Source organism: Lytechinus variegatus, chromosome 16, assembly GCF_018143015.1.
Source record: "Lytechinus variegatus isolate NC3 chromosome 16, Lvar_3.0, whole genome shotgun sequence".
In the NCBI taxonomy this organism is placed as follows: domain Eukaryota; kingdom Metazoa; phylum Echinodermata; class Echinoidea; order Temnopleuroida; family Toxopneustidae; genus Lytechinus; species Lytechinus variegatus.
Genome location: NC_054755.1, coordinates 22,989,643 through 23,122,543, shown reverse-complemented (window position 1 = coordinate 23,122,543; position 132,901 = coordinate 22,989,643). Strand labels below are relative to the sequence as shown.

Below are 132,901 nucleotides of genomic sequence, written 5' to 3'. Positions count from 1 at the left end.
CCGAATAAATAGTTAAAACAGAAATCAAGCACTTACCACGATTATATGGATAAAGGTCTAACGAGTGGCAGTTTCCTGACATCTGGGCACAAACTGGAACCTCAAAAAAACGAAAAGTTCTCTACTTCTACCCCCGTCTCGATCGGCCAGATTTGGATGTAACTGGCTCGTTCATAATAACTATTTTGTTGAAAATAAGTGAAACTTAAAATGCCATAACTTTCTTATTTTACATCCGATTTTGATGAAATTTTCAGTGTTATGCTTGTAGAATTTTTCTCTTTTTATTCAAATCAAGTTTTTGTTGGGGTGGACTTGTCCTTTAAGGAAAAAGGGTTAAAGCCTAAATTTGTGAGCAAAAGGTCTATCTTTTCTTTTTTGTCAAACAGATTTCCAGGGGTTGCTGCCATCCTCAGCAACCCCCGTTTCCCAGGGCCATGATTCACAAAGAAGCCCAGGGCGATCGGGCATACTTCGAAAGGGTGGGTGCTGTCGCGTTAGGGTGCGTCAACGCGAACGCGAAGATTCGTCCAAAGCCCCCCCGGCTTGGCCGAAAGGGTGCGCTTGGAGCGTTACGTCACGTCGCGTTCACTGGAACGCGTCCATTCGTCCAAAGCCCCCCGGAAGTGCCGAAAGGGTGCGTTTTATTTTGTTATTAATAATAATAATAATAGTAATAATAATACTAACAATAATAATAATAATTACAATAATAATGATAATAATAATAATGGTAATATTAATAATTATAATAATAATTACAATAACAATAAGAAGAAAAAGAAGCGGAAGGAGGAGGAGAAGGAGAATAAGATAATGATGATGAAGAACAACAACAATTACAAGAAAAATAATATCACCAACAACAATGATCAATAATGATAGTAAAAAAATAATTACAATATGAAGGAGACGAAGAAGAAGAAAAAGAAGAGGTAGTAGTAGTAGAAGAAGAAAATGATGTAGAAGAAAAAGGAGTATACGATAATGATAAAGAACAACAATAACAAAAAAATATCACAGACAACAATTATGAAAATACAAATTTAGTAATAATTATGATAGTAATTATAATAATATGAAGGAGAGGAAGAGGGATGCAGAGGAAGAAGAAAAAGAAGAAGACAAGGCAAACGCCAAGCGTTGTCTCGCCTGCATATTGCAGTCATGAAGAGAATGTATGTCAAAACTATGCTGTATGACTTCCGAGGCTGTCAGCAGTTTAGGGGGTGAATTGTGGTTCTGACAGTTTACATATATGCAATAATGCTATAGGCCTACTTTATCCCTAGGAAATGAGATAACACTAAGAATGCTGTTAATACTATGAAGCTACATGTATAATGACTTCCATGGAAGTAAGGAAATTAATGTTAGTGAAAAAGAATGTAATTCATAACAATGTGAGTGAAAACTTTGACAGCTTTTCTATTGTACCTTTGGCAAATTTGTGTGAATATTATAAATGGTGTCAAGAACTATAGCTCATTAAATAAATAACAACAACAGCTTTTAAAGAATAAACAAGTAAAATACAAAATCTGGTCCAAGTATAGAGAGTACTGAGTTCTGAAGTAAAATGTTCATTGACCTTTGACCTTAATCAAATTCAACTCACATTCGAACTTGACCTGCACCTTCAAAAGATGGACCTCTTGTATGAATTTGGCAATCCCACCTCGAAGCTGTAGAAAGTTATTGGGTGTACAACATAGCACAGTGCCAGTCATGGAAAGTTCATTGACCTTTGACCTTATTCAAATTCAACTCATATTCGAACTTGACCTGTGCTTTCACGAGATGGACCTCTGGTATGAATTTGGTGATCCCACCTCGAAGCTATAGAAAGTTATTGGGTGTACAACACAATTGTTGACGACGACGCCGCCGACACCGGAAATAGTGATACCTATGTCTCGCTCCGCTACGCAGGCGAGACAAAAACCGAAGGAATTATTTTAATTACAATAATAATAATAAGAGGAAGAAGAAGAAGAAGAAGCAGAAGAAGAAGGAGAGGAAAAAGTAGAAGCGGAAGAATAAGAATAATAATAAGAGGAAGAAGAAGAGAAGAAGAAGAAAAAGAAGAAGAAATAGATGAAGAAGTTCGAGGAAGAACAAAAGGAGGAGAAAGAAGAAAATAAAAAACGAAGGAATTATTTTAATTACAATAATAATAATCTAAATAATAGCATGCTCCTTCTCCTATGGATCATAAAAATAAAAATAATAATAATTATAATAATGATAAAATATGCTTAATGATAATAATAATAATAAAAATAATAACAATGATAAGAAGAGGAGGAATAAGAAGAGGAAGAAGAAAAAGAAGAATAAAAGAAAACAAGTGGAATGCCTCTGGCAGTCTCACCGGCATCACGCGGTTCAATATAGCAGCAGTTCTGACTTTGAATACTACTCTAACTCGCACAAGGTGTTCAGTGATACATGGTTACTCTTATGTCCACTTTTTATGAACTAGACCAATAAACTTACAGAGATATGATGGTTATTCAACAAAAAAAACCCAACATGGCCAAAGTTCATAGACCTTACATGACCTTTGACCTTGATCATGTGACCTGAAACTCGAACAGGATGTTCAGTGATACTTGATTACTCTTATGTACAAGTTTCATGAATCAGATCCATAAACTTTCAAAGTTATGATGGTAATTCAACAGATACACCCAAGTCGGCCAAAGTTCATTGACCCTAAATGACCTTTGACCTTGGTCATGTGACGTGAAACTCATGCAGGATGTTCAGTGATACTTGATTAACCTTATGTCCAAGATTCATGAACTAGGTCCATATATTTTCTTAGTTATGACATTTCAAAAACTTAACCTCAGGTTAAGATTTCGATGTTGATTCCTCCAACATGGTCTAAGTTCATTGACCCTAAATGACCTTTGACCTTGGTCATGTGACATGAAACTGTAATAGGATGTTCAGTAATACTTGATTAACCTTATGTCTAAGTTTCATGAACTAGGTCCATATATTTTCTAAGTTATGACATCATTTCAAAAACTTAACCTCAGGTTAAGATTTGATGTTGACGCCGCCGTCGCCGTCGGAAAAGCGGCGCCTATAGTCTCACTTTGCTTCGCAGGTGAGACAAAAATGAAGGAATGATTTTAATTACAATAATTATAATAATTAATCCAAATACTAACATGTTACTAGTCCTATTGATCATAATAATAAAAAAATAATGATAATGATAATTATAATAATAATGAGAAAAATAATACTTAATGATGACGATAATAATAATGACAATAATGATAAGAATAATAATGATAATAATAATAATATCAATAATAATAATAATAATAGTAATAATGATAGTGATAATAATAATAAAGATAAGAACGATGATAATAATGATAACATTTGAATAAATTCCCTTTTTTTCATTTCATTAAGAAAATTCAAAGAAAATGTATTTATCTTTAGTCAATGACAAATAAAAAGTAGACATTTCAAGAATCATATTTTCATCTATAAAACTATATTTTCATAAAAATTATTCAATACACAGGAAACATCTTCAAATGTACACAATTTTTTCACACATAATTTTCTTCAACCTGAATAAATCATTGTGCATTTTTTTATCAATAATGTCCAATAAATTCTAAAAAAAAAACTGTGGTGTCATTGACTTTTGTACAAGTTTTTCAACATTCATTAGTGTTGTTGGTGTTGCCGCTGCTGTTGTCATCATGGTTGCTGGAATTTATTTTCTTTTTGCTGCTGCTCTTGGTGTTGTTGGTGTGATTGTTTCATTGCTGGTGCATTCCTACTGATGTTGCTCAAGGTGTTGCCTGTGTGGTTGCTCTTGTCATCGCTGCTACTGCTGCTGTTTACAAGTATGGCTGTTGCATCCCCTGATGCATTTATTGATGTTACCGCTTGTGTTGTTTCCTGTATGATTGCTTAATCCTTGACATTGGCTTTGTTTCTACTGTCGTTGTCGCTACTGCTGTTGATGTTTACCACTGTGGTTGTTGCATCTCTTGATGAAGTTATTTATGTTGCGCGCGATGTTCCCTGCATGGTTGTTGGAGCTCCTGCTGCTGTTGATGTTGCCAATGTGATTGGTGCATTTCTGCTGTAATACATGTAGGTATTTTTGCTGTTGCTCTTGATGTTGTCGGTGCGGTTGCTGCATCTCTTATTGCAGTTGAGGTTTCGGCTGCTGATGCTGTTGTTGCTTCTGCTGCTGTTCATGTTTATTGAAGTAACTGAAATGGAATTAATTTATAGAGCATGTGATATTTTATTAATAAAGATATTAATTTCCATGATTATTGATACCAAAGTCATTTATTCCTAATTTAATTATCGCTGTTAAAATTCTGCGAAAAATCTCACTGCTCATTGATTATGAAAATTTATGCGTAAAATCATAAGTTTGCTCTAATAGACCAGTTCGTAGTTACTTCGTGGACAATTTTGGTCAAATGACCTTTCATTTCTTTCATCATGATAGGCAGATTTCAAAGCAAGGTATTACGTAAGCTTGCCTTACATAGCAGGATGAAGAAATTGAATAGACCAGGTGACTAGAATAGCACACAAATGAACACGTAATGAAGGCATTTGTTGCATTCCTACTTTGAATGCATATCTTAGCATGTTGCACAATGTACTTTGCAAACTGTGAAATACCAGTCGTTCGTGGAAGCATTGTTGTTTTTTGTGGATGAAAATGAAAATGACAATTCAAAAGAATATATGAATAATCAAGACATCAAAGTTGGTGCTTATCTCATTAGATTTTAAAGCACCATGTTACTTTAGTACAAATGACCTTCTTCTGATCATGTATAGAATCTTTTGATCATGCGCAGAAAGGAAGTACGAACTGGCTTATTAATAAAATAAAGCCCCTAAAATGCTCATTTTTGTTTCACATACTCTAGATAGGCATCTGATCAAATTTATTTTTCAAAAATGTACACATCACATTTATTTTCTTATGTATTCTATTGTTTTCTAAATTTCTTATGTATTTCTTTGTTTTATGACTTTTTGCTTTTCATTGTGTTTTCAATGGAAATTTTCGGGGACTTTATTTTTACCATAGACAAGATAAAATTAAATGATTTTAAGCAGTAAAAGGAAAAATAATGATACATTTTATGAATTTTGGCTAAAAACACTATTTGCATTGGATTTGTACACAAATTCATGTTTTTGAGCAATTTTGGGTCTGCATGCACTTACGAAATGTTGCGTAATTTCGGAAACGCGTACCTGGGGGTCACAATTTTGGTCTCAAAAGTTGCGCGAGAGTCTTGAAAGTAAAAAGTCAGCGAGCGACATATTAAAAAAACTTTGAGCAGCTGATTTATCGCGAAAAATGTCGAGCCCCCCCCCCCCCCGTCTTCTTAGGGTTAAACAACCAAAAAAAAATGCATAAGAAAAAAATTAAAATGTACATGTATACATAATTGATTTTAATGACTTGAGTTTTTCTCATTAATACCAAAATAAAGGGAGTCAAAATCCAAAATTATCACATTTGTTTTTTATTTCGTGATTCAGAACCAACCTGCTGATTTCTGAAGTGAGTGCACAATCTACAGGCAAGATCCTGAGCCACCCCCCCCCCCCCCCTACCAAGATCATTTGAATAAGTGAGGTTTAATGACTGCTTTTGTAGTCATTAAATTTATCTGATTTATACAGGCCTACAAGAGATATAAAAAAAATTGTGTTCTTTTTTGGGTAATTTTGCAGTGTTCCTAGCTGACAAAGCAGAGGGTGATGGTGTGTGGGGGGTCTAATAGGAATGCAGAACAATGGAACATTCATTTACTACTTTGGCAATAGAAAGCAAGTCACAGCATCTAGCATTGATTGATATTGGATGTTTTACAACTGTCCAAGAAATATCATCATTAATCATTTAAGCATCTAAGCACTTATTATCTTATAGACTTATAGATGTCACTGTTTTCAAATATTGACTGCTAGAAGACCAAATAAAGAAGAGAACAGTACTGGTAATTTAATTTTTTTTTAATGTGACTACTTTCTTCGCCAAAGTGAGGCAGTCATACTCAAGAGTGTTTTAACTTACAAGTGACATCACATTTCCTGCCTTCTTGTCTGGCTCTCCAAAACCTTCAACCATTTATACTTGGGTAACTTTGTATCTCGCATCCGTCTGAAAAGTTTGGGTGAAGCCTCCACCTGAAGGAAAAAAGAGTATTGAACTAATTAAAATATTTGCCACAATCTTGTATTTCTTCTCACATGTATATGTACATGTCTAAAAACAGGAAATAAAACATCTTTTGATTACCAGAATTCATATAGAAGGGGGTAAACAAAGGGTTCAAGCTTTTATTATGTTAATCAAAAATAAAAATAGTAAATGACATATGCTCTGGCTGTTAATCAAAAATAAAAATAGTAAATGACATATGCTCTGGCTGAGAAACTTAGAGAAATTATTCCTCGTAATGTAGCTTGTATGTACATACACATGAGCAAGTAGTGAAAAATGGATTGAGGGGTGTGAGTAGGGGCTACGCAAACAGAAGGGGGGGGGCTGGGGTCGCATGTTAACTGTAGAGTTTTTAAAGTGAGCGACCATGCAAAAAATCATGACCAAATGGTAATTTTTATGTTTTTCAGCTCCCGCACTGTTTTCCAAAACCATGTACAAAAATGACCATCTGGATGATTTTTTGCATGGTCATGGTCTTTCATGTCTATGTAATGTCTACATTACAAACTGACTTTAAAATCTGGTACAGTGCGATTTCATTATCATTGATGTGGGTTTTAATGATTTAACATTCTGCAACCTAAACAATATCCTTCATTTTTTTGTCATCATTATAGCATTTTACTAGTCTACATGTTACCTGTGGTTGCATTTCAATCTCAGTGTTTCTTCACCCATTGCCAAATCTTCTGCCACATGTTCATCAGATTGGCCCCTGGCACATTCCTTGCTGTAGTAGACTAGTCAGAGCCAAGCTCTCTAGTTCCAGTCTGAAATTAGAACATTAATATTACATTGATATAACAAAGAAATATGTAGATTGACACAGTGATCATTGAAAAATATTGCACTTTCTATGAATATTGTTGACATTTTATAAAGGGGAATGATTCAAATATACCAATCATTTTTCTTTCTTGCTGTATTATCCTGAAATTTCTAGAATCGACCAACAATCGGTCAACAATTAATTCTTGTTAATTCACATAATTTCCACTTGATTATAAGCAAGACAGTCATTAACATATTAATCATACAAATAATAAAACATTTTTGTCATTAATATATTTTTGAATTAAAATAAAAGTTTTTTCTAACCCAATAGCACATGGATACCTTGCTGGTTTAATTTACTGGACTTTGTTCAATAGTACTTTATTATGAGATTCAAAGGCAAAAAAATACTTGGGCTTGATGAGATCCATTAATGAATGGACCTTTAAGTACCTTTACGTGCTATTTAAGGTTAGGTTTGACTAGATCTAGACTCTAACTTTATGTGGTACGATAAAAATGAAAAATAAAATTGAAAAATTGAAGAGCCCCGACTGGGGGATTTCGTATTGTAAGTCCCATAATGGTGGCTGCACGATAGCTAGACAGCTGGCAGCTGTCTGTTTCGAGGAGTTTTTAAACATTTTTTTTTATTTCTCATACACAGACGGCTTGCTATTGTGCAGCCACCATTAGGGGACTTACAATGCAAAATCCCCCCGTCGGGGCTCTTCAATTTTGTCTTTAATGAATAACAATTTTGAAAATTAACGCGACCAAAATGCAAATTTATATTCCCTCTTGGCAATAATTCCCCAAAACGGAGAAAATTGAAGTTAAAAGGAACAAAACAGTGACTTACCTCGGCTGTCGCGCAAATTCACTTCCCCTTTTTATCCGATCTTAAGTACGTAAACATATGGCCATTGAGTCCCCTGTACAGATCGCGCTAGAACTTCGGTCTCTGTATTTGGTGAGTGAAGCCAACGGAGTTCAGCTAAACAACCAGCAAAACAGGGACCGAAGCTTTTGGTCTACTGCCATGGGTGCACCATTTAAAACTTATAATATCTAGATTTTGATTGGGTGTGAACGCACCTCTGCCACATTAAACTCCCCCCTGAATCCTCGCCTGCTGTCGAGTGCCTCCATTTCGTTTGACTTGTGTTCGCTAAGCCTATATGCTAAATAAGTTGAGAATATCCAATTTATCACTCACACTATCAATATGTGATTTAGCTCCTGTCCAATTCCAATGACTGTAACACAGAATTGGGATGGCCACATTGGATTTGTGTACATCTATTGCACACGCTGGTAATCGAGGATATCCCCGACCACACCGAGCAACAAAATTAATACAAAACCAAAGGAAAAGAAAAATTATGATTTTTAATATAGAATGTCAGGCCAAATCGTGGTTTTGGGAACCACTCGTAGATTTGTGTACGCGCACTTGTGTACAAAGTGAATGGAGGTGGAAATAGGGTAGTGTGTGCGCGTGTGACCGAATAAAGCGCTGCTGTATGACTATGAAGTGAACGGTGGTTCCCTATATCACGATAATGCCGAATGTCATAAAGGTAAAACAATATAAAGATTTCTCTTAGCAAAATTACAGCCCTGTGTGGATCATAAAAACGTGTATGGACAGGGTCGCGATGGGTCGTTGTGTGGACCTCAGTCAGATACTTAGTTCTGCAGACACAGAAACACGGGTATGGGACTAGACTGGATTATGTACTGTCAAGTTTGTCGATCGTATCGACAGGGTTCCTGCCAGAAGATTATCTTTTCTTGTAATTCAATTGATAATTACGCACCACAAATTATTCATCACCTTACATATAATATGAACGACATTTTGAATGGTTTTACTTACGGTAAAATCCTCATTCACCTCTCCGGTGACCTTCACTTCTGCTAATTTCTTCGTTTCATTTCGAATCGTCGCGGCGAAAACATCAAACAAATTTTACATTTTTATCAAAACTTTGGGAGTGGGCGTGGCCTAATTAGTCAGCGAACCTCGTTCAAGACGATTTGTAAAATAAAAATGTACTGAACGCGAAGGTTCGGGAAAAGCCCCCCCGGTTGTACCATTTGGGGGCGTTGTCGACACTGACGCGCCCTAACGCTCCCAACGCACCCTTTCGGCCAAACTGGGGGGGCTTTGGACGAATCTTCGCGTTCGCGTTGACGCACCCTAACGCGACAGCACCCACCCTTTCGACATAAGCCGGGCGATCGTGCACTTTACTGCGATTTGCATCCCCTGCCCGGCAGCGCGCAGCGGTCAGAGCCAGCCCGGCCTCCGCCCCGGTGATCGAACAGTGAAATTCGGACCAAGTGAGTTATTTCGTCGGGGACACACAGGGATGCGAAAGAACACTAGAGCCCCCAAAATAGTCTCTATAAGTCGTCTTACCTAAACAAAAGGCCGTTTGGAAAGAATGCGAACAACCGAGTATGCCTTACAAATCGTCAAATCACTGACATTAGCACTCTCCGAAGCGAAGCGTAGTCTGGTTTTCTCTGGCAGAAGTTATTTACTTGACAAATCATTCCCTCTGGCTATATAGCTCTGAGCTCTGTCTGATGACTCATATACGGTATACGCTAGCGCTAGGCGCTAGCGATATAGCGCGCGGGCGCGGCCGGCCGGCGCGGCGCTACGTGAATTTCGTCATCAACAAGATATCATGTGACATGCCGTATCGATTCTCACGATCATGTGAGATTATGAAAGATACCTTTTTTCAAGATATACCTGAATTAGAACCGGCTTCAAGAGACATTTGTGCAGCATATCAATTTGTTTGCGCTCCTTTTTTGCAGTACGTAGCATGTTAAATTATTTCCCTATGGAGAATAATAGAAAATACGCCGTTTTTGAGGGATTTGCTAAGATATCTCCCAAACGCGTCAACAAGGTGATCTATCAAAACAGAATAGAATAGAGCAGATTCTCACCTTGAACATGATATGATTTTCATTTGATTTTAGTCAAATTAAGTTCTGTCACTTTTGAGGTTTTTGGAACCTTTCTTGATGATTTTGGAAATCCATTTGTACATGAGCCAATGGGCAAGTGCGGGAAACGAAACGTTTGGTGCGACTTCACATTGTTGTAAAAAAATATATACGTCACAATAGACCCTATCAAAAAAGACATTTTGCAGAAAATGCTGTAGATTGCGAATACCTAAGAATTATTTTGATTGGATAAAAAAAACCTCTGTCACTTTTCACATTTGCAAAAGCTTTTGCAATAATTGGTCACTATAGTTTGGCGGGTTCAGCCGATGGCATTGTGTGTACACAGTACACACGCATAGCTAGGCAACGCAGCGCGTGAAGAATTTTGCACGTTTTCATTTATTCGTACAGCGACGACTTGAGTGTATGTTGGATAGGACCGTACCATTTTTGACCGGGGGGTGTGCCAATGAATGCAAGTGATCAAGAAGAGTTACAAAACTGAAGGGAGTGAGAAAACAAGGAAAGTGAGAGGAAAATTTATGAAAACAAGTAATGCGAGGAAAAATGACAAGAAAAGGAGAGAAAGGAGAAGAAGTGAAATTAACACGCAGCTGAGTGCGCTCACGATATGTAAGTTGAACACCCCTGCACCGCAATGTAGCAGCCCGCCACTATACACGTAGACTGCCTGCACGATGCGAAGACAGAGGCGCGTATTAGTGACTGTGCGTTAAACGTCCCATTTCTATGCCTTATAAAAGGAGCGTTTTTTGTACACAACAAATTGTTAAGGAAAAGTTACTCAAGGTTAATGTTTTTTTTTTGAAGCTTTAAAACAAATGAAACTTAATAAAACACCGGGAAACGATGGGCTTAGTGTTGAATTCTATTTAGTATTTTGGTCTATAATAGGAAACAGAAACAGAAACAGGAGATTTGATAGTAGACGCTTTAAATGAATCTTTCTATGGGGGAATTACTTTCGGCACATAAAAAACAAGCAGTTATTATTATGTTTGCGAAAGACGGAAAAGACCCTTTGTTTACTAAGAATTACAGGCCAATTTCATTACTGAATGTCGACTATAAGATTTTAGCAAAAGCTCTCTCAATAAGAATTAAAAAAAGTATTGCATGAAATTATTTATATTGATCAGGTTGGATATTATGAAAGATTTCTGCCTAAATGAGACAGAAAATCGTGTACAACTCTTGAACGCACACACCGGTCATCACGGAGTGACCCTGAGTGCAAACAGCTGACTAACGTAGGGGTGATACATTTTCGCAATAGGTGTGATCAAACTCACTGGAGGGACTTTAATTCACTTATAACAAAGAAATGTGTACTACGTACAGTACTCCTGTTGAATGCTCTGATGAAAATTATATGAGTTTCACATTCATTTGAACGGGTGGACAAGATTATTGTATATATCGAGTGCATTATCCATAAATCATACATTGCGACCCCTGCCCGGCCGATGGTTCAGGCATGACGATCCTGAGTGACGCACCGATAGAGACCTCAAATGCCAGGACAGCCTATTCGACAACTAACTTCATCTAGTAAAAAACACGTATTGAAGATATCCAATGGGAAAATGGCTTTCATTTTCATGAAATATACATTCTGTTCCTCAATAAATCTTTAACCCCGTCGTTAACTGCCCATTCATTCTCGAGCAATGGGAGAATGAATACAGAGTGTCTCAAAGTTTGTGTGAAAAAAGGTGCATTTTCCATAGAACTTCTGCCAAAAAGAAATGCGTAAGGGAAAGATAGCCACAAAACACGAATAGATGAGTTAATTAAATGGAATGAATCATGAAAATCAGTGAAATATAGTTTCTTCTGTACTCATTACTGAATACCCCGACTTGATACGATTAATTTTTCCCCCTCCATCAACTTTTAAGAAAAAGGGTGCATATTTTCATAAAAATATCATGTGTTATATCGACGGACGCCCGTGCGTACGAGCAGGAGGAAGCCAAATGTCTCGTATTTTTCATAATGAATATAGGAGAGGCAGTAAGGTTAATAGACGACATGATTTTTTATACGAAAACAAAATAATATTCCTGGCTATTTAATGGCAATAGACTGAAAAAGCATTCGACTCTGTGTCCCACTTATTTTTACAAAATGTTTTACGTCATTTCGGTTTTGGAGCATCTTGGTGTAGGTGCCCAGGACCAAAATCCAGTTAAAACCAATTACAGCAAAACCAATTGAAACCAGTTGGCCAACTGGTTTCAATAGGGAAATTGGAACAACTGGTTCCAATTGAAAACCAGTTGCCAATTGGTTCCAGTTAAAACCAGTTGGCCAACTGGAACCAGTTGGCAATTGGTTTCAATAATTGGTTTTCAATTGGATCCAGTTGTTCCAATTTCCCTATTAAAACCAGTTGAATCCAATTGGAGGCAACTGGTTTCAATTGGTTCCAGTTGAAACCAATTGGAGGCAACTGGTTTCAACTGGAACCAGTTGAAACCAATTGGTTTCCAACTGGATCCAATTGGAACTTCCAGTTGGAATGAACTTAATTAGTTACAAATTAATTAACATTTGCACTATAAATATTGCTCATGCCAACACAGAAGCAGTGTTATATGTCTGTTAATACCAATGTAAAGGGCATTGATAAAACACAGACTTTCATGTATACATGTATATGGAAGATCTTCAAATATATGTATTTTCATTTGATGTAATTCGGTAACAGTTAGTGGTGTACTAATTATCTTTTAATCTGTTCTAATTATAATCTTTAACATTTATGAACATGGTTTTCACTGCTAAGTATTCTAAAAACTTATCTGAAAAAAGTGTGGTACTTCAAATTGAAAAAATTCAATAGATACAATGTAAATTAGGATAAATCTGATAAAACATTAATAAGTGCACACTGGCAAAAAATATGCAAATTAACTGGTTTCAATTGGATCCAGTTGGGTTACTGGAAAATTTCCAATTGGAAACCAATTGGAAATCATTTCCAGTTACCCAACTGGATCCAGTTAGGATTTCCAGTTACCCAACTGGATCCAGTTAGGATTTCCAGTTACCAACTGGTTCCAATTAGAGTTCATTTCCAGTTACCCATCTTTCCAGTTAGAAGTCATCCCCAGTTGCCCAACTGGTTCCAGTTAGGATTTCCAGTTACCCAACTGGTTCCAGTTAGAAATCATTTCCAGTTACCCAACTGGTTCCAGTTAGGATTTCCAGTTGCCCAACTGGTTCCAGTTAGGATTTCCAGTTACCCAACTGGTTCCAGTTAGAAGTCATCTCCAGTTGCTCAACTGGTTCCAGTTAGGATTTCCCGTTACCCAACTGGTTCCAGTTAGAAATCATTTCCAGTTGGAAGTCATTTCCAGTTACCCAACTGGTTCCAGTTAGGATTTCCAGTTGCCCAACTGGTTCCAGTTAGGATTTCCAGTTGCCTAACTGGTTTCAATTGGTTTCAACTGGAAATTGCTTAATTCCAGTTAAAACCAATTGAAACCAGTTGAAACCAATTGAAACCAATTGAAACCAGTTGGAAATCCAACTGGTTTCAATTGGATTTTGGTCCTGGGTAGATCGATTAAAACATTATAGGACACGGTATCAAACTGTGTTTTTAATGGAGGCATATCTACAGGGTATTTCTGCGTTGAAAAGGGAAAGGCAGGGGGACCCGCTCTCTCATATGTATCGAGGTCCTAGCTCATTCGATTCGTAAAAATTCCGATATACGTGGAATTCACTTTGGTGATTTTGAAGTTAAACAAATACTTTATGCAGATGATATGACCCTTTTCATAAAAGATCCATTATCAATAGATAACATAGAAAAAACCTTTGAAAAATTTGAAAAAAATATCAGGTTTGAGAATAAATAAAGACATAACCTTTATTTTGCTGTTAGGCCCCCTCTCCGAAGAAAACATTAGAATGCCTTTTGGTAAAGTAGTAGAAGTCATTAAAATATTGGGTATAACTTTTTCATTGGATGTGGAGGTACAGGAAAGGATAAATTATAAAGAGATCTTAAGCAAAATTAAAAATTTGTTGAATTGGTGGAAACAGAGAGATCTCACTCTAATGGGAAAAATTCAATTGTTGAAAACATTTGCACTCTCGAAAATAATTTTTGTATCGTCACTCACCCCAGTATACCACCTTGGGTTTTTCATGATATTAAAACGTTAATGTTTGAATTTTTATGGAATGGGAAAGACAAAATAAAAAGGAACATTATGTGCATGAATTACGAAAAAGGAGGGCTTAGAATGATAGATTTTCACTTATTTGTATTTGCACAAAGGATTATGTGGTTAAAGAGACTCATACTCGGAGATTCGAAAATAGGATGGAAACGATTTTTTATAAATATAGGACACGTAATTTTGGAGGTTTACTAATACTTTTTAGTAACGTACATATCTTTAAATTTGTGCAGATTGTCCTTACCAAGCTTTTACACTAACATGTTGGAAATATGGGGTGCTACGAAAGAAATATGCCTAAAAAGGAAACGTCAAAAAGAAATGAGATATTCTTCAATAATAAATTTATACGTTTGGACGGAAATATGCTATTTGAAGAAAGCTTATTTCTGAGAAATATTTATAAAATACATCATTTAGTTGATGACAGGGGTAATTTTAAATCATCTAGAGCCTTCCAGAGCCTTTTTTGGGATTAAAAGAAGATGAGATAGAATATCTCCACACAGTATATGAAAATATTCCAGCAACGTGGAAATGTCTCTTGAAGAAAACAGACACATGCAGGGACACAGTTTTGAATTTCGAATTTATGTTTCATGGAAATGTGAACACAATAGCTAATGTTACATCAAAGAAAATCTATAAAGCTTTAATTGTTAAACATGAAATCTGAGAGGTCATGCGCTGTTAAAAACATTGAAAGAATATATGACTTTTCTGAAAAAGATACTGATACAATATTTTTAAGACCTAGGGTAGCTACCTTAAATAGCAAGTTAAGGGAGTTTCAATTTAAATTGCTGTATGAACTTGTATATACTAAAAAATATTTGTTTAGATTTAAATTATCAACACATAATCTATGTTCGTTCTGTGGCAAATGTGAAGAGACATATGAGCACATATTCTTCACCTGCGAATACATAAAAACTTTATGGAAAGACTGTGGTTGTTTATTTAAATTACGTCAAATAGAAAATGTTAATTGGAAGGATATTCATATTGGAGTTAAGGTTTTTGATATAGGGATCGAAGGAACAATTACTAAATCATATTATCTTTCTAATTAAATTTATGATATTTGAGCATAGTAAGGCTAAAAGAAGACCCCCAACCCCTCAAGAGATAAGGAAAAAGATATTGGAAAATGAAAAGGAGGAAAAAAGAATAGCAGAGGCACGTGGAAAATTATCCGGTCACCTGAGGAAGTGGGACAATTTTCACACTTCATGATGACAGGCACTCCGAATCCATTTGTTTTTGTTTTTAATAAATGCATGGCACTTATTTTCATGACAGCTGCCTTAATTATGCGGACAGATGAAATGCATTTGATCTGGTGGAGGTATGTGTGTGTGCGGGTGTGTGTGTGGGTGTGTGTGTGTAAGGGTGTGTGGGCAGGGGGTGTTTGTGCGTGAATCGGTTTTGAGTGTGATGGGGGTGGGATGTGAGTGTGCGGGAAGGTCCGAAGATAATAAATCTTTTCTCATAAATCCTATATATACAGGTTTCTTTACAAAGTTTTCTTTGTGATAAATGGTGAATAATTCGATTTTAGGCTGCACTTTGTTTTTCTTCTATTAACATATGTATTATGTATATATAAAAATGTAAGAGAAAAGAATGTACATCAGACACTTACAACAAATTGAATTGATTTAGAATTTATTTATGACATTATTTAAATTCATTTTTGTTAAGAATTGTCAAATGTAACCATAATATTTGTAACTTCAAATCAAACTTTGTAATGAATGTTATATTTTACTATGTTCAATTTTTTTTTTATGAGAGAAGAGAATAAAAGATTACTTTAAAAAAATGTGAGCGGTCAATTGACAAATTACAAGTTTCAATAACAACAACAATGACAAAAACAATGCAATGATGAAGATGATGATGATGGTGATGGTGATGCTATGGTGATGATGATGGTGATGATGATGATATGATGATGATGATGATGTTGATGATGATGTTGATGATGATGATGATGAGGTGATGGTGATGATTTTGGTGAAAATGAAGATGATAAACCAGCCGGTAGGATTTGCCAACAGTGGGTTTTTTCTTCCAATGAAGATACTGTCACGATTAAGGTAAGTCCACCCCCAGCAATGATGATATTTGGATGAAAAGAGATAAATCAATCTAGAACAATGCCGAAAATTAATCATCGGATTAAGCAAGTAGACATTTTAATCCAAATTCTCACTTAAATGGACACTGCACGGCGGGCTGAAAATAATAATATATACTTGATCTAAATAAAGTAGAATTCACATAACAAAATGCTGAAAAATTTCAATCGATAACGAATAATGAATTTCACAATTAAGCAATATTTTGCGCGGGAAAAAAATGGTTCAGTAAATACACATCGTCAATTCATGAATATTCGGTGGGCTTATCATAACATCCCAACTTGCTGAAATCATAATTGTTTCACATTTTTATGTGTGTATGCATCGAGTTGCAGCAATGAATACGCAATGGGGCAATTCCGTAAAATGATCAACCTTTTAATTTGTACATCCGACCCCCAATTTTCTACTTTAATTAATAAACTGGCCATGGCAAGGAGTAACTCCTTGGTCATGGTCATTTGACAACATTACAGACTGTCACACTGTAAAAACTGCGGTGTTAAAACTAAAACCAATTGCCAATAGAGGACCACACCCAGAGGTGCTAAAATTACACCCTAGAGATATAAGAGTCAACAACAAAAGGTGTTGTAATAACACCTATAGGTGTAAAACTAACACCACCGTTTAACACCGGTGTAAAATAACTGGTGTGGTTCTCTATGTACACCGGTAAACACCACAGTTGTTGCTGTGCAGAAGAACCAAAAATCAGAGACAGAAAATTTCATGAAGGTCCCAAATATAGGCGGTCTGACGTATATATCAGGCGTGGATCCAGTAGGGGGCCGAGCCGGCCCCGCCCCCCTATTTTTTGACAACCTGCAGAAAAAAGTTTACTCTTTACCTTGATAGAAACTACGAAAAACAGAAAGAAAAGTAAGAAAGAGGTATACAGCCTCGTATCGACCGGCCCGACCCGAAAGGAAACAAAAAAAAGTGAAGGGAAGAATTGGAAAATAGACTTTATATAAATTTTTTCGCTCGCGCTTCGCGCTCGCATTGCCTATGAATCCCATTCAAGAGGGTTAAATGACACTAAAATATAACCAATATATATACAATATATCCAGTTCTGATATCAATTTGCACACAATTTTCTAGCACATCAAGCTTTCATTATTTTGTTTGATTTACACAAATTTTTAATGTGTATCAAAGTGTTCGGCTCGCGCTGCGCGCTCGCATTGTTTAATTTGTGAGATCCCTATGCTCTTTGGAAATTCTTACCAAAATTTGTCAAAATGCTCCTTTATCATGTCAGTATATCAAAAAATTAAGCTCATGCTTCGCGCTCGCATTTAATTGTTTGAGACACACAGCTTGTTTATTTAAATAAAAACGCGTTTAGACTGTTCATTTTTTCAGGTCGGAATATCAGAAATTTTGAGCTCGCGCTTCGCACTCTCATTATTTATTTGGTGATACTTGTATCCTCTTCAATAGTCACTAAAAACAGTCCTAATTGATTCACTTTTCACGTTACTATATGACAAAATTTCGGCTCGCGCTTCGCGCTCGCATTGTTTAGTTGGATACTTATCTTTGTTTATGATTATAAAAACTGCTCTGAATCTTCAGTTCTAAGGACATAAAATATCAAAGATTTTTAACTCGCGCTTCGCGCTCGCATTATATATTAAGACCACATGAGATACCTTATATTGTTTATAGCAATAAAAACTAACATATACTTAAAACTTCAGTCTTTAGTTAGGACTACCCCGTGAAAAACCAACACAAAAAGCCAGATTGTAGCGGCCAATCGAGAAAAATTTTGATCAAAATATTTTTCGGCCCCCCTATTGGCGAAAGCTGGATCCGCCCCTGTATATTTTATGGAATTGCCCAGATGAATATCTAATGCATTCAATAATTAAGTTAGAAAACATTTTTTTGATAATTCTTGGAAAAAAATGAATAAAAATATACAAATCATGAACAAGATGTGACATTATAAATTTGCTCATTGAATAGCTCATGCCCCGTCATTCGAATCATTCAAAGCTTTTCTCAAAACTTACCTTTACAATTCTTCCTTTAAGTTTTGTTTTAAGTTAGTCTTGTCAATATCAAACGATTATTCCTTTATTTCTTGTTTGTTTATGTTTAGCTACTGCCTGCTTTATTTCGAACATAATCTCAGGTCATGGTATTTCTGATAATTCATTTTGTTTAAACGTTTTGTATTCGAACTATTTAATTAATAAATGTCATTGTTTTTATTATTATCATTATTTTGTACACATACTTCCCAATAGGCAGTTTTCTTAGCTTATTTGTAATTTGTGATATGAAAATACTTTACACTGTACATTTTCTTTCTTGTATGTTAAACTGTCCAATGATATGCTATTTAATCGTTTTGTAAAGCGATTAGAAACACAGTGTATTAAGCGCTATATAAATGCAATGTATTATTATTATGTAAATGTGCATGCATTGCAGGGGCCGCTGAACGGTTTTCAAAGTGGGGGGGGGGGGGGGGAGCTGACCATGCAAGAAATCACAATCGTATGGTAATTTTAACTTTTTTGTACGGGGCTGAAGCCCCCTCCCCAGCCCCCGCTTCCAGGGGACCCTTTGACGGCTTTGTGGGCCGGGGAGGGCAAAACAATCTTTGCATCCATATCTGTTCTTGTTTCAAAAAGAAAATCCCATTTTCCCCTTAAAATAGGGCATCCCTTGATATGCACCCCATGTGATTGGCCAATTATTATTTTCTATTATTATCTCTTTTTTTTTTTTTGGGGGGGGGGGGTGGAGTTTGTGGGATCGTCCCCAAGGGGGAGGGATATGGTATTTAATTTGAGATGGGCGACCTGTTATCAGAATTAGTTTTGTTATTCATATCTACCTAAGATTATGCAGGTATATTTTCACTGCACCAAAGCTCGTGCGATTTTTTTTTTGGGGGGGCGGGGGGGGGGGTAACTTTAGTTTTGCCCCTTCCCCGCCCCCCCCCCCGCCCATCATTGGCGGTCGGTAAAATAAATATGGGAAAGGGGAAAGAAAAAGAGGGAAAAAGGGAAGGAAAGCAAAAAGGAAGAAAAGTAAGATGATCGAGGATTCGAAGAAAAAGTGAATGAAACATTTAAGGGGAGGGGGCCCCAGGACCAAAATCCAATTGAAACCAGTTGGATTTCTAACTGGTTTCAATTGGTTTTAACTGGAATATAACAATTTCCAGTTGAAACCAATTGAAACCAGTTGGGCAACTGGAAATCCTAACTGGAACCATTTGGGCAACTGGAAATCCTAACTGGAACCAGTTGGGCCCTGGAAATCCCAACTGGAATCAGTTGGGTAACTGGAAATCCTAACTGGAACCAATAAGCCAGTTCGTAGTTCCTTTCTGCACATGATCAAAAGATGATCAGAAGGTCATTTGTACTAAAGTGACATGGCGCTTTAAAATCTAATGAGATAAGCACCAACTTTGATGTCTTGATTATTCATATATTCTTTTGAACTGTCGTTTTCATTTACATCCACAAAAAACAACAATGCTTCCACGAACGACTGGTATTTCACAGTTTGTCAAATACATTGTGCAACATGCTAAGATATGCATTCAAAGTAGGAATGCAAATACCTCCATTAAGTGTTCATTGGTGTGCTATTCTAGTCACCTGGTCTATTCAATTCCTTCATCCTGCTATGTAAGGCAAGCTTACGTAATATCTTGATTTGAAATCTGCCTATCATGATGAAAGGAATTTGACCAAAATTGCCATGAAGTAACGAACTGGTCTTGGGAACTAGCTTTCCTAGCGAAAATAGATACCCTTTTTTCATTTTACTGTTTTTTTACAACCTTATTACGTTACGTACGTAACGTGCCCTATCCTGAAAAAGACATCCTTTTTACGTTTTTCTTTTGGTCGCGCATGATATCCACTCGTCAATGTAAGTGCCCCCCCCGGCCCCGGTACTGGAAATATTTCCGTGACTGGTGAATAACTTCTTTGGCTTGTCATAGTATAATTTCTAAGTTATGGAACGCCGACTGTGTTAATCGAGGTTGTTGCTTGGATGAACAATATCAAATATGTCAACTAACATTGCTCCAACGATTGGAAAGGGGGCAAAAACAGTCAGAAAATCCAAAGCAAAGTGTAAAGATTCAAAGGTTGTAACAAGGAGTGCTCTCACGTCACCATATGCAATAGAATGGTAAGTTTATCTGCGTTGCCGTAGATTAGTCTTAGTCTAGTCCGACGTATTGCATTCTACGTCGTTTCCGATACCCCACGACACGGACGGTGTTGAATGCTGAAATCGCATCACGGACATAGACTCATAGGCATACTCGCCTTGCCCACTGACACAACATGCGAGGTTAGTAATACTAATCTCACACAACGCATGTGATTTTATAATCATAGACATAGATGGCATTATCGTGATATTGGGAACCACCGTTCACTTCATACAGCAGCGCTAGTTTATTCAGTCACACGCACGGTTCCCTATTTCCACCTCCATTCACTTTGTACACAAGTGCTCGTACACAAATCTACGAGTGGTTCCCAAAACCACGATTTGGCCACATAGATCTAGTGGACTTTGACGTTTTCATTTATCACACGAATATGAGCATGATGAGGGAATAATAAATAAATAGTACACGCTATATTATAACTTTGTCTTTGTTCATTGAATGAGTGGTACACGCCAAAAATTTCAATATTTCTTCACTGTTAATGTTATTCTTGATCGTATGATTTAATTAAGTTCATTTTAAAATGGAATTGCAAATTATTTTTAAAAGTGTTTTTATTGTTTACCTCCAAATCTCAACCAGGATACTCCATTCGATCCGTCCTTAGTTATCCTTAAAGGGGAAGTTCACCCTGAAGAAAACTTTGTTGTAAAAATAGCAGAAAAAATAGTAAAAAATATTGGTGAAGGTTTGAGGAAAATCCGTTAAAGAGTAAGAAAGTTATTAGAGTTCAAAGTTTTTGATTTGTGACGTCATAAACGAGCAGCTGCCCCATGTGTTATGTAATATAAAATGTATGAATTTCAAATTTTGTATGGTTCCTGATGACTTAATTTTGCTTTCTTTTTATGATCGGGTGTGAAACGATTTGTCTATTGATATAAAAAAGTTACAGTGAAAACCATTTTCAATTTTCTGATAAAATGACATTTCGTTGATTTTTTACCATTCGCTATGTAGGAATGCTGCTCGCATATGACGTCACAAATCAAATAATTGAAATTCTAATAACTTTTTAATTATTTGGTAAATTTTTCTCAAACCTTCGGCAATATTTTTTATTATTTTTTCTGCTATTTTTACAATAAACTTTTTGTCAGGGTGAACTTCCCCTTTAGTACTGCGGTGGAAATTACGCAAACAACAATTAAAATGCGAATTTTTCCTATCGAACATTCTCGATTCAAGTCGTCGGTGCATAATAGTAAATTGTATGAAAAATCAACAGGTTGCATCTCATGTATATACTTATAGGTAAAGTACGCCATCTTTTGACAAGATGATGAGGAAAGCGGATTGAACGAGCAAGAAAATAATGCTGATCGCCTAGAATGCAGTTTGCAGTACAAGCTGCAAAACCGTAAACAATCCGGCTTGTGAATAATATCACGCGTCCTCTTTAGGCGAAAATTGATATCCACGCTGACCAAGAGGCATGTACGTGAAGATAAAAAAACCTGCTTTTTTATTTAATAAAAAAACAGCAAAGAGAAGTCAACAAACGATCCATATGGTTCGGTAAGTGTCATAGCACAATTTGAAATCTTAGGTATTAGGGCAAGGCATTGTAACATTATTTAAAAAAAAAAATGGTATGAAAATTTTTTTCGTGCACCAGGTACATATGAATCCTTTGCACGTGAGATGAATTGAAGCCATGGGTGAGGCATAGCCATAGCCTATGAGGGGTAGAAGGAGGAGGGGTGAGGGTATGGGAGCCAGGGTGACCAGACTTCACAAATGAAATACGGGACATTCGACAAATTAAAGGTCAAAGAAGGCTTCACTGTACACAGCTCAGTCGACAGTGTTAGACTTGTGAAAAAATATAAAGAATTGGAAGGGAGCTAGGGTTAATGACAGAATGAAGGACAGAAAGAAAAGATGAAAGAAAAGAGATGAATTGACAAGGAAAGTAAGAGAAAGAAGGAAAGAACGAAAAATGAACAGAGAGAGAGAGAGAGAGAGATATTCAGGAAATAAAGATAGATGGAACAAAAAAGGGTAAGCAGGAAGGCTAGAAGGATGAAGAAAGAAAGACAGAAAAGAAAGAGGTGAAAATTGTCAAACTGAAGAATAAGATGAAACATCGCGGCATCATACACAACTATACTCATAATGAAAGCTGAAACAACGAGATCTAGTTATGAAAACTCAATAACTTTTTCCTCTGATTACGTCCCCAAATCAGTAATCTGAGAATTCATGATATAATTATAAAAATAAAGATTATTCATTTATTATTTATTTGACTATTTTCCTTCCCATCATGGCATACCCCATCCCTCGGCCCAAGTATCACGTCTTGATACCGGTACTTAACCTAACTTTATTTATAAAGACCACCGCTGCACCCCGACCATTCGCCATACAGGGAAAGAAAGCTACGGGGTGGGACTGTTCTGAGACCAGTGCCGCTTCCTGTCTATTTTTTCAGTAGGAATGTGTGAAGTAAAATAGTCTGACTTACCAATTCTTGTGTTGACGCAAACATAGATTTTGGTTCTACTTAGATTCCAATGTCCAGTGAGTGAAATATCGTCCTTGAAGTAATGATTGTTTTCAAAATCGGGTAAAATCATCAGTAAATTTTTCAATATTCTCGTCTGGCCCATAGTCTCCTACGTAAGTACCTCAACAAGCCCTCTTGTGCTGAATAAAAGAAGGCGGACTCCGTGATGATATTTTGAAGATGTTGTTACATATAGTTTTACATAAAGTAGCCTTGACACAGTCCCCACACATGTCCAAGCGAGACATGTAAACACGGATGGACTTCCCTAGGAAATCTCTCTTTAGACTGAGAAATCACGTAAATTTATTGGATTTTTATATATCTATACACCTTCCTATGCCTAATGCATATGAAGATGGGAAAAATATGTTAGTATGAAAATGAAAAATGAGAGGTTTCTTACCAGACCGATCTTGTGTAGATCCCTCGATCCATTCGTAAACACCACAAATACAATAGGATTGACCCTTGAACCGCTTCGATGATGTAGCTTTGACAAGCTATGGTATGAAGTGCTGTTTTGAAGAACATTTCATAGATTAAATAAAATTTGAATATTGATTGTAAGTGATTGTTATTATATTTATTATTATTGGATTTTACCCCTGGATTTAAACCCTGGAATATATTCTTTGAGCAGCAAAACCTGGGGCTACTGTATATGCAGTTCATTTAAGGTAACCTTAAATGAATTTGTTGGTTGTGGCCCAGTGGATAAGTCTTCTGACTTTGAACAGAGGGTCGTGGGTTGGAATCCCAGCCATGGCGTAATTTCCTTCAGCAAGAAATTTATCCACATTGTGCTGCACTCGACCCAGGTGAGGTGAATGGGTACCCGGCAGGATTAATTCCTTGAATGCATGAGCGCTGAGAGGCAGCTCGAGCTAAAGCCAGGGTAATAATAATAACAACGCGACTCGGAATAGAATATTTCTAGATAGACGGCGCTATATAAATGCCTATTATTATTATTGACCTTCATGTATCACATTGCATGCAAGTCCCCCACCAGTGCTGGTCCCTGTAGTTGTTGGGAGGGAGTTGATGTAATCTTCCGATATTTGTAACCGTCCAATAGTTGCACACTCTACTCAAATGGTGTTGATGTTTTGACTTTTATCTTTTATATTGGCTATAAAATACTGATAGAAAACTTAAGTTTTTAGATAACTTCTTGTAGTTACATGTACTATAACAAATGCTATATATTTGCCTGTAAAGTCCTATTTTAATTTCTCCTCTATGGATATCATTGTAACAGGCCACCTCTCCCGAGTGGAGTAACTCCAGATATTTTATCAGAAATTCAAAGGTAAGAACCTACATTTCATTTCTTCATTTGCATTCTTTCCCAAAATTACTTTTCATGAAATTGTCAATTTCTATCTGTTAGTGGACTATTTATCATAATTTTTGAAGAAAACTTTCATTTCAGGTTCTTATTTCATCATTATAATTGATTATACTACATGTATATTACTTTTGTACTTTATCACTTTATCGCATACATTTAAGTTTTAACTTGAACCTTAATGTCCATTTTCCCCCCAAACATAAATGTTCACAATTGATACTTCTCATTTTTTTATAAGGGTTATTGATGATAACCAACCTTTGTGAATAATCCAAGGACAAATTAAAAAAAAAGGTTTTTTCTTCAAATTAACAAAATATTTTTGGGTTGAACCCAATCACAAGGTGTGAAATAAAAACTCAGTAAATGGGTCAAATGAATGATAAAAAAATTGCAAAATTATTATTATACATAGATCTTTTTTTTAAATTCAGAAATGGCACAGCATACTTATTTGCAAATGGGAATATATTTCTCAATTTCAGTAATTTTCTTCTGTCTTTTACAGAATCTCATTTTGGGAGTGTATCCATATTTTTCGTTTTTGAATTTATAACACCTCTACTCTACTTTATATTAATTGAAAAAAAAAACGCATGTGAAGTAAATATAAGTAGGCCTAAACATTAGTTTAAACTTAAATCCCAGCAAGGATGGTAAATCTGCAAACATTTACAAAACAATGGATTTATGATAATTTAATTTTGTTTGTTTTTCTATTTTTCCAGAACATTCCAGCCTTTGCAATGCCTACTTGGAAAACGAAAATGCAAGAATCGGAAACAGACCAAGAAACGGGAGGCAGAAACGGAAAATAATCCAGAAAGAAGGAAAGAAGAACAAAGAAGATCAGCACTGAGGTAAATTGAAATGTCTTGACAAGAAAAATATATTAAGGCCTATATCACTTTGGCTAATAATAATGATAATAATAACGGTATATCTACCCAGGGTAATCACTTCAGTTCCGAAAACTGTTCTCCCAGCGGGCCCTGCTATTATAATTACCCGGCTAAGCTAGGCTACCTATTCAGGTGCACACAGCTTTTTGAGGAATTACTTCCTGCTAGTACCCATTCACCTCACCTGGGTCAAGTGCAGCACACTGTGAATGAATTCCTTGCTGAAGATATTATGCCATGGCTGGGATTTGAACCCACGACCCTCTGTTTCAAAGTCCAGAGACTAATCCACTGGGCCACGACGCTCCATTCGCTAACGTTCATGATGTTATATGATGATTATTTAAAGGGATACTCCAGGCTGAAAATGATATGATGTGAACAGATGTGACAGAAAAATCAGACAAACCAGACACTGACAATTTGATCAAAATCGGACAAGGAATATTAAAGTAATCGGAGAAACTGTTTGAGGAATGTCTTCATGAATATTCAATGATGGTGTCATATCTCCACTTGTTCTTTTGTATTTTTTTATATGAAATTAGGTTTATTCATTTTGTTTCCTCCAAGAACTATAAAAAAATGGATTGACAATTGATTTAGTGCATTAGATATTAATTGCTGCAACCTTTATTATTATAAGTGAGACATATCATTCACTCGAAGTATGAAAAATATAAAACAATTATGGTTTCATGTAAAAACTAAGAAAAAGAAAAGTGGGGATGTGAAATCATCAGCCCATCTACTGAATATTCATGATGGTGTGCATATAACTGTTTTCACAATATATTGCTAAACTTTAGAATTCAATTACTCAGCTATTTGTTATTAGATTTTGATGAAATTTTCAGCATTATGCTGTGTGAATTTTTTTTAAAGATATAAATTATTATAGCCCAGAATACCCCTTTACTGATGATTGAAAGTAGTTGCAGTAAACACTTATTTTATGAGAAACTCTGTAAAACCAAGATTGATTGTCAAGTATCATCATGGATCTACATGTAGCTCTGGTACAGTCACGTAAACTGAACTTTGTTAAATCATGAAATCTAAGCTGAAAAATGCTCACACTACAGATTGCTTTATAAACAGATAAGCACATTGGGGACAGTGTATTGTTTTTCCTCGGAAAGACCTGACCTTTGACCTCACTCCCATGCCATTTTTGCTAATTTCTCAGCAATTACAGTCAGTTTCTTTCAGAATCCTTTGGCACAAATATTTTATTTTTTAATATGAAACAGACACTTGGGTGGTCATTTCATTGGATTCTGTGTGAACACATTTTGAAATTGTTATCACAACTGGTATTTATCTTTAAAAATAAATCCCAGTTGTAGAAACTATAATTTTTTTTCTTCAGTAGAGTGATTCTGGTAGAGTGCCAGGTAGATAATGAGTTACCCAGTAATTGACAAGGTTACTGTATTACTCAATAAATGACAAAATAAACAAGCAATATGGGGTGTTTGTTTGCTTTCAAGGTTATAGGTCAAGGCCTTGAAAACAATAAATTGATTTGATCAGGTAGAGAAAAAATCAAGGCTATAGTTTCATTAAAGAATAGTTTTAAAATAGGAAAGCTATTGCATTTTAAAGTTTTGCTAATTTAAATATGCACATCTTAGGCAGTATCATATGCTGATGAGGATTTTATGAAAAATGAATTGTTTCAATTTCTTTCTGCTATGTGTAAAACATGATTGTCTCCAGTCCATTTACTATGATCCGTAAAGGACTTACTTGACTTGATTAATTCTACAAAAATCAAACTTTTTCAGATTTCGTGTTTTGAAACTCAAATAAATGGATAGGCGGCTCACTCTTGCATATCACATGTACCATGCATACATGTATAACTGGAATTGAGCAAAAGCTTTAGAATTCCATAACTTTCCTTTTCAATGTTATGCTTGTTTCATTGTTCTCTTTTTTCAAACCAATAGTTAAAGGGGAAGTTCACCCTGACAAAAAGTTTGTTAAAATAGCAGAAAAAATAATAATAAATATTGCAGAAGGTTTGAGAAAAATTCATCAAAGAATTAAAAAGTTATTAGAATTTCAATTATTTGATTTGTGACGTCATATGCAAGCAGCATTCCTACATAACGAATGGTAAGAAAATTAATGAAATCTCATTTTCTCAGAAAATTGAAAATGGTTTTTACTGTACCTTTTGTATATCAATGTACAAACCATTTCACACCCGATCATGAATAGAAAACAAAATTAAGTCATCAGGAACCATACAAAATTTGAAATTCATGCATTTTATATTACAAAACATATGGGGCAGCTGCTCTTTTATGATGTCACAAATTCAAAACTTTGAATTATAATAACTTTCTTAATCTTTAACGGATTTTCCTCAAAACTTCGGCTATATTTTTTATTATAATTACTGCTATTTTTACAACAAACTTTTCTTCAGGGTGAACTTCCCCTTTAATGTCTCATTGTCTCTCCCTATAATGACTTTGTACTTCACAACTTTAAAGTCATTTTTCTTCATATTAAAATGAAGGTAATGGCACTGTTGATTATCCCTCTCACCATAAGGATTGCTGCATGAATTCAAACAGTTTTAGGGCCTTTGCTATTCTTACTGTACGTCAACGATCTTCCCAAAGATATACAGTCACATGTTCGACTCTTTGCAGATGACTGTATACTTTACCGTGAGATAAAATCACAGGATGATGGGAAAGTTCTACAACAGGACATAAATACTCTGTGTAATTGGGAAGCTACATGGCAAATGAGATTTAACACCGATAAGTGTCATGTTATGCACATCACTCATAAAAGGAAACCCCTTCTAATCACCTATATGAATGGGAAACGTCTAAACGTTGTCACAAGTCACAATTACTTAGGTGTCGAGATAAATAGCAACTTAACCTGGTCGGACCATGTTAATACTACCATATTTAAAGCGAATAGGGTTTTAGGCCTCCTTCGAAGAAACTTGTATACTTGCCCCCGAAATGTAAAAGAAACAGCCTATAAAGTGTTAGTACGTCCAAAGTTGGAGTATTGTGCTTCTGTGTGGGACCCATACACGAAAGACCAGATTAGTAGACTAGAAGCAGTTCAACGAAGAGCCGCTAGATTTGTCTGTAAAGATCACAGGAGAACCAGTAGTGTTTCCCAGATGCTGAAGTTACTTGAATGGAAATCTCTCGAAGATAGAAGGGCTATCTCAAGACTTACACTTTTATATAAATCTATAAATCATAGTGCTTCGGTCGACGTAGGTCGATACTTAACAGCTCCCTCTCAAGATTCTGTCAGGACACGGAAATCATCGTCAATCTCTTTTTCCCGACCAACAACAAAAAAAGATTGCTTCAAGTACTCTTTCCTTCCAAGGACCATGGCAGAATGGAATCTGCTACCAGTAGACATACGTGAAGCTAAATCGGTCGATGGTTTTAAGACAAGGCTAAACAAAATTCAAATGTCTACTTTCATCCGGGGGGCACATCATTAATTCAAATTCACCACTGGCCACACACGCCTGCAGCAATTATATCCCAGGAGTTTGCCTGCAGTAACAGGAAGAAGAAGAAGAAGAAGAAACATTTTTGTCATAAAACTTTATTCAAGGTCATTTGTTAATTATTTTTGTGAGATATTTAATTTTTTTTTTCTCTCGAAGGTCACAACTTGCGCTTGGGGTCAACGAAGTCACCAGATCGTTGGAGAAAGATCAGCTCCAGCTTGTCATGGTCTGTCGGTCAGCTAAGCCTGACCTTATGACCTCTCATCTCCCGACCCTCAGTGCAACTCGAGGATGTCCTGCCATAGCAGTGTTTCATCTCAGTAATACCTTATCTCCTCTCTTGAACATGAAGACCGTCCTTGCTATAGGTTTCAGAGTAAGTTCTAGCTCACTTGGAGTGCTATGTCGATGTAACTATTAGTATTCATTGTTAATACTACATGGGCTAAACCCATTGGCTCGTATTCTAACCTTGTGTTTATTGGAAACTCTGGTCTAAAATTATGATATACCTATCAATAGTCAAGTTTAACACATTTTTACAGTAAAAGTGAAATTTATCAGCTAATTTCACACTTAAACCAATTATGACCCGGATATAGTTATGTTATATTGACTGGCATTATGGGAGATACCATTCACAAGTACTGACAGTATATATTTCTCAAAGCAGTCTCAGGTCCAATGAGGGTATGGTGCGGAATGATCTGAAGATTAATCTCAGTCAATATTGTCATTGTTATAGCTGTATGATGTTTAATTCAAGCAGTTATAGCAAATGATAAATCTGTTTGCCTGTCGGTACGTCTGATTTAAGAATATTCATGAACTTGAGTGGGTAATCCTGTTTAAGTAATTGTGACATCAATTGTAAGAGCGCAACAAAGATGTTCTGAAGTTTTTACCATTATTCCAGATGAAGTTAATTGTAATTGTACTGTCTTTTCTGTAATGCCTAATACCCTTTTATACTTCTGTTTTCTGTTTCCTGTAGAAACCTTCTAATGATGGAGCAAACCAAGACTTTGCGGGTCTTGTGTCTTACGTCAGTGGAAAGTGTCCTGACATCAGCATTCCCTGGATGGACATGAAGAACCTTCCTCTGGAGGAACTAGCAGCAGAACTCTCCAAAGATATCTTCAGCCATCAGAAGACTTCCACCATTGATCCAGTTGCATCGACTGGGGAGTCCAACACAGGTACTTCTGGCAAATTTGGTTTTCTTCAATTCAATTCAATTCAATTCATGTTAAGTTCAATTCAATTCAATTCATGTTCAACTTCAATTTCAATTTCAAATTCATTTCAAGTCAGTTAAATTCAATTCAATTTGAATTCAATTTGATTTCAATTAAATTGAATTGAATTAGATTTAATTCAGTTAAATTCAGATCAAGGTTTATTGAAACATAGCCGAAGCCAAATGGCTGAATCGGTAATGTATACAAACAATTTATTAATTCCAGTGATGTCTTTAGCAATCACAAGAATTCCACCTTTTTATCTCTGTACACAAACTGGGGAGTCCAACACAGGTAATTCTGGCAAAACTGGTTCAATTCAATTCAATTTGATTCAACTCAAGGTTCATTAAAACACAGTCACAGACAAATGGCTTAATCGGTCATGTATACAAACAATTTATTAATTCCAGTAATGCCTTTAGTGATCAGAAAAATCCCACCTTTTGATCACAGTACATTAACTGTGGAGTCCAACACAGGTAATTCTGGCAAAACAGGTTCAATTCAATTCAAATCAAATAATTTCAATTTAATTCAATTCAGTTTAGTTCAATTCAATTCAATTCAGTTCAATTCATTTCAATTCAGTTCAATTCAATTCAATTCAATTCAATTTAATTTAATTCAATTCAAGGTTTATTAAAACACAGTCACAGACAAATAGCTGAATTGGTCATGTACATGTATACAAACAGTTTATTGACTCTAGTGACGTCTTTAGCAATCAGAAAATTTTCACCTTTGATCTGTTATTGTTATTTTCATTAATGATATTATTGTTATCATCATCATCATCAACATCATAATAATCATCATCATCATCTTAATTATTGTTATCTATACAGTTCGCAAAGACTTCCAGATGGAAACACAAGTACAGGAAGGTACCAAAAGGACAGTTGGCACTGGGCTCATCCAAAAAGGTGAAAGCAATATGGACAACCTAGCAGGAATGACCAAAGATACAATTGGAAGTATCATGAAAGAAAGAGACTTGCTTGGAAATCAAGTGGCTGAGAACCCCTGCCAAAGTGAGAACACTGCTGTTGATCCATTTACACTACAAGCTCAAGGAATAAAGAAAAGAAAGCTGTCAGAAATAGCCACCTCGCCTGGAAGCAATGATTCCAAGAGCAAGCGGAACAAGACGACAAAGATGCCATACAAGCCTGCAAATGTTAAGCATGTCAAGGTTACTAGTAAAACATCAAAAGGGAAGAAAGGCAAAGGGAAAAGAGGTAAAAAGAAGTGAATTATGTTAAGAACAGCAAAGTTGTGAGTTCTTATCCTTCTCTTTTTATTCTATGGACAGTGAGGTATTAGACTATGATCACAATCGTTGATTAAGTGCCAAACATTTAATGAAGGAATATCATGATTTGCAACGTCTGCAAATGTTAAGCGTGTCAAGGTTATCAGTAAAGCATCAAAAAGGAAGAAAGGCAAAGGGAAATGAGGTAAAAAGAAGTGAATGATGTAAAGAACAGCAAAGTTGTGAGTTCTTATCCTTTTCTTTTTATTTTATGAACAGTAAGGTATTAGACTATGATCACAATTGTTGATGAAGTGCCGCATATTTAATGAAGGAATATCATGATTTGCAAAGTCTGCAAATGTTAAGCATGTCAAGGTTATCAGTAAAGCATCAAAAAGAAAGAAGGCAAAGGGAAATGAGGTAAAAGAAGTGAATTATGTTAAGAACAGCAAAGTTGTGAGTTCTTATCCTTTTCTTTTTATTTTATGAACAGTAAGGTATTAGACTATGATCACAATTGTTGATTAAGTGCCGCATATTTAATGAAGGAATGTCATGATTTGACTCAATGCTGCAGAAGGGGCAATGTTTTACATTTATAGGTCAACACACTGCAAACCATCAAAAGCTGGTGCTATAACACTACACATACAAGAGCAGTAAATACATATCATGCCGCATGACATTTGCTCTGGGGACAATTTCTCTGCTGTGAATTCCGGAACGGAATGAATAACTTCAAGCCAGGATTTAATACTATACCCTACGCTATCCCCAAACCTAACTTCAACCCTAACCCGTACCCTATATCTCAGATGAAATTAAGCCTGGAGCAATTGTCACCTGTGGAGCAAATGTTTTGTCACCATTTTGTTAATTCAGTGTCTTTTGGGGTTTTATTCAACAGAGTGTATACATGTACTGCATGTAATACTTTTTGTTGAAAATCGTTTTACCATTCCCCCTCTCTTATTAAAGTGAGTGTTAATGAATACTTCATTGAAGTGTAGCAAAGATTCTTGGTTTCAGGGCTTCTAATGTCATGTAATTTTCCGTTTCCAATGCTGGTAAGTGGTAACCTTGTAATAAGTTACATGTTTCAATAGTCACATCAAATTCTACTACATTTTATTTCAGTATCAGGTTGCAGACCACTTGTGAGGTGTGTGGTGGCCTTAAGTTGAGTATTTGACCCGAGTGTATTAAGAGTTTAAGACTCTTTTCTTCAACAAGTATCTTAGAAAAAAACATGTTCTTGGAAGTTGCATCAATGACAGCAGGCCCAGCAGATTTGACTTTATATATAAATGAAAGACATAAAGAGGAAATGAGAGGGAAGAAAAGGAACATGATAATGAAATATGAAGGAAGTATGGAGCACAGAATTTTCTGTGTTTTCATTAAACACATTTATATGAAAGTATGTGTTGAAGTAAGCTTGTGCCTGATTATTTGGTGTCTCTTATCTTTGTCATTGTTTGTCATCGCATGGAAGTCATATTTTTCTTATTTACCTTCCATAGAACTACATGTAGAGAGAAGGATCAGTCACAAAATTTCTTGGATTTTCTTTCCAAAGTGACGTCTTTCATACAGGAAGTTCACTGTGACAAAAAGTTTATTGTAAAAGTAGCAGATAAATAATAAAAAAAATGGAGGAAAATCCATTAAAGATTAAAAGTCATTAGAATTTTTTGATTTGCGAAATCATATGCGAGCAGCTTCCCCGTATATCGCATAGTAAAAAAAAATATCAATGAATTGTCATGTTCTCAAAGAGTGCTTATTGTACCTTCATTATTCTAGTATCAATGGACAAATCATTCCACACCTGATGCTGGAAGAAAATAGTCATGACCTTGAAAAATTGAAACTTATAGAGAAATTCCAGTAGTTGCACTAAACACTGATTTTATGAGAAAGTCTGTAAAACAAGGCTTAATTGTCAGTATATCATCGAGGATCTAGATCTGGTACAGTTACATTAACTGAACTTTGTGAAATCTTGAAATCTACGTTGAAAAATGTTCACAACGAAGATCCCTAACACAGATAAGCGCACGTGGGACAATGTATAATTATTGCTTAGAGCGTCGGGCCCGACGCTCTACCCGAATCCTGTGCTTATTTGCTGATTTCTCAGCAATTACACAATTTCTTCCAGAATCCTTTGGCACATGCGTTTTATTTATACAAACAGACACTTTGGTGGTCATTTCATTGGATTCTGTACGAACTCATTTTGATATCGTTACCAAGTAGCATTTACCTTTAAGCATTTTATACTGCTATATGCGGTAGCTGCTCGTATATGACGTCACAAATGAAAGTCTTTTACCTTTTTTTTTAAAGATTTCCTCAAACCTTCACCAATAGATTCAAATGATTTTTTTTGGCATTTTTAAAACTTTCAAGCTTTTCATCATGGTGAACTTTCCCTTTAATATATTGAAGAGAGTGATAGTCCCCATGCCCAATAGAAAGGTGAATACATGTTTATCAAATTATAGACTGAAAGTAGTAATTCATCACTTTATTAACGTTCAAATCGTTCAAAGGAATAAAAATATACAAACATAAAAAGAGCGCCCAGGACATATCTGAGTAACAGAACAAGCAGGGTATACATAAATAACATAGATTATATTAACATAATAGCATGCACAATACATTACTATAATTACCCCGAATCAAAATATAAAAACAAGCATGAAATTATTATAAAGAAGTCCAGAGTATAAAAGGAAAAAAAAAACGTAAAAGCAGTTGAGAAAAGAGAGGTGGAAATTATAAAAGAAGGGAGAGACAGTACATGCAAAGGTGAAATAAAGAAAATAGAAGTGAGAGAAGGAATGAAAAAGGGGAGAGTAAAAGAGAGAGGAGAGAGAGAGGGAGAGGGGTGGGGGCTGGTGGGAGAGAGGGGGGTGTGAGAGAGAAAGAGAGAGGAAAGAACATATCACACACCTCACAAGTGGTCTGCAACCTGATATTGAAACAAAATGTAGTAGAATTTGATGTGACTATTGAAACATGTAACTTATTACAAGGTTACCACTTACCAGAAATGGAAACGGAAAATTACATGACATTAGAAGCCCTGAAACCAACAATCTTTGCTACACTTCAATGAAGTATTCATTAACACTCTCTCTATAAGCACGTGAAAATATTGAAGATAAACATTACGGCTCGTATTCTGAAGATGGGTTTAACTTAAACTCTGGATTTAAGTTGCGGTTTAACTACATGTATGGATAGCCAGTTATTACAAAAATCTATGACAGTAGACGTTCAATGTACATGTATGGATAGCCAGTTATTACAAAAATCTATAACAGTAGACGTTCAATGTATCAGCTCATTTGACTCCCAAAACATTATTAACTGCCAGGGAAGGACAAGTATGACAGTTGTCTTCACCATTAAAGAATAAGCAGAGCACAGTAAACATGAGAAGCATTCACTGTAAACAAAATTTTGATCCGTTTGGCTTCCCATAATTTTGGCAGAGTTAGACCATGGTCTAAGTTAAACTCAACTTCAAAATACCGGCCCAAGGCTTTGTCTCACACTATGATCTCTTTATGCTCCTCCCACTCTCGATGACCTTGTTTTCTCCCTCTCTCTTCTTCTAGCTTTCTCTATTGTTTCTTTTGTTCTTTCTTTCCCTCTCTTGCCCTTGCTTCAGCTTCCTTCCCTAACCGGTGTGTTGGCTCAGTTGGTAGAGCGTCCGTCTCACAACCGGGAGGTCGGGGGTTCAAACCCGGCAGCGTCAGACCAAAAGGCGTTAAAAGATGGGAGTTGCTGCTACCCTGTTTGGCGTTCAACAATTAAAGGGATAGAGCCTTGTCGATCTGGCGCTGCACGGTGGCTGCTGGGCAAAGCAAATTTTCGGAGTATTTCATTTCATGTTTATTTCGAACAATAAATTATGGATTTTTATTATAACTCGCCTTCTCTCCCTCTTTACATGTATCTCCTTTCTCTTTATCTCTCGCCTATCCACGAGCACTCGTACCTCCCGAACACCCCTTCACTCCCCTTTCTTTCTTTCCTTCCTTCCCTTCCATCCATTCTTTCTTTTTTTCTTTCTTTCTTTCCTTCTTTCCTTCCTTCCTTCCTTTCATATCCCCTTACATCCATTTTTTTCCTTCCTATATTTCACTTTGTAACAAAACAAATTATAAAAATTAATGCATAATTCGTTTCATTGAAATTTTATGTTTATTTCATTTTGTTCCATCATTCCATGCATTACAAGTGCATGTACACTCTTTAGCTAACGTATTGCCGCCAGATCAAATTTCATCAAATAAATAATATAAACCCATGCAATATCATTGCATAAAATCATAACAAAAAGAATAATACAAAATCAATAAAACCAAACAAAATCAATCATGGTAATCCTTAATAAATGTCTTGTTCATGGTTTTAAGGCATGCAATGCTGACATGGAGACATGTCTTCACACAGTATTAAATACATGTATCTTGATTTCGGTACCTGCCTCTAAAGTACAGTGTCAACGCTTCATGTCTTGGAGGCTGAAACAATGTTCATGAGTTAATTTCATTGCTTTACTTCAAACTCTCATTATTGGGTTCCTTGAGACCTTTGTATGAAAATCTAGATCAATTCAGATCTACAAAACTTGACGTTACAAACTTCCTGTAGTGGGAGAAGCATAAAAGCTATTTCTTGACTGATTTTTATGTATAGCTTATCTGTAGGGGAAGGTTAGTCCGCTGTATTCATTAAAATACTCAAATAGTCCAAACAGCATTTTACAATATTTTACAATAGGAATTCATCATTTATTGTGCAATTACATATACATATAACATGCTAAATAATACTTTATAAATGGTCACTTTTATTTTGAGAACCTACATGTATCTCACTCATAGAACACAATCAGGTGCATGATTACAGTCCCATTAACATCACCACATTCTTTATTGACTTCAACAACTAACATGAGTATAATATCGAGTTCGAAATACTTTGATTAAAAATACTTATTCAAAAGAAAATAATCGCCAGTGCTATAGCATGATATGATAAGTGTACTCTTAAATTACTAAACAATATTTAGAAAAGAAAAAAACTAGGATTTGTGAAAACAATGACAAAGTTTTGGAAATACTCGTTTGATTTCGTTTATTCCAATACACAACCTGCAATTACATGCTTAACATGTATAAATTTCAATCAATTTCAGTACTGCATTACTTATTCCAAAATTGATATAATATTCATAATAATACAGGGTATTTGTATTGCGCACATATCCACCTTGTTAGGTGCTCAAGGCGCTCCTATATTACCCGGCAAAACTAGGCGTTCATAGCGCACACAGCTTTTAAAGGAATTACCTCCTAACGGTACCCAATACCCATTTACCTCACCTGGGTTGAGTGCAGCACATTGTGGATCAGTTTCTTGCTGAAGGAAATCACGCCATGGCTGGGATTCGAACCCACGACCCTCTGTTTCAAAGTCCGAAGACTAAATCCACTGGGCCGCAATGCTCCATATCGATCTCATCATCAACATCACCACAAGCACCACCGCCATCATCATCATCATCCTTATCATCATCGTCATCATCTTCATCACCATCATCATCATCCTCCTTATCATCATCGTCATCATCACCATCATCATCATCAGCAGCAGCAGCACCATTATCATCATGATCATCATTTTGACACAAGGTCCACATTAATTTGCCCGATAAAATCTTTGAAAAATTACGATAAAATATACAGACAAAATATCTTCCTTACTTTGTATCCTCGATTAAACATCCAACAGAAAATTTTGTAAACAGTAATATAATGTAGGAATCCCAAGCAAATAGCATAGAGTTAAAAATTATTCATCCCATAATTACTGGAAAAAATAATTACAATAATCACAGAGCAAATATAATTTGTGTAATTACCTACAAAAAGTGCAACACAATTTGGTTGCTAAATATTGCAACAACGTGCATGTTAGAACAAGTACAAAATTTCATCATGTTTAAAAAAATGTCACACACAAAACAGTACAGATTCGGTGGCCGGCTGCTCTTTAACATTTACATGTACTTTAATGAAAAACAAACTAAAACTGGAACCATATCCAGTGAAGAGTTTAATTTTTTTTTCATTAGGGCCCTGTTTCACTTCTTACCAAGCCATAAGGTATCAAAATTCTCACATTTGATTGGCCAATGGCTAAGTTGCCAGATTTCTAGCATTTTGTTATTCATGAAAACGTGGCCTGAAAATTCATCCATGGTCTATAAACAAAAACCAAACAAAACTTTGAAGGGAAAAAAGATGAAAGTGAATCAAAACAATGCTATGAAACATAAATGTTAACTACTTGATGTATCGATTCCTTGGATGAGGGAGGGACAACAAGAAAGAACAGAACTGCAAAGCAATCACATTCAGACCATAAAATAAACGCTCAACCTTTTCTCCATACTAAAATTTAGTTTCTACTGCTATGTTCAGGTAGAACTCATTCCAAGTGCAATTTGATATTGCAACTTGGCAAGGGAACTTGTACAGTATAAAATTTCAACTTTTTATGATAGTTAGACTTGTGTGGTTCAAATTCAATCAAGGATGAGAGTTGTGGTCTTATGAAGTCAAATATTTACAATATCATGTAACATCATTGAGTTATTGAATAGTACTGGAAGCAATGGTGTACTTTCAAGTAAAAACAGGATAAAGTCCCATGAAACAGCATCATTGTGCAACAGATAAAAACTTAAACTTAATCCTTTGTTTTAGGGACAACATTTCACAACATTCTGACTGAATCTGCAACATTGTATAAGATTAACATTGCAATAAATAGGGATTTTTCCAGAGGTAATTTTAAACATTGCAGGGGCCAAATTACCCTGAGCCGTGTAATTCTTTCCCTGCTGTGCAACATGTCTGCGTACTTTCATTCAAATTACAAATATAAAGTTGATTATTTGTATGGCAAAGTCATTTCAATGGATACCAAGAATTGAGTTGTATTCCATTAATTACATGCACCTAATTAGTATTATCATTAAATACAAAAATATAAGTGATACCATTCCATGAAATTCAACAGCTGCAGTCTAAGTCCTGCAGATGTTAGATTGTCCATCATGACATCCAACAGCTGCAGTCTAAGTCCTGCAGATGTTAGATTGTCCATCATGACATCCAACAGCTGCAGCCTAAATCCTGTAGATGTTAGATTGTCCATCATGACATCCAACATCTGCAGTCCAAGTCCTGCAGATACTAGATTGTCCATCATGACATCCAACAGCTGCAGTCCAAGTCCTGCAGATGTTAGATTGTTCATCATGACATCCAACAGCTGCAGCCTAAATCCTGCAGATGTTAGATTGTCCATCATGACATCCAACATCTGCAGTCCAAGTCCTGCAGATGTTAGATTGTCCATCATGACATCCAACAGCTGCAGTCCAAGTCCTGCAGATGTTAGATAGTCCATCATGACATCAGACAGCTTCAGTCCAAGTCCTGCAGATGTTAGATTGTCCATCATGACATCCAACAGCTGCAGTCCAAGTCCTGCAGATACTAGATTGTCCATGAATCCTCAGGCAAGTGTGACCTTCTGGGTAGCTTCTGCAGCCTGGCCTTGTGGAAACTCACCTCCTCTTGACTTGACAAACGACTCGTAACTAAAGGAACAGATGGATTGGAAATATACAAAATTATATTGGCAAGCGAACATAGGAGGGGAAAGACTGGTACCACTGATGCCTATTTTTGCATTTGATGAGATCACCATACGATGGATTAAGGGGGAAGAAGTACAGTACTACAGGCTGAAAATAACATAATCGAAAAGTAAACATCATAATCAGACGAACAAAACAGTGAACATTTTATCAGAATCAGACAAATAATATATCTTATGAAATTTTGCACCTTTGCATTGTTTTAGTGAAACAGTTTTATGCTGGTCTTCATGAACATACAACAAGGTAGCTGATGTCATATCCCCACTTATTCTTTTGTGTGTCAAATTAAATCATATTAATATGTAAAGAAAATTGGATTGCAGGATGCTGGGCCTAGTTCTAACATGTATGTTATGTCATGCTGCACATGATCTTTAGGTCTAAACGGGCCGGGGGGGGGGGGGGGGGGGGGTTGAATCAATTCTCTGTAGTATTAGTAGTTATCTGAAAAAAACGTACATTTTAATGAGACCACCCACAGTTCACTCCCCCTTTAATAAAAACATGATATACCACTGTTACTTATCATTATCATTCTTCAGAGGATGAAAAAAAAGTTACCATAGTAACTCACTAAAACCATTTATAAATATCTTAAAAAACATAAAGCACCAATTTTTCTGGAGATTTAGTGAGTGGAAATCTTACATCTGCTTATATTTTTGTCTCTCTGCGACTGATACGGACGGCTTCATGCCCTGTGCTGCCCTCAAGAGGTGGTTTTGAGACACTCTGATCACAGATACATCTTCTGTCATTGTGTTGTCCGACGTCCCAACCTGGTGTGAAAACAAATTATTGATAGTATTCATATGATAACCAGGGGCCCACATGAGGAAACTAGTCAAAACTCTATAGTGCGTATTCAGAACTCGGGTTTAATCTAAACCCCGGTTTAAAGTTGTGGTTTAACAATTCAAAATCTTCCAAAATTCAGTAATACTGTTTTTGAACAACTCTTGACTTCGTCCAAGATGTGGAATGGGTCCCAAACCTACACACTTGATTGACCGTGCAAAGACATTGTATTTCTAGTGGCTCAATTTCTAAAGTGTGGTCATAATATCATAGGTAATTAGGAAAGTTTCTCTGCATTTTGTGATTTTTTTTCAACCTCAGAATCAGAAAATCTGATTAGGAATTGTTTGTCACACCGCAGTCACAGTTCCACACAGAGAGTGTGCATTTTGCTGCTGGAATTGGTGCACAATTAGTTGTCACACCGCAGTCACAGTTCCACACAGAGAGTGTGCATTTTGCTGCTGAAATTGGTGCACAATTAGTGTTGGGTGCATAGCTTTAGCAGACCTGCCAACCTCTGGGAATGAAAAACTGTATTCTGTGACAAAAAAACTGTATTTTTCCCCAAAAAAGTTTATTTCATAATAAAATGCATGGCGCACTCGCTCATCGCGGCGCTCAAGCTAAAATGCGCACTGCTCTTGAAGATGAAAAAAAAAACCCTTGAAACGTGTGTATATCTTCACCCTGGTTTTAACAAAATGATTGAAAAAAAAGTTACCTGAAATTACATTGATCTACAAAACCTTGAAACGTGTGTATATCTTCACCCTGGTTTTAACAAAATGATTGAAAAAAAGTTACCTGAAATTACATTGATCTAATAACCATATTTGTTTCGTTTTTTTTTTTTTTTACAAAAAAACGTACTGCCGTATTTTGGTTGCAAAAACATAACTAAATACGCCTGAAACGTACTGGTTGGCAGGTCTGCTTTAGGACCGTACATCAAGAAGGTCCAGGAAAACTCACCATACTTTCACCTGCCAGCTTCCTTGCATAATTCTCAACGATGACATCGACCTGAAAAAAGTTAAATTGTTCATTATCATAAATCTGGTCAAAAGGACACAAATCTATGGTTTTTCACAGGATGAAATAGGAAAGAAAGTGAGACAGGAACTGAGAAAGATAAAAACTATGATAAGATGAGAAACATTAGTTAATAATAAGCCAGTTCGTAGTTCCTTTCTGCGCATGATCAAAAGATTCTACGCATGATCAGAAGAAGGTCATTTGCACTAAAGTGACATGGTGCTTTAAAATCTAATGAGATAAGCACCAACTTTGATTTCTTGATTATTCATATATTCTTTTGAATTGTCGTTTTCATTTACATCCACAAAAAACAACAATGCTTCCACGAACGACTGGTATTTTACAGTTATCAAGTACATTGTGCAACATGCTAAGATATGCATTCAAAATAGGAATGCAACAAATACCTTCATTAATTGTTCATTGGTGTGCTATTCTAGTCACCTGGTCTATTCAATTTCTTCATCATGCTATGTAAGGCAAGATTATGTAATATATTGCTTGGAAATCTGCCTATCATGATGAAAGAAATGAAAGGTCATTTGACCAAAATTGCCCATGAAGTAACTACGAACTGGTCTATTACACATATTTTAATCCGTACTCTGACAAAAGTCCAAATGTAAATGCACACTTTTGGCAGAGGGTGCCTATTTGATGCGCAATAATACCAGAAATCTGCATAAACCATGATTTTGTAAGAATGAAATCTCTATTGAGAATTTGAGAATACGGGCTGTAATGTAATTGGAAATTTTAAATGTTTGCTTCCCGTATTTTAAACACAGAGATAGACCATGGCCGATGTTAAACTGTACTTCAGAAAATGGGACAGATACTCAATATTTTATTTGTCTTCAAAACTAAAGCTTGATCAACCCACCTCGTTACCGATGATTTCCCTGGTCTCTGGCGTGGGATCCACTACCCCGTCTCTAAGGGTTGGCATATACACAACTCTCTGCTGCTGGGACTGAGGAGGGGCTATGGGTGTGTCTGGGGGCAGGGATGGGGTCGGAGGCACCTCCGTCATGGTGGCATCAAAGCCGCTACCCTCCGGTGGCGATGGAGTCTCGTCTTGCTCAGTCGACTCTGAATCTGGGAGAAAAAAAATAAAAGAATGGTAGAGTTTTCTTTTTTTCTTCCGCTTGGGTACAAGATCTTGGTTTGGAGTTAAGAGATTCGGGTACCATCTTCAAAACTTATGTTTGATCCGATAAACCTCTATTCCATTGAAATCCATCATTGTCATAAAATATTTTATAAGAAATTCAAACAATGTCCTTTGTCTACAAAGAGAAGCACACCGTATTTTCAAGAAAACTATAAATGTATTAATATACGTCATAGTTAAAAAATATTTTGAATAATTATGCATAATTGATGTTGAGTTGTTGACAATACTGACTTTCCAAAGTTGTGGTTTATTGGATCAATCGCAACTCTTTGTACGACAGGGCTCACCTATGGCAGTGCGTGTCTCTGGTTGGAGGAGTAGGATAATTCTACAAGGCTTGATTGTAATCTTTACTTATCAATAGACACAAATTTACTCCACTTTCAAAAAAACCAAACCACCAATAACAAAACAATTTTAGGGACGGTATATCAACATATCAACTTTATGGTGACAAATTCTAAATGCTTGAAAACCTTGACAACAGTTATGAAGAATTTTAAGAAACCACTCACCTTCTCTCATGAGTTCTGTGAGCAGTGTCTTCGACATTGCCCCAGCTCCAGCCATGTTGCCGTTCAAATCCGAACTAGTCAATCCACCGCGCAAGTCCAACCTTAGATCCTTTCTCCTTCCTCTGAACCCATCCCCCTCGACGTCGTCCTCACCATCCATTTCGTCGATGTCACCGGTCAGCTTCATGGTTGCTGCTAGCGCCCTCTCTGCCTCCGACAGGCTAGCCAGACGATGGTTTATGTTGGAGGCTTCCTCCTGGTAGGGTCCGTGATCGCTCTCCGAGAACGTTTCCAGGAAGGTCAGCTTCCACTCGTCGGCTTCCATGCTACAGTTGTGCAATGAGCTTGTCAGAGGGAGCCCTAGGTTTGAGTCGCGTCGGTCAGACTGCATGAGGGTGCTGTGAATAGCCTCTAGTTGGGCGTTATAGAGCAGGGCTTTCAGGTCAGCTCCAGTGAAATGGTCCAGCTTTGAGGCTATGGCGGCTAGGTCCACATTGGAACGTAAGGTCATTTTTCTGGCAAGAGCCTGCAGGATCTCCACTCTTTCCTCCTGTTCATAATGAATGGTAATGAAAGTACGCTTTGTAATTACAACTGATAGAGATTCCAAGGCAGAAAATTAGTGTCATTTAAAATACAAACATTTCTCAAATCCCATTATTTTATTTATAATGTAGCATATAAAAAATTGTTAAGACTTGTAAATTACAAAAGTAATCAGAAAAGAAAGGAGAAATGTCCAAGTAATTACTGAAACATGATGAAAATAATAATACGTTATGAGATAGATTTGAAACATGTGAATAGAGTCCAAGTTTTATAGCATTTCAATAAAGATTTCTTGTCAGAATTGTGAAAGGCGATATATCATGGACCATATTTTGTCTGTTCATTCAGGTCGCAATCTCACAATGTTTCAATGAGTGGGGGCATCGTGGTCTAGTGGTTACAACTCAATCAGAGGGACGCAGGTTCGAATCCCAGCCATGGCATGTTTTCCTTCAGCAAGAAATTTACCCACATTGTGCTGTACTCAACCCAGGTGAGGTAAATGGGTACCGGCAGGAAGTAATTCCTCAAAAAGATGTGTGCACCGGAATCGGAAGACTATCTTAACCGTGGTAATATAGGAGTGCACCGAGCTCCTGACCAGGTGGATACGTGCCCTATATAAATCCTTTATTATTATTATCATTAAAACGTGGTGATTTTTCATATTAAAGTTTGAAATACAGAGAGTGCGCCCATCCTCCATAACCACATGACACACTTAATAAAACACCATAACAAAATAAGCTTGCTAAACTTACAGCTGTTGGAATAGGACAGAAAAGGCACTTATCTAATCGACCGGGTCTTAACAGGGCCGGGTCTATCAGGTCAGGTCGACTTGTAGCACCAATCACGTACACACCTGTCATGAAGGAAAAATAGGATTCCTAAGATCTTGTGGGTGAGGTAAGTGTTTGGATATCAAAAAAAAAAACTTTGTCAGCCAGAATGAAAATGACTACATAATTATTATAATTATACTGATGTTATTACAGACAGGGTTACAATTGTTTGAGCAAAATGATTAAAAAGACTATACATGTATATAACAACGAATAACCCGGCAATCCCTGGTCCGGTTTTTATAACTTACAGTCCCAAAGGATAAACAAGACTTGAAAGAAAAAAAAATCAGGAAACAATAGGTTTACATCTGCAGTCGTTTATGAGTAATCATAATCATGACAAGGGTGAGTCAAATTGACCCATCCCTGGCTGGATAAGGGTTACACTTACCTTCTAGCCCTTCTACTCCATCTAGTTGGGTCAAGAGTTGATTGACCACTCGGTCAGTCACCCCTGTGCTGTCATGACCTCGTCTAAAAAAAGAAGAAAAATGCAGAGGAAGAATGATTATAAGATTGTCCCTAAAATTCTGGCACAGGAATTTTTTTAGTATACAGTTGATAATAAAGAGAGGACACGATAACACTTGGAATGCAAGATAAGAGCAAGAAAGAAAGGAAGAGAAAGAAGAGAAAATAAGAAGGAAAGAGAAGAGGAATGAATTGAGAAGAAAACAATGAGAAATTGCGTAAGTGTTTACGGTACACCATGTGTTAAGAACTGGAAGGAAATGGAAGTGAAATGGAAAGGCGAGAAAGTGGATGTTGGGAAGTGGAGCATTTTTTCGGAAAGAAAAGTGAACTTTCACTCCTGGAACCCCGTTTCATAAAGAGTTACAACTGTTGTAACTTTGCCATTATGGCAACTACCATGGCAACAGCACTCAGCAGCCAATCAAAATCAAGGTTACCATGGTAGTTGCCATAATGGCAAAGTTACAACAGTTGTAACTCTTTATGAAATGGGCCCCTGAAGGAGAAGGAGAATGAGAAGGAGGAGCAGAAGAAGAAGAGGAACAAGAAGGAGAAGAGGGAGGAGAAGAAAGAGGAAAATGGTGAGAAGACAATGAAGGAGAAGGAAGAGGAAAAGGAAGAACGAGAAGATTGAGGAAGAGGAGGAGGGAATCAAAGATGAGAAAAGAACAAGGAGAAAGAAAAATGAGACGGATGAGAATAATAACACAAAAAAAACAAGTACAAAGAAGAAGACAAATAAGAATAATTAACTTACCGTGGTGCTAATGAATCAAACTCGTCAAAGAAAAGAACACATGGTTTGGCACTCATTGCTCTGGTAAATAGATCCCTGACCGCCTGCTCACTCGCTCCAATGTACTTACTCAACAGCTCAGGACCCTGTTCAAACATCAAATAAAAAATTAATAATACCACAACACACGATAATCAATATATCGAATAGCTTCGAGTGTGATGCCTGGGTAGCAACTTTCCTTGATTTTGATTGGCTGAGAAACTCTGTTACTCTGGTAACTGGCGATAAAACATCCAACTAGTCCTTTCATAAAATGCTCCCCAGGGATATTCCATGAGCTAGACCAAATATTGCATGAATCAAAGATGAGTGCACATGCTGAGTGGAATATTCAAAGACAAGACAAATATCAGTTTTGGTAATTATCTCAAAATAAGTTTGTACGAGGTAGAATAGATTCACCACAAAAATGCTTCGTGTGTAAACAAAAATAAGTGTCAAAGGATTCTGGTAGGAATTGTGCAATTGCCAAGATATTTGCAAAATAAGCATGGCATTTCAGCTAGACCAGTGGTCTCTTTCCAAGCAATAATAATACACTGTCCCACATGTGCTCATCTATGTTGGTGATCTTCAGTGACCATTTTTAGCTCAGATTTCATGACTGCACAAAGTCAGGTTTATGGAAATAAACCAGGGGCCCATCTTACAAAGAGTTGCATTTGATCCGATCAGTCACAACTATGGAAAGCCTGCAACGTCAACATCTGAAATGCATGATCAAAATATTTCCTAGATATGCTGTTTATTCATACATTCATTGGTTTCTTTAAAAATGAGGGTGTTTCTCTTTGTTTCCAAAGGATCTCTTTGTTTACAAAGGACATTGCGCAAATTTCCTGCAGAAAAAAATATGACCCTGACGGATTTCCATACATTTGCGGTTGATTGGATGTATCGTATCTCTTAGTAAGAGGGGACCCTGATCTTGATCTACAATGATTTAACCTGCAGCGACATTTGACCTTGAATTAAAATACTTTCTATGAAAATCATTGCTTGATGCAAACTACAGATAGGCCTACTTAGCTTTGACACTTTAAATAATAATCAGAGCAAAAAACCGGTTTATGGAAATAAACCACATCTTGATCGATGATAATTGTTCCTGTAACCTTGATTAAAAATACTTTCTATGAAAATCACTGCTTGATGCAAACTACAGATAGGCCTACTTAGCTTTGACACTTTCAATACCAATCAGAGCAAAAACCTGGTTTATGGAAATAAACCACATCTTGATTGATAATTGTTTCTGTAACCTTGATTAACAATACTTTATATGAATATCACTGCTTGATGCAAACGACAGATAGGCCTACTCAGCTTTTGACAATTCAAATACGAATCGGAGCAAAAACCCGATTGAGACTAACCTTTATGCTGATGAAGTTGAGTCCGCACTCCTTAGCAACCACACCCCCCAGCAGAGTCTTACCAGTGCCTGGAGGACCATAGAGAAGAAGACCAGATCGTAATCTCAGAGGACAGCTGGCAAACAATTCTGGATACTGCAATATGCAGGTTGATAAAAAACAAATACAGGAAAAAAATGTTGATGATGGTTAATCTTCTTCCTTTCTTCAGTCTCCCTCTCCTCCCTTCCTTTTCTGTCTTTCTCTCTTTTATTTCTTTTCCGTTCATTTTCCTCCTATTCACATCACTTCATCTTTCTTTTCCCCTTCTCATCCTTTCTCCTCCTCCTCCCCCTTTCTCCTTCTCCCCTCCCTTCTTCTCTTCCTTCTTCCTCTCCCCTCCTCCCCCCTTTCCTCCTCTCTTCTTCTTCTGCTTCTTAATCTTCTCCTTTTTCTCCTCCTCCTCCTCCAGTTTGCGACTGTAGCTACTTCCTGAAATATGCTTGATATAATCACCTGAGGGTTAAAACAAAAACTTTGTCAATAGAATCTGAATAGCTCACCTTTGCTGGAAGCTGTAAAGTCTCCACCAGATCCTGCTTAACACCCTTCAGCCCTCCAACATCTTCCCAGCCCAACTCCCCCGCACTGTGGAGTGGAACATCCCGCAGAGCTGCAGGAGAGTAGCTATGCAATGCAGTTTCAAAGTCCTCCTGGCACAGAAGAATCTCATTGGAGGGGTGGTCACCGTCAGCCCCTGAGAGGGACAATATTGAAAGGATATGGAATAAATAACTGCCACTAGAGGCAATCTTTAATCATATCATTTCGTACGAATAGCTTTAAGTCTTTTTAAAAGAATAAGTAACGGATTTGATTTGATGAGTTGATATCGGAAGTAATGAGAACATTTGCATAATGCATGCACATACATGTATAATGTATCCATCTCCCCAACTTCGTGTGAAGAGGAGCTCCCCCTTTTAGATGTTGTAATAATTACACAATAGAAATTAATATAACATGTATAAATATTATGTTCTAAGAGAGCCATAGATTTTCACCATCAGGGATTAACAGTAAAACATTTTCATTCCCTCCTATGGTAAGGCTATTTATAATGGTAATGCCTCAATAAGATAATTCATAGTTGGTACGGTATATTCTATTAATAGTGAATTAATTATATCTTTTAAAGGGAAATCCTAATTCTGAGTGTTTGATGAAGACATAAAATATTATTTGACATATGCTCCCTCAAGCAACATATTTTCATGTTAATTTTAATACAACATAAAGATTGTACCCTTTATACGAGAGGCGTGGTGGCCGAGGGATATTTCTCTTGAGCTCCCAGCATGCACTGCCCTCTCTGTCACGGTCACAAGGTCCGAGGCAACAAACCCATCCATTTTGGAGCTCAGGATGTTAGGATCAACCTGGGTCAGAGTTTGAAGGTCAATCTCCACCTTGGAGTGGATGACGGATGTCAGGAGGGTTGCTCGATCGGCCTGGTAACAAGAACAAGATCATCACTTGCATTAAACTTTTTTAAAGATAGTGAACTGCCAGTTGTGGTAACGATTTAACAAGTTTTTACAGTATCCAATCAAATGACCACCCAAGTGTCCATCTGTACATTGTGTGAATTAAAAACATCTGTCAAAGAATTTTGGAAGAAATTGTGTAATTGCTGAGAAATTAGCAAAATGAGCATAAAATTATTGGTCTTTTTCCCAGGCAATAAATATTCACTGTCCCACATGTGCTTATCTGTGTTGGTGATCTTCCGTGTGATCGTTTTTCAGCCTAGGTTTCATGATTTCACTAAGTTCAGTCAAACTGTACCAGACCTAGGTCTGTGATGATGTAGTAATAATTAACATTGGCTTTACAGACTTTCACATGAAATTAAGTGTTTACTGCAACTACTTTCACTTATCTTGAACGATGGAGGCACGTCAGTTTTCATGGGGAATTCAACACCATAGGGGTCATATCCACCTTTTCTTTTTGTCATTTTTAGATGTCCATCAATGTCAACAAACAATATTTTTATCAGACAATGAATCACCTTATGGTTAACATCCTGGTGGGTGTTACGTGCAGCTGTTCGGAAAGTTATGAACGGCTTTATACACGACTGGAACATGTTCTTAGGTCCCACCTCAATTACATAGATATATATCATTTAGCACACGGGTCACCAGTCACGACTGGAACATGTTCTTCAGTGCTAAGTCAATAACACAGGGATATATCATTTAGCACAAGAAAGGGTCACCAGTCAAAACTGGAACATGTTCTTCAGTGCTAAGTCAATAACACAGGGATATATCATTTAGCACAAGAAAGGGTCACCAGTCACGACTGGAACATGTTCTTCAGTGCTAAGTCAATAACACAGGGATATATCATTTAGCACTAGAAAGGGTCACCAGTCATGACTGGAACATGTTCTTCAGTGCTAAGTCAATAACACAGGGATATATCATTTAGCACAAGAAAGGGTCACCAGTCACGACTGGAACATGTTCTTCAGTGCTAAGTCAATAACACAGGGATATATCATTTAGCACAAGGAAGGGTCACCAGTCATGACTGGAACATGTTCTTCAGTGCTAAGTCAATAACACGGGGATATATCATTTAGCACAAGAAAGGGTCACCAGTCACGACTGGAACATGTTCTTCAGTGCTAAGTCAATAACACGGGGATATGTCATTTAGCACTAGAAAGGGTCACCAGTCATGACTGGAACATGTTCTTCAGTGCTAAGTCAATAACACAGGGATATATCATTTAGCACAAGGGTCACCAGTCATGACTGGAACATGTTCTTCAGTGCTAAGTCAATAACACAGGGATATATCATTTAGCACAAGAAAGGGTCACCAGTCACGACTGGAACATGTTCTTCAGTGCTAAGTCAATAACACGGGGATATATCATTTAGCACTAGAAAGGGTCACCAGTCACAACTGGAACATGTTCTTCGGTGCTAAGTCAATAACACAGGGATATATCATTTAGCACAAGAAAGGGTCACCAGTCACGACTGGAACATGTTCTTCAGTGCTAAGTCAATAACACAGGGATATATCATTTAGCACAAGAAAGGGTCACCAGTCACGACTGGAACATGTTCTTCAGTGCTAAGTCAATAACACAGGGATATATCATTTAGCACAAGAAAGGGTCACCAGTCACAACTGGAACATGTTCTTCAGTGCTAAGTCAATAACACAGGGATATATCATTTAGCACAAGAAAGGGTCACCAGTCACGACTGGAACATGTTCTTCAGTGCTAAGTCAATAACACAGGGATATATCATTTAGCACAAGAAAGGGTCACCAGTCATGACTGGAACATGTTCTTCAGTGCTAAGTCAATAACACAGGGATATATCATTTAGCACAAGAAAGGGTCACCAGTCACGACAGGAACATGTTCTTCAGTGCTAAGTCAATAACACAGGGATATATCATTTAGCACAAGAAGGGTCACCAGTCACGACTGGAACATGTTCTTCAGTGCTAAGTCAATAACACGGGGATATATCATTTAGCACAAGAAAGGGTCACCAGTCACGACTGGGACATGTTCTTCAGTGCTAAGTCAATAACACGGGGATATATCATTTAGCACCAGAAAGGGTCACCAGTCACGACTGGAACATGTTCTTCAGTGCTAAGTCAATAACACAGGGATATATCATTTAGCACAAGAAAGGGTCACCAGTCACGACTGGAACATGTTCTTCAGTGCTAAGTCAATAACACAGGGATATATCATTTAGCACAAGAAGGGTCACCAGTCATGACTGGAACATGTTCTTCAGTGCTAAGTCAGTAACACGGGGATATATCATTTAGCACAAGAAAGGGTCACCAGTTGTGCATACAGTCATTCATAACTGATATAAACAGCTTTATGAAACACCGACCTGGGAGTTATCAATGGCCAAGCTACATCCTATGTTCAGTGATAGGTAAAGAATAGTGAAGTGACTCAAGAGGCATTGTTAAAACAACATCATCATCGTCATAATCATTGTCATCATCGTCATCATCACCATCATCATCACAATCATCATTATAATCATCACTAACACCATCACTTTAATCTCCTTCATCATCATCATAATTATCATCACCATCATAATCATCATTATCACTACCCTCATCATCATCAACATCATCACCATCATAATCATCATCACCACCCTCATCATCATCATCACCACCCTCATCATCATCACCACCCTCATCATCATCAACATCATCACCATCATAATCATCATCACCATCATAATTATCATCATCATCATCATCATCATCATCATCATCATCATCATCATCACCACCCTCATCATCATTATCACCACCCTCATCATCATCAACATCATCACCATCATAATCATCATCACCCTCATCATCATCATCATCACCACCCTCATCATCATCACCACCACCCTCATCATCATCATCATCACCACCCTCATCATCATCATCACCATCATCATCAACATCATCATCACCACCCTCATCATCATCACCATCACCCTCATCATCATCACCACCCTCATCATCATCATCACCATCATCATCAACATCATCATCACCACCCTCATCATCATCATCACCACCCTCATCATCATCACCACCCTCATCATCATCAACATCATCACCATCATAATCATCATCACCATCATAATTATCATCATCATCATCATCATCATCATCATCATCATCATCACCACCCTCATCATCATTATCACCACCCTCATCATCATCAACATCATCACCATCATAATCATCATCACCCTCATCATCATCATCATCACCACCCTCATCATCATCACCACCACCCTCATCATCATCATCATCACCACCCTCATCATCATCACCACCACCCTCATCATCATCATCATCACCACCACCCTCATCATCATCACCATCATCATCATCATCATCATCAGCATCATCACTGAACATATGTCAGTGAAAGTCACTGGAAAGAGTCCTCACTAGAAGCACTGCAGAGCTTACTAATGTAAAATTACTGGCTAATATACATGTATACCAGTCAGTATTTTACCTAATTAAAGCTAACTTTTGCAAATGACTGGTACTGATGACTTGCTCTATTGACCCGTCATGGTTTTGAGATGAGAATGTTCAATAAGAAAACAAGAAGGAAGAAGAAGGGAGAAGTAGAAGGAAAAAGAAGAAGGAAGAAGAAGAAAAAGAAGTAGAAGAAGAAGAAGGAGGAAGAAGGGAGAAGAAGAAGAAAAAGAAGAAGGAGAGAAGGAAAGAGAGAAGATGTGTTATGAATAGGAGAAGAATGAAAGGTAGTTTACTAATGTAAAGGCTAATATATATCATGTGACCAGTCAGTTATTTTATTTAATTTAAGCAAACTTTTGCTATAAATGAATGGTAATGATCACATGTTCTATTGACCTGTCATGGTTTTGAGATGAGAATGTTATAATAAGAAAACAAGGATCCATATCATCATCTTAAATATAAGAAATATAAAACGCATCAGTTTCATTTGGTTTTAGACTAATCACGTTGTACACACACTTCTTTACCTTTGAAACAGTAAAAATGCCCTCGGCTATGCCTTGGCTGGAGTGTTGGAACTGCTGCAAAGATGTAATTCTTTCTTATGCATTGAATAACTTGCATTATTTTTATGCTGTCATTCATTCCAGGAGAATCTTTCTTACCTTGGAGAGAGGACTGATCTCAAGACAGGACTGAAAGAGGTGAAGACCTCTGGAGGATAGAAGAGATTGGTGGATGGATTTCTTGGAGGAACACGTTGCTAGGAGAGCGATGCGACTACCCTCGTTGATTTCATTGGTAACAAGATCCTTGAGGACTACATACAAAGGGGGCAAGGAAATGAAATTCATGGCTTTGAATTCATGAAATGAAAATGATAAATAAATCAAGCATTCAAGATAAAAAAATTGTTGCAGCAAACAATTATTTGAGGGATTCTTTTAAATCAAAGTTAAATTCCACCATATTATCATAGACCCACATGTACATCAGACCGGCCAACCTCTGGGAATGAAAACTGTATTCTGTGATAAAAAAAATGTATTTTTTCCCCAAATAGTGTATTTTATTATAAAATGCGTGGCACACTCACTCATCACGGTGCTCAAGCTGCATACAAGCCAAAATGCGCACTGCTCTTGCAGATGGAAAAAAAAAATTGAAACATGTGTATATCTTCACCCTGGATTTCACAAAATGATTGAAAAAAAATAACAAGTTACCTGAAATTACATTGATCTAATAACCATATTTGTGTATGTTTTATGAAATACAGACATATAGAGATGATTTTTCTCAGTAAAATTACATTTTTTGTCACAAAAACATATTTTTAAAAGAAAAAACGTACTGCCGTATTTTGGTTGCAAAACGTACTAAATGCGTCTAAAACGTACTGGTTGGCAGGTCTGTATGATGCATTTACATTGTTTGCATAAATACTCAACATATGGAATTCCTTGCTTATCATTAAACTTTAAAACAAAATACCGAAGTGTGAATCGTTATAATCAACACTGATAATCTAAGTACATGTAGTACTAAAATACAAATCCAATACCAGTATGAATTACGAATTAACATAAAGCCTGTCTCACACTAAGTGATCCGGTGCAACGCGATTTTTCAAGAAATCTAGTTTTGCAATAAATATGAGAGTTCCAAGAAGTAAAATAAATTCATTTAAAGTTTGGCACATTGTTAGGAAAACAAAAATATTTTTACTTTGCAGCAAGCCCTCTGGTCCGAGTGAAGTCCAAATCGGCTTCAATTTGCAGCCTATGATGACGTCATCACGATTTGGAGTTGAATTTGTTTTTATTCATTCAGGGAGGCTCTAGCTGGACTGAATTTCGATTTCAGTAGTCTTACCACTATTCTGAACTCTGATCCCTAATATTTTATTAGTTGGTATATCCATATCAAATGTTATCGCAAAAATGGCATAGTGTGAGACGGGCTCAAATCAACTGAGGGATATAATTTGTTTCATTCAAATAAATTTGGAAAAGGGTGGTCAATCTTTTTCACAGAAGTGAATTGTTAGGTTTTTTTCTTCCAAATATCTTCAAATTTAACTCAGGCAGAGAGCAACTGTTTCAAATCCAATGATATCAAACTCATATACTGTATACACATGTATATACATATATATAGAAGATTGAGCATCAGAAATTTCATGAAAAATTGAAATAAAAATCTAATTTCATATACGCTGGTTTGGTGCATGCTGACCATTCTGAGTATTCCATGATCATTGGCATCGTTAAATAATCATTAAAATCTCCACACCTTGGGCAAGACGTGAGTTGTAGGTGGCTTCCGGCCCCATCTCCTGCTCCGGACCCAGGGGAGCCGCGGTCACATGATCCAGATCGTCCAATAAGATGACGGAAGGTTGGCGCCAAGCCGCTTCGTCGAAGGCTTCCTCCCAAATCTTCCTGATAGTATCGACTCCTTTTCCTGAAAATTCATAAGAAATAACACCAAGAAGTCCTGTGTGTCAACAACTCCAACCTCAGTTTCAGTTATATACTTTTAATTTATATGTTTCTTGTTATATTCTTATACTGACCTGGATGGAGGTTAAGGGGTGTGGAAAGGAAGACCTGTGGGTCATGGTAATTTAGTTAACCTTTTCCAAACCCAGGCAGCCCCTTCATCTCTATTCCAGGTCCTTTGAAATATGTCACGTATGTCCTATTGTTTATGTAATTTGTATTGTACTGTAATTTATGTATTTTGAAATGCAGAATAAATAATAATAATAATAAAAAAAAAGAATGATAATTTTTGTTGCAGTGCAGGGCCATTGAAGGCAATGGCCATGGATGCGTTGATGTTCATCTGTTCTTGCCTACTTGTACAAGAGCAAATGGGAGGCTGAATTGGGTAATAAATAATAAATAGGTAAAAAATATTCCTTTGGAAGCACATAGGGACGCTGTTTCAAAGCATGATGTTTGCTACACAAGATCTATGCATTATTATTTCCTAATTTTATACACTGGTGCTAAATTTTTCTTTTCTTTAGGTTTTATGAATTTTCAAAGGTTTACAAACATCAGTATACATGTAACAAGAGAAAAATAAGCAGCAAAAATTTAGAAAAAATATAAAAGATAACAAAACAATAAAAGATACATGTATAGTGGTGCTAAAAAGTTAGTGAACCCACCAGAAAATGAACATGTTTAAAAGTGTTCAGGCTTTGCCATTTTTAGATATTTCAATGTGAAGTCAGATGATAAAATGTTACATTCAAGAAAGTATTTTTTTTTTCTCTGGGATCATGGTATACTGACATGTTGTTGTTTATATTCAACACTCAGCATAAACTAGTGCATTTTGTGGTGGGGCTCACTACCATTTTAGCCTCACTGTAACTGTCTTAAAAAAAAAATGTAAAATCCTACCTTTCAGAGAGTGACATTCCACAACTTTGACGAAGGCCAGAAGGGGCCACTCCGACGCCTCCTGACAGACTGCCTTGGCAACGGTGGTCTTCCCCGAGCCACGCCCACCACAGATTAACACTCCCCCGTGCCTCTGACCGGGGACCGAAGCGCAGAGCTGACGACCTAGGGGCCGGGAGGTCAGAGTTGCTGTGAGGTGCTCCAGGGCTTCCCTGCCGAGATTGGCCATTGGTCTATGCATAGAAAATTTCAAAAGAAAGATAAATGCCAGTTGTAGTAACAATTTCAAAATGAGTTCATGCAGACTCCAGTAAAATGCCCATCAAGTGTGTACGTGTATAAATAAAAAATATGTGCCAAAGGATTATGTAATCGCTGAGAAAATAGTAAAAACAAGCATGAAATGTTGGGTCTTTCTCCAAGTAATAAAATTACACTCTCCCACAAGAAGTATCTGTGTTATTGATCCTCACTTCTTGGGTTTAACGCAACTAAACAATCACACGCCATTTGATTAACAACTAATGTCATGTACCTATCAGGGACTTGCACAAGTGTTTTTTTCTGCAACAGATTACTATAAGGAAATATATGACACGTACCCTAGCTCCCTGAGTCTAAAACCCTTAGTGATCTCGTCCAATTCCTTGATAGTCCTGACTGGAAGTTGTCGACCAGTACCCTCAGCAGCCTTCTCTATCTTGGGCTTTGGTCCGAGGGCGGTCTCTGCATTACGCGTCACGAAGGGGTGCAGAAGATAGTAGGATTCCTTTGAGGATTCTTTCACATCATGATTGACTGATAGAAGGAATTCACCTGTAAAATCTAGAGAAGAGGATGAAAAGAAAAAATAGTATTTGGTTGAGAAGAGAAATTTCTTGAGCACGATGCCAAAATGTCAAATCTTGGTATTTTCAGGAATGCTTATTAGAATCAATAAAAAAGTAGGGTAAATCTAGATTTGGCCCCTTTGTACACAGAAGTTGGTTTTGTATGGCCATAAAATTCTGTTGAAAAAGTAGATTTTCTTTTCTGTTTTTGTGGGGGGGGGGGGGGTGTTGGTTCATAACAAAGGGCATCCCTGAAGCTTTTGCAGCTCAACGAGATTATAAAAAAATACCTGAATGACAGCCAAAAGTTTGGAACGCTTCATGGAAGGACCTGTCAGATGTATCGAAGTCTGCTCCATCCAAAATGATACTATACAATCATGTACTAACAGACACCCTGGGCTTTTTCTTGTTATTTGCACTAGGCACGCACTAAAATAATCCACACCACAAGTGTTCATAATTGTATCAGAGCCAAGCAACTTTTAAACTAACTATTACGATGGCACTCTTCTGGTGCTGATAAAAAGCACCATAATAGCCCAGGCCTGGCGCTGGCTGTTGTAGCCTTCGCCATTCATAAACTCAAATTTGAAGACTAAGCCCAGGCCTGGTCTGGCCCAGTGAGTTACTGAAGGCGGTATCAGACAATCAAAACCAAGAAAAGCTGTCATCAGGGGCCTGTTTCATAAAACTTGTTACAACACCAAAGTTGTAATCAAACAGTTGAAATCCTATCTGAATGGCCGATGTTAAATTTTGTTAACCATAACAAGTCAAGAGTGAGTTTTTGCAACCACTATGCAGACGCTTTCTGGAACATGAGAATCTACTGAAAATGCTTGTCAAATCACAACGAAAGGGCCAAGAGGTCATTGTCGAAAACTGGTGAACCGGGAGAGCAGATCGTCCTATGATTCTGAGCTGACAAAAAGTTGCAAGTCTGTTGTTTGTCCAGCGTCCAAGAAAACATTGCAGCTTTGATTCACCAATTTTCGACAAAGACTGCTTTGTTATGAAGGGCTTTTGACAATAGATTCTCAAAGTTGCAGAAAGCGTCTGCCTAGTGGTGAAAACTCCAGAACGGGATCCAGGTGGGTGTTTCATACAGCTGTTTGTAAGTTAAGAGCGACTTTAAGAACGACTGGTGATCCTTTCTTGTGGTAAATGGTATATTCACTGGCGGTGGTTTGGCACGTAAGAAAGGTTCACCAGTCGTTCTTAGAGTCACTCTTAACTCACCAACAGCTTTATGAAACGGCCCCCAGATCTGAAAATTTGGTGGATGACAAAGGTTGATGAAACTTCCTCCTGAAGATGCTACAACCTACCTGGCGTGATGGGGAAGCTGAGGAGATTCCCAGTTTGTACGATGGGTATTGGAGAGATCATGCAGCTCACGCATGTCAGCCATTGGTTGAAAGCTCGTAGAATCATCGTCTCATTCATGCTCTCCTTCTGAAATAGAGATTTAAACAATTTGCAAAATGAAGTCAAAATTAATCCTCTATAACTCAATCTGTCTTTGAATTCTATCTAACCATTTATAACTCTCCATAATATCTATTTCATAATCTCAGTATATGCAGGTTCGATTTATTCCATTTTAATCTGAAAAAATCAAGTATGTGAAAGTTTTACTTAAGTTAACCACGTTTAACTCAAGCTGAACTTAAATTCCTCTTTGATAAAAATACAATATAGATATGCTAATACCTTTCTGTATGATCAAGTTCACGGTTAGCCCATGATCAAGTTTTCTTATATGACAATTATATGTTTGTGTGAGGATGAGCACTAATATTTTCAAATGAAGATGTTTCGTAAGCTTTCCTGCCAAAACATTCCAATTTTTAGAACGAAAGGCATTGTATAGGTGACTAGAATAGTACATCAGGGGTAAAGTTTGGAAATCTGTTTGTTTTATTGTCTGCTTTTGGCACATTTGACTAATGTTTGGGCTCCTGTTAAATGCCAGTGATAGTAAAGTCTTTGTTACTCTTCCGCTTGGATGTGAATTTGAAAACCAGCTGAATGGTTTATCTCAAATGACCTTTTACTGCTCGTGTGCAGATTGCTTGTTATTTCATAATATTAAAGTTGGAGTACAAGTAGGATTGCCCATGTTTTCTCCATTTCCAAAGTTCACAATATGATAGATAGGACTGATGAGAACTGTAAATGGTATTAACCCTATCCAGCCCTCAGGGTGATATTTCATAAACCTGTCGCAACGATGCGCAAAAATTCATGAATGACCCAGTGCATGACTACAGTAAACACGACTGAACATATCCTTAAATACAAAGTCAGTTACATAGCGATATAACTTTTGGCATAAGAATCACCAGTCATTTGCAAAAATCATGTGCAACTAATAAACAGCTTGATAAAACAATCCCCAGATTGGATAGGATTCTAGGGCACCGTCTTACAAAAAGTTATGATTGATCCAATCAACCTCAACTATATGGAAATCAAAAAAGCTTCTTTATTTACAATGAAATCCATCATGTCAATTTTTTTCAAGAAATTTGCACAAGGTTCTTCGTAAACAAGGAGAAGCACACTGAATTTTCAAGAAATTGTGAATGTAAGAATATACGTCATATCTACATATGAAATATTTTGAACGTGCATTTTAGATGTTGACCTTGCTAGCTACCCATAGTTGAGGTTGATCAGGTTGATCAGGTTGATCAGAATGATAAGACAAGGCCAAGATCTTACCAAATCAAAGAGAGGGGCAAGGATCATGCTTTGGATGGGTGAGGGTGGACTGACGACTGGTTTGAGCTGGACACCGGCAGATAGCTCCAGTCCCATCTGCCTCCTAAGGATATCAGGGATCTGGATGTACCACTGGGTCGGTTTGTCCTGGAAGACGGTGGAGGAATATGGGTTGACAGAGTCCTTCTTGCAGTGGGACTTCAGCTCATGGCAATGGACAATGATCCTGACGATGCAGGATGACTTGCCATCTCTCTTCTCTTCGGATTCACCAGCGCTGATGTCAGGTTCCTCATTAACTTCCAAAGGGTTCCTTGTCTTGTTCGATGATGCAAAATTGTTCTGCTCTTTCTTTGACTCCTGTAGGAGCTTTTGTTTCAGTTCCTCGTTGCGTTCTTTGGGAGATGGCTGCTTGGTCATAGTGGCAAGAAAAGTGACATACTCTGAAGGAGGTGCGCTTCCTCCCTCTTCCGTGTTGGCCGCATATTGCCATAAGAATTCAGAGTCCCCTACTGAGCTCAAGTAAACAGTGGTAGGTTGCATGAGGTTCGACAAAGAGTCTGTTTCCCCTGGTAATGTAGGGTTATTGGATGACCCCACACTAAATGGCTCGCGAGGCTTCACCACATGAGAGTTCAAGGACATCTGTCTGGTGAATCTATTACTTGTCTTTCTGTGCGATCTCTCCAGGGAGGAGCAATCTTTCTTGCTATCTTCTGACGTCTCGCTGCTGGCACTAGTTGACCCTTCCCGTTGTCTCCTTGAAGTCTTCAGGTTTTTCTTGTGATTGAACATGGGTTGAACTCTTGCTACAATCCGAACATCCTTCCAGAACTCTGCTGCCATCTTTCTTCTGGCATCTTCCTCATTCGCACAGTCCCGTCGTACCCGGTTGATATCTGCCTCCCTGGACACGAAGGAGATCAACTTCCTCCAGATCTTGTAGGACCACGGTATAGCGCCCTCTATATCGACTGGGTCAACCTCCCAGGGCATGCTGGGATTGTTGGTCCCTCCTTCCGATTTCGAGACATGACTAGTGTCATAGCTCCACACGTTGTGTTCAAACCCACTTGAGAGAGAGCTCATGGAGTCAAAGTCGCTGATGTAACCCGACACTGAACTGTTCCCACTGATCTCGGACGAGGAACTTCCTGAACCAGAATCGGAGCGGTTTTTTGTCTGTAATAGCCCATGTCCTGGATGGATATCTTGTCTTGATGGAGTAGGTGGGTTTGACTGTGGAAGACGGTTTTTGGGGGTAATGATCATCTCCGTGTTCTGTTCCAAACGGACACATGGGGCTTCAGGTTCTGTTGACGCTGTGATTAATATGAAATGATAAACCAGACATCAAGCAAAATTTCCATACAAAACTTTTTTTTTGTTGTTGAATTATTGTGTTCCAAGATTAAAAGGGTTCCCATGTTTGCACTAGGAATGAACAGTGGATTGAATAGTGGGTTCAGGGTAAGTAAAAGTGATAAGAATCACTTGGAAGTGGGACAAATCACTTTGCTATCAAACTTCTGTACTACTAGTATATTATGAATAACTTAACTTACAGATAACAAAGTAAATATCTGAAATTTGTTTAGTCAACATTCTTCTTTAGCCATTAGTATCAAGATAATATTTCCTTTAATGAAGTGTAATTAACAAAATGCTGATATAAGAAAAAATAAATAAATTTGAGGAACTGTATGGGCATTATTTAAAGCAAGGCAGCTTTATATTATATTGGCTGGCTCAGAATGAGGTACAGTACGTGAAATATTCCATGAGCTAATGTTTCATCAATAGTAGATGAATGCAATATTGGAACAAGGATTGGAATATTCCTGGTATCCCATGAAGAAAATTATGCATTCAATTTCATAATTGTTACTTTTAATGATTATTATTCTTTAGACCATAAAATATCACACAATATTACAGAGCAAGTTTTGTACATAAGCATCTATGGAAATTTTGTAAGATATCAACACATTAAGCAAGGGGCTCTGATATTGCACAGACTGTATTGCAGAACAAAATACACTAAAAGGATCTATAAACATGTACATGTAGGTAATAATGTTACCAAGACCTGCTGCCTTACCTATTTTGATAAAGATACACATCTTATCTATCCAGACAGGAATCACTTGCCCTGTCCAAACGATCCGTACTTGATCCAAGAGGCGAGTCTCGATATAAGATGAATTCAATTCCTGGAGGGAGAATAGAGATGAAGTAGATACCAAATCAAAATATACATGTACTTATGGTGAGAGTAAAGGAGCTTTCTTTGTTGGATTGGAGTGTGAACAGTGTTTCAGAACTGCAATTTTTTTTTAGGACAGATTGCAGATAGAATAATCCTGCCTGACAGAGCAAACTTACTGGGCATTAGCACTTTGGCATTTCCGATGTAATCAAGTGCACAAATATAATCAGAATTTCTACCCATCACCTTTGCTTTTGTTGAGACACTTTGCAAATGTGGATTAACATCTTGGCAAAGGGCAATAGAGATGTGGGATTGGATCTGATCTTGGATCTCAAAGCCCGGAGGCTGATCTGCTAAGCCATATCACCAATAGTATTAGGCATGGGAAGTGTTGCGTGCAGAATTTGTCAGTAATTTTCAATAACAAGTGTTATAAGCCACTGAAATCCTAACATGTGATTGGCTAAGAAATAATACCAGCAGTTTTCATTGACAAGTGTCATAAACAACTAATATCCTTCCATTTGATTGACTGAGGGGGGGGGCATTGCAAGAAAAAAAATGCAATCAAATGCAAACTTCAGTGGTAATTTTATGGTATATTTAAAAGTGACAGATCAATCAGAAACAATAAATTTAAGAAGCAGACCAGCGATCAATTGTAAATTTGTAATTAATTGCAAGACTTCTAATTGATTTCGGGAACATAAAACTGACGTGTAATCAATTGCAAGTTTCTTGCCACACTCCATTAGAATGAATTTCTCATTGTCGAGGGGGTCCGTTGCAGAAAGAGTTGTGCTTAAATGCAAGTCAAAAAATCAATCGCAAGTCCGAAATGCACGCTGTTGATTGGTTGAAAATCAAGTTAAGCATGATTTTTAGAGTTGCGTTTGATTGCAACTCTTTCTGCAACGGGCCCCTGGGGCCTTACAAGATGTTTCGTGAAACACTCCCCTAAATATATTTGCGTGTATTTACTGGTGTAGAGTTTAGAATGATGGGGAAACAATAAATTACAATGGAATATGGCTTTTTACCAGTATTTCCCAGTCATCTACAGAAGCCGGCTCCACGGTTAGTTTATAGCAAGACCATACGGATGTTACTTGCTTCATCAGGACCTAGATCAAACGAAAAAACAAACAAACAAAGAAAAAACTGTAGAAAACCTAGATACTTGGTTTTGTAAAATAAAACACATCATGGAGGGTGCAGGTAAGAATTCCAAACAGCTGTGGAGCGTTCCAAAGATCCTTTGTGGGTGTTTTATAAAGATGTTTGTAAGTTACCAACAAAACAAACAAAAACGGATCTGGAAATCTTGATTTTTTTCCCTCTAAGTACTGACCTCTTGCCCATGCCTCAGACCAAGTTTGTTTCCAAGAAGGCCATTTATCTGAATGGAAGCATCATTGTTACTGGCACCCAGTGAGGACCTGCCGATCTCACCAGACCAGCTCAGGTATCCTTTTCCACTGTCACCCCACTGAAGCTCAAAGACAGAAACCTGCATTGGGAACAGGGAAAGAGAGATTGAAGGGGGGGGGGGGGGGAGGATAATCAATAATGATAATTAACATTATGTGTATAGTGGTTATCACCAAACATGTCTCCAAGCACTTATAAAAAATAGAAAGAGAGAAGGAATTGCAGCAAAAAAACTAGAGTAATTGTATAGTTCACAGTAGACTGCAGTCACATGAAGGGAAAGGCTATATAACAAAAAATTTGGTTTCTAACATGGATTTGAGTTTCTCTGTTGAATCTCGTGAAAGCTGTTGTAAGTTTTACAGGATGAGGGCTCTGATGACCAGACACTTATGCATCAAATAACACACATAATTGTGAAGATTTGTGCATTGTAATATTGTCTGAAATTGATTTCAAACACCTCAGGAATTAATGCTTGCAGAGTTCCTTACTAAATAATACATTTATCAATAGATCTCAGTGATAAGATAATGGATAGGTATCTCTTTAATGAACTATTAAATGAGAATGAAACCTTTGGAACAAGAAAGCTTGTGTGAAAACAGAAAAATCAAAGAAACAGATTAACAAAAGTTTGAGAAAAATATGACAAATAATGAGAAAGTTATGAGCATTTGAATATTGCAATCACTAATGCTACGTAGATCCTCACGTTGGCAATGCGATCAAGTTGTGTGATGTCACTTGTGATAAAGAGTTTGTAAAACCATAAGAAAAAGCAAAAAGAGAAGGGAAAGTTGTTCACATATGACATCACACATCCTTGTTGCATTGCCAATGGAAGGATCTCCATAGCATTAGTGATTGCAATATTCAAATACTCATTTCTTTCTTATTATTTGTCCGATTTTTCTCAAACTTTCTTTGTTCTTATTCTCTGATATTTCTGTTCCGACACAAGCCTACTTGTTCCCAAGGTTTCATTCCCCTTAAACTTAAACTAAATCCTGGAAAAAATTGCATGGAATGGAACACTGTTATTTACCTCTTTTCTTCTGAACTCTTGGGCCCATGAATTTGGAAGGACTATGAAGCAGTTCTTGTTGGAGTTGAAATCAACAGTGGCTATCTTTGTCATTCCAAACATCTTGCTTATGATGTCATCAGTTGACCAAGACATGGGCTGGGTTTCAGGGTAGTGTCATCAATAGTTAGCTCTTAGAGGGTACCCTAGATAAAGGCCACCATTGAATTCAGGATAACATGACTTTCCATATATCTTGTGAAAAAAGAAGGGGGGGGGGGTGGAGAAGAGAATTAAAAACAGTTATTTGACTGTCTCTTGCTAGCATGCTTCTTGCTCGAGGCCTATGCAGGGGAAAGAGGGGGGGGGGGGGGGAGATCAGGGTAATTTTGCCAGAGAAATGAAAATGAAAAAGAGCCCCCAATATTCCAAATCACTGCAATATTAAATAGTGAGGCTATCAGTTGTGAAAAATAGCCCACGAAAATGAAATAAAAAGTACCTGGCCTATATGGTCACCATATGCACCTGGAGCGATGGATACTGCCACAACATGCAAATTTAGAAGGGTACACCCTGTAAGTGGCAGCAGGCAGCCTATCACATCCACATCCCGTTTGACTCCAGGCAACCTGGATGATTCAGTTAACTTTGTCTCTGTAGACCTAAACAAATTCAATTTGGTAGATTTTTCCCCTGGTTTACTTTTTATATATTTCATTTTAAAGAAACACTCCTAAATTAAACTAGCAAGAGAGTTCCAAACTCAGAATCAAAACCCCTCATATCCCATAAGATCAATAATTTCTTCGTTTACATTTTTGATGACCTTGTTTGTGGGATAAGCCTCCGTTTGCTTAGGCCCTAAAACAACTCAGAAACACGGTGCAGATTCTGTACTTTTTATGGCAAAATTTGTTTTCTCAGAGGATTTTTGAAGTTGAAATCGTTGCTCTCTTGGAATAAGTGATAATAGGTGGACTAAATGATTTTTAAAAGTAATGGTGATTGAATAAGCTGGGCGGTATTCTGGGACCATATTATCTCAAAATACTTTATATTTATATTTTTTTATATCATATTTTATCTTTAAAAAATGAAATTATATTCGGCAATACTTCCATACGTACCCCCCACTAATATTGGAAATGAATACATGGAGAAGGTTCAAAATAATATATCTCGCCCTAAAATAAAACAAAAATAAAATTTATTTTCAAGGGTTAACCATATCAAATCAACCAATTTTCAGACAATTTGTCACCCGAACCACTCCGATTTCTTTTAAACTTGGACCAAATGTTCCCCTAAGTGTCTGACGGGAAATTCGAAAATATTTTGCCCTAGGCCAAATGGTTACTAAGACACAGCCTCCCTTAGCAACCAATGTGTGGTAAAAGAACTGACTTTAAAAAAAATTGCTATTTTTGATTCACTGATGCAGCAAAGTTTGAATAGTTACAGTGCTCATTTTAAGTAAATTGGAAGAACTTTTTTATCTAATAATGCAGAGTATATCAGACCTGCCAACTTCTGGGAATGAAAAATTGTATTCTGTGATAAAATAAACTGTATTTTCCCCCAAAAAAATGTATTTCAAAATGAAATGCATGGCGCGCGCTCATCACGGCACTCAAGCTGCATGCCAGCTAAAATGCGCACTGCTCTTGCAGATGAAGAAAAAAAAACCATTGAAACATGTGCATATATATCTCACCCTGGTTTTAACAAAATGATTTTAAAAAGAATTTACCTGAAATTACATTAATCCAACTTCATTTGTGAAAGTTTTATGAATAGAGACTTATAGAGGTGATTTTTCTGAATAAAAAAAGGATTTTGTTATCGCATGTGTTAAGCATCTAAGTCAACATTTTTGGGTGCATGTTTGGAGGCTTATAAGTTTGAAAATCATTTAGTTAAGAACCCAATATTATGTACATTTATAGACTACAACATGCTTAACATAATCACAATCAAAGCATGAACTGATCAATGCAGGAACTTGTTCTTCCCATCCACTATTATTGAGTGGAATCACCTGAGTGATGCTGTCAACTCAACATCAACAAGCTCATTCAAGAAGGCCATTGACAGAGCCTTCTCATTCTCACTCCGCCCTCTCTCAAATGATGCCTTTATGCCCAGGAGGGCCCTGCATCGTATACATCCAGATCACAAAATATTGGCCTGACTGTGCTCATCATTTTCTGGTAGGGCCCCCTTAAAAATCCATTTTGAAATGACACTATTGAAGTTACCTTGATGGCATTATCTCACTGTCTTCTCAACAAGGGTGTACATGTGAGAGTGGCAGGGTTAAGGAGGCTCTTAGAGCCCATTTAAAAACCAAATTTTGATAATGGTGTCTTAACCCTAAGAAGACTGGGGGGGGGGGGGGTGGCTGATTCAGCCCCCCTCGACATTTTTCGCGATGAATCCACTGCGCGAATTTTTTTTTACCGCGTCGCTCGGTATGCGGTTCTGAAATTACGCAACATTTCATAAGTGCATGCAGACCCCAAATTACTCAACAAGTGGAATGCCTCTGGCCGTCTCACCTGCATCACGCAGTTCAATATAGCAGCAGTGCTGACTTTGAAAACTACTCTAACTCGCATAAGATGTTTAGTGATACATGGTTACTATTATGTCCAATTTTTATGATAAATAAACTTACAGAGATATGATGGTTATTCAACAAAAACCCCAACATGGCCAAAGTTCATTGACCTTACATGACCTTTGACCTTGATCATGTGACCTGAAACTCGCACAAGATGTTCAGTGATACTTGATTACTCTTATGTCCAAGTTTCATGAATCAGATCCATAAACTTTCAAAGTTATGATGGTAATTCAACAGATACACCCAATTCGGCCAAAGTTCATTGACCTTTGACCTTTGGTCATGTGACCTGAAATGCGCACAGGATGTTCAGTGAGACTTGATTACTCTAATGTCCAAGTTTCATGAATCAGATCCATAAACTTTCAAAGTTATGATGGTAATTCAACAGATACCCCCAAATCGGCCAAAGTTCATTGACCCTAAATGACCTTTGACCTTGGTCATGTGACATAAAACTCATGCAGGATGTTCAGTAATACTTGATCAACCTCATGTCCAAGTTTTATGAACTAGGTCCATATACTTTCTAAGTTATGATGTCATTTCAAAAAATTAACCTCAGGTTAAGATTTTGATGTTGATTCCTCCAACATGGTCTAATTTCATTGACCCTATGACCTTTGACCTTGGTCATGTGACATGAAACTCTAAGAGGATGTTCAGTAATACTTGATTAATCTTATGTCCAAGTTTCATGAACTAGGTCCATATACTTTCTAAGTTATGTCATATTTCAAAAACTTAACCTCAGGTTAAGATTTGATGTTGACGCCGCCGCTGCCGTCCCCGTCGGAAAAGCGGCGCCTATAGTCTCACTCTGCTATGCAGGTGAGACAAAAACGTACAAATCCAATGCAAATAGTGTTTTCAGCCAAAATTCGTAATTGTATCATTATTTTTCCTCTTACTGCTTAAAATCAATTAATTTTATCTTTTTTATGGTCAAAATAAAGTCCCTAACCATTTCCATTGAAAAAACAATAAAAAACAAAAAGTCGAAAAACAAAAAAATACATAAGAAATTTAGAAAACAATAGAATACATAAGAAAATAAATGTGATGTTGAAATTTGTTGAAAATAAATTTGATCAGATGCCAATCTAGAGTATGTGAAACAAAAATTAGCATTTAGCAATAAGTTTTATCTTCTTGTCATTGTCATGTGAAATGAAGTTTCATTCCTCCCTGAACACATGGAATTCCATTACATGTATTTTAACATTTTGTGCTTCAGGCAAGGAGGTCCTAATCGTCAAATTCGTAAAAATTGAAATATTGTATAATTCGAACAATAAAAAACAAAAGAAATAGTGAGTGAGTGACATCATCGACTCTCTCATTTGGATGTAACTGGCTCGTTCATATAACTATTTTGTTGAAAATAAGCAAAAGTTTGAAATGTCATAACTTTCTTATTTTACATCCGATTTTGATGAAATTTTCAATTAACGAATTAAAGAATTCTTCTTTAAAAATGAAATCAATATCGCCGAAATGTTGGAAATGAAGTTGGACCCCATGTACATGTTTTAGGGCTAGATCTTTTAGAGGGAAAGTAGAATTCTCGGGGGCGAAAGTTTCTGGTTTTGTACCCGTATGTGGGGAAGTATAGGAAGGAGTCCCAGGCGTTAGTGGGGAGTGACTCCATACGTACAGTATATAACTTTCACTCCCCAAAACGCCCCAGGCTAACTGTGTCTGTGACCTGTGTGTAAACAAAAAATTACAATAAAAATGTTTAAAAACTCCTCGAAAAAAGTAACACGGCACGGCTGCCAGCTGTATAGCACGCGCGCTAGTTAAGCGCCATTTTCTTTTAGATCCTAGCTCTTTACCGTCTTGACTAGCCTAATTTCTTGTATAATGATGCGATATTGACATGGGAGAATTTTTTTTTATAACCACAAAACGGATACGTGGGACTACAGTTGACATTGGACTCATCTTAACTGAGTCATTAATTTTTATTTTACGTCGACAATCATAATGATCATTTCTACACAATTCACACGATCAAATAAATATCTCAGTAAAATATGATACAGACAGAAGAAACAGAAAAATATACAGGAGCTGAAATTCTAGAATAATGAAGAAATTAGCGCTTACAGTTACATGTCGGCAAAGCCAAAGATGAATTTCAAGAACCAAATTAATCGGTTTTCCTCTTTGGGGGATCGATCACTGGATAGCAGGGTCAACGACCTTTTTATTGAGCTGGTGTAATTTCTCTACTCTATTGGGAGGCTACGACGCGCTCTTCATGCGTTGGCCTTCTTCCCAGATATGGTAGAATGCAGTCTATTTTACATGCGCGATCGCCGCGGATGTGATATAAAGAATCGACATTTGACATTACATGTCTTCCCAGAGTTCCGTACGTGAAGCCATATTGCAATACACACTAATGAAGTGACGAATTTTTGGAAGTGAAAACAAAGTAGAATTCGCTCAACTTTTGTCTCATAATTGTTATTCTGAAAGTGATGCATGCCTCTCTCAAGCAAAGAAAAGATTGCCTCATGCAAGACCACCCTGGAGGCGAACACGCGAAAGCGTAGAGCGTCTGATAACAATCACCTTCACACGAAGAGAGCCAGGGAAGATCTCGGCACCGGCGAACACAGGCAGTCGTCGGAAGGCAAAAACATGGGTGAAGCGACGCCCAAAAGAGCGAACTTTTCTGCATTAAATCCGTCTAATAACGGGTTCAATAGCAGGTCATCACCTCTCGTGAATAACAAACCAGGGACCTCTAAAAAGCTTGTTATAAAGAATTTCAAAGGTAGGCATGGTCATGATGGTAGGCCCAAATCTTAGGAGGAGGCAGAAGAATGAAGTCTTTTCTTTTGTCATAATTAAGAATAGGGGCCTAAAGCCCTAATTAAGACTAGGCCTAGACTTAAAGGGGAAGTTCACTCTGAAGAAAACTTTGTTGTAAAAATAGCAGAAAAAATAGTAAAAAATATTGGTGAAAGTTTGAGGAAAATCCGTTAAAGAGTAAGAAAGTTATTCAGTAGAGGCGCTGGTCCAAAAATTGGGATTGTCCCAGAAAACAAGGATATCCTCATTAACCAAGACAAATCATGTCTTGATAAATTGAGACTGTCCTTGTTTATGGGGACGTTTTTTTTCACTTCCCCCTACGGGACAAAGACAGCAATAACGGAAATTGAGAGTGCTAAAAATAGATTCAGTGACCTCAATTCCCCGCAGTTCACCGTGTATTTTTCATGACTTACCGTCTTCCAATAATCTTGTTATGAAACGTGATATGTTTACATTGACTAGCACACTTGATTGGTGTCGGCACTTGACAGGTGAATGAACTTTCCTAGATTTCTTGTGTGAAGAAGTCCTGATAAACTGAGACAGTCCCTGTAAACTGGGACGATCCCAATTTTCTGACCAGCGCCTCTACTGTCATTAGAGTTCAAAGTTTTGGATTTGTGATGTCATAAACGAGCAGCTGCCCCATGTGTTATGTAATATAAAATGCATGAATTTCAAATTTTATATGGTTCCTGATGACTTAATTTTGTTTTCTCTATTCATGATCGGGTGTGAAATGATTTGTCTATTGATATACAAAAGTTACAGTGAAAACCATTTTCAATTTTCTGAGAAAATGACATTTCATTGATTTTTTACCATTCGCTATGTACATGTAGGATTGCTGCTCGCATACGACGTCACAAATCAAATAATTGAAATTCTAATAACTTTTTAATTACTTGATGAATTTTTCTCAAACCTTTGGCAATATTTTTTTATTATTTTTTCTGCTATTTTTACAATAAACTGTCAGGGTGAACTTCCCCTTTAAGACATACCGTATTTAAGTTAGACAATTGAATGAATGAAATCGCAAATTTCACAATCAGAAACACATTCTGAATTGAGAAACTGGCAATGCTTAGATTAAGTCTTTTATTTTAGAGATGTTTGGCTACCAAAATAGAACTAGATTTTGCCATTTTGAGAATGAAAAATGAATCTGCCTCTGAACTGAAGTCTGGTAAGTTAGTCTGGTAAGTTAGTCTGAAGCTGAACAACCATGACAACTGGTGGTGTGGTGGGGGGGGGGGGCCATTATGACCATCTGTTCAAATGTGAATACTAATAGCCATAAATCTCATTTGTAAACAAAGTGCATAGCGAAACTAAGCTAAACACGTTACAAATGATGAACTATGACATTTGAATATTCATGATATTTGAACAGATTGTCTTACTCCTTCAGAGTTGATATTATTCTAAAGATCTGGGGCAGTATTCTGAAAGCTCAATTAGCGCTCAATTAGCATTTTGGTATTCTGAAAAGTCACTTTAGCTTAAGTGCCCCTTTCCTTATTTGGCAGGGTTGCGTTGCGCGCACTTGCAATAGTACGCGTTATGACCGCTTGCAATAGTACGCGTTATGACTGCGCGAAGACTTAATTGAGTAGTTACGAGACTTTTGGTATTCTAAAAAGTCTCATAGCGCTCAATTAGCGGACTTTCCAGTGGAGAAAGATAATGGTGATAAGAGGTCCATCAAGTCTCATCATATCTTGCTAAATGTGGCTTTCATTTCGTATAAATATCAAATCGGTTTAATACTAGGAGGAAGGAAGAGAATAAAGGAGAGAGCTAAAAAGGGAATAGAATAAAGGGGGGAAAGGTGGTGTATAAACAAGTAAAACAAGGAATATGGCCTAGGTACTATATTTGGTAATAAATTAGAAAAGGGGGAAAAAGGAGACAGAAATATTTGTGTACTTATAGGGAAAACATGACTATTACTTTTCTATATTTTATTTTATTATTAGCATCATAAACTATTTTGTTTTTGCACACTTTTTTTGACAATAATGAAATTGCCAAATCACGGTAGATGCAGCAATGTGCAGGGGTGAATCAAACCTTGTTTCTGACAATGAAAAAATAAGCATAGACCCCTTTAGTATTTAAACGAATATAGAATAAAATACAAAAGAAAAAATAGCGAGTGATGCCATCGTTTTCCCCACCTATGAAAACCTGTGTCATAACGTTTGTACTTCAAATTTCAATAAAATTTCGGCTTTTTTTTAAATTATGCTTGTTTGATTTTAAAATATGTTTATTCAAATTTTGTTGGAGAAGATTTCTCATATAAATGCAGGCCTCTACAAAATTTTTTTTCGTCAATGAAAAAATTTGCTTGCCTGATAGAAAAACCGCTTGCCCAATTTTTTGAATTATATTTTCATCATGACGGCACTACTCTTATTTTTATTACGGTATACTAAATAACAATTGAGAATCATGTTCAGTATAAAAGAACACACATTGAAAAGGATATTTTCAGCAACGTAGGCCTGAGTCTTTATGTTTATTTTGGAGAAAAAATCAATATTTTATGGCTATTTAAGGTTTTAAAAAACCCTTCAACAAAAGTTGCTAAAATTTCATATTTTGCATCTTTAAATCCATGAAATGGCTACCTGCGTAACATATTTCCTTAGAATTGCTTTCATTTACCGTAGTTGGAAACTATAAAGAAAGCCAGTGAAAAATGTTCAGCTCTTTATTGACTCGGAAAAAAATATTTTATCATCAAAAGTGGAGTGGCTAAAATTTCACATTTTGCATCTTTAAATCCATGAGATGGTCATTTATTTTCCATATTTCCTTGATAAAAAAAAAATTATTTGGAAACCATCAAGTCTTTTCTTCATCATTTTATGATGTTCCACTCGGTCAATAATTTTATCTACATGTTTTCACATGCTACTTTTTTTCTATTTTGAGGAATACCTGTTCACTTTATATTAATGAATTATTAGTAACATTATTTAATATTGTATGATTTTTAAGTAATTTTTTTCACTATGCTTAGAATCTTGGGTGTGTGTGTGCGTGTGTTTGTGTGGGTGTGACTCTGAGTTGAACTTTGATATAAATGAATTCAATATCTAATTTCTACTTCGCCTATTCCAGTACAATAACCTGTACTCGGCCATGTAATAAAGGCCCACATACCCTAACTTTTCCTGAAGTTCTTTGAAAACGCAGACTTCTACGAAAATTGCATTTCTCTATGGGGGAGTCTAAATTTGGTGAGAATGTATTCATTAATAACTTAAATATACATGACAAGGAAGAAATCATCAAACTTTATTGGAAGTTTTGAATAATATACCCGAAATGTAAACTCTGTCTGAAACAGAAAATCACCATCATTGAGGCCTTTACTGAGCGAATTGTCCCCCAGAGCTCTGGCAGAGAGACAGAGCTCAGACTGGCTAGCTAGTATGTGCGCGTGTGTGAGCCTCCCGCCGGCCTTGTAAAATAGATGGAGCTTTGTTTGATGATTTGTTGTCTGATATGTACCTCATCCCCTCAAAAAGGGGAACAAATGAATTTTAAGTTATAATTAGCAAATACGGCAAGTTATTTTGGATGTTAATAGGCCGTTTTGAAAAGCAAAGCCGAATGACATGACAACTCACCAATGCGAGGTTACTAGACTCTGTGATTTATTTCCTGTGTAATTCTAATTATTTTATCACAGAATTGTGATATCGGAAGGGGGAAAATGTGCATTAGAAATTGCACATGGTGGTAGTCATAATGGACCCCTTTTCTACATTCAACTGTTTCCCGGCCATTGCGTTGATTTTTTTCATACCTGGTACCGTACCATGTATGGAAATACGTGGTACAGAAAAAATAACGCAATTTCGGAATTTGAAACTGCGCTACTCGCTATTTTTTAAGGCTGATTCATGATTTTGAGTGCGGATTTTGGATGATTTATGGAAAAACGAGGTACGGTACAGAAAAAAAAAGACGCAACAACCACTTGCCCGATCGGGCAATTGACTTTGAGAGGTGCTTGCCCGCACGTCATTTTCACTTGCCCCGGGCAAGCGGGTTTGTCGTGCCCTGTAAATGAAAAGTATGTAGTTTTTAAAATAAGTAGGAATTAAGTTAAAGAAGACCCCCCTATCATGGCCCCGAGACAGAGGCAAATAAAATATTGTAAAAAAAAGGAAAAGAAAGAAAGCTACAAATGGATTAGATGTGTAGAGGGGGTTGTGAAAATCAGAACGCGTTCGAAAAAAAGAGAAAAAGCACAAAGGTACAATAAATGAGAGAGAAAAGGAAAAGACGACAGTTAAATTTCAACAACATAACAAACTTCTAATCTCCGATGCAAATATGCTTAAGCATTATTTTTCAGCAAAAATTCTTTGTATCAAGATCGTGGTGCAGTGCACCTGCAGCAGCCGAGCGCTGCGCTGCAAGGCAGCAAAGTGAAGAGACACTGCGCGCTAAGAGAAAAATTTACGTTGTAAGAGTGCATTTGGTTGGCTAATTCGGCTTAGTAGGGGAGTGGCCTAAAGAGACTTAATTGAGCGCTAATAGAGTTTTCAGAATACGAATTTGGAGGTACATTAGCGCTCCATTAAATGGGTAACTTAAAAGGATATTTCAGTGGAAACTTGCAAGAATTTTCAGAATACCCCCCTGATATTACCACTGGCGGATCTAAGGGGGAGGGCACATCCGACTTGCGCTCTGCCTTTTGGGAACCTTAATCAAAATTTTTATGTAATATGCCATTTTCATACAATCGTAACCCCCCCCCTTTTCAAAGTCAACATATATTTTAATTGGAATATGTCGCTCGTACACAAGTGAGGACCTTTTCTTTTTTGCTTGTCTAAATTTTTTCAGGAAAATGTGCCCCCTCTTTTAGAAAATCCTAGATCTGCCCCTGGACATTACAATGTTTTTCAGATATATCTTTATATTTTGCTGTTAGCTGTTAACAAAGAAAGTGTATTTCCAGTGCATTAGTTATTTATGTCATGTAGTAGAGTCTGTGTTCATACTATTTTAGGAAAATACAAAATTAAATTTGATAGAATTCCAAACAACCAAAACTGCAAAAAGTTATGTTTTCTCTTCATTTCTTAATTAATTGCAGCCTCTAGATGAAGAAAACTAGGAATCGTTTCATCATAGTTTTGAAAATATACATGTACCATGATTCTTAGTAATTAAACACACCTTTTCCCGGCTTTATTATCTTGAAAAGTTGGATGCAGTTTAACCAAAGAAACAAATTTCATCAGTAAACTGACAAAGATTCATTACTCTTAAAAGTTGTGAAACAACCAAGAACTATGTATTGTAGAATATTCAATGTAATTATTTGTTGGTTACTAAAAATAGAGAGTATTGTTTGCAAAGTTTTGTTGAAATGATCTTCTTCGTAAAGGTTGTTTTCTATCATTTATTTGATTAATATCAATTTACTAATGTTTCCCTCCCCCAAACCCCCTTGTTTTGTGATGAAAACTTTTTTTACAGCTAAAAAGCCTAATAATACATGGAAAATGCTCTACTATATGCCTTCATTTATTTTCCTTTTTTTCTCTCAATGTTAACAAAAAACTTTTTCCCTTTTTTATACTATGACTTTGGTATTAAAAAATGCCATTTTATGGTCTCTTTTTCCTAAAAAAAACCCCCTGGTTGTTTTGTGATAAAAACTTGTTTTTTTTTACAGCTAAAAAGCCTAAAAATGCATGGAAAATGCTTTACAATATGCATGTACATGTAACCGTGATCGATCGTAATGGGTTATAAAAAAGGCAATCAATAATCTTCATTATTCTTCATTTATTTTCCTCTTTCTCTCAACATTTTTATTTAACTTTTTTCCTTTGTATATTATCATTTTTGATATTCAATACTGCCATTTCATGGTCTTTAAATTTATTCTTCAAAGGAATAATTTATATTCTTTGAAAAGTAAACTTGAATAATAAAGTAACCATTTTTTATAATACAAAAATTAGTAATATACCTTCTGATCTTTTAATGATCATTGGCTGACCCTAAATGCTATTAACTCTTGACTGCCACTTTTTGTCTCATCTGAACGAAGTTCAGTAGAGACCTACCAATCACTTTTCCAACTTTTAAGTTTCCTGCTCGTCCGTTAGTGTGTTGGTCAGTTAGTCCATGGGTAGTCCTGAGTAGTAGGTCCATGGTTAGTCCATTGGTCTGTTAAAAATGCAAAAGCTTGTGTTCAACTTGCTCTCATTTCTTTATTTTTGCATCAATTTAGTTTGAATACTTGGTACATATAATCCTTGGGTAATACCTCATGTGACCATATGAGAATGATCATGTCAAAGTCATCTAGGGGTCAAAAGGTCAAATGATATGAGGTCATGTTCATCCTTGTTTGAAGTTTTTGTTCAACTTGGTCTCAATTCCTTATTTCTGCATCAATTTTGTTCATACTTGGTACATATGACCCTTGGGTAATACCATGTGTCTCCATTCAGGATGATGGAGTCAGAGGTCATCTAGGGGTCAAAGTCAACTTGCTCTCATTTCATTATTTCTTCATCAATTGTGTTCACAGTTGGTACAAATGATCCTTGGGTAATACCATTAGTGTTGATGAGAATGATGAGGTCAAAGGTCATATATATATATAATGTAAAAATTGAAAAAAGTACTTACCATGGATGGGGGACACCCCCATGCCACATCCCTTCTACCCGCTCTGACGCTCCCTCGTACAGTTGCAAGCTTTGAAGGATTTTCTGTGTTGAAATGTTGGGAGGTCTCTGGGGGGGGATGGGTTATGATGAAACATGAAAGTGGTTATCTTGAAAAAACATGACTGAGGATTTCAAATTCTTTTCTTTTCGAGTTGCAGCTTGTCCATTGTGCTATAATAATTCATAGATTCAAAATGGACATGAATATGTTGAGATGAATTTGATGGAAAAACCATAGGAGTCTGGACCCTGGAGTGGAGACACATGGAAAGTAGAAATAACTTGCTATTGCGAGGTTACTCTCCAATGCGTCCGGCACTTTACCTGCAGAGAGCACAAAAGATTATTTGTAGAGAAAGCTTGAAAGTACTTTTATGACAGTTCTACAGGATTATACACAGCAAGACATTATTTCAGCTGTAACTAATCATTTGGCATTAAATGAGCAACATTGTCTCATATTGTAGGTTTTGACATGAATGAAGATCAATATAAAATACGATAGGTCAAACTTGTGTATTTTGTTCATTTGTGGAAAAAATGACACCTTGTTACATATGCGATTGTCTTTTTTGCAGATCAAGGCATTGCTGTGCCAGGTAAAAACAATTAATAATCATTCTTGGAGGAAGTGCATACAATGTGTGTGGGCGTGCCAGGATCCAATGACTGGGTAATAATTGCAATGTACAGTGTTCAGAAACGAAATGTATGAAGTGCTATATAAATGTAAATGCCTGTTATTTGTTATTAATATTATGTAAATTTTATGTTTGTTCTCCATTGTTCAACAGTCAAGCCAGTCCTCCCAGCCAACTACCAGCAGCAGACATGGGACAGACTAAAGGAGGCCGTCCAAGCCATCCACAAGAGCAGGCCCATCAAGTACAGTCTCGAGGAACTCTACCAGGCAGTCGAAAACATGTGCTCACACAAGATGTCTGCCTCCCTCTACGACCAGCTCAAGGAAGTCTGTGAGCAGCATGTGGCATCACAGACTAAACAGTTTACTAGATATCCTTTGAGAGTACAGACTTTAAGTTGTATAGGATGGCGTGTTGAGTTAATGAGGCTGCATGGTACTGCCCATTTCCAGTTGGCTTAAATTAAGTCACGGTGACTGAAGGTGTCACATCTGTCATTTATCCGATGGCATGTGTGTTAAATAATGGAAAACGAAAGCAAGATCATATGAAATAGGTATTGAATTAGGGAGACAGATGTTTCCAACAAGTAGACAGGAAATTTTGTCTGAGAATTCATATCTGACCATTACAGGGCATGTTGACTTGTAAATTTTGATAACAAGTCAACATGTTTGGAAACATCTTTGGACGAGATCCATAAATACATCTTCTAACACAATAAAATAGCCTTAGTCTGAGCCAACCAAAATCAAAGGAAAGTTATCAGATCTGAAAATATTTGGGAAACACTCCCACAGAGCTACCAAGTCTCACGCATTATGCGTGAGACTCAAGCAATTTGGACTCTTGTTCATCCCCTCAAATCTCTGTCTCACGCAACTATCACAGCCTATCCCCATATACAATGTACACAATGTCTGTGATCTCACTCAGATTCACAGAAAATCTCACGCATAGCTGGTCTATGAACTTGGCATCTCTGCTCCCTTGATCTTTGGCCCATTTCACAAAAATGTTCAAGTTTGCAACGACAGTTAAAAGCTACTGAAATCATTCAATCTGATTGGCCGATCATTAACACGTAGAAATTGTTCATTTGTTATTACATCAAGTTTTTATGAAACGGGACCCGAATTATTGAAGGTAGTACCGTAAGGGCACTAGTATTCAACCCGTTTGGAGAGTTTCCTCAAAATATATAGAAATATAGAATTTATCTGAATTTCAGACCCGCCTTATTTCCAAGAGCAAATGCTGGTTATTCTTTTTCCGTTATTTTTTTCTTCAACCAGTTGACTGTGTGCGCGGGCGATCAAATTATACAGCGATGGTTTTTGGCACTAGTATTCAATCCGTCGGCACTAGTATTCAACCTAGCGATGAAAGATGGCCCTGTCTCTCAATCTGCCCTTGTCCCATCCGACTATGGACTAGACCATTTGAGATGAGACCAAACAGGGAATTAATCAAAGCCAGAGACTTACATAGATCTAGATCTAATTTAGCAATCTAAACCCTTTTGAGATTTGCTATCTATCCTCACTAGGTTGAATACTAGTGCCATTCAGTGCAAAAGGCCATCGCCGCATAATTCGATCCTCCGCACATACAGTCGACAGATTGATAAAGAAAATACCGACAACAGATTACCCTGGAAATAACAAAGGTATGAAATTAAGATAAATTCCCTATTTCTAAATATTTTCGGGAATATGTCAAAATCTTTGAATTATGCCGGGTTGAATACTAGTGCCCATACGGTAGTTTTGGTGTAATGACTCTGAGATTTTTCAATATTAGCCTTGACCTCTTAACACTGAGATGACGGATAGCCTGACGTACCTGAAGCAACTAAATACTTGTTGGCAGGATCATTGTAGGCAAATGGTAAGTAATATCAAGGTTTACTTCCAAGTTTTGGTGGAAGGAAAGATGGATAAAGGCCTGATGCTCGGCTGGAATGCCATACTTATTTTTGGCATTTCTCAGCAATTATACATTTTCTTCCAGAATCATTTGCCACATATTTTCTAGAGACAAGCCCCTGTGGTAATTTTAATGGGTTCTTTTGGACTAAGTTTGGAATTTTCACCGTAACTGTCATACCATCAGTTTTCATTATGATTCGTCAACATAAGAATTATGAAAAGAATGTGTTATATTAAAGTGTAATATACATTATTTATATGAAAGAAAATAATCATTTGCATAGAATGAAAATGATCAAGTTCTTGATTTTTACCAGATGTATTTATAACCTCAAAGGAATGAGTTTTCATTGCACAATGCTCTTATTTGATATCTTTTACAGATCATGATCAGGAGTATATTTCTGTTTCTGGATAGGACGTATGTATTACAGAATTCACTAGTATCATCACTTTGGTAAGTTTCTCCCATCAAAACATAAAATGTCATTCCAAATGGTTGATTATAATCATCAATATCATGTATGCTCATTGCTCAATGAATGGCATGAGAGTTATATGTCATAGAAATAACATGTAGTTCATCAAAATGGTTGTTAGTTAATTGAATATCATCAAAATAATTTGTCTTGAAATTTTGGTTTTCCAGGATGCCGATGCAGTGTAACGATTACAGTGGAAGATTACAGCTTTTAATTCTGAACATTATTATTATGTGAACTGTACCTCAACAACAATGGTGTTGAGAAAAATTTTAGCAAACTGATTTTAGCTCAGTGTTTGCCAGGTTTTGCCCTGATATGAAAAAATGAAAATCCATATTTCATAGTTTGAAATAGACATCAGCAATGAAATACTCCGACATTTGTTTTGCCCATTTGATCATGAGCCCGCCAACCGCTGTGCAGCGCCAGATCAACCAGGCTCTATCCATTTAATTGTTGAACGCCAAACAGGATAGCAGCAACTGCCATCTTTCAACGTCTTTTGGTCTGACATGGCCTGGGTTTGAACTCACGACCTCTCGATTGTGAGACGGGCACTCTACCAACTGAGCCAACACACCGGTCACCCTTATTCATTTACCATCAAATTGATATACCCAATCAATTCACTTTGCAGGGATATGGGGCTAGATCTCTTTCGATCTCACATCATAAGCAACAGGACTGTACAGAATCGGACCGTAGAGGGCCTCTTGATGCTTATAGAGAACGAGAGGACGGGGGATGTCGTTGATCACAGTCTTCTCAAAAGTCTTCTTCGAATGCTCTCAGATCTACAGGTATTGTAGTAATAGCTAGGCTTGCAATAGTGGGTGTGCGGTAATGCTGTCTTTGTTTTGGAAATGTTTTACTCATTTGAGCTGCTGCTGTGGCTGAGGTGTCTAAGGCGCCTTACTAGACATTTGAAAGTCTGGGGTGCAATCCCTGGTCACGGCACCTACGCCCATGAGCAAAACATTTAATCGACTGTGCTCTTTTATCCTATATTCAAGTAAGATGGAAATGCTAACTGCATTCTTGGTTAAAGGTATTGTTTAACTTTGTGAGCAGCCGATTTAAAAAAATTCTCAAACCAAGATGAAACATGTGTACAAGTGCATGTATTAGAACTAATAAACCCTGAAAACAACCATCGTTGAGAATGAAAAGCTAAAACTACAATGCAAACTCCGATTTTGTAAATAGGCGTCTTATAGACGCCTAAATAGTACACATAAGTGTATGGGATGAAATTAAGATGGTGTTTCCGGTCACTTTATATTTCAACTTTTGAAGCACTAGATAATTATTTTCGAATGCAATTTTATCTGGGCTTCATTTTTGTAACATATCACAGACACAGGTAACAAGTGTGACCTTCTAGCTCAGATTTTTAAAAAGTCAAACCAATGTTAACCAATCACTTTAATACATGTAGATGTGCACTGTTTTTTTTTTTAAGAAGTTATTTTAGGGATGGTGATTAGGGTTGTAGTAAATCTGTTCTTTTTTGCTGTTTTCTAGCATCTTTGATAAAGTGTACCATACATTGTCCAAGAATGATCGGAAGTTAAGGAAATTTTCTTATAAACAGTTATTTTGAATCACATCGGTAGAATAATTTCCTAATAACAGATGCAATTAATCATAACAAATTCAATGTCTGGTAATGTATTCTATATCAAATTTGCTCTCAGTGCTTGTCACATACAAATATTAAAATCCTATTCATTGTGGGAGGAACAGTTTTGGAACTACCCTGGGTAAAATATGACATTCTTCTCATTGAGATGTATGTTGGTGTATGTTTTCTGTGTCAGATCTATGAGGAAGCATTCGAGAAGAGGTTCCTTGAAGCCACTCAGATGCTGTATGGTGCTGAAGGCCAGAGACTCGTCCATGAGAGAGAGGTAGGAATGTGATGAAATTCAAACTTAATATAGCAAGTATAATGTGGGAAATAAAAGATTTTGTTATCTCTTAGAAAAAAAGACTTCCTTCTATTAACATGTATCTTTCTGCCAGTCTTGTTCTTGAGGACTTGACAGGCCTTTTCATACAGTTATTCCACAATATTTTGCGCAATTTCCTTTTGCCATCTATGACTCATTTATTCTCTGTTTGAGAGGAAGCAGCCTGGATTCATTTCTGAAACTTGGTTTACTATGAGGAGGGGTGGCGGATGGTGTCTGGTTTTTTCTCCCCCCTCCCCCCCCCCAAAAAAAAGGAAAAAAAATTGATTTGAATGAAAAGAGGAAAGTCAAGCAAGGTTAAAAAATTGATTTGAATGAAAAGAGGAAAGTCAAGCAAGGTTCATCAAGATCTAAATGATTTTTTTCTTCAGAATTTTACAAAACAGTCATATGCATTTCCTGGCTGGTATGCAATTGAGTGAATCAATGATGATACCCAATCACTATTTCTGTTGTATTTTGTTATATCATATATATTATTTTCTCCTCTTTAGAAGGGTATATACTCTTTCTTTTTTTGTTGGCCCTTCATTTCCATAAATGTGTTTTTATAATTCAAATAATTTATTTTGGTATGCTTTTCATGTTTTTTTTGTAATTGAGATGGTAAATAAATTGATATTGAAACAAATATGTATTCTTCCAATTAATATGTGGGATTGCCATTGTTACAACCATTTGTGATAAAATGAAAATGCTTTCGGATGGTTTTATCTGCAAAAATTAAAACATTTGTATCTCTTATAGTAAAATACAAAAGAAATAGCAACTTTGTCAAGTCATTGACTCTCCCATATGCATATCCCACGTGTTGTGCAAAACGAAGCAGCAACTGATTTGACCTTTGACCTTTTCCCCCGTTTGCTGTTCAGGTACCAGAGTATCTCATCCACGTTGATAAACGATTAGAAGAAGAAGCGCAGAGAATTCTGCATTATTTAGACCACACAACCAGGAAACTTCTTATTGCCTGTGTAGAAAAACAACTGCTAGAAGACCACATTGGAACCATTCTCCAGAAAGGTAGGCATTAATCTTGGGACTGTTTCATTAAAAATTGATTTCAAAACAAATTTGTTTAAAGCTACCATAATCCTTCACTTGTAATCAGGATATGGTTCGTGTTTGCCACACCACACTACACGAACCATCAGGGTGAATGCCTTTACAACTTTTTTGAATTATGTAAAGATAAGTAAAAAAGAAAATACCTGGCATCTCTAAGTTGTACTTGGTTAATTAGGAACAAGTTCCCACATGTTCCAGGTTTCAGTCGGTCTTATAATCTCTGATTTAAAACTTACTCTTTCATGTATCATAAATTCATTTCCAATTTGAAAACCTCGCATTTGCTGTCGCAAGTCTGGCCGTGGCAGCTCATACTTGTGATTGCAATGTTATGTCGTATACATCTGCGTATGTAGTCATGATGTATTCATCAATATAATACGATTGAGCCTGTTGATTTTGGTATTATATTGATGGTGATTTGTAGGTTTGGACAGTCTACTAGACGCCAATCGGGTAGACGATCTTACGCTACTCTACAGACTGCTACAGAGGACAAAGAATGGCCTCCTTGATTTATGTCAGTACTTCAGTGCTTTTATCAAGGTAAGTCTATTATTTTGCATGGAATTGTGCGTAAAATTGGGAACGAAATTCAGTATGAAATCGTTTGTAAAGTCATGTGTAACTTACAAGCCATTTTATGAAACACCATTCAACTTTCTTCATTTCTAGTTTTTTGTCATTTATAGTAATCACACATTGCAAGATTTTAAGCAGGTGATTACAATAATCCACTTTTATATAGCATGCAATATACATCACAAAAACATCTTCTAGCACTTTACATGTTACCCTGGTTGTCGTATCCTTGCATGCCCTCACACAATTATATGCACTTACTCCACTTCCTGGGGAGTATTCAAAGACGAATTCCAAGACTTAATTGCTAGGCGTATGGGGTACCCATTGGAGTATGGGATATGGGTACACCTGGGTGGAGAGTGTCAAAGTGTGGATCAACGCCTTGCCAAAGGATGCTTGGCCATGGTGGGATTCAAACACAGGACCCTCTGATTACAAGGCGAGAGTCAGAACCGCTGCACCATGACACCTACTGAAGTGATGATGTATGGTTGGGTTTTTTTGTGAAGTTGTGCCCAATGATTACTCATTAGTTCCTCCAACCTTTTTGTTTCATCAGAAAACCGGCACTACCATAGTGATAGACTCTGAGAAGGACAAGACGATGGTCCAGGAACTCCTCGACTTCAAGGAAAAGCTGGACAACATCCTGGAGACCTGCTTCGCCAAGAACGAGAAGTTCTCCATCTCCCTGAAAGAGTCCTTTGAGAATTTCATCAACAAAAGGCTCAACAAACCAGCTGAACTTGTCGGTATGTATCTTGGTAGATTGGCTCTTGGTCTCCACCCTCTGCATGTGCAATCATTACGCAAAGAGATACAGAGAGTTGTGAAGTTTCTCCGATTGTGGAGGAACGTTCAGTTAAAGATTGCTGCTATTGTAGTAAATGACCAGTATTTAACACATCCCAGAGTTTTTCTCTCATAATATCCATTCATATCTTGAAAGATCAAGATTGTAGTCGAAATGTCTGCTGATAGTTTCACCTTTTCCAAATCTCACAAATCAAAATAGTTCTAAAACAAAACCCACACAAAGAAAAAAATATTATCCCATTATTTAAAGTATTTTCCATTCTCATTTAACCCTATTAGAACTGGGCCTTATCAGACCAACTTTTTTAACTTGGGAGAGAAAGGGGAAGGCTCCCCCAGAAGAACTTTTACACTTCCTGTTGCTAATGGGTTAATTGCAATTTCATAGCCAGTTTGAAAACTTGTCTAATGGCCAAACTGCAAATTGTAGTAACTTCATGACATGTCCACCCTAACAAAAAGTTGACTTGAATATGAAGATAAAAATCCAACAAGCATAACACTGAAAATGTCATCAAAGTGTAGAATAAGAAATATTTGCTTGATTTCACAAAACAGTTATATGCATATCCTGGTCTGTATGCAAATGAGGGGACTCATAATGTCACTCAGTCACTATTTCTTTTGTACTTTATCTGAAATATTTTCTCGTTATTGTCCTGTGAAACAGTGTAATTCCTCAGTGAACATGTGGAATCACTATTGTTTAGACACTTTATTGTTCTGTCAAGTTGGTCCTTATTGTAAAATCTGGAAGATATTAAATATTGTATAATTCAAACAAAATAAATACTGAGTGAGTGACATCATCGACCCTCTCACTTGCATGTCGTGGAATCGTGCATATATGTTTTGTGAAAAATGAGCAAAACTTTTTAAATGTCATATCTTTCTTATTTTATATATGATTTTGATGAAATTTTCAGCAGCATACTTGATTTTCCTCTGTTGTTTCAAATCAACATATTTCTTGGGGGACTTGACCTTTAAGTTTATGTGAATTTCATTGTCAGCGCCCTGAGCACCTGTGATAGGGTGGATGTGTTTTGGGGCATTATAAATGTCTTTATTATTATTTGTTATTACTACAAGTATCCATTCGCTGATCTGCTTTATTGTTAAATCCCATTTCTTGTGTTCTAGCCAAGTATGTTGACAACAAGCTCAGAGCCGGTAACAAGGAAGCTACAGAGGAAGAGCTTGAGAGACTCCTGGACAAGATCATGGTTCTATTCAGGTTCATCCACGGTAAGTCCCAACAAATCTTCTTGAATGCGGAATTTCCAGGGAAAAGAGGAAGGGAAACGTCGTGGCCCAGTGGATTGGGCCCCGGACTTTGAAACAGAGGGTTGTGGGATCGAATCCCAGTCTTGGCGTAATTCCCTTCAGCAAGAATTGATCCTTATTTGCTGTGCTGCACTTGACGTGAAGTAAATGGATACTTGACAGGAATTTATTTCTTGAAATGCTTGTTGTGCGCTTTAGAAGGCTTGCCATGCTAGGGCCATGATAATAATATTCAACTGAGATGAAATGCGCAATACCAGAAATAAATATTATTATGAATAGTTTTTAATTTTGATGCCGTGATATGTTATTTGGGAAGAATATAAATCCACTGCAGAGGATTGATCTTTGGATACCATAGCTTTGATGGTACTGAAGCTGGATTAATTGTTTGGGCAGGTCATTTTTGTGTAGTCCCATACATTAATTTCTCTGTGCAGCACAAGTGACTCTCAGCAGAATCATGTCAAGATGTAATTTGTTAATGTGGTAATATCAATAGCACAAACACCGGTACTAAAAGTATTGATAACGTTAACAACCTTTACCATTTTATGGTTCTTCAAATTTCCAACTCTCGACTAGAGTAAGGCTCCATTTATAAGTAAAACCTTTCTAGTGGTCAAGACTTGTTGCCTGAATTTCTGTGGCAATAAGTTGGAAAACAGAAAGGAAATCAGAATAGGCAAAGTTCACGTAAAGGGTGTAATTCAAATTAATGGATCTACAATCCCTTACCTTCTTGCCAACAGCTCTGTTTATTTTCCATTAAGTGATAAAATTGACTATTGTATGCTCACATTGCTTAAGATAATAAGTCATCTGATTTCTGAAATGGACAGTGACTAGCTGTGCTCCTTCATTGAAACTGAGTATAATGAGGGTTTGCAGTACTTTTCTATAAAATGATAATAATACTGATACCGGTCATGATTCTTTTATTTGCGTTATTGAGCTGTATGATATTTTTCCATTAAAAAAAATGCATTCTTGATTGCTGTAATGAATTTCATAATAATAATAATAATGATAATAATAATAATAATAATTATAATAATAATAATAATTATAATAATAATAATAATAATGATTAATGCCATGCATAAATATATCTTTACTAGTTTCATATCATTATCTGTCTTTATCATTTTGTATGTTGGCGCATCTTGGTCTAGTGGTTCTGACTCTCGCCTTTCAAAGAGAAGGTCGTGGGTTCGAACCCTAGCCGTGGCGTGCTTTCTTTCAGCAGGAAATTTATCCTCACCGTACTGCACTCAACCCAGGTGAGGTAAATGGGTACCGGCAGGAAATAATTCCTCAAAAAAGCTGTGTGCACCTAAATCGGTAGCCTAGCTCAGCCAGGTAATAATGATAGCATCGCCCGTAGGAGAACAGTTTTCGGAACTGAATTGGCTGCCCTAGGTAAATATGTAGTTATTACCTTTATTATTATTATTATTGTATATCTCAGGGAAGGATGTTTTTGAAGCGTTCTACAAGAAAGACTTGGCCAAGAGACTTCTAGTTGGAAAGAGTGCATCAGTGGATGCTGAAAAATCCATGCTATCCAAACTCAAGCAAGGTAATGTTCTTAATTTCTTATATCCTATGCAAATTAAGTAAATTTGTAGACGGACAGTCAATCTGTCTGAAATATCGAGTCTCTCTACTACTCATCTTTACTCGCCGACTCAAGCCAGCATCTCATCAGCTCTACTACTCAAGCTGTTCTCAACTCATCAATCTCTTCTGGTTTACAGTCCTTTTCAGGACTACTTTTCAAGAAAGAATACTCTACTCTCAATCTCCACTTTCTTGCCCATCCATTTCTATTCTATCCACTGTTTCTATAACACTCCACATGGTGTACCGTAAACCACATCAGCGATTATACAAATTAAATCGTATGATCTGATTAGTTGAAAATAGCAACACAATCAAACATATTCTCACTGTGATTTTGAAACAAAACACCCATGAAGAAAATTTGCTATTCTCTGACGTCGATGATGGAATGGTGTGAACTGTTCCTTTGACGGCACAGATCATGCGATCTCTCAGACATGCCGGTCAGCAGGCTGTCCTGTTGCGCGCTGATGCAGACACGAATTGGATTTTGCTGAATGCGAAGGCCAAATGATCAGTCAGCGCAGTACTTAAATATGCAACAGGGCTTGGCAAGTGCAGTACATGATTTTTAATTTGGTCAAGATTTGGGATGATTCAATGAGGAGAAGATAACTAACATTGAACCAGGCATTTCTTTTGGTAGTAAAGAGAGAAATATTCATCCTTAGTAGGACTGGCAATATTACTATTTTCCATAGAGGATTCACCATTGTGAAAAATAATAAATATTAATCCAATCTCTGACAAATTACTCCCTCTGTACTTTCTCAAGGCCACATTCATTTTTTGTATATCCTATTTATAAAAAAAAGTAATCTATACTTTCTCTCTTCCTCTCTTGTCCTCTTTTGCTCTTTCTCTCTCTTTTGTGTTAAAATTGATTTTACCAAGTTCTATGTCATTGTTTTTCCTTCAAGAATGTGGTGGTGCCTTCACATCCAAGCTAGAAGGAATGTTCAAAGATATGGAACTATCTAAGGACATCATGGTCGCATTCAAACAGGTGAGTCTCAGTCTAGCTGTCAACCTGTGCCCCCCCCCCAAATGTAGTCAACTAAAAGACTCCAAATTTATTTATATATTTTATTAATCGCATGCTACACCCCTTTATATTACAAGTATTTTATTATTGTTAGTTATTAATATATATTGTAAATCAACCATTGAAATTGGGACAGGAGGCTTCATGCAACAGTAATTCAGTTAACTTTTTCTGTCCCTGGCATTCCAATGGTTGATACATGTATTTCTTATTTTGTATTGTTTATACTGAAATGTATTTTTGTATTATTTGCCGAATAAATAATAATGATAATGATAACTTATAAAAAACAAACAGTAACAAATGAAGACCTAGACATGTGTAGAAGTACAGTGTTAAAGCCAAGTGCGTGTATTTTCAGCAAGTTGTGATTTTATGAGAAAGTCTTAATGCCAGTCGTGGTGATTTTCTCAAAATGATTTCAAAACAGAATCCCATAATGTGAACACCTATATAGTGCTTGTATGAATAAAAAATAGTTGTCAAAAGGCTCTGGAAGAAATGTGTAAATTGCTTAGAAATGAGCAAAATAATTACATCTTTCCAAGGAATATTAATACACTATCCCACATACGCTTTTCTGTGCTAGTGATCAAGGTTTCAGCTAAGATTTTATGATTTTACAAAGATAAGTTTTTGTTAATGTGCCAGATATCTGATAATGGGGTGAAAATTAACCTTGATTTTTACAGACCTTCTCATGAAATAATTGTGTGGTGCATTTACATTCATTTACTTTTAAAATCAAGGTTAAGTGCCTCCATATCTTTGAAGTTCTAGACCATGTGAACTTAAATCCAAATGAAATCACAAAATCTAAGCAGATAAATTGTCTCACTAAAGATCCCCAACAAAGGTATTCAGTCAATACCCTACATCTCTCTGGAATGCCATGCTTATTTTGTCGATTTCTCTGCAATTGCTCATTATCTACCAAAATTATTTGGCACATATATTTTATTTTATTTCTTATTTCTACTAACACTTTGATGGTCATATTATTGAGGTCTGTTAAAACTCGCATTTAGGTTGTCACCACAGTTAGGAATTTCTACATGAATATGAGGTGTTTATCTCTTGTATCCCTTTGCAGCATATGCAACACCAATGTCAAACGACCGTAATGGATCTTAGTGTGAATATCCTGACCATGGGGTACTGGCCAACGTATAAACCTCTGGAGATTCATCTACCGTCGGAGGTGAGTAAGAGATCAACCTTTTAGAAAGGCCAGAATTTGTAGGCGGGTGAGACAATGAGTTTGCTTGGAGACCAAGTTCTTCAGGATCTATGGTTTCTATAGACATATGAAATTGTTGAGTATTTAATCACTGGTCTTGTAGGTTGCTCTATCCTTGTAATTACAGCCAGGCCTGTGTTCGAGGCCACCCATTTCGATCAGCACCTGCCTGTATTTACCACAAAAATTTGGCAGATCTGGGTCCGATTTCAATTTTTCACCTAAATTGAAATTTCAACACTTAGTAAGCACAACCTTCACAATTTTTGTGCCAGCTGGATCTGAGGACATAACTGAATCTGAAGAAAGTTAAAATCAGACATCTCTAGCATTTCTTATCATTTAAAGTGGGTTTACATTTCATTTTTCATTTAATACTTGTTTCTCCACACTTTCCCCAAGCTTGAAAATGATTAACAGAATGAAAGTCAAGCTTAAGTTATTTCATGTAATTCAAAGCACAGTGTAAAGCAAATATCGTTACGATGGCCTCGGTGCGTGGGGGCGTGGGGTGGGGCGCAATGCACTCTTCGGAGGGTTTTGGGAAAGGAAACAAGTTTAAAAAGGTTAAAGAGATCTTCAAATCAATTTTACTAGCTAAATTCCATGTGTTCTTCATGATTAAGGTCTACTTTTATTTGCATAACCATTTCAAAGTTCTGCGCAAATCATTTTCACCAGCTTTTCAAAAGTAAGTGGTGCTCACTCAAGCGGAAATATTTTGCGACAGTTATATCGTCATTTGATTAAATGGACCTGTACCAATGTTAAAATGTGGAAAAATCTTCACGATATTCCAAATGTATAATTTTACAGGATTGTTTCTAAGTGTAAACTTTTTTTTGATACGCACTGTATAGTGTTCACTAATGACCGACATCCACCTGTTGATAATGGTTACATTTTGTATTTCCCTTGGGTGATCACTTTTACTTTACAGAGTTATTTTTATTTTACATTTGTTGTGAAGTTGGTAAGGACTGCAAAGTCATGTTTTCAAACTGGCTTGTTTGTATGTTAATTTATGAAACTTTTTAAAAAATCTTTTGAAGTATGGAGGACTTGGTTTTAAGAACAAGTTTGTAAAAACAGCTACTGAAATCATTTGATTTGATTGGCTGATTGTAAACTTGCTACAGAAATTTAGCAATTTTTAATTATAACTGTTTAAGAAGACCCAAGTCCTCAATGTATAATACAACAGTATACAATAATGGTGTCTTTGTCATTAATGATAATTTAATTGCTGTCATCATTGATGGCTAAGTTACCATAAATTATGTATAGGCTTTAAGGTTATTGTGCAACAAGGTCTGGTTTTGAAATCTACAAGGCTAGGAGGTAATAATATAGCATTTATGAGGCATTCATTATTTTTTTGTTTACCAATTCAATGGCACACTATATATTAGCTCCAGTTGCTAAGTGCACTTGGTGCATTCAAGGAATTAATCCTGCATGGTACCCATTTACCTCACCTGGGTTGAGTGCAGCACAATGTGAGTAAATTTATTGCTGAAGGAAAGGATTCCATGTCTTGGTAACATTGTCACTTTCTTTATTACCTTTCCAGATGGTTAATCTTCAGGAGCAGTTCAAACGGTTTTACCTTGGGAAGCACAGCGGTCGTAAACTACAATGGCAACCAAGTCTAGGTCACTGTCTGGTCAAGGCTCAGTTCAGAGAAGAGGTGAGAGTTTTGGTCACTTCCAGGGTTCCCCTCGAGGAAATGCATCTCAGAAAATCATTTGTGACCAGCAACCCCAAATCCAACTTTAAGTCAGCAGGGAAGGTCCTCTGCACATCCCCAATATAGTCTTCAAAATGAAATATTTGAAAAGAACAATTTTTCATCTGAATGTATCTCATTAATCATTTTAGGTATCAACTGCAAACTCAGAAGATGTATGCTTACTGGATTGATAATTATCTTATTGCTTTGGGGAACAGAAGTCAAAGGTCACCAAGGTCATCATTTACCTCTGATAATATTCTTATTAAATAAACTATACTATCATTGAATAAGCTTTCTGTTTTGTTGATTTTCTGCTGTGTACACAGGGCTCATCAGTGAAGGAGCTTCAGGTCTCACTCTACCAAACACTAGTCCTACTCCTCTTCAATGAAGGAGACAACTTCTCACTAGAGGATATCAGACAAGCTACTAACATAGGTAAGAGGATCCACTGTTTCGTGCAGCGGTCAGAGAGAGTAAAAATTATTTTCAATGTCCTCTTTAAAGATAAATTCCAGTTCTGGTAACGACCTCAAAATGACTTTTCACAGAATCTAATATAATGACCACCCAAGTGTCTGTTTGTATGAATAAAAAATATGTGCCAAAGGATTCTGGAAGAAATTGTGTAATTGCTGAGAAATGAGCAAAATAAGCGCGGATTCGGTCACTTCCGTCAGGTCTTTATTCCAGCAATAATAATACACTGTCCCACGTGTGCCTATCTGTGTTGGTGATCTTTAGTGTGAACATTTTTCAGTGTAGATTTCAAGATTTCACAAAGTTCAGATTATGTAACTGTACCAGATCTAGATCCTCGATGATATACTGACAATTAAGCCTGGTTTTACAGACTTTTTCATGAAATCAGTGTTTACTGCAACTACTGGCATTTCTCTTTAACCCTAAATCTCCCGGGGTATTTTGATTCTTGTCATTCCCGGGGGGGGGGGGCCATTATGGCCCCCCCTTAAGATCTCGGCCGCCGATCGCGCGAGCGACGCAAAAATTTGCACGCTGGTAGTGTGCGATGTAGTCTACAAGGCTGTATGGTAAAATTTTCCAAAATAATGAGATTTTATTTTGTATGAATTAGTTATGCTAATTTATGCATAAATCATACTTTTTGCTCTAATTCACTAAATAAAGCTCCTAGATTGCTAATTTTTGGTAAACATTTTCTTTGTAGCATTCTTAACAATCGTAATTCAAAAAAACTTTGATTTGGAAATAAATTTCTTATGTATTTCATTGTTTTATGAATTTCTTATGTATTTCTTTGTTTTTTTACTTTTTGTTTTTTATTGTTTTTTCAATGGAAATTGTTCCAGACATAATTCTGATCAGAAACAAGGCAAAATTAATTAAGTTTAATCAGTAAAAGTAGAAATAATGATACATTTATGAATTTTGGCTAAATACGCAATTTGCATTGGATTTGTACATGAAATCACGTTTATGAGCAATTTTTGGTCTGACATGCACTTGCATAATGTTGCGTAATGTCGTAACCGCGTACCCGGGCGTCACAACTTTGGTCTCAAAATTTGAGCGAGACTTGAATGTAAAAAGTCAGTGAGCTGGGAGGTGAAAAAATTTCGCGCAGCAGATATATCGCAAAAATTGTTGAGGGGGGGGCCATTATGTCCCCCCCCGTGAGAATTAGGGTTAAAAGGGTACTCCAGGCTGAAAATTATTTTATTTGAACAGTAAAATCAGATGAACAAGAAATAGGAATAGCAAAGATATCACATTTAAAGTTTACATTATTTTGATGAAACAGTTCTCTGCATGTCTTCATGAATGTTCAATGAACAAGCTGGTAATAATATTTCCCACTTCTTTTTTTATTTTATTATACGAAATCATATTAATTCCAATTTTGTCAGCCAAGAATGATCAAAATTGGACTGAGGACCTTGTGGGAGATGATCATTTCTGATTTTGTTACAAGGGGGACTCCTACAAGCATGTATAAAAATATGTAATAGTTATGATTTCAAGGAAATAAGAAGAAAAAGGAAAGAGGGGTCATAACATCATTAGCCAACTTATTGTATATTCATGACAGGATGCATATCACTGTTTTCTCAATATATTGCTTGACTTGGAAATTCAATAACTTTATTATTATCAGAATTTGATGTAATTCTCGACCTTTTGCTCAGTGACTTTTACTCTAATTATGTAGATATAATTATTTTCTGCCTGAAGTACATCTTATAGAAGGATAAGCTTCTTACTAATTAAAGTGATGCATGTATGATGTTAGTGTACTTGTTCATTATTGTAAAATAAGCATTTTTTTAATACCATTTTGCCATGTATTTGTGCATCTTTTTATGAAAAATGAAATTAATCATTCATTATTGACCTGTGTATTTGAGTGTCTCTTTTTATTTAAAGTTGAATTGTACTTATTCAAGATTGATTAATGAAAGGACTTGTCGGACGTTTTATCCGACAAGTCCCATTTTATCTGACAGTTACTATAGTAACAGTGCCTCTCAGCCAATCAGAATCAAGGAAAGATGACAGATCTGACAACTTGTCGGACAAAAATGTTGATGCAACGGTCCCCAGGTGTGATAGAATAGGATCAATAAAAGGTTCAAGTAATCCATGTGGCGAAACAGTTGGCAGAGGCTACAAGGGAATTAAGGGTAAATCATTGTTCCATAAATGGTGTAATTACAATGGATCATAAGACTTGATCAAATTGTGAGAGTAATAGATTGTTGATTTTGTTTGTTTTTGTAACAGAGGATAGCGAGCTAAGGAGAACACTTCAGTCATTAGCCTGTGGTAAGGCCAGAGTCATCTTAAAACAACCAAAGGTATATAGATCTCAATCTCATATTCATATCTGTCTTATTGTCTTTGATTTAATTTACACACTCTCTCTCTCCATCTCTCACATAAGATGAATCTCTAATTGATGTTGATGATAATGATGATGATGATGTTGATAATGATGATGATGATAATTGTGATGATGATGATGATAATGATGATGACGACGATGATGGTGATGATGGTGACGATGATGATGATGGTGATGATAATTGTGATGATGATGGTGATGATGATGGTGATGATGATGATAATGGTGATGATGATGGTGATGATGACGATGATGATGTTGATGATGATGATGATGATGATTAAGATGATGATGATGATCAGTCTTTCTCTGTTCTCCCTCATTTATTCTTCCTATCATATGACATTTTTTACTTGTCTTCTTTTTCTTATTCTTCTGTACCCCAATTATTTGTTTCTTTCTCTGAATTTTTTCATGCTTTCACTTGAGTACAAGAATTTGTCTTCAGATGTGCGAAAAGAAGGCTAATGCCAAATCATCATTGAAATCTGTGTTTGAAAATCCCATTTGTTTTCTTATTGAGAAGTATAAATTCATTGAATTATTTTTGCAATGCTCAGTGCTCATAACTGAGGAGTAAATCATAACATATCTTTGTATTCTTTTCAAGTAAAACAAGATGGCTAATACAAACCCATCATTGAGGTCTATGTTTGAATACCCCATTTGTTTTCTTATTTAGAAGTAGAAAATTCTATAATCATTCTTGCAATGCTCAGTGAATTACAAAGGGTTAATACTTTATTCTTCTTCTACTGTTAGTTTGTTATAGTTCGTATCAGGCATCTCTTAAAATGGACCCAGTTACATAAAACTGAGATAGGTTGGCTGAGATCTTAGCAGCTCATAGATGAATGTATTTTGTGGAACATGGTCTCAGTTTATATGTTTATATATATCCTTCAGGGTCGAGAGATAGAGGATGGTGACAAGTTTGTCTTTGCCAAAGATTTCAAGCACAAACTCTTCAGAATCAAGATCAACCAGGTCCAGATGAAAGAAACGGTAAGAACCTACACAATTGTTTTTAATTACCAATTAAAGGGGAAGTTCACCCTGAAGAAAACTTTGTTGTGAAAATAGCAGAAAAAATAGTAAAAAATATTAGTGAAGGTTTGAGGTAAATCCGTTAAAGAGTAAGAAAGTTATTAGAGTTCAAAATTTTGGATTTGTGACGTCATAAACGAGCAGCTGCCCCATGTGTTATGTAATATAAAATGTATGAATTTAAAATTTTGTATGGTTCCTGATGATTTAATTTAGTTTTCTTTTCATGATCGGGTGTGAAACGATTTGTCTATTGATATACAAAAGTTACAGTGAAAACCATTTTCAATTTTCTGAGAAAATGACATTTCATTGATTTTTTACCATTCGCTATGTATAAATGCTGCTCGCATATGACGTCACAAATCAAATAATTGAAATCCTAATAACTTTTCAATTATTTGATGAATTTTTCTCAAACCTTCGGCAATATTTTTTATTATTTTTTCTGCTATTTTTACAATAAACTTTTTGTAAGGGTGAACTTCCCCTTTAATAATAATAATAATTATAATACATGTGACTTATGAAGCACCAAATCTACTCTGTAGAGTGCTTAGGGCGCATAAAGAAATTAAGAAGTAAAAAGAAAGGATTTTAGAACATTTTAAAAGATACGATAATGAACTGGATTCATGAAACACAAGCTTGCATCTATAGTTCACGCAGGCCAGTTGGCTGCCTCTCCTGTGATCAATATTCATTGAATCTAGATCAGAGTTTAGTTATTTATGTCTTATTTCAATATCTTATATTTTTATCAACTATGTGTATTGTATGTATCAATCACTTTTGTAAATTGTACGTAATTCAGCCGTAAGGGTGCTATGTGCAATGTTTTTCATACCGAAATGAATGAAATAAATAAATGACATTACAGAAAATAAATCTGTGTTGATTGAATGCATTTGCAAGATAATATTTTTCCTTACTTCAATGAGGTCTTAGTAGCATGTATTCAAAATTGTAAATTTTATTCTTCATTCTTTATTAGGAATGCATGTTAAGGTGTGCATATCACCCAAACCTAATGTAAAAACTTGAGTAGTCAGTTCCAGAATTATTCTAATTTTAAATCTCTTAATTAAGATTAAGAAGGGCTCATTTTGGGTCTCTAAGCTCCTAGTAGTAGTCTAATTGAATGTAATCAAATCAATTGCAGTAAAAAAAATTTCATTAAGTTTAATTGTTTTTTAAATTTCTTATGTAATTCTTTGTTTTTTCATTTTTTTAAATGGTATTTCAATGGAAATTGACTGACACTTCTGATGGTTGATTCTAACAAGCAAATACTCATTTATAACCTTTTCCTAGAAACAGAATTTCCATTGGATTTATACCTGAAATCATATCTTACAGCAACGTTGGGTCTGACTTGCAGTAACAAATGTGGCATAACTGTTGAACTGGTACCTGGGCATTGTAAATTTCATCTCAAAAGTTGCTGAAGAAAATGCAATCAAATTGTGCAACAAGAACTTTCATATTAGATATTTACCATGGAAAATCCATTCTAATGAGGGTTAATTTGATTTTAAAAAAAATGTTTTTCATACTTTGTAGTTTTTGTCTCACCTGCGAAGCAAAGTGAGACTATAGGCGCCGCTTTTCCGACGGCGACGGCGGCGGCGGCGGCGGCGTCAACATCAAATCTTAACCTGAGGTTAAGTTTTTGAAATGACATCATAACTTAGAAAGTATATGGACCTACTTAATAAAACTTGGCCATAAGGTTAATCAAGTATTACTGAACATCCTATTAGAGTTTCATGTCACATGACCAAGGTCAAAGGTCATTTAGGGTCAATGAACTTAGACCATGTTGGAGGAATCAACATCGAAATCTTAACCTGAGGTTAAGTTTTTGAAATGTCATCATAACTTAGAAAATATATGGACCTAGTTCATGAAACTTGGACATAAGGTTAATCAAGTATCACTGAACATCCTGCATTAGTTTCACGTCACATGACCAAGGTCAAAGGTCATTTAGGGTCAATGAACTTTGGCCGAATTGTGGATATCTGTCGAATTCCCATCATAACTTTGAAAGTTTATGGATCTGATTCATGAAACTTGGACATAATAGTAATCAAGCATCAATGAACATTTTGTACAAGTTTCAGGTCACATGATCAAGGTCAAAGGTCATTTAGGGTCAATGAACTTTGGCCGAATTGGGGATATCTGTTGAATTCCCATCATAACTTTGAAAGTTTATGGATCTGATTCATGAAACTTGGACATAATAGTAATCAAGCATCACTGAACATTTTGTGCAAGTTTCAGGTCTCATGATTAAGGTCAAAGGTCATTTAGGGTCAATGAACTTTGGCCGAATCGGGGGTATCTGTTGAATTCCCATCATAACTTTGAAAGTTTATGGATCTGATTCATGAAACTCGGACATAATAGTAATCAAGCATCACTGAACATTTTGTACAAGTTTCAGGTCACATGATCAAGGTCAAAGGTCATTTAGGGTCAATGAACTTTGGCCGAATTGGGGATATCTGTTGAATTCCCATCATAACTTTGAAAGTTTATTGGTCTAGTTCATTAAACTTGGACATTAGAGTAATCAAGTATCACTGAACATCCTGTGCGTGTTTCAGGTCACATGATCAAGGTCAAAGGTCATTTAGGGTCAATGAACTTTGGCCGAATTGGGGATATCTGTTGAATTCCCATCATAACTTTGAAAGTTTATTGGTCTAGTTCATTAAACTTGGACATTAGAGTAATCAAGTATCACTGAACATCCTGTGCGTGTTTCAGGTCACATGTCCAAGGTCAAAGGTCATTTAGGGTCAATGAACTTTGGCCGAATCGGGGGTATCTGTTGAATTCCCATCATAACTTTGAAAGTTTATGGATCTGATTCATGAAACTCGGACATAATAGTAATCAAGCATCACTGAACATTTTGTACAAGTTTCAGGTCACATGATCAAGGTCAAAGGTCATTTAGGGTCAATGAACTTTGGCCGAATTGGGTGTATCTGTTGAATTACCATCATAACTTTGAAAGTTTATGGATCTGATTCATGAAACTTGTACATAAGAGTAATCAAGTATCACTGAACATCCTGTTCGAGTTTCAGGTCACATGATCAAGGTCAAAGGTCATGTAAGGTCAATGAACTTTGGCCATGTTGGGGTTTTTTGTTGAATAACCATCATATCTCTGTAAGTTTATTGGTCTAGTTCATAAAAAGAGGACATAAGAGTAACCATGTATCACTGAACATCTTTTGCGAGTTAGAGTACTCAGTAGTATGCAAATCAGCACTGCTGCTATATTGAACCGCGTGATGCAGGTGAGACGGCCAGAGGCATTCCACTTGTTAAATTATTAAATCATATTCATTGTAAGCACTTTGGGCCTAATGGGAAAAACGCAGTACAAATAATAAGTAATAATAATAATATTTCATTTATTTAATTATGTATTCATTTATTTATCCATTCATTCATTTATTTGTTTTATGTATTTATTATTTTTGGGAGGCTGTTTTTCCCAACCTACCAGCTACATCTGCTACATTGGAGAAGCATTAGGATTGCAGTGAATGGGAGATTTCTAGTGCTCTTTTGAGCACTAGAAACTGGGGCCCGTTGCAGAAAGAGTTGCAATCAATCGCAACTATAAAAATCATGCGCAACTTGATTTTCAACCAATCAACAGCGCTGTTGATTGGTTGAAAATCAAGTTGCGCATGATTTTTATAGTTGCGATTGATTGCAACTCTTTCTGCAACGGGCCCCTGAATGCTCAAAAGAGCACTAGAGGGATTGAGGGAGGGGGGCGAAATTGCCCCGAGTACCCATGAATTTTGTTCCCCCCGAAGCCGACGTCTGACATATTTTCTTTGTGGAACAGGTGGAGGAGCAGGTAAACACCCAGGAGAGGGTGTTCCAGGATCGACAGTACCAGATTGACGCAGCTATCGTCAGGATTATGAAGATGCGCAAGTCGCTCAGCCACAACCTGCTCGTCTCCGAGCTCTACAACCAGCTAAGATTTCCAGTCAAGGTAATTGTGATCTCGATCACATTTAGGAATGTTCATTGTCAAATCACCATGTCCGGGCTGGCCAATCCTTTGGCAATAGTTTGGGTGACAGATAGTTCAGTCGGGCTCAGAATTAACTAATTTCTTTGTACAGAAACCTCTGTGTGACATGATTTTAATTTTTTTTTTAAACATCTCTTTGCATTTATTTCAAGAAAATGTATAAATGAATCTATACCATTTGAAAGTTTGCGGTGCATATATGCAAGCACATCATGAGAAAGCATTAGATATTGAAAGGATAGGTCAGTTTAAGTAGAAAATACAATTGAAGAACAAATGGAGATTTACATGTTTTGGTTATGTTTGCACAATGATTTGTATAAAGTACCGTATACCAGATACTCTAAAAATTGAAAGAATGGATAAATATGAATTGATAATGAAAAATGGGCAAAAAGTAGGGAATTTACATATTAATGATGTTTTCCGTTGTAAACTCCATGCATGTGTTTTATGCTATGATTTTGACATCATTCGTCCATATGCTGTTTCTCTCCCTCAGCCGTCAGATCTGAAGAAGAGAATAGAGAGTCTCATCGATCGTGATTACATGGAGCGCGACAAGGACAACCCGAACCAGTATCACTACGTAGCATAAACCAGCAAGGCTTGTACAGAGACTACAATTGTAAACCCCCCCTAAGGGGGGCGTCTAGATAGTGAGAAAAAAAAAGACAATGAAACTACCATGGTGGGTAGTCGGCTGTTTGTGAAATGCCAATTGTACTTGAAGAATTCTTGATTTTTGAAGCTGAACTTTCTCCTGCTGTGTGTTCCTCCGCCCATGGCTATACCGGCGTTCGAAGCAAGCGGAAAGGATCGCAAAGGTCTTGTCAACAGAAATGAAAAAGTGGTTTTATTTTGTCTCATCTTCTGTCACCAATGACTATTTTGATGATGATATTTTCATCTGATTGCACCAAGTTACTTGTTTCTTAAGGAATATTTACTTGCAGCTATTTAATAGCGGGGAGGGAAGGGATTGTACTTTCGACGATTACAGTGTTTACTAAGTTTATGATTTAGATAAATATAGCCCAGTTTGATTTTCTAAAAGGTTGTACACGATTTGAGAAGAAGGATTCTTAAGCTCCGCGCCCCAGTCGTTGTTGGGGGAAATTTAAACTACAAATGAGTTTTCTCAGTAGCAGGTGTTAATCGCCCAGGGTGGAATGGAGTGTTATGACTTAATACAGACCTGCCAACCAGTACGTTTTTGGTGTATTTAGTATGTTTTTGCAACCAAAATATGGCAGTTCGTTCTTTCTTTAAAAAATATGTTTTTGTAAAAATGAAAAAAATATATATATTTTTTTTTACAAAATCGTAATTTATTGAGAAAAATCATCTCTATATGTCTCTATTTCATAAAACTTACAATATGGTAATTAGATCAATGTAATTTCAGTTAACTTTTTTTTTTCAATCATTTTGTTAAAACCAAGGTGAAATATACACATGTTTCAATGTTGTTTTTTTCCCATCTGCAAGAGCAGTGCGCATTTTAGCTTTTTTTTCATTCCCAGAGGTTGGCAGGTCTGTTAATAGATGTCATGTCATACTTTATATCCTCCATACATCACTTTACATGGTTACATCATTATATCAGTCCGCCTACCTTTCAATGCCTCAAGCAACACCAAGGAATGTCAGTGGTGTGATATCTCAATTCGCTGAGCCCAGCAAGTGCAACTATATTACAGGTATTCCCAGTGCTTTTCAGAATGTCTTGTTGCAGCTAATACATGTAGTAATCAAATCCTCAGATGAGCTCAATACAGAGTACCCTCAAGCCCTGTTCACACATGGGACCCGTAACACAAAGCTTAGCAATGATTGCAGATGATTTTTCTACGATTGATTGCATTGACGACATTGTACAATCAATCATAAAAATCAAGCTTACAATTAATGGCTAACGTTTGTGTTATGGTACCATGGATCAACAGTAGGAAGCTGGGAGGTGTTTCACAAACATTTAAGTATAATTTAGAGTCACTCTTAAATGCCGACGTGTACATGATGTGCAACGTGCAGTCTTATTGATCAATATTCAGTAGTGCGCATCCTCTTGGCATGATCTTACCAATGTGGCCATGCCTTTTTTACTGCACGCAACTAGGCATTTAAGTGCGACTCTAAGTCATACTTAAATCTTTGTGAAACACCCTCCCCCGGTTAACAAAGAGTTAAGTGTAATGTAAGGTCATGCTTCAGCAGGGATGTAGACGAGGCCGATACTTAAAACCTCCCATAGACTTCTTACACGTGACTCGGCCCAAGGCTGGCAAAATGTGGCCTCGAGACCGCCTTGACTACATCCCTGTGCTCGAGAGCCAACTCGCATGCGGTATTAACTTGTGTACTTTCTTTGATGGTTAGGCAATAATGGGCATTTTTCTTTTTTCAATTCTTTTATTTTTCATTTCCATTCAAAACATAATACAAAGTAATATAAAACAATACAAATCAAGTACAATTTTACAGAAGGGCATTCTTACTTCGTAAAACAGACAAAAAAAACACAGAATAATATAGAGCATAAATGGAAATGAATTAGCTGACGAATGTTGATAAAGGTAGCTTGTGCTACAGCTGGGAAATTAATAACTTTATCATATTAAGCAGGGCCCGCTGGGAAAACAGTTTTTAAAACTGAAGTTGCTACAAATTTTCAGTGTTTTTTTTTCTCCAGAAAACTTACTTTTAATGCCTGTGTCATTGATACCGTGTTTACACATTGACTCGGCTCGCGTGTTGAACACTGCGAAGAAGGGATCAGAGATCGCGTTCATACGTACATATAAAAGGCGAGTTCAACACGGCTCGCGGATCTCGAACGGAAGAAGAATTATGACGTCGTATATTAAACACGGGAAATTCACCGCCGGAATCGAATCTTGTCCGTGCGAACAACAATGCCAAAAGTGAAAGCGCGCGCAGTGACCTAGGTCAAGAGAGTTCGACACGGCTTTCTGTTTACACACGAAAAAATTGCCGAGTCTGACTCGGGTCGCGGGTTGAAACCTTCGATTTTGTAGGATCGATAAAAAAGCCGTGTTCGACACGGCTCGCGGATCACTCTGATCGCGTTCACAAAACATGAAATTGCCATGTTGAGCACGGCTCTCGTGTTCAACCCCCGAGCCGAGTCAATGTGTAAACACGGTATGATTTTCTTTAGTTTACCTCTGAGCCAATCAGATCCAAGGATTTCAGCAACTTTTGGTCAGTGAAAATAGGTATTAATTTCATGAAATGCTCCCCTTGTGATTAATAGATGAGTGAAATTATTCAATTCATTTCTCAAGGTGAACTTTAACATCAACCAATGTGACTCCCCTCGACAAATTTTGCAACTACGCGACTGCTGAAAATTAGCATTCTACTTGCTATTTAAAGTGAGTTAAAGGCAAAAATTGACCCCAAATATCATTCAGGGCAAACTTCATACACTTATTTGAATAATTAGTTTTTAAAATATAAACAATTTTTTTTTTATATGCAGTCTTGTACTTTATATTTGGATCTGCGCGTTGTAGATCATGATAGAGCAGTATGAACCATGACTGTGGCTTGTCTCCCTTTATTATTTTACCACTCTATTCATTATTAGTCATTCATAATTAACCTTTGTTTATGTTATTGATTTTTAGAATGATGTAATTTTTGGGGGATGCTCTATTTATTCCCGATCTATGCTTGTATTTTTTTTTCAATCTGAGATTCATGGCAATCGTACCCTATTACCAAATTATATGTGTCCTCTAGATAACCTCTCAATTTTGCAAGATGATAAAAAGGTATCATTCAAAGTAATAAAGTAAGGAATTTCTTTAGCATTTTATTCAACCTAGCCAAATGGTTACACCCATAATCAGATCACCTCTAAGTATTTTGCTTTATCAAGCCAGCTTAAAGCAAATACTTGTACCTCAGTCGCATTTGCTCTACGGCGGCCGCACGTCGAGTCGAAAAGAGCCATTAAAACATTTTTTGTAACGGTTATGTATAGGTGGTTTGGATAAAAATGGATAAAACTGCTGTTTTCGACTCGTCGTATTGCTGCCGTAGAGCAAATGTGACCTAGGTCTCGCTAATAACCATCGTTGTGTCATAAAATCTAAGCCAAATAATTAATCGAAACTTTAAAATGGCACAACTTTGATATATTACACCTGATTTTGATGACATTTTCAGTGTTATGCTTGTTGGATTTTTTTCTTTTTATTCAAAACAAATTTTTGTGGAGGTGGACTTCTTAAGTACTGGATTGAATACTGGCTGAGTTAAGCTCATACTTGCACTTACATGATATCCATTTTAGAAAGTGATACTACTTCATGTCCAGTTACACTAATGAACAAAACACCAGATCAATCAAATCTATTACAGGACTTTCCAAGGCTGAAAGTAATTATATCTGAATAAATAGAGTTGAATTCACTGAGCAAAATGCTAAAAAACATCAAAATCTGATAATAAATAATGAAGTTATGGAACTTTCAAGTTTAGCAATATATTTTTGAAAACAGTAACATGTATGCACATTGTCATCATATTCAATAGATGGGTTGATGATATGTCCCTTCTTATTTTATTACATGAAATTATATTTCACTTTTTTCATACATTTGTGTGAGATATGTCCCCCTTATAATATACTAAGTTGCAGCAATGGATATGTAATGCATTAAATCAGTTGTCCTAATTCTTGGAGGACAGAATTTGAATAAACATATCGGTAATTGCTTTTAATAAAATGTATCAAAAAAACAAGTGGGGATATGACATCACATTGCTCATTGAATATTCATTAAAGGCCAAGTCCACCCCAGAAAATATTTGATTCGAATCGATAGACAAAAATCAAACAAACATAACGCTGCAAATTTCATCGAAATTGGATTTAGAATAAGAAAGTTATGACATTTTCAAGTTTCACTTATTTTTCACAAAACAGTTCAATGCACAACTCAGTGATATGCAAATGAGAAAGTCGATGATGTCCATCACTCACTATTTCTTTTGTTTTTTATTGTTTGAATAATACATTATTTCAATCTTTACAGATTTGACGATAAGGACCAACTTAACTTCACCATAAACTGTTAAAATAATGGTAATTCCACATGTTTAGTGAGAAATAAAACTTTGTTCACTTGACAAGGAGGAGAAAATTAGAATATTTCATATTGTAAAAAACAGAAGAAATAGTGAGTGGGTTACGTCATCAGTCTGCCAATTTGCATACCAACCGGGATATGCATATAACTGTTTTGTGAAATTAAGCGAAACTGAAAAATGTCATAACTTTCTTATTTTACATCCGATTTTGATTAAATTTTCAGTTTTTTGTTTGTTGGATTTTTCTCCTTTTTTAAAAATCAACTTTTTGTTGGGGTGGACTTGTCCTTTAAGACATGCATAGAATTTTCCGTGTCCAATATATCAAAGTTTCATTGTTTTGCTTGTGTGATCTTTCTCTGTTCACATATTATTTTGAGCCTGGAGTACCCCTTTTGGGCCTTTCTTGGTCGCTTGTGTGACAGAAATTATGGCGAATCTTGACTTTCTTTAGTTATAAATCTAATTTTTTTTAATACATTTATAACTAATTATGATAATTTTGAAAGTTTTAAATTCACCAGAATTTCAAAATGAAATTAAACTTTAAAATCACGCTTCTGTGTGAAGTCACACATGTGACCCGCTTCTTTTGACCTCTGACCTTGAACCTGCATAGTGGAGAGAGCAAAATCAAAGAGGGCAGACGGGGCAGACTGCCCCTCCCCCCGGACGAGTTGCAACTGATCCCTGGCCCACTCCCTTGAACTTGAAGGCCTTTTTTTTTTTGTTTGTCAAACTTTTGTCTGGTACGAAATCCTTTAATTGTGGTTGAAGATCATTTTTTTGGGGCTTTTCAAATTTTTTGGTGGATGAATTTGCCTCCCCCCTGTGGAAAATTCTTGGTACGCCACTTTTTGAATCACTATATCTCTATCAGTTTTAGATTTATAACTAATTAAAGAAAAGATTTGTCCTAATTTTGATCACAAACGTGACCATGAATGGCCCTTTAACATTATTTTGAATGTTTTTTTATTGGGTGGTTTTGATTGGGTTTCATTGGTGTTACTATAGCATTATCAAGTACCTATCTTGATGATGACGATGCAGACAGAATAGTTTCCATTCAAGTTGTGATGTACCCCAGAGCTACCAAGTCTCACGCATTATGCGTGAGAATAGCATTTTGGACTCTTGTTCATCCCCTCAAATCTCTGTCTCACTCAACTATCACAGCCTATCCCCATATACATTGTACACAATGTCTGTGATCTCACTCAGATTCACAGAAAATCTCACGCATAGCTGGTCTTTGAACTTGGCATCTCTGGTACCCACTCGTCATCGTGACAAGGTCAAAGGCTCTGAGTGGGTGATTCCAAGTTCAGTGTTGACCTTTTGGTGTTGGTGTTGTGGGTCAATTTATACTGGAGTATGATGCTAAACATAGAATGAAGATAGGTGTTGAACTGTCAATGCTCTGATTTGGATTATTTGTGTATTAACTCGGAATATGTTTTTTGGAGCTTGGAACGCAATCCAAATTATGCCAACACCGGACTTGAAATCCCCCATTGTAAGTTAGAAGTAATAATGATAGTAATAATATAGGGTATTTATATTGCTCACATATCCACCTTGTTAGGTGCTCAAGGCACTCCTATATTACCCGGCTAAGCTAGGCGTTCATAGCACACACAGATTTTTAAGGAATTCCTACCGGCACCCATTTACCTCACCTGGGTTTAGTGCAGCACATTGTGGATCAGTTTCTTGCTTAAGGAAATTATGCCATGGCTGGGATTCGAATCCACAACCCTCTGTTTCAAAGTCAGAAGACTAATCCACTGGGCCACAACGCTCCACTAAGTACAGTTAGGAAAGTGAGTATAAGACCATAACATATGGGAGCTGAGTAGGAAAGTGGTCAAATAATCATTTCCCATATTGTGTCAATGCCATTTTCAAATACCAAATTTTAACTTTTGTAAGAAATCTTAGACTTATTATCTATATTTAATGCCCATGTTGCACCAACTTACCCCTTTGCCACTCCCCCTTTAACGTTCCTGTAGACGTTATATATGGTTGTGTGTGAACAGGGTTAATATTGGTCTCTGATTTCAAGTGTAATGAATGTTGATTCTGTATTTCACGTGGGTCGATAGTACATTATCCACATGTATTGTACAAGGAAGTGAATTCACACTTGAGCTGAAAGTAAGTTGAACAGTTTTGGCTTCTGTATAATGTGTAAAATCCATTTACTTGATACTTGACTGCACTGTATTGCTTTGCTCCAGGAAACAGCATGGGTCATGCCAGAGGAACGCATTCCCCGATATTTGCTCCTGCAACAATTGCTTTGACTGGAAATGCACACATGAAGCCAAAACAAACATCTGGGGCCCGTCTTACAAAGATTTGCGATTGATCTGATCGACCACAACTATGGAAAGCCAACGACATCAACACCTTAAATGCATGTTTGTTCAAAATGTTTTCTAGATATGATGTGTATTCATACATTCATCGTTTTCTTGAAACTTCAGTGTGTTCTCTTTGTTTACAAAGGACAATAGCAAATTTCCTGGAGAAAAAAAAATGATGACATTGACCGATTTCCAAGTAGTTGAGGTTGATCGGTTCAATCATAACTCTGGGTAAGATGGGGCCCTGACCTTTCAAAACTTACCTTAATCTCAATCCAAACCCTTGCATGACTGACCCCCAAACCCTATCACAAATTACAACCCTCGCTTTATACATTATCTCCAGAGAAATCAGGTTGGTGTTTCATTAAGCTGTTGGTAAGATACGAATGACCTTACGCACAACTGGTGATCCTTTCTTGTGCTTTGTGATATCCCTGTGTAATTGAGTTGTGACCTAAGAACATGTTCCAGTCATGCGTAAAGTCGTTCGAAACTTTACGAACAGCTTTTTGAAACACCTACCAGCGGAGGACAGGGATGGCATCCAGGCTGGCTATTGCAGTCGGTGTCATGAGATGGCTTGAGAAAAATTTCACCAAAAGCCTTTGAACACGTGACTCGGACTGGGCCAACAGATAATGTGGCCTCGACTGCATCCCTGTCAGTGGATCATCTGACACGAGAGCAAATTCCATGTTGCATTCCCTACTTGGTCAGTGTTAATGGGGGGGGGGGGGAAGTGGGCTGTGAGTCTTCTCCATTGCTATTTTTGCACAAATGGAACTGATCAGACCCCCTCCCCCCCCCTTTTACATTGGTTTGCTCTGGCTGTACCCTAGATGCTAAAATACATGTATGCACTTCTCCACCTGGCTCTCAGGGATAGAGTCAAGGCCACAGTTTGTAGGCCTTGTCCTTGCCCTTGACCTTGGGCCGAGTCACTGTGTAAATTCTATTGGAGGGTTTCTCCTGCTGCCTTGGAGACTCTGACCTTGACTCCACGTCTGCCACCTATAATCCTAAAAAAAAACATGACTACTATATCAGCCTATCTAGTTGCCATTATAATACAAATGCTTATCTATTACATACCTTATAACAAACATGATAATAATCAGCATTTATGTAGCACTTTATCAATCTACGACTGCTCAAAGTGCTTCACAATTATTATTACCTGGTCACTGGATTCATAGCATTTCAAGCAGCCCGTTAGGGGCACACTTAGTAAACCAACCACAATGACGGTTGTTTCCTACTGGTACCCAATTAGCACCTGGGTGAGAGTGGCAAACATAACTTGTAGGTGTTTCATAAAGCTGTTCTTTGGTTACGAGCAACTTTACAAATGACTGGTGATCCTTTCTTAGGCGTCAAATCAACATAATAATAATCGATATATAGGATTTATATAGCTTCTTTGCCATTTTGATTAAATGCTCAAGTCGCTTGGAAAACAAAACAAAAACAAAACAAAACAAATAAGGAAAAATGTCTGTCTTCAGGCTTTATACTTTCCGGTGAAGAAATATAATTTTAGATAGCCCCCTAAGAGGATGTTGCTTCAATGAAAATGTGGTGTATAGCATTTACCACAAGAAAGGATCTCCAGTTGTTCGTAAGGTCGTTCGTAAATTACTAACAGCTTTATGACACACCCACCTTGTATGTTGCAATGTATGTTGATGTTGGGATCAAATGCTGAATGTGGACAATGTTATTTTAAATGATTCATGAATATGTTTGCTTCCCAAACTCGTTTCATCTTGTAAAGTCATTTGTAGGTTTATGAACCAGTTTGAACACAACATAGGGTAACCAGTGCTCTGCCTCAGTCATATCGGCCAAACCGACTCCAGATGGACTAAAGCTGTAATGTTATTGCCAATGACTGACCATTGGTCGGTTTGGCATCGGTATCGCTGGGACTGTAGCATTGGACTGAATACAGGAATGAATCAATCCCTGACGTGTAGCTCGTAACACAAAAGCTTTATACATGTAGCAATCAGCATCATTGGCGGCGGAGCAGAGAATCATCTTTTGTGTTTGGGGGGGACGGTTATTGTTGCGTCCCCCCCAACACAAAAGATAATCCTCCGCTCCGCGGCCTATGATCAGCATAGAACACATCTTAAAATTGATTGCATTGATGTGCAATCAATGCAATTGTAAAAATCAAGCGTACGGTTAATCAATAACCTGTTTTTTTGTGAAGCCCCAGGGGCCTGTACCACATAACCGAGCAATGATCGTATAAAAATTTTAACGATTGATTGCATTGACTACAATGTACAATTAATCGTGAAAATCAAGCATACGATTAATCACTAACCTTGTGTTCCGTGACCCTAGGCCTGTACAAAGAGTTGCAATTAATGTAACTGCCAAAATGATAACTAACATGGAAATCACGATTTTGATTGGCTGCTGAGCCCTGCATCCATGGTAGTTGCCATAATGGCAAAGTTATAATAGTTGTCATTTATGCAAGAGGTACCAGCAGTGATCAATGTTTGAATTTTTTCTCATCCTTTTTCTCAAAGTTTTCTTGTTTTTGTTTTTTAATCATTAATGTTGAAGTCCAATATCAAATATACACAAAAAGCAGGATATAAGATGTAATCATTATGCATGGGGAGTAAATTCTATTTTATTTCTACCACAAACAAGTTTGCGTGTATTCCTCCTCACATTTCTTCATTGACCTCATATCATAAGTTTCCCCCCTTTTCCTTGTGTAATAAGAAAGTAAATATAATTTGGCGGCTGTTTATATTAAATGTAAGAATTTGATGAACATTCAAGAATTAAAATATAGATAAGTGACAATTAATCAACGTGTCAGGCATTTTAATTTAGGAGTTATCATCTTGCCCGGTATGTTTAAGTTTGCAGTTTTCAATCTTTGGATTGTTATCATGTAGAATTGCTATAAGCAAATTAACAGAGCTGCGAACTATAGTAGGCTTACTGATTTTCAGTAATCTGTACAAGATGAAGAAGGCAAAGAAGAAGGAGGAGGAAGAGAGAGAGAGGGGGGGGGGGGCGGGCTCAAGGACCCCAGAACCCAGGGGGTTGGCAGTGCTACACTATCACTTTTTTTTTGATAGACTTAGACATGTACTAAAAAAATAGATGAAAATAGACCCATGAAGCTGAAATAGTTTCAGTAAGCAATGGTGATGATTTAAAAAATACTAAAAATTACTGATACTAAAAAATTACATGAAAATAGACCCATGAAGCTGAAATAGTTTCAGTAAGCAATGGTGATGATTTAAAAAAATACTAAAAATTACTGATACTAAAAAATTACATGAAAATAGATCCATGAAGCTGAAATAGTTTCAGTAAGCAATGGTGATGATTTAAAAAATACTAAAAATTACTGATACTAAAAAAATTACATGAAAATAGACACTTGAAGCTGAAATAGTTTCAGTAAGCAATGGTGATGATTTAGAAAAATACTAAAAATTACTGATACTAAAAAATTACATGAAAATAGATCCATGAAGCTGAAATAGTTTCAGTAAGCAATGGTGATGATTTAAAAAAATACTAAAAATGACTGATACTAAATAATTAGATGAAAATAGCCCCATGAAGCTGAAATAATAGTTTCAGTAAGCAATGTTGATGATTTAAAAAGAATTGTTTTCATTTGCTTTAAAAGAATGCATATTCCTGAGAGTTTAAAAAAAGTTCGACCAGAGTGAGGTGGAAAGGGGCATAGCCCAACATCATGGCATAAAACGTATATTATACAGAACATAATTATCGTACATAAACGAATGAAGCCTCTTGCACCTTCAAGGATGCAACACGGATCACTGCAGATATCAATTCGTGGTGATCCGGATTGACAGTACTGGATGGTACGTGTGGTGTTGCATCAGTGAAGAAGTAAGAGGAGCTTATGATCGTGTCAGAGTTACTTTGAAATATTATTTTCTTTTCTGTTTCAGTAGCTAATTCATACTCTTAATTTCTAATGATAGAAACTAGACATGCAAGACGAGACCTACATGTACGTCTGTGAAGGCGAAGACAAAAACGAAAGTGAAAATCCTATATTTGCATTTTTGGTTTGAGTGGGTATCATGTATCTCAAATGAATGTCACAAGTAGCGTACTTCATTAAAACAAAATTGAAGTCGTAATGGGCTTTCCCTCTTTATTGCTATACCGCTTCCAAAAGCAGCCAAGGCCGTACGCAGAAATTTGTTTTCCGGGGGGCAGGAGGACGTGTTAATATTTTTTTCAGGGAAACCCGAGTGAGCTATACAACCCAGCTGGTCATTGGGGCGCTTTTGAATTTTCAAAAGTTAAATTGAAGAATTTCGTGCACACTTTTTGTTAGTTCTCTGATTTTTTTGAAAGTTAAAATATGTACGTTTTGAGAATTTCGCGGGGGGGGGGGGGGGGCTGATGCCCCCTGCTCCCTCCGCTGCGTACGGCCATCGCTGCATATTAATATGTTAGATTTCCTTTCATTATGGTAATCAGAAGCAATAGCATAATGAGCAAATAATTTGAGGAGGGGGCACATATTGACGTGGGTATCCGCTAGGATTTATTCCCTGAATGCTTTAGCACCTGTACAGCGGCTCAGCTACAAACGGGGTAATGATTATTATACCAAGTATCAAGCGCAGTAGAGTATAAGCAATAATAGTAGCTGTGCTATATCAGAAATACTCGTCAGTGGCGTAATGCGTCAAAACATTGGAGAAAACATAACCTATCGCGCATGGGGCAAAATTTCTTTTAAAAGTTGTAAGCGGATAAGACGAGATGAATCGAGCAAAAACTTTGCCCTCAGTTTTCAAAATTCAGATCTCAGTTATTTTTTGATAGATTTTGACGGTAACCCGACACATGCTCCGGCGACGATTGCTCCGGTGACTCCCAAAATGCGACATTTGCTCCTCGACATTTGCTCCGCCGACATTTGCTCCGCCGATTTTTGCTCCGCCGACTGTCGCTCCGCCGACAGTTGCTCCGCCGACAGTTGCTCCGCCGATAATTGCTCCGCCGACAGTTACTCCGCCGACAGTTGCTCCACCGACAATTGCTCCACATTTAGCGACAAATGCTCCGGCGACAAATGCTACCCAAACGACTCATGCTCCGGCGACAATTGCTCCGCCAATATGTACTCCGCATGTAGGGACAGTTGCTCCGCCGAAATTTGCTCCGCATGTAGGGACAAATGCTCCGCTGATAATAGCTCCGCCAAAAAATGCCATCCACCGAAAAATTACTGTTTTTTTTTGTAAAACTACCAACGCTTCTTCTCTAAAGCTGTATGGTCATTATCATTATTCTATATATTTTTTACATTCCTAATTGAATTGTTCAGCGGAAACAAATAGTTTGGTTCAAATTAAATTTCCCATCAGCGATTTTATCTCGATTATTTCTCCCTTTCTTTCCTTGAAAACCACCTTCTCCCTCGTTCCTTTCTCTTCCTGTTTAATTTTTTTTTCTCTCTCTCTGCATTCCTACTATCTCCTGTTCCTATTTCTTTTGCAACCTCTCCCTTCTATTTTTTTCTTCTCGCTCTAATGCTATTTAGGTATGTTTTCACTGTTTATTCTTCTAACTTTTTCCTACCCCATCTAATGGAATTGAAAACTAATAAAGTTTTACAATCTTGTTAGAAAGGTGTTTCCTGTCACTTTCACTCCATTTTCTTTTATTATTTTTCCCTTCAATTACGTGCAGTGTGAAAACAACTCTCCTCTTAAAGGACATGTCCACCACAAGAAAAAGTTGATTTGAATAAAAAGAGAGAAAAAAAAAGCCTGACACTGAAAATTTCATCGAAATCGGATGTAAAATAAGAAAGTTATGATATGTTTCGCTTAATTTCACAAAATAGTTATATGCACATCCTGGTCGGTATGCAAATGAGAGAACTGATGACATCACTCACTCACTATTTCTTTTGTATTTTATTATAAGAAATATACAATATTCAAATTTTCTCCTCATTTCCCTGTGAAAAAAAGGTTTATTTCTCCCAGAACATGTGGATTTATCATTGTTTGACATTTCTTTGAAGGGGTAGTCCTAAAAGTCACTTCTTAGCTTTATTCTTATAAATCAACATTAATATATGATATCATAATCCTTATTTGAATAATGCAATCGCGAGCGCGAACAATCTTTTTTTTAATTTTATGTGTTTTGTCCTAAAATTTGAACATTCTGGACAATGTTATCATGAAGAGATGCGTATGCATATGGATAAAAACTACGAATGCGAAGCGCGAGCAGAAATTGTTAATACACGCTTTGAACTGATCAAAAAGGTACCTGTTAAGGTTTGCCTGCAGTTAGCCATGAAGGAGTTACATATTTTAACAATCAAATAATGCGAGCGCGAAGCGCAAGCTGATTTTTTTTTGACATTTCTAAAAAATGGAAATTCTTAGCACTTTTTGTGATTTCAACAGGATAGGAATTCAACTAAACAATTGATGCGAGCGCGAAGCGCGAGCGGAAAATTTTGAGATTAAGACCTAAAACGAGATACTCTATTCACGTTTTGTAAATTATGTAAAGGATGAGTAATTGAGGATCTTCCTAACACTAATAATGCGAGCGCAAAACGCGAGCAAATTTTTTTATATATACGTTTTGAACTGATCGAAAAGGTACCTGTTAAGGACTGCTTGCAGTTAGCTATGAAGACTCTACATATATCAGCAATCAAATAATGCGAGCGCGAAGCGCGAGCTGAACATTTCTATCTTTCTACATAAAGAATGAAAAAATTCAAAATATTTCAGCTATATAACTAAACAATTGATGCGAGCGCGAAGCGCGAGTGACAAAATTCGAAATTTAGTCCTAAAAACGGGACACTCTATTCATGTTTTGTAAATCATGAATAGGATGAGTAATAGGGGATCTTCCTATATTAATTATGCAAGAAAAGAGCACGAGGCAGAAAATTGTTGATATTGTAATCTGAAACTGGATAATGATTTAAATAGAGAACAAGTTGCGTGTCTGATGATTAATGCTCGCGTGTGTTTTATATTTAGACCTAGAAACTAGGCATTCTAAATATATCTTTTATCATGAAAATTCAGCTCTATATTTCAACTAATTTGTAGGAAAATTCTGAGGTGGATATGGATCGTACTTGAAAAAACAGCTAATATTTGTCATTATCATTACTTTAGGTTTTGACAAGAGACCGGGACATCATTAGGACAAGCCATCATATGATCTTCCTATTCCTCTTGCTAAGTGCGAGATGAAACAAAAGGGACAATTTAATTATAAAAATATGTATCTTATTCATTAAGCTAATATGCCTAAGAAGGGCACGAAATCATGGCATGAAAACTGGACATTTCAAGAACTTTGGCATTTATGAATAAGATGCATGAGTAAATACATTTTTAACAATGCAAGCGCAAATCGCGAGCCGAAACTTTTGAGACTGTCACGAAATGTGGATTTTGAGAAGTTTGTTGTATAATCAATATTGAGACATACATTACTTGTCAATCAAAATGCGAGCGTGCAGCGCTAGCTGATACGTTTTGACAATCAGATCTGCAAAGGGATATTTTGAAAACTTTATGGAATACACGAAAATAATAAAGGTAACTGATAAGTTAACATTTACAAGCGCGCAGCACGAGCAGAAAATATTAATGTTAAGATCGTAAAACTAACATTTTTCAAAATCACTTTAAAACAATCAATTTGTAAATCAAACAAAATAATGAAAGTTCGATTTCCGCGGCGAAATATTTTTTGCATATTGACTTCCAAACTTGATATTTAAGCTCCATATTGAACAAGATATGTAAATCAACTAACAGGCAAGGCGAGCACGAAGTGCGAGCGAAAATTTTATATAGTGAAATATGAAAGATTCTTTTTATTTTCCAAGTCTTTCACTTGTCTTCCTCTTTTTTTTCTGTCTTTTCCCTGTTTTTTCTTCTTTCCCTCTTTTTTCTCTTTATTTTTTGCTCCGCCAATAGGGGAGACCCGGGCCTTTCGCCCCCTCCACCTCTGGATCTATGATATAAAGTGGCACAACGACTTGAATGGTAAAACAAAACAATACAAAAAAAGTATGTAACAAATATTTTCGTCAGAGCAAGTGTCTTGTCTTCCTTGAGGCCTAGAAACTGTCGGTAGAGCATTAATGAGCAGAGCAATGGTTTTTCGAGGAGCATTTGTCGCAGGTATTTTTATTTAGGTCTTATATTTATTTTTTAAAGCAACATGCCGAGAAACAGTCGATGGAGCAATTGTGGACGGAGCAATTATTGGCGGAGCATTTGTCCCTACATGCGGAGAAAATGTCGGTGGAGCAAATGTCCCTACATGCGGAGCAATTGTCGCCGGAGCATGTGTCGTTCTGGTAGCATTTGTCGCCGGAGCATTTGTCGCTAAATGTGGATCGCAATTGTCGGTGGAGCAACTGTCGGCGGAGTAACTGTCGGCAGAGCAACTGTCGGCGGAGCAACTGTCGGCGGAGCAAATGTCGGCGGAGCAACAGTCGGCGGAGCAAATTTCGGCGGAGAAATAGTCGGCGGAGCAAATATCGGCGGAGCAAATGTCAGCGGAGCAAATGTCGGGGCAGCAAATGTCGAGGAGCAAATGTCGCGGAGCAAATGTCGCATTTTGGGGAGCATTTGTCTCCGGAGCAATCGTCGCCGGAGCATGCAATACATTCTTCTAGACGGCAGCAGGGTATTTTGATAAGAAATAGCATGAGTGGCACCGGGTGCATTTTTCATAGCGACAGGATGCATACTCCAACGGTGACTCAGGATTTCTTTTCATAAAAAAAAATAAAGGCGTGAAAAGAAGGGTGTGTAGTACCACCATGCCATACGCACTCTTTTCAGCTTTCTTTGTCTCTTTATTATTTTCTCGCGCTTTTTTTTTTCTTGTTGATAATTGGAATAATCTGTATACATATATATTTTTTTCTTTACAATCTTTTTTTAACAGCGTTGAAGGGACCTGTTAAGATCGACTGTTTGCAGTTAGTCATGAATACGATACATATTTCAACAATATAATGCAAGCGCAAAGCGCGAGCTGAAAATTTTTGACATTTCGACCTAAAAAATGAACATTCTTAGCACTTTTTAAAATTATGTACGGGATAGGTGTAGGCCCTATATAGCTAAAAACGAGTGTGAAGGTAGGTGCGAGCGGAAAATAAAATTCAGGCCTGAAAACGGGGAATTCTATTCATGTTTTGTAAATCATGTAAAGGATGGGCAATTGGGTATCTTCCTATATTAATAATATTGCGAGCGCGAAGCGCGAGCAGATTTATTTTTAGTTTCCGATTTGAAACTGGATAATTTAAGCACATTTTAAATGAAGAACGAGCTGTGCGGGTGTATAAGACTAATCAGATCTAGAATCTTGGCATTCTAGGCATTCTTGGTCGTGGGTTCAAATCCCAGCCATGGCGTAATTTCCTTCAGCAAAAAATGTATCCACATTGTGCTTCACTCGACCCAGGTGAGATGAATGGGTACCCGGCAGGATTAATTCCTTAATTAATTCGCTGAAAGGCAGCTCGAGCTAAAGCCGGGTATTAGGCACCTTTCGCAAATCTCTACAACGCGAGATTAGAGTCGGGTAACTCAAAAGTTAACGATTAATCATAGACTCGAATTTCTAGATTGATTATACATTACAGTCAATACAATCAAACGTAGAAAACTGTTTTACAATCATTGCCAAGCTTTGTGTTACAGGCCCTATGATAGATCTTGCTTTTCGTGTGCAAAGCTCTTTCATACGATACCAGCATGCCATGCCATGCCATTTGCCTGCCTGCATAAGCTCGCGGCGGGACTGTACCTGTATCATGGCTATGACTCCAGCTGGCTGGAGACATGCGAAATGTAGATTATGACATGGATAAGAAAGTGGTTTTTCAAACAAATCGAGTACATATTGAGTAAGGAAAAACTTACCGAATTAAGGCTTAGATATAGATCATTACAGTCCATCGAATCGATATTGCATTTAATGTGCATTATTTGTTGATCACTGGCAATTGATTCCATGGGTCAGATCACCTCTCAAGCCGAATCATTTCCCATGCGTTGACATGTGCACAGCATGCAACAGGCCATAAACCGTCTAAATTTGCGGATTTTTTTTCTTTTGCCAGCACCTTCTACATAAACGATATGCTCTAGCACACAATGTAATGGGCAGTATGTTTTACTTTTCCGCAGAAATGGGGGGGTTTGCCGGGGGTATACACTTCCATTGATGAGTGGATACCAGGCGCGACCATGGGGTTTCGAAAATTACCCTTAACAACTTAAGGTCTTTTCCAGATTATGAAAATGCATCTCTCAAGAAGTATTTGGGTTGTGACACCCTACAAGTAGTGGAAATATATCCCTTTTCAGTATTTTAATCATTGTTTCTCACACCCTCATAACGCTACATAGGCCTTTACGTATACCCACTCTTTCGCTTTTTCCGTGTGGTCGCGCCTGGTATCCACCATTCAATGGAGGCCTGTCGAGCTCTGAGAGGAACCAAATTTGGATTTGGAAAGTCGTCCTAAATCAGATATATCGCTGTTACCATAGTAGCAACCAGAATTTTGCACACGAAACGCAAATTGAATGTTTCCGTTCCAAATGCGAAACGAAAAAAAATCTCATGTCACACAATTTGCATTACAGGATGGAGTTTTACGACTATGACGACGGGCCCAAAAGTCTCTCCCAAAATGAACTACCGTTCTAAATAAGCGTACGCGTCCTTAAACGAAAGGTCGGGAGTAATAATAATAACAACGCGCCTCAGAATAGAATATTTCTAGATAGATGGCGCTATACAAATGCCTATTATTATTATTATTCTGAACATATTTTTTTATCATGAAAATGAGAAATTAGAGCGCGAAACGCGAGCTGAAAATAGTTGATATACCGATCTGAAAAAAGGGAGGATTTAAGCAATTGCAAATGATACGAGCGCGAAGCCCGAAATGATATTTTTTAATCATTATTTTGACCTAGGACTGGGACATTCTATAGAAATTTTGTCATATGAAAATGATGAACATCTTCCTATTCCTCTTCCTAAGAGCAAGATAAAAATTGTCGATATTCCATACTGACAAAGAGGGCACTTTATTAGGAACTCATGAAAATGTTATCATATTCATCAATTTAATAAGCCTACTGAGAGCCGAAACTTGTTGATATAAAGACCTGAAAACTGGACATTTTAAGCACTTTTGTAATTATGAATAGGGTGCGTGAGTTAATATATTTTCACCAATTAATGCGAGCGCAAATCGCTAGCCGAAATTTTTGACAAACTGTCATGAAAAGGGGATTTTAAGTAGTTTGTAATAGATTTATTATAGAGATGTACAAAACTCATCGATCAAAATGCGTGCGCGCAGCGCTAGTTGATGCTTCTTGACAATCAACCTGAAAAAGGATGTTTTGAAAATTTTACGTGTTACGATTATGCAATAAATAACAATGAAATTTTAGTTTTAAATTTGATTTCCTTTTCTGTTATTATTCAAAAAGATAATTCATACACTAAAAAATAAAATCAAACATCTTACATGTCTTGAAGAGTTAGATGTGTAATCCAAAGTTATGACACTCCTGTATTAAATCTAGATAAAATCAAAGTCGGTTGGCGAAGATTCCTTAAATTAATGTTCACAATGATGGCGATGGTGAAGTTGATGTTGAAGAGTCATGCACTGTAATGGGTTGAAATGCCTGTGAAGACGATGTTGATGATGACAAACAGTCAATTTTAGCAATCCATGGGTTGAAACGCGTTCATTAAACAGGTTGATGATCTCGATGAGAACTGAGAATTCCTGTCTCAAAGCAACTGCAAACAGTTCATTGATGGCGTGCAAACAATTCCACAGAAGATAAATGTTGTATTCCAGTTGGAAATAAGCTCTGACACAAAGTCTGGTGTGAAACTTTGAGTTCTGATCTGATATGATGATATCCTTGAAGAAACTGCCAGCTATATACATAAATATTCACTATTCTGGAAGCGTCTGTCTTTAAAACGAACATTATTCTTCTGTCTAGAATAGTCCACTGCTAGACGACTCTTGAATGACCCCAGTGAAATTAACAATCTAAACAACATAGCTAATCCTATTGTCCTTTTCGCTGCCACTAGGAGTCTATTGTGTGGCAGTCTGTATTGTGTATATTTTAGTCCGGGTTATAATTGAGCAAGGTGCCACACGAAAAAGAAGAAATTTTCATATAGTGCTTGTTGACCAGTTTTTTACGCTGAATATGAATATATGAGGTAACCAGGCTGAATCCTGAAAATTAACCCGTGAGGGCGCTTTTTTCAAAATGGCCGCCAAATTTTCAGAACATCTGAATTTTCGTTCATAGATTTTGACATAAACATTCAATTGCCACAAAATTATATGAAAGACAAATAAATTTCCTACAATTTGGTACCGTTTATAGGGGATAAGTAGGTCATTTGGCTGAGATTTTAAATAGAAAAATGCATTTTTGTTATTTTTTCCCCAAAATTGAAAATTTTGCAAATACATAATTTTACATAATTCTAAGAAAAATGAATCAATGACCTTGAATGTTCCAGAAAGCTTTATTAACATAATATTATTATGTGGATGAAATTCCAACTCTGTATCATTCTTCTTAGCAAATTTATAAGGTATCAAACTTGAATACTTCAATTTCAGAAATGTCGCTTTTTGTATGCATTTCCAAAGACTAATATGTATAACATGTATAATATGTATACTGTAGTTAAAAATTAAATCCAATTATCTCCGGTCGTTAATCACTTGGATAGTTAAGAGTAGGCTTTTCTCTATCAGCTACATAAAACAAAATGTTGGCACATCAAGGCCTAACACTCTCATGGGGTGGGGAAGTTGAAGCCCCCCCCCCTGGCTTGGCAATATTATGTTGTTGTATATTGCCTATTTATTGAAAAATCACACCATTTTTGGAAGCACCCATTGAGGCAAAAACAGGCATTTCTACTACAGTACAGCCACTTTGATTGCTTTGAAACTACTTTGAGAGGAAAAAGTAGGCTTTAATTGTTCTACCAGCTACATCCAAAGAAGTGGCACATCGAAGCATACCCCTCTTAGGGGGGGGGGGCTTTTGTTTAATAGTGCATATTTTATTTGAAAATTCATAATTTTGGACCCAACATTGAGGCCAAAGAGCGTTTGTGCTTTGTTGCACACCCCATTTTATTGATTTGAAACCACTTAAGATAGAGTAGACTTAGTTCTTCCAGCTTCATATAAATAAGCACTGGCACGTCCCTTAGCCCTCTCAGGGGCTGTCTAAGTCACCCCCCCTCTATATCATGTATATTGCCGATTTATTGGATATTTCACCATTTTGGATCACTCATTGAGGCAAAAGCGCATTCCTACTATATTATAGATTTTAGATTTAGATTTTATTCATTTTCCGTTCACAAATCACAACAAAATCAAACAATACATAGTCAAATTTAAAGTACAACATCAATCGAAATAAGGTATAAACAATGAGAATTAATGCAAACTAAAGTAACTTTGACTATAATAACTATATAAAACAGAACGGAGGGGCTTGCCAAGAAAAGCGAAGCTTGTATGGGAGGCAAGCCCCCGTAACTTAGTTTCAATACGTATATTACAAAACTATAGTACAAAGGAGAGACGGAAGACAGTTTAAAAGAGGCTATACAAAATATTATAGTACAGCCAATTTTATTTTCTTGCAATGACTTGGAGAAGAAAGAGTAGGCTTAGCTCTATTAGCTCCATATAAAGAAGTGTTGGCAAATCGAAGCCTATCTCCTCCAGGCGGCTGTTGAAGTTACCCAACTAATTTTCAGTATTTGGCTATTTGTTGAAAAGTCACCATTTAAAGCACCCAGTGAAGCAAAAAGGTGTCTTTGATATAAATAGTTCTGCCACTTTTATTGCCTTGAAACCACTTAGAGAGGAAAGAATAGGCTTTGCTCTATCAGCTACATAATTTTGTGCCGGCAAATAAAAGCCTACCCCTTCTGGGGGCTGTCGAAATCAGCCCCTCACACCTTTGCGACATTGCCTATTTATTGGAAATTCACCAATTTTGAGCCCCCATTGAGGTAAAAAGGCATCTCTGATATATAGTACTGCCACTTTTACTGCCTTGAAACCAATTAAGGAGGAAAGAACATGCTTTGCTCTATAAAGAAATGCTGACACATTGAAGCTTACCCATCTGGGCGGCTGTCAAATCACCCCACCTCTCTTGCATTATTGCCTAATTATTTGAAAATTCACAATTTTGAGCCCCATTGAGGCGATATGCACTTCTGCTGTATAAAACACACAATTTCTCTTTCTTGAAACCACTTGGAGAGGAAAGAATATGTTCCCCTCTTTCAGCTACATATAACAAATTGCTGCCATATCGAAGCCTGACTCGCTTCAGGGGACTATAATTATGTTACCCCACCTTTTTTACGATTTTTGCCAATTCATTGTAAAAATCGCCATTTTGGAACCCCCGTTGAGGAAAAAAAACGTGTTTCTAGTATATAGTCGAGCCACTTCTTTATATGTAGTTGTTAGAGGAAAGCCTACTCTTTCCTCTTCAAATAGTTTCAAGGCGGTAATAGTGGCAGAACTATTTATATGAACCGCCTTTTTGCCTCATGGGGGCTCCAAAATGGTGAATTTTTCAATAAATAAGCAATAATAAAAAAGGGGTGACATGATTTCAACAGTCCTCTGATAGGGATAGGCTTTTATTTGCGAGCATGTCTTTATATGTAGCTGTTAAAGCAAAGCCTATTCTTTTTCTCTCCAAGTGTTTAAAGGGTGAAAAACTTCAGAAAAATAATCAGAAATGACTTTCTGCCTCAATGGGGGCTCCAAAATTGTGATTTTTTCAATAAATAGGCAATAATGCAAAAGAGATGGGTGATTTCGACAGCCTCCTGGAAAGGGTAGGCTTTTATTTGCCTGCACTATATGTGGCTGATAAAGCAAAAACCTATTATTTCCTCCCTAAGTGGTTTCAAGGCATCAAAAGTGGCAGAACTATATATCGGGAACGCCTTTTTGCCTAAATGGGGGCTCCAAAATGGTGAATTTCAAGAGAGAGAGCTGGGGGGGGGAGAGGGGGGGGGGGAGGGGTAATTTCGAGAGTCCCCTGAAGGAAGTAGGCTTTTATTTGCCTGCACCTCTTTATATGTGGCTAATAAAGCAAAAAAACTCTTCTTTCCTCCCTAAGTGGTTTCAATGCAGTAAAAGTGGCAGGGCTATATATCAGAAACGCCTTTTTGCCTAAATGGGGGCTTTAAAATGGTGAATTCTTCAATAAATATGCTATAATGCAAAATGGATGGGTTAATTTCAACAGCTTCCCGGAGGGGGAAGGCTTTTCTTTGCAAGCACTTGTTTATTTGTATCTGATAGAGCAAAGCCTACTCTTTCCTCTCCAAGTCATTGCAAGAAAACGAAATTGGCTGTACTATATACCGTGTGTCTCAGAAAAAACGTAACACTTTTGAAATGGTTGCCAAATTGAGCATATATAATTTTATGAAGAAATGTCGATATGTATACAAAGCTGAAGGACCAACCTTTCATATGATATGAAATATTGAAAAAAAAAATCATGCTTCGATGAACAGTGTTCACTTAAGTTAGAGGTATGAAAATGTGCCTGCGCAGGATTTTTCCTTCCAATTTTTGACTGGTAAGTTACTTGTAGCTTACAAAATAAGGTCGATATGAGATATTCATGATCGATGGATCAACAGGATATTTTGAATACCTTGAATACCATTCCTTTTTCTCTGTTATTTATCAATCTCGAAAAACCACCGCCCACCCCCCCCCCACATACACACTTCCACTCCCATCTTCTTGTAGCATTGATCTGGTAGATATGAACGGGATTAAGGATGAATGGGAATTGGCTAAATTGAAATATTCCAAATCATAATTAACATTACGCAACCCACTGTCCTTCCCCTCCCACACACACACACACATATACAACCTTCTTCCTATCCTCTCACCTACTGTTTCCTTTTTTATCACTTTTCTTCTGAAAGTTTGGTGGATCATTTTTTTTTCCATTAATAATCAAATTATTAACCAGTCACTCATTTTGATCAATGAAATCAATCTAAAAATCACTGAAAAACTAATTCCATCAAGCAATTGCTCAAACCAATTATCACACGCACACAAACCACACACACACACGCACGTACACACACACACACACATTAGGGCAGACATGACAAAAACAAGTTAAATCTTTTTTTTTAAGATGTTCATGTTTCTTTTTTATATTTTTTTTCTTATTTACAACTGCTTTGTTCATCTTAAAATGAAAGATCTGACAAAAGTAATCAGTTCATAGTCCACATGGCTATCTTTTCTTCTTGACTGAATATCACGGCTTTCAAAGTACCGATTGAGTAAGGGTACCGGTAAAGATAAAAGTCTTTCACATTAATGATCGACATGTCCACCTTCTCTCTCGATACACGATATTGCCCGTTTCAGCATGTCCAGAACAGCTCTCCTGACTGTGGCTCTGTCCTGACAAAGGCCATCAATTCCTCTCCAAGTCATTGCAAGAAAACGAAATTGGCTGTACTATATACCGTGTGTCTCAGAAAAAACGTAACACTTTTGAAATGGTTGCCAAATTGAGCATATATAATTTTATGAAGAAATGTCGATATGTATACAAAGCTGAAGGACCAACCTTTCATATGATATGAAATATTGAAAAAAAAATCATGCTTCGATGAACAGTGTTCACTTAAGTTAGAGGTATGAAAATGTGCCTGCGCAGGATTTTTCCTTCCAATTTTTGACTGGTAAGTTACTTGTAGCTTACAAAATAAGGTCGATATGAGATATTCATGATCGATGGATCAACAGGATATTTTGAATACCTTGAATACCATTCCTTTTTCTCTGTTATTTATCAATCTCGAAAAACCACCGCCCACCCCCCCCCCCACATACACACTTCCACTCCCATCTTCTTGTAGCATTGATCTGGTAGATATGAACGGGATTAAGGATGAATGGGAATTGGCTAAATTGAAATATTCCAAATCATAATTAACATTACGCAACCCACTGTCCTTCCCCTCCCACACACACACACACATATACAACCTTCTTCCTATCCTCTCACCTACTGCTTCCTTTTTTATCACTTTTCTTCTGAAAGTTTGGTGGATCATTTTTTTTTCCATTAATAATCAAATTATTAACCAGTCACTCATTTTGATCAATGAAATCAATCTAAAAATCACTGAAAAACTAATTCCATCAAGCAATTGCTCAAACCAATCATCACACGCACACAAACCACACACACACACGCACGTACACACACACACACATTAGGGCAGACATGACAAAAACAAGTTAAATCTTTTTTTTTAAGATGTTCATGTTTCTTTTTTTATTTTTTTTCTTATTTACAACTGCTTTGTTCATCTTAAAATGAAAGATCTGACAAAAGTAATCAGTTCATAGTCCACATGGCTATCTTTTCTTCTTGACTGAATATCACGGCTTTCAAAGTACCGATTGAGTAAGGGTACCGGTAAAGATAAAAGTCTTTCACATTAATGATCGACATGTCCACCTTCTCTCTCGATACACGATATTGCCCGTTTCAGCATGTCCAGAACAGCTCTCCTGACTGTGGCTCTGTCCTGACGAAGGCCATCAATCTCATGGGTGATTTTCTCCTTGATATCATCCAGTGTGTCGGGAGGTGTGGTGTAGACCTTGAGCCATCCCCACAAGAAGAAGTCGAGAGGCGTCATGTCAGGTGAACGTGGAGGCCATTCAACTTCGCGGTCGAGCGATATCACTCAATCACCGAAGAGCACATCTACCAGATCAATGATACATGAAGATGGGAGTGGAAGTTGGTGTGTGTGTGTGTGTGGCATGGGTGGTGTTTGGGGATTGATAAATGACAGAGAGAAAGGACTGGTATTCAAAACATCCTTTTAACTCTTAATCCATCGATCATGAATATCTCATATCAAATTTATTTTGTATGCTATACCTGTCCAAAATTGGAAGGAAAAATCCTGCGCAGGCCCATTTTCATACCTCTAACTTAAGTGAACCCTGTTCATCGAAGCATGATTTTTTTTCAATTTTTTCATTTCATATGAAAGGTTGGTTCTTTAGCTTTCCATACATATAGACATTTTTTCATGAAATGATATATGCTCAATTTGGCAACCATTTCAAAAGTATTACGTTTTTTTTTTTGAGACACACGGTAGTAGAAACGCACTTTTGCCTCAATGGGCGATTCAAAATGGTGTAATTTTTAATTAATAGGTAATATACATGATAATAGAGGGGGGGGGGGGGGTGACTTATCATCCCGTGAGAGGGATAGGTTTCGATGTGCCAGCGCTTCCTAATAATATGTAGCTGTTGGGGAAAGCCTACGCTTTTCTCTCCAAGTAATTACAAGAAAATAAAATGTATGTGTCACTACTTTTGATGTAGCTTGTAGAACAAAGCTTACTCTTTTCCTCTCCAAGTGGTTTCAAATTAATTAAAGTGGCTGTACTGTATAGCAAAAATGCTTTTTGCCTCAATGGGTGCTTCAAAAAGTACAACAGCATGATATAGCCAAGGGGGTGGGGGGGGGGGGGGGTTCGACACTCCCACCCCATGAGAGTGTTAGGCCTTGATGTGCCAAAATTTTGTTTTATGTAGCTGATATAGAAAAGCCCACTCTTAACTATCCAAGTGACTAACGAGCGGAGATAATTGGATTTAATTTTTAACTATACATATTATACATGTTCTACGTATTAGTCTATGGAAATGCATACAAAAAGCGACATTTCTGAAACTGAAGTATTCAAGTTTGATACCTTATAAATTTGCTAAGAAGAATGATACAGAGTTGGAATTTCATCCACATAATAATAGTATATCAATAAAGTTTTCTGGAACATTTCAAGGTCATTGATCCATTTTTCCTAGAATTATGTAAAATCGTGTATTTGCAAAATTTTCAATTTTTGGGAAAAAATGACAAAAAATGCACTTTTCTACTTAAAATCTCAACAATATGACCTACTTATCCCCTATAAATGGTACCAAATTGTAGGAAATTATTTGTCTTTCATATAATTTTGTGGCAATTGAATGTTTATGTCAAAATCTATGTCCGAAAATTCAAATGTTCTGAAAATTAGGCGGCCATTTTGAAAAAAGCGCCCTCACGGGTTAATTTTCAGGATACAGCCTGGTTATCTCATATATTCATATTCAGCGTAAAAAACTGGTCCAGAAGCACTATATGAAAATTTCTCCTTTTCCGTGTGGCACCTTGCTCAATTATAACCCGAACTATTTGTACATTCCAGAAATAACAAAAAATACTTTCATTACTCTCATTATATAGGTGTAGGCATCCCTAACAAAGCTTTACGGAGACATTCTGGAATATTCTTAATCATTTATGCTATGAATATCGTTTAAGAGGAATAAATAAATAAAGGAATGTAATTGCTCTTAAAATTCTACTTATATATAACATATGGAATTCACGATGATGATAGGTACTTGGCAAATCAAATGATGCAAGCGTGTAGCGCGAGCTGATAATTTTTGGTATTCAGACCATAAAACGGACATTTTACAGAGCACTTTAAAATTTCAATTTGTAAATCAATCGAAATAATGAAACCCCGGTGTTGGAGCTGAAATATGTTTTGTATATTGACTTTAAAAATTGATATTATCGGCCTATTGAGCAAGATATTTAATTCATCGAACAGCCAATGCGAGCGCAAAGCGCAAGAGAAATTTTAATTAGTGCCATGAAAGATTTTTTTTAATTTTCCAAGTCTTCCCCTCACCTTACTTTATCCACTCGTTTTCCTCCTCTTATTTTCCTCTTGTCTTTTCCTCCTCTCTTTCCTTTTTTTCTCCCCCCTTTTTTGCTCCAACCATTAAGGGGGGGGGGGCGGACGGGCCCCTCAGCCCCCTGGATCCGCCTACGCATTGTGGTATGAGAAAGAGTCATAGCAATCAAGTGGTGAAATTCATTACAAAATTTATGCCGCAAATGCAATTTCGTGCTCATCCTTTTGCACACGAAATTAAAGAATCATACACTGGGTAGCAAATGGCTTGTCTTTTTTTTGTTTGTTTTATTTCCTTATTGAAATTAGGGTTTATTTCCAATTCGTTTGATGTCAATTCGTCCTATTGCCAATTCGTCTACTATCATTTTAGCTGAAATTTCTTGTCTTTCTATTTATTTCCCTTGAGCGCTTAGAGACATTCTTTGTGATAAAGCGCTATATAAATGATGTAAATTGTTATTATCATTATCATTTGGTCTTCCATCGGTTCGTTCACTATCCACATGGTCTATTCGCCAATTAGTCCACTCACCATTTCGTCTAATAAACAGTTGGTCCAATAGCCATTTCGGTCTACTTGGACTTAGTGTTCTTTATGAAAAAATGAGTGAAAATGAAATGGATATTTAGACCAACTGGTTATGAGACAAACGGTCACAGATCAGACGAAATGGTGATTAGACGAAATGTTGAATGATTGTTAGACAAAATGTTGATGGACGGAATGGCATCAGACAAAATGAAAGTAAACCATATGGTGAGTGGACGAAATGGCAGTAGACAGATTGCCAATTTACCATAAAATAACACATACATAAGACATACAAAATGCATTTTACGTGAAATGATAGTGGGAAAGGTTGCAATAAAGGAAGAAATGGTAAGAATAATAAGAGTAAATAAAAAATACGGCTGGTAGTCCATAATCAGCTGCAAATTATATTGCCACTAGTTTTCCATGCAACCAGTTTACGTGAATAATGTCTATGATTACCATATTTTACAAATAGTTGACTATCAATGCTAATAAGAAAAAAATAAATAAACGGAAATGTGATAAACAATTAATGTTATTTCATTATCTGACACTAGACGACATATTGATATACCGCACCATACCTATATATAGCCTTTTCATTTCATTCGTTTATTTCCATTTTCAACAATTACAGTTTCTTCTGTACATGTTGACATATATAAATAACAAAACATATTTCAAATATTCCTGTACAGAAAATTAAATTCAAGATTATTACAAATCAGGTTGGAAATGGAGGAGGCTGCTAAAAAGCGGAGCTTGTAGAGTGCAGCCTCCTAATAAATATTCTTGCAGTTGTTTAGCATATAAAAAAATAAGGTACCAACTTGAGCATGACCAGTTGAATTAAAAAGAAAAATTGGAAATAAAAATAGAAAAGGAAATAAGAAAAAGAAAGATTAAAGGTCTCCAGAATCCAGCCCCAGCACTCACAGACGGACCTCGCCGATCAACAGGAAAACAAAAGAGATTTAAAAGTGTACGTGACATGATAAACATGTTTGATTAAAAAATCACAAGAGCTTGAGTGATGAAGAGTTAAATTCAATGGTTATCTTGAAGAAATTTTTTGAACTTATATTTGAAAGAATTAAGGCTTGGAGATTCTTTGTTGTTACTATTGATAGTTCCCCAGAGTCTAGGGCCGTCAAAAGTAAAAATTGATTTTGCAAGGATGGTCCGGGGTAGTGGTAAATGAAATTCATCGGATTGACGTGTGGGATATTTGTGAAGGGTTTTTTTTTGTTAAATGAAAAATTAAATATGGGTGGTAACATATTATTGTTTAACTGATACAAAATTATAAATTGGTACAGTGTTTTTATTTTTGGAATGTTATTGTTTAAAAACAACTCATCTGTGTGAGATCTCCAGGACAAGTTGAAAATAACACGCAATGCCTTCTTTTGTAAAAGCAATATTCTATCTAGGTAGGTTGAGTGTGTTTCCCCAAACAATTGCTCCATAATTTAGATATGGTAAAATTAATGTTGAATAAAGCATTTTTAGGGAGGAAGTTGGAAGAAAAAACTTAACTTTGTTGATAACACCAATATTGCGTGAAATTGTGCGACATATAGAGTCAATATGCGATTTCCAAGATAATTTGTTGTCTATTGTGAGGCCTAAAAATTTAGTTGTAGTAACAACTTGAATGTCTACATTGTCTAATTTAATATTAAATGGCAATTGTTCTAAAGAATTGCTAAAAAGCATGCATTTCGTTTTTTGAACATTAATTGACAATTTTTTAGCCTTAATCCATTGTACCAATTTATCCAGTTCAGTGTTCAGTACATTAATTAAAATATTGGGGTTAGGATGAGAGTAGAGTACATTTGAATCATCTGCAAAAAGGACATAAGATGATATTTCAGAGGAGTTCTGGATGTCATTTATATAGATAATGAATAAAAGAGGGCCCAGGAGGCTACCTTGGGGAACACCCCAGTTAACATTTTGTAGAGAAGAATTTTGTTCATTTATGCTTACGAATTGTTTGCGATTTACGAGGTAGTTTCTGAACCACTCCAAGGCCTTCCCACGAACTCCATAATTTTCAAGTTTGTAGAGCAGTATCTCATGATTTATAGTGTCGAAGGCCTTGGAGAGGTCCAGAAAAACACCTATTGTATCTTCAAAGTTGTCAATAACTTTCGTAATTTTGTCAATAAATGAGAGAGTGGCATGAGATGTACTATGTTTTTGGCGAAATCCAAATTGAAAATCGGAAATTATATTATATTTATTCAAAAAATTTAATAATCTTGTGTAGATTACCCTTTCCATTACTTTAGACAAAGTAGGTAATAAGGCTATTGGTCTATAGTTACATACATTAATCTTTTCTCCTTTTTTGTGCACTGGTATTATTTTTGATATTTTCATACTGTCAGGCACTACGCCATTACTTAAAGAAAGGTTGAATATGTATACTAATGGGTCAACAATGTATTCTATAACATTTTTTAATAAAATATTGTCAATACCATCGTGACCACAGCTTTTTTTTGTTTTTTAAGTTGTTCGCCATATCCATTATTTCATTTCTATGTACAGGTACTAAAAATAAAGAATTTGGATTTGGTTGGTGAATGAAATTCGTATATTTCTTTTGGGTTAAAGGTATATTATCTGCAAGACTTTTTCCAATTTGTGTGAAGTATTGATTGAATATATCAGCTATACGAAAAGAATCGTGTATTACAACATTATTGTGCTTTATTGTTTTTATGCGTTCTTTTGTGCTTTGTTTATTTAAGGCAGTGTTTATTGTTTTCCATGTTTTATTGATGTCGTGTTTGAAACGAATTAATTGATTTGTGAAATATATTCGTTTTTCACTCCGCAATAGTTTAGTGAGTGTATTTTTATATGTAGTATATTTACGATGTGACTTTTCTGAGCGACTGATTTTATCAGCATAGTACAAGTTATTTTTGCGATTTATTGATCGTAGTATTGATTTCGATATCCTTTCAAAAAGTACTATTTGTATAAAATATAATTTGGTATTAGGGTGTAGAGTTGTGCTTCCTTTATATGCACTTGCAGGGAAATTTCATTGTTTTAGGGAATTTTAAGGATTTTTTGACTCCACAAGGATTTTTTTAAAGTCAAGGAATATTTAGGAATATTAAAGGAAAGCCAAGGAAATATCAGAATTCAAGGATATTGATTGAATTTCGAGGAAAATAATGAAAAAAATAATGATGAATTAAAAAAGATGTTTTTATTATCTCACACAATAAACGACTGGATGTAAAACTACTAATTAACATCCATATTCATTTAAATTTTCTTATATGCTGGCTGGTGTGCTATACAACAAACGCAAAAATATAGACAGGTTTTCTCCAAACTCTAGTTCAAGGAATTTTGTCCAAATTTAAGGAAATTTTGTGGCTCAAATAAGGAATTCCAGTTTTAAGTTGTGGAAGCACTGTAATAGAACTTTCATAAACTGTATATCAATCTTCCGTGCTTCTATTATACATGTAACGTACTTAATATCGAATGTTTCGATCTGCTCTTAACCTCTGTCTAGTTTCATAAATCAAATCCTCATTAAGTACGCTAAGTATGCATTCATCACTGTAAACGATGTCAGTACTTTCTATCTTCTAATTATGTTGCATGAATTTGACAGCCAACATCGCTTTTGTTTGACTAGTATGTTTTGTTACAATCTAATTTTGGCGCCGAATTAGTGGCTTCAAATCAGCTCGCATTTAGCTACAGGCTTCGAATGAGCTACGCTGCATTTACCCGGATGATGAAATACCAGTTTGGATTTATCTTCGATATTTGACGTCAGCTTAATTAACCGTTTATTCATTAAAAAAATTAACACAGACGCGGGAGAAAAAAGATGTGTTTATTCACCGTTTTCATTTTTGTTTGCCTCGTGGCTATTTTAGATGCACAAACAGTAGCAGGTAAGCGTCTTTGATGTTGTACTTATGACGTTGTACTTAGTGATGCTAGGTCGGGACTTAAATTACCTACATTGTAATCACTGCATTAACTGGTAAATTATGATAGAACGTCTTTTATTTTTTGAGGAGTGTAATTTAAAGCGTGAATGCTGCTCTATGTCTAATACTTCATCATTGGATAATGATAATAATGTGAATGATAAAAATGATAGTAATACAATATTAGTAATGATAATAATGATAATAATAATGAAAATCTTAGATTGATAACAATAATGAATTAAATAATGAATGGTTGTAGAAATGAATGGTTATTGATTTCATAATATCTTATATATCATTTAGGCATGTAATTATTATTTGTGATGTATTTTGAATTGACGTTTTTCATTTTCGTTATGTTCATTTTCCATTATGTTCTCCTCGTAATTTCGATGTATATATGTCTTTTGCTTTTATGTTTGAAAATCTCTAATTCGGCCTTTGGCCAAGAATGATTTTCGTAAAAAAAAAAAATTCCATCTATTTCCATTTCGATCATCTATTTCCATTTCGATTAATCCAAGGCAATCAATAAATACGGATGCTCCTGCCACTGAATGCATCTTTTAATGGTCAAGAACATTTATATTGCTTTTAGATTTTCCGCTTATACTGAAATATAGAAAATAATATAGCCTATATGGGGGGGGGGGAGTGCCATAATAATATCTAAATCAAGCTTTTACACCATTTCAAGAAGTACATTTTAAGTTCTATCAGTAAAACCCCACCCCTCTCAAATTCATTATCAGGGGAGTGTTTCATCAACATTTTCATCCGACAAGTTGTCAGATCTGATATCTTTCTCTGATGTTGATTGGCTGAGAGGTACTGTTACTATGGTAACTGTCGGATAAAATGGGACTTGTCGGATAAAACATCCGACAAGTCCTTTCATGAAACGCCCCCTGATGAAATAAAGATCATTATCATTATTTTAAAACGTAGATAGTTTCTGCTCCTAATTATTGTATTTTATATTGGGTTTATCACCTTTTTTTCAAGTAATTTGCTTATTATGACAATAATTCTTCTTCGAAATGTGAATATTGTAATAATTTGGCAGATCATTTTTATTTGGAATGATATTTAAATCCCTCTTAATCTTTCAAATTTGAAATAAAAGTATTCATCGTGTTATGTGATTCCAGAGTCAAACAAACTCAAATTAAATGAATTTTGAATGCTCCTCTAACTAAATCGAGTAAACATGGTAAATTTTTCTTTCTCAGGACATCTAACAAGTTATAGTGTATAATGATAACACAATATGGTTGTTTGCCTGGAAGGCTTAATATATGATATATATTACCAAAAGTATTCACCATGTTATATGACTAAAGAGTTAAACAATAAAATAAAATCCAGGGGCGGACCTAGCATTTTTCTAAGTGGGTGTGACCGAAAAATTTAACAAGTAAAAGAAAGAAAGAAAGAAAAAAAAAGAAAATTGGAGTAGGCTCCTAACTGAAGGTCATTATTTTTTTGGTTTACTTGGCAGTGAGAAGGAGGGTGGGATGGGGGGGGGTGGGTCAGAAGTTAAAACCCTTCACCACCGTAGATCCGCCACTGAAATAAAAAAAAATTATCTCCCCCCTGGCTCTTCCCCTCCCTGCAAACATTTCGACCTCCAAAGACCCAAGATGTATATCTTGATTTTGAATGCTCCTCTAACTGGACCTAGTAACTTCTTATTCTTTCTCAGGACACAGTATGGTTGATTTGCGTGACACGTGATCGAATATAGATGGTACAAAATATTTCCCATAAAGATCTGTGATGCGGTGGGAGGGGGGGGGGGGGTTCACAACCAAGAAAAAAAAGGGAGAGAGAGAGGGAGAGGAGCAAAGGGGAGATATCCTACTGAATATTACGTCAAAATCAATCACAAAAATTAGATTATGTATCAAAAGGTCAAAATTTTGGCTCATTGCGCTCCTTGGACCCAGTGACTACTTATTATTTCTCAGGTTACAGTATGGTTGATTTTCCTGACACGTGGTCGAATATAGATGGCATAAAATATTACCCATAAAGATCCGTGTGGGAAGGGGGGGTCAAGACCAAGAAAAAAGAGAAAGAGGGAGGGAGAGGAGCAAAGGGTAGATATCCTCCTGAATATTATGTCAAAATCAATCACAAAAATTAGATTATGTACACTGCAAAAACTCCGGTGTTGATTTAACACCAGCCCGGAATCTATATGTCCACACCAGAGAAGTATCGAAAGAACGCCAGTTTGGAATCAAACCGATGCTGTTTTAATACTAATTGGTGTTGTATAAACACCTATTTGGTGTTAGACCAAAACGAAACTGGTGTTGTTTAACACTCCTCTTGTGTGGACATAGATTCCGGGCTGGTGTTAAATCAACACCAGAGTTTTTGCAGTGTAATAAAAAGGTAATCATTTTGGCTCATTGCGCTCCTTGGCCCCGTAAAACAAAGGTTATAGCGATGATCGTAGAACAAAATGTGCATTGACTACAATGTACAATCAATCGTAAAAATCAAGCCTACGATCAGTCGTTGTGCTTTGTGTTACTGAGCCTTGGTGATACTTTCAGTTTGAGGCAGTTATTAATATAGGCCTACTGTGCTTTACCCACGCATTTATCATAATTGTGAACTGTTTCCGATCCTCTCATAATCAATTTGTGATATCTTACCATTACAAAACACGTGAGATTTTCTTCATGATTTAAATATTATGCATTGATTTTTGTCATTTTCGTTATCACCGTTATTATATTTTATGAAGTCTTCACATTTCAGGTAAAACGAGAATCTTAGCGAATATCTAATAGCCAAGCCCAGCCCTGCACAATAAGTTTGATTTCAATAGAAAAAAAATC

The 132,901-nt window shown here is 36.6% G+C and overlaps 4 protein-coding genes and 1 long non-coding RNA gene across 5 annotated transcripts in view; 3 read left to right on the top strand and 2 right to left on the bottom strand.

Annotated features, from left to right (window-relative positions):
• Positions 1-3,717: 3,717 nt before the first annotated feature.
• Positions 3,718-9,019, bottom strand: LOC121430117. Its single transcript, XR_005972002.1, has 4 exons — positions 8,913-9,019; positions 6,897-7,026; positions 6,104-6,216; positions 3,718-4,259 (listed from the first exon to the last, which is right to left on the bottom strand). It is a non-coding gene; the product is annotated as an uncharacterized LOC121430117 (long non-coding RNA).
• An 11,233-nt stretch (positions 9,020-20,252) lies between these two features.
• On the top strand, positions 20,253-31,710 carry LOC121429971 (ribonuclease P protein subunit p38-like). The gene is made up of 6 exons (XM_041627240.1): positions 20,253-20,555; positions 24,381-24,431; positions 25,202-25,333; positions 29,046-29,265; positions 29,884-30,088; positions 30,979-31,710. Exons 1-6 carry the CDS (start codon positions 20,431-20,433, stop codon positions 31,383-31,385), a joined length of 1,140 nt encoding a protein of 379 aa, XP_041483174.1. The 5' UTR covers positions 20,253-20,430; the 3' UTR covers positions 31,386-31,710.
• A 7,181-nt stretch (positions 31,711-38,891) lies between these two features.
• On the bottom strand, positions 38,892-68,263 carry LOC121430413 (peroxisome biogenesis factor 1-like). The gene is made up of 22 exons (XM_041627704.1): positions 68,173-68,263; positions 63,453-63,686; positions 62,325-62,483; positions 62,014-62,097; positions 60,863-60,974; positions 58,762-60,083; positions 57,363-57,489; positions 55,804-56,026; positions 55,202-55,434; positions 54,078-54,248; positions 52,448-52,602; positions 48,013-48,217; positions 47,270-47,463; positions 46,728-46,862; positions 45,310-45,434; positions 44,470-44,552; positions 43,992-44,095; positions 42,682-43,231; positions 41,873-42,087; positions 40,924-40,974; positions 39,799-39,929; positions 38,892-39,087 (listed from the first exon to the last, which is right to left on the bottom strand). Exons 2-22 carry the CDS (start codon positions 63,585-63,587, stop codon positions 39,003-39,005), a joined length of 4,599 nt encoding a protein of 1,532 aa, XP_041483638.1. The 5' UTR covers positions 63,588-63,686; positions 68,173-68,263; the 3' UTR covers positions 38,892-39,002.
• Positions 68,264-68,409: 146 nt separating this feature from the next.
• On the top strand, positions 68,410-99,327 carry LOC121430414 (cullin-4A-like). Its single transcript, XM_041627705.1, has 19 exons — positions 68,410-68,848; positions 76,412-76,631; positions 78,082-78,151; positions 78,576-78,649; positions 79,315-79,477; positions 80,498-80,587; positions 81,523-81,673; positions 82,146-82,264; positions 82,863-83,055; positions 84,263-84,367; positions 85,878-85,988; positions 86,953-87,038; positions 88,171-88,278; positions 89,891-90,007; positions 90,379-90,490; positions 92,816-92,889; positions 93,843-93,941; positions 97,867-98,019; positions 98,564-99,327. The coding sequence occupies exons 1-19, from the start codon at positions 68,554-68,556 to the stop codon at positions 98,657-98,659; spliced, it is 2,436 nt and encodes an 811-aa protein (XP_041483639.1). The 5' UTR covers positions 68,410-68,553; the 3' UTR covers positions 98,660-99,327.
• A 30,321-nt stretch (positions 99,328-129,648) lies between these two features.
• The window catches only part of LOC121430290, an 18,818-nt gene continuing 15,565 nt past the window's right edge, over positions 129,649-132,901 (top strand). Inside the window, exon 1 of the mRNA XM_041627567.1 lies at positions 129,649-130,004. Within this exon, the coding sequence (XP_041483501.1) occupies positions 129,938-130,004 (67 nt within the window). The 5' untranslated portion in view covers positions 129,649-129,937. The remainder of the gene's footprint in view (positions 130,005-132,901) is intronic.

Coding starts and splice junctions, on each gene's coding strand:
- LOC121429971 (XM_041627240.1), top strand. CDS start 20,431: ATGTCAACTAACATTGCTCCAACGATTGGAAAGGGGGCAAAAACAGTC. Junction 25,334..29,045: donor CAAAGAAGATCAGCACTGAG/GTAAATTGAAAT, acceptor TTTCTCTCGAAG/GTCACAACTTGCGCTTGGGG. Junction 30,089..30,978: donor GACTGGGGAGTCCAACACAG/GTACTTCTGGCA, acceptor TTATCTATACAG/TTCGCAAAGACTTCCAGATG.
- LOC121430413 (XM_041627704.1), bottom strand. CDS start 63,587: ATGTCTTGGTCAACTGATGACATCATAAGCAAGATGTTTGGAATGACA. Junction 60,084..60,862: donor GTGTATCTTTATCAAAATAG/GTAAGGCAGCAG, acceptor TATTAATCACAG/CGTCAACAGAACCTGAAGCC. Junction 40,975..41,872: donor GGGAAATCATCGGTAACGAG/GTGGGTTGATCA, acceptor AACTTTTTTCAG/GTCGATGTCATCGTTGAGAA.
- LOC121430414 (XM_041627705.1), top strand. CDS start 68,554: ATGCCTCTCTCAAGCAAAGAAAAGATTGCCTCATGCAAGACCACCCTG. Junction 83,056..84,262: donor CAAACCAGCTGAACTTGTCG/GTATGTATCTTG, acceptor CTTGTGTTCTAG/CCAAGTATGTTGACAACAAG. Junction 84,368..85,877: donor TCTATTCAGGTTCATCCACG/GTAAGTCCCAAC, acceptor TGTATATCTCAG/GGAAGGATGTTTTTGAAGCG.